Raw genomic sequence first — 130,646 nt, forward strand, 5'->3', positions numbered from 1 at the left:
GCTTCTCCCTCTGCCTGTGTCTTTGCCTCTCTCTGTGTATCTCTCATGAATAAATGAATAAAATCTTTAAAAATAAAAGAAATATTTTTCTTTTATTGAGGGTGAGGAAGATAGTGTTGATGGTACAGAGTGAGCAAGGATGAGAATGGCAGATCATGGTACCAAGGATCGTGTAGCATGCTCAGTGGACACAGAGGTGGCCAGAGTGGTGGTAGCAAAGTGAGAGCAGAAAGTGCCGCTGAAAAAAAAAAAAAAAAAAGAAAGTGCCGCTGAAGAAAATTGTAAGTATTCCGGATCTGGATATATTTTGAAGGTTGAACCAACAGGATTCATTGGATAAATTGGGTGTGGGGTATGAAAAAAAGAGAGTAGTCAGGGTGAATCCATGGCCATTGAACTAAGTAACTGGAAGAACAGAGCTGTCATGTAAGGAGATAGAAGACTGTGAAGAACAAGTTTGGAGGGGAAAAAATCAAGACTTGAGTATGGAATGTGAGATGTATACCTAGCCTGACAATGCTGAAGGGACAGTGGGATATATTATCCTGGGGTTCAGGAGAGATATCCAAGCTGGAGGTATAATTTTGAAACCATCAGCATCTGTATGGTATTTAAAACCATGAGGCAGGAATAAATTGCTTTGGGAATATGGCTACATTAGAGAACTTCCTTGTGTGTGTCTAGAATTTTAGAGGTCAGGGCAAGGTCACAGAATCAGCCAAAAAACAGGAAGAGCCACTGGTGAGGATGAACAGGATTAGAGTAGGTAAGGCATGTAAAAACACTTTCAGAGAGAAGAAACAGTATGGTGTATATGAGGAAAATAGAGTATTGGACAGAAGTTGGTGGAGTACGAGGTTAGGAATCAAGATGAGTGTCATTGTAAGCCAGGATGTGGAGACTAGACATTGGTCTTTGGCGCTGTAGAGTCACAGAGGGTTTCAAGCAGCCAAGTGACATTTTCCAATTTTAACTCTAACAGCACTATAGAGGATGAATTTTTGTTAAATGGGAGATGTTAGACACATGATCTTAGCCAAAAGGCCGAGAAATAAACAGGAGATGTTAGAACCAGGAAGACTATTTAAGAGCCTAAGACAGGAGAGCATAAGAGAGGAAAATGTTTTTAAATGTAAGAGGTGAAAAATAGGCAGGTCTTGGAAGAGAGGAGTGGGGAAGAGTCTAGCATGATCACTAATCTCTGCCTCACAGGACTTAGTTGATGGCAATGTCATTACTTGAGATCACAGATATACAAATAATAGGTTTGGTAAAGGGGGAGAGAATAAATTCAGTATTTTTGAGGTACTTAGTTATGTTTATGTTTACCACATAGGTAAATATACATATTTGAAGTTTAGGGATATAAATGTACCATCAACATAAAAGTGATAAGGAGGCCACGAGCATCCACCATGGAAAAATTCAACATTTCATTTCAGTTTCATAGAATATGCATTCTATTTTGAATCCCCATGAGAAAAGTATAGGCCCATTTAAAATATAAAAATAAATGTAAACATCTGAAATAAAATATTAAGCAACTGAATTTTTTAATTTTTTAATTTAATTTTATTTCATTTCATTTTAGAGCAAGAGAACATGCTGGGGGTGGGGGGGAGGACAGAGGGAGAGAGAGAATCTTAAGCAGGCTCCACACCCAATATGGAGCCCGACTCAGGGCTCTGTCTCAGGACCCTGATCATGACCTGAGCCAAAATCAAGAGTCACAAGCTTAACCGACTGAACTACCCAGGCACCCTTAAGTGACTGAATTTAAAAACCAACAATTAGAGAGCAATGAAACTATTTTGTATGATACGATAATGGTGGATACATGTCATTATAAATTTGTCCAAGCCCATGGAATGTACAACACAAAGGGTGAACTCTAATGTAAACTATGGACTCTGGATGATAATGATGTGTTAGTGTAGGTTCATTAACTGTAACAAACGTACCATTCTGGTGAAGGATGTAGATGACAGGAGAGGCTATGACTTGTGAGTGCACAGGGTATATGGGAAATCTCTGTACCTTCTACTCACTTTTACTGTGAATCTAAAATTGCTTTTAAAAAATTAAGTCTTTTGGGGCACCTGGGTGGCACAGTCGGTTAAGTGTCTGCCTTCAGCTCAGGTAACGATCTCAGGGTCCTGGGATCGAGCCCCATGTCAGGTTTCTTGCTCAATGGAGAATCTGCTTCCCCCTCTCCATCTGTCCCTCACCCTGGCTCATTCTCTCTCTTGCCTCTCAAGTAAATAAATAAATCTTTAAAAAATAAAATCTATTTTAAAAATTGTGGGCATGTAGAGTCTATTCTATCAGTGCAAGAATAGTTTAACATCAGAGAAGTCTAGAACGATTTCTCACAATAATAGGAGAGGAAAAAATACATCACATGATTATTTCAGTATACAAATAAAAAGCATTTGATAAAGTTCAAACCAATATGTGATTTGATTTGATTTGATTTTTTTAAAAGTAATCTCTACACCCAACATGGGGCTGGAATTCATGACCTGGAGATCCAGAGTCACATGCTCTTCCAACTGACCCAGCCAGGTGACCCCAATTTGTGATTTTGAAAGTGCTCAGAAAACTGAGACAGTAGAAAATATACTTTACTTGATAAAGACTGCCAGAAGCCCACAGTAAACATAATTTTTGACAGAGAGGGGTGCCTGGGTGGTTCAGTCTATTAAGTGTCTGACTTCGGCTCAGGTCATAATTTCAGGGTTCTGGGATCCAGCCCCACCTTGGGCTCCTTGCTCAGCAAGGAGTCTGCTTGTCTCTCTCCCTCTGCACCCCACCCCTGTTCATGTTCCCTCTGTCTCTCTCTCAAATAAATAAAATGTTTAAAAACATTTTTTTGACAGAGAAACTTTAGTCTCAAAAGAGAGCAAGGATGTCCACTATTTTTTTTAGATTTTATTTATTTATTCACGAGAGACAGAGAGAGGCAGAGACACAGGCAGAGGGAGAAGCAGGCTCCCTGCAGGAAGCCCGATGTGGGACTCGATCCTGGGACTCCAGGATCGCATCCTGAGCCAAAGGCAGACGCTCTACCACTGAGCCACCCAGGCGTCCCAAAAATCCACTATTACAATTGTGTAAACAGTAAAGGCATTAGTATTAGAAAAGACAAAACCATAATTATGCACAGCTAAGAGTAACTATTATACAAGATAACACAATAGAATTAAGATAAACTATTGGAACTAACAAAAATTCAGTAAGGTTCCCACATACATGATTGACTTAAAAACATGAGTTCTTCTCTACCAGTAACAACCAATGAAGAAGAAACTGTAGAAATAAAACATACTGAAAGAATGACTTAAATGACAGTATAGGAAGTGCAAAGAGGCAAACGATCTATGGTGATAGAGGTCAGAAGACTTGTCCTCTTTGGTCATAAGGGTAATCAGAAGGAAGATCCAAAAGGTGTGAGTGAATTGCATGAGGTAGTTCATGAAGTAGCTCAGACTCCTTCAACACTGTCTGATGTTGCTCTGTGTCCTCTCTCTCAATCCATGTCTGTGGCATGCTGAGGATGTTCTGTACAGCAAGTTAACTAAAGAAGAAAAGCTGCAGTCTGGTTAACAGATGGCCCCACATGACACGCAGGTACCCCCTAAAAGTAAACCCACTCGGGTAGCTCTGAAGCACGGCAGTGAAGGACAACCCTATTGGTGGGCAGAATTTTGAACAGTACAATTTTTGTCCACTTTGTCTGGAATAAGAGATGACCGGAAGTATGAGTCTACACTGATTCCATGGGCTGTTACTCAGGGATTGTCTGGGTGATCAGGAACTTGTAGAGAATAGGATTGAAAACTGTTGACAAGGAAGTCCAGAGAAGAGGCATGTTGATAAACCTCTCAGAATCGATGCAGACTGAAGTTATTCGTGTCTCATGTGAATGCCCACCAGAGGACATCACTGTACAGGAGGCTCTTGATAATAAGCCTGGCAAAAGTATATCGTGAGTAGATGTCAGTCTTTCTGCCCCATCATCTCATTATTTTTTCTGTAGGCTACGAACACAGTGGCCATGGTGACAGGAATGGAGGCTCTGCACAGGCTCAACAAGGCTGACCTGGATGATGCTACCATTAACCTGCCAACAGAGACCAACGCTAGCCCCAGTATAGCACAAGGGCCCCGGTAAACAAGGCAGTCAAATAATGGCAATTTGATTATATCAGAAGGAGCAGATGCTCATCTTTACCATCATTGCTCGCTGGAAAAGACACATTTTCTGGACATGGATTTGCTTTCCCTGTCTGCTTCTGCTCGCACCACCATCTGTGGACTCACAGAGCTGCAATCCCTAAAACACTGCTTCCATCAAAGAATTCATTCATAGCTGAGGAAGTGATTGCTGACTCATATGGTATCTAGTTTTGTTTGTTTTAAAGATTTTGTTTATTATCTTAGAGAGACAGAGCAGGAGCAGAGGGAGGGGCAGGAGGGAGAGAGACTCATACGCAGACTCTACTTGGAGCTCAGAGACTGGAGCCTGACATGGGGCTTGATCCCACCCCCCAGAGATCATGATCTGAGCTGAGATCATGATCTGAGCTGAAATCAAGAGTCACAGGTTCAACTGACTGAGCTATCCAGGCAACCCAGTGTTTTGTTTTTTTTGTTTGTTTGTTTTTTTTAAGAAACTGCCCATCTGATCCCTGGGTGGCGCAGCGGTTTAGCGCCTGCCTTTGGCCCAGGGCGCGATCCTGGAGACCCGGGATTGAATCCCACATCGGGCTCCCGGTGCATGAAGCCTGCTTCTCCCTCTGCCTATGTCTCTGCCTCTCTCTCTCTCTCTCTCTCTCTCTCTGTGACTATCATAAATAAATTTAAAAAAATAAAAATTAAAAAAAAAAAAAGAAAAGAAACTGCCCATCTATTCCCGACTATCACTTTATATTCCCACAGTGATGTATGAGAGATCCTGCTTCCCCGCAGGTTCACTTGCACTTGATATTGCTGCCACTTTTTTTTAAGGGGGGGCGGCAGAAGAACAGAGAATCTTAAGCAGAAGCAACCAGCATAGAGCTCAACGTGGGGCTCCATCTCACAACCCAAGATCATAACCTGAGCCAAAATCAAGAGTCAGACGCTTAACCAACTGAGCCATGCAGGTGCCCCATTGCTGCTATTTCTTAATTTAGCGATTTTGATAAGTTTGTAGTAGTACCTCATTATTTTAGCTTGTATTTCTTTAGTGACCTGGGATATCAAACATCTCCTTATATGCTTGCATCCACACCCATTTTGGTGAAATGTCTCTTCATACCTTCTGTTTGTTTTCTAAGCAGATTGTTAGTAAAAATGACTGTTTTGAGAATTCTTTATATATTTTGATGAATTCTTTCTGAGATTTGTAGATTGCAAATATTTCTCCAAGTCTCTAGCTTATCTTTTCATTCTCTTAACTGTATCTTTCACATGAGAAAAGTTTTTAATTTTCATGAAGTCTTTATTTTTATTTATTTTTAAAGATTTTATTTATTTATTTATTTGAGAAAGAGAGAGAAATAGAGAGTGAGCAGTGGGCAGAGAGTTGAGCAGAGAGCCAGACATGGGGCTCAATTCCAGAACCCTGATATCATGACCTGAGCCAAAGGCAGATGCTTAACTGAGTCCCCAGGTGCCCCATTTTTTATTTTTAAAATGTTAACTATGCTTGTAATGTCATGTCTAAAAACTTCATCAAACTCTGTACCTTAATATATTTTTTCTAGAAGTTTTGTAGTTTTTTTCTAGACATTTTATACTTTATTTAAAAACTTTTATAAACATTTTTTTAGTTTTATACTTTTTTCTAGAAATGCTATAGTTTTACATTTTACGTTTAAATATATAATCCAATTTGAATTAGTTTTTTGTATAAGTGTGAGAATTAGGTCAATTTTTTTAGTTTATGGGTATCCAGCCATTTCTTGAAAAAGACTAACCCTTGAATTGCTTTTGCACCTTTGTCAAAAATCAGTCGGCTGTACAGTTGACTCTTGAACAAAGCAGAGATTACGGGCACTGACCCCTTGTACGGTTGAAAATCTATGGATGACTTCTGACTTCCCCAAAACTTGACTACTATTGACCAGAGCCTTACTGATAATAGTTGATTAACATATAATTTGCATGTTATATGTATTATATCTGTATTCTTACAGTACAGTAAACTAGAGAAAAGGAAATTTTATCAAGAAAATCATAAGGAGGGGCACCTGGGGCACAGTTGGTTGAGCGTCCCATTCTTGGTTTCAGTTCAGGCTGTGATTTCAGGGTTCTAGGATGAAGCCCTGTGTTGAGCTCTGCTAAAGTTTCTCTCTCTCAGGCAGCCCTGGTGGCTCAGCGGTTTAGTGCCACCTTCAGTCCAGGGCCTGATCCTGGAGACCTGGGATTGAGCCCCACGTTGGGCTCCCTACATGGAGCCTGCTTCTCTCTCTCTGTGTGTCTCTCATGAATAAACAAATAAAATCTTTAGAAAAAAAGGTTTCTCTCTCTCTCCCTGCCATGCTTGTGTGCTCTCTGTTTCTCTCTCTAAAATAAGTAAATAAATCTTTTAAAAAATCATAAGAAGGAAAAGACACATTTACAGTACTGTACCATATTTATAAAAAAAAATCCACATATAAATGGACTTGTACAGTTCAAGGGTCAACTGTACCTGTGTGGGGCTATTTCTAGGTTCTGTATTCTGTTCAGTTGATCCATGTGTCTACATATCTAGTATCACACAGTCTTGATTACTGTATCTATAGAATGTCTTGAAATTGAGTAGAGTTATTATTTCCAGTTCATTCTTCTTTTTCAGAATTACTTTAGCGATTCTAGCTCTTTATATTTCCACATAAATTTTAGGAAAATCTTTCCTATATCTGCAGAAAATATTGCTTGGATTTTGATAGAAATTGTGTTAAACCTGATTATCAATTTGAGGGCAACCAACATTTTAAAATGTTGAGCCATTCAATCCGTAAACATAGTATTTCTCCCTTTATTTAGTTCTTTGAATTTTTTCATCAGCATTTTGTAATTTTAAGCATATGAGTTCTATACATGTTTTATTAGGTTTAGACCTAAGGATTGATTGGGTTTTGAGTAATTTAATGCTATTGCATTTTTTATTTTGGTTTCATGCATTCATCTTGTATAGAACTTTGTATGTTTATCTTATATCCTGTGACCTTGCTGAATTCATTCTTAAAAATTTAAATGACTTTTATTAAGTTTTTAAGTCCAGTTTAGTACCATATAGTGTTATTCTCATTTTTAAGTTTTTAGGTTCTTTTTATAAAAGATTTTATTTATTCTAGAGAGAGGGAGTGTATGTGCAAGCAGAGGGAAAGGGAGAGGAAGGGGAAATGTGGGGCTTGATCCCACCACCCCAAGATCATGACCTGAGCTGAAACCAAGAGTCAGATGCCCAACTGACTGAGCCACCCAGGCACCCTCCTCTCCACTTTTTAGTTTTAAGAGGTTTTTCTATAGATTCTTTGGGATTTCTATACAAACGATCATATCATCTGTAAATAAGGACAGTTTTATTTCCTCATTTCCAACCTCTGTGTCATTTATTTCCTTTTCTTGCCTTATTGTGCTGGCTATAACTTCTAGCAAATTTTGTTTGTTGAACAGCAAACATGAGAGAGGACATCTCTGCTTTATTGGAAATGTAAGGGGAAAAGCATTCAATCTTTCACCATTAGGTAGTATTAGCTGTTGGCTTTTCATAGATGCTCTTTATAAAGTTAAGGAATTTTCCTTCTTTCTATTTTTCTGAGTTTTTGTCATGAATGGGTGTTAAAATTTGTCTAGTGATATTCTTTTTTTTAAAGATTTTATTTATTTATTCATAAGAGACACAGAGAAAAAGAGGCAGAGACATAGGCAGAGGGAGAAGCAGGCTCCATGCAGAGAGCCCGATGTGGGACTCAATCCTAGGACTTCAGGATCATGCCCTGGGCTGAAGGCAGGTGCTCAACTGCTGAGCCACCCAGGCATCCCTGTCTGGTGATTTTCTGCATCAATTGATATGATCATATGATTTTTCTTCTTTAGCCTCTTAATATTACGCTGATTACACTGATTGATTTTGAAATATCGAACCAGCCTTGTATCCATGGAATAAACTACACTTGCTCATAGTTGTAACACTGCTGATTTTTTCATTAATATTTTGTTAAGGATACTTTCATCTATATTCATGAGGGTATTTATGTGTAATTTTCCTTTTCTTTACTGTTTTTATCTAGTTTTGGTACCATGGTAATGCTGGCTTCATAAAATAAATGGAGAATTCCTCCTATTTTTTGAGAAAAGATAGTATAGAATTAGTGTTAATTTTTCTTTCTGGGTTTGATAGAAATCTCCAGTGAAACCATCTGTTCCTGGAGATTTCTTTTTCAGGAGTTTTGAAATTACAAATTTAGTTTCCCTTACAATTATAAAGATATTTAAATTGTTTCACATTTGGGGCACCTGGGTGGCTCAGTCGATTAAGCATCCAACTTTTAATTTCAGCTCAGATCATGATCTCAGGATTGTGAGATTGACCCCTGCATTGGGCTCTCCATGTCCCTCTGCCCCTCCCCCTATTCACGTACACTCTCTCTCTCAAAATAAATGCATACATACATATATACATACATACATTTTACACTTGATGAGTTGTGATAACTTATGCATTTCAAGTATTTGATTCACTTTATCTGTCATATTCATGCGTGTAGTTGCTTGTAGTATTCTCATATATTTTTTTATTTGGGCAATATAAATAATGCTATCCTGTTTCATTCCTGATATTAATTTGTGCCTTCTCTCTTTGTCAACTTTGTAAAGGTTTGTACATTTTATTGATCTTATCAAAGAACCACTTCACTGTTCCTTTTTTATTTTATTTTAATTTTTAAAAAAGATTTTATTATTTGAGAGAGAGAGGGAGAGAGCAAGAGACAAAGAGAGAGCATGACAAGGGAAGGGGCAGAGGGAGAGGGAGAAGCAGTCCCCCACTGAGCAGGGATCCCGACTCTGGGCTTGATCCCAGGACCCTGGGATCATGACCTGAACTGAAGGCAGACACTTAAATGAGCCACCCAGGCGCCTCCTGGTTGTTCTTGTCTGTATTGTTTTGTTGTATATTTTTTTATTGGAGTTCGACTTGCCAACATATAGCATAACACCCGGTGCTCATCCCATCAAGTGCCCCCCTCAGTGCCCGTCACCCAGTCACCCCATCCCCCGTTCCACCTCCCCTTTCCTCTACCCCTTGTTCGTTTCCCAGAGTTAGGTGTCTCTCATGTTCTGTCATCCTCACTGATATTTCCCACTCATAATCTCGCCTTTCCTCTTTATTCCCTTTCACTATTTTTTATATTCCCCAAATGAATGAGACCATATAATGTTTGTCCTCAGATTGACTTACTTCACTCAGCATAATATCCTCCAGTTCTATCCACGTTGAAGCAAATGGTGGGTATTCATCATTTCTAATGGCTGAGTAATATTCCATTGTATATATAGACCACATCTTCTTTATCCATTCATCTTTCAATGGACACCAAGGCTCCTTCCACAGTTTGGCTATTGTGGACATTGCTGCTATAACATTAGGGTGCAGGTGTCCTGCCATTTCACTGCATCTGTATCTTTGGGGTGAATCTCCAGCAGTGTAATTGCTGGGTCGTAGGGCAGTTCTATTTTGAACTCTTTGAGGAACCTCCACACAGTTTTCCAGAGTGGCTGTACCAGTTCACATTCTCACCAACAGTGCAACAGGGTTCCCCTTCTCTGCATCCTCTCCAATATTTGTTGTTTCCTGTATTGTTAATTTTCACCATTTTCACTGGTGTGAGGTGGTATCTCATTGTGGTTTTGATATGTAGTTCCCTGATGGCAAGTGATGCAGAGCATTTTCTCATGTGGTTGTTAGCCATGTCTATGTCTTATTTGGTGAAATTTCTGTTCATGTCTTTTGCCCATTTCATGATTGGATTGTTTCTTTGCTGTTGAGTTTAATCAGTTCTTTATAGATTTTTGTCTTTTTTAATTATTTTTTATTTTTAAAGATTTTATTTATTTATTCATGAGAGACAGAGGGGTGGGGGGTAGAGACACAGGCAGAGTGAGAAGCAGGCTCCATGCAGGAAGCCCGATGTAGGACTTGATCCTAGGTCCCCAGGATCACACCCGGGACCGAAGGCAGCGCTAAACCACTGAGCCACCCTGGCTGCCCTCTTTATAGATCTTTGATACTAGCCCTTTATCTGATATGTCATTTGCAAATATCTTCTTCCATTCTGTAGGTTGTCTTTTAGTTTTGTTGACTTTCTTTTGCTGTGCAGAAGCTTTTTATCTTAAGTCCCAATAGTTCATTTTTGCTTTTGTTTCCCTTGCCTTCATAGATGTATCTTGCAAGAACTTGCTGTGGCCAAGTTCAAAACTGGTGTTTCCTGTGTTCTCCTCTAGGATTTTGATGAATTCTTGTCTCACATTTAGATCTTTCATCCATTTTGAGTTTATCTTTGTGTATGGTGTAAGAGAATGGTCTAGATTCATTCTTCTGCACATGGCTGTCCAATTTTCCCAGCACCATTTATTGAAGAGACTGTCCTTTTTCCAGTGGATAGTCTTTCCTGCTTTGTTGAATATTAGTTGACCATTGAGTTGAGGGCCCATTTCTGGGTTCTCTATTCTGTTCCATTGATCTATGTGTCTGTTTTTGTGCCAGTATCACACTGTCTTGATGATCACAGCTTTGTAGTACAACTTGAAACCCGGCATTGTGGTGCCCCTGGCTCTGGTTTTCTTTTTCAATATTCCCCTGGCTATTCGGAGTCTTTTCTGATTCCACACAAATCTTAAGATGGTTTGTTCCAACTCTCTGAAGAAAGTCCATAGTATTTTGAGGGAGATTGCATTAAATGTGTAGCATAGACATTTTCACAATATTAATTCTTCCAATCCCTGAGCATGGAATATTTTTCCATCTCTTTGCATCTTCTTCAATTTCATTCAGAAGTGTTCTGTGGTTTTTAGGGTATAGATCCTTTACCTCTTTGGTTAGGTTTATTCCTAGGTATCTTACACCTTTGGGTGCAATTGTAAATAGGATTGACTCCTTAATTTCTCTTTCTTCAGTCTCATTGTTAGTGTATAGAAATGCCACTGATTTCTGGGCATTTATTTTGTATCTTGCCACGTTGCCGAATTGCTGTATGAGTTCTAGCAGTCTTGGGGTGGAGTCTTTTGGGTTGTCTATGTACATTACCATGCCATCTGCAAAGAGGGAGAGTTTGACTTCTTTGCCAATCTGAATGCCTTTAATGTCTTTTTGTTGTCTGATTGCTGAGGCTAGGACTTCCAGTACTATGTTGAATAGCAGTGGTGAGAGTGGACATCCCTGTCATGTTCCTGATCTTAGGGGAAAGGCTCTCAGTTTTTCCCCCATTGAGAATGATATTTGCTGTGGGCTTTTCAGATACTGAGGAATGTTCCCTCTATCCCTACACTCTGAAGAGTTTTGATCAGGAATGGATGCTGTATTTTGTCAAATGCTTTCTCTGCATCTATTGAGAGGATCATATGGTTCTAGTTTTTTTCTCTTGTTGATATGATCTATCACATTGATTGCTTTACAAGTGTTGAACCAGCCTTGCATCCCGGGGATAAATCCCACTTGGTCATGGTGAATAATCTTCTTAATGTACTGTTGGATCCTATTGGCTAGTATCTTGTTGAGAATTTTTGCATCTCTGTTCATCAGCGATATTGGTCTATAATTCTCCTTTTTGGTGGAGACTTTTTCTGGTTTTGGAATTAAGGTGATGCTGGCCTCATTAAATGAGTTTGGAAGTATTCCATCCCTTTCTATCTTTTGGAACAGCTTTAGTAGAATAGGTATTGTTTCTTCTTTAAACGTTTGCTAGAATTCCCCTGGGAAGCCATCTGGCCCTGGGCTTTTGTGTCTTGGGAGGTTTTTGATGACTGATTCAATTTCCTCCCTGGTTATTGGCCTGTTCAGCTTTTCTATTTCTTCCTGTTCCAGTTTTGGTAGTTTGTGGTTTTCCAGAAATGCGTCCATTTCTTCTAGATTGCCTAATTGATTGGTGTATAGCTGCCCAAAATATGTTTTTAAAATCGTTTCTATTTCCTTGGTATTGGTTGTGATCTCTCCTTTTTCATTCATGATTTTATTTTTTAAAATATTTTATTTATTTGTTCACGAGAGACACACAGAGAAAGAGAGAGAGGTAGAGACACAGGCAGAGAGAGAAGCAGGCTCCATGCAGGAAGCCTGACATGGGACTCAATCCTGGGTCTCCAGGATCAGGCCCTGAGCTGAAGGCAGTGCTAAACCGCTGAGCCACCCAGGCTGCCCAGTTCGTGGTTTTATTAATTTGAGTCTTTTCTTTTTTGTTTTTAATAAGGCTGGCTAATGGTTTATCTATCTTACTAATTCTTTCAAAGAACCAACTCCTGGTTTTGTTGATCTGTTCTACAGTTCCTCTGGTCTCTATTTCATTGAGTTCTACTCGAATCTTTATGAACTCTCTTCTTCTGCTTGGTGTAGGTTTTATTTGCTGTTCTTTCTCCAGTACCTTTAGGTGTGAGGTTAGCTTGTGTATTTGAGTTTTTTCCAATTTTTTGAGGGATGCTTGTATTGAGATGTATTTCCCTCTTAGGACTGCTTTTGCTGTATCCCAAAGATTTTGAATGGTTGTATCTTCATTTTCATTAGTTTCCATGAATCTTTTAAATTCTTCTCTGGTTGACCCTTTCATCTTTTAGCAGGATGCTCTTTAACCTCCACTTGTTTGAGTTTCCTCTAAATTTTTTCTTGTGATTGAGTTCAAGTTTCAAAGCATATGGCCTGAAAATATGCAGGGGACAATCCCAATCTTTTGGTATCAGTTGAGACCTGATTTGTGACCCAGTATGTGGTCTATTCTGAGAAAGTTCCATGTGCACTTGAGAAGAATGTGTACTCAGTTGCCTTTGGATGTAAAGTTCTGTAAATATCTGTGAAATCCATCTGGTCCAGTGTATCATTTAAAGCTCTTGTTTCTTTGGAGATGTTGTGCTTAGAATATCTGTCATTTGCAGAAAGTGCCCTGTTGAAGTCTCCCAGTATTAGTGTATTTTTATCTAAGTATGTCCTTACTTGGTTATTAATTGATTGATATACTTGGCAGCTCCCACATTAGGGGCATAAATATTCATGATTGTTAGGTCCTCTTGTTGGATAGATCCTTTAAGTATGATATAGTGTCCCTCTTCATCTCGTACTAGAGTCTTTGGGATAAACTTTAATTTTTTTTTTATTTATTCAGAGAGAGAGAGAGAGAGAAGGAGAAGCAGGCTCCATGCAGGAAGCCTGACGTGGGACTCAATCCCAGGTCTTCAGGATCACACCCCGGGCTACAGGCGGTGCTAAACTGCTGCGCCACTGGGGCTGCCTGGGATAAACTTCAATTTATCTGATATGAGGATTGCTACTATCCCTGCTTTCTTTTTTTTTTTTTTTTTTCTATCCCTGCTTTCTTACGAGGACCATTTGAATGGTAAATGGTTCTCCAACCTTTCATTTTCAAGTTGTAGGTGTCCTTTAGACTCATTAGGTCAAAATGAGTCTCTTGTAGACATCAAATAGATGGGTCTTGTTTTTTTATCCAGTCTGAAACCCTGTGTCTTTTGATGGGATCATTTAGCCCATTCATGTTCAGAGTTACTATTGAAAGATATGAATTTAGTGTCATTATAATACCTATTCAGCCCCTGTTTTTGCGGATTGTTTCTTTGGGCGTCCTCTTTCTTTTACAGAGTCCCTCTTAATATTTCTTGCAGAGCTGGTTTGGTGGTCACATATTCTTTCAGTTTCTGCCTATCTTGGGACCTCTTTATCTCTCCTTCTATTCTGAATGAGAGCCTTGCTGGATAAAGTATTCTTGGCTGCATGTTCTTCTCATTTAGGACCCTGAATATATCCTGCCAGCCCTTTCTGGCCTGCCAGGTCTCTGTGGAGAGGTCTGCTGTTAATATAATATTTCTCCCCATATAAGTTAGGAATCTCTTGTCTCTTGCTGCTTTAAGGATTTTCTCTTTGGAATTTGCAAGTTTCACTATTAAATGTCGAGGTGATGAACAGTTTTTATTGATTTTAGTGGGGGACTTCTCTATCTCCTGGATCTGAATGCCTGTTTCCCTCCCCAAAATAGGGAACTACTCAGCTATGATTTGTTCAAATATGCTTTCTGGCCCTCTGGAACCCCAATTATACTAGAATTTTCCTTCTGAGGCTGTCATTTATTTCCCTTAACCTTTCCTCATGGTCTTTTAATTGTTTTTCTCGTTTTCCCTCAGCTTCCTTCCTTGCCATCAATTTGTCTTCTATGTCACTCACTTTTTCTTCTACCTCATTAACCCTCATCATTAGGACCTCCAGTTTGGATTGCATCTCATTTAATTGATTTTTAATTTAGGCCTGATTAGATCTAAATTCTGTAGTCATGAAGTCTTTTGATTCCTTTATGCTTTTTGTCAGAGCCACCAGTAGCTTTCTAATTGTGCTTCTGAATTGGCTTTCTGACATCGAATTGTAATCCAAATTCTGTAACTCTGTGGCAGACAGTACTGTTTCTGATCCTTTCTTTTTTTTTAATTTTTATTTATTTATGATAGTCACAGAGAGAGAGAGAGAGAGAGAGAGAGAGAGGCAGAGACACAGGCAGAGGGAGAAGCAGGCTCCATGCACCGGGAGCCCGACGTGGGACTCGATCCCTGGTCTCCAGGACCGTGCCCTGGGCCAAAGGCAGGCACCAAACCGCTGCGCCACCCAGGGATCCCTCTGATTCTTTCTTTTGTGGTGAGTTCTTTCTAGTCATTTTTCTCAGTGCAGAGTGGCTGTATGAGCGGGCTGAGTCAAGAATATCAACCACAATCTAAGTAAATTTCACCCTGGATGATTCCTCTGGTTCTATATACTGTCAATCCCTTGACTTCCCCTGGAACTTTCTAGCACTGCTAGGTCCAGAACTTGCTCTTCCCCTGTCCTTCCAGCTGGTCTTCTGGGGGAGGGGCCTGCTGTGCTGATTCTCAGGTGTGTGCACCTGGGGGAGCTGCCCCGCCCCCTGCCAGGTGCATGGCTCAGTGGGAGCTGTTTATCCTGTGAGGCTGCTGTTCCCCGCAGGCTCTGCTCCTTCCCAGGCACAGGGTGACACAAGGAGGAACAACCACACTGGCAGCAGCCAGGTCTCCAGCCCTGGAGTCAGCTCCTGCAGTAACTACCACAGTCTCCCAGTCCTCACTAGCCAGGATGCTCCGGGGCGGGGGTGGGGGGGTGGTGGTGGTGTGGGGGGGTGCTGACCTGCATAGTTCGGGTCGCCTGGCAGCAGGAGAGTCCTCGCTGATGTGTGCCCTCCCCATCTCCACCTGTCCTGGGGGGGAACACAGGATCCTGAGCTGTGTCCCCCAGAGCCCTGGAATCTGGGCGTGTGCTGCTGGAATCACACTCTGGGGCCCCGGCTCCGGAAGGCAGCAGGGCGCAGCCCCCGCCTGAGCAGCTTCCCAAGGCCCCGCCAGGTGTGCTCCAGCCCTTTACAGTGCTTGGCCTGCAGTCTGTGGTGCGCGCTCCCCTCGGGGGCACTTCCTCTGTTAGTGACTCTGGGAGACTGGAGGCTCCACTGCCCCTCCTGCGGTTCTGCCTGATTTCCCTGCTGAGCACCTTTCCATCCGGGAAGAATCTGGTGCAGAGTTTTAAAGTTCCACTTCTCCAGGGCCGGGCTTTCCTGTCCTGGAGGCTTTCGTCACTCGCGGGGCCCCTCCCCCACTGGATTTTTTTTTTTTTTCCACCTTCCTACCTTGTTAGAAGCGCAAACTCCTCTCTCTGTAGCATTCCAGCTGTTCTCAATCTCAGGTCAAGGGGCAGCCCTGGTGGCACAGCGGTTTAGCGCTGCCTGCAGCCCACGGTGTGATCCTGGAGACCCGGGATTGAGTCCCACGTCAGGCTCCTTGCATGAAGCCTGCTTCTCCCTCTGCCTGTGTCTCTGCCTCTCTCTCTTGCTCTGTATCTCTCATGAGTAAATAAAACAAAATCTTAAAAAAAAAAAAAATCTCAGGTCAAATTCGTAGGTTTTCAGAATGATTTGAAAGTTATCAGTTCCAGAGCTCGCAGGAAGGCAAGGGGCTCCTTCAACGCCCACAATGTGCCCATGGAGGAGCTGTTTGCTTTTTAAAGATGTATTTATTCATGAGAGATAGAGAGAGAGGCAGAGACACAGGCAGAGGGAGAAGCAGGCTCCCTGCAGGGAGCCTAATGCAGAACTCAACCCCAGGACCCCAGGATCATGACCTGAGCCAAAGCCAGATGCTCAACCATTGAGCCACACAGGTGCCCTTGTTATTTTTTTAAAAAGATTTACTTATTTGAGAGAGAGAAAGAGAGAGAGACAGAGAACGCATACACATGCACATGAGTAGGGGGAGGGGCAGAGGGAGAGAAAGAGAGAGAATCCTCAACTAGACTCACTGCTGAGTGTGGAGCCTGTGCAGGACTCAATCTGAGGACCCTGAGATCATGACCTGAGCCAAAATCAAGAGTTGGATGCTTAACCCACTGAGCCACCTGGCCACCCACCATCTTATTGTTTAGATATTATCTTTTTGTTTTCCTTTTAATCAATTTATTATTTTATCTTTATTGTTTTGCTGTTCTGCTTTTGTTTATTTTGCTCTCTTTTTTTTCTAAGTCCTGGAAGTGAGAGCTTAGATTATTTGTTTGAGAGGTCCTTCTTTTCTAAAGTACTCTTAGTGTTATACATTTCTTTCAAAACTTTAGCTGTGTGCCACAAATTTTAACTCTTTCTTTTCTTTCTTTCTTTCTCTTTCTTTCTTTCTTTCTTCTTTCTTTCTTTTTTTTAATTTTTATTTTTTATTTATTTATGATAGTCACAGAGAGAGAGAGAGAGAGGCAGAGACATAGGCAGAGGGAGAAGCAGGCTCCATGCACCGGGAGCCCGACGTGGGATTCGATCCCGGGTCTCCAGGATCACGCCCTGGGCCAAAGGCAGGCGCCAAACCGCTGCGCCACCCAGGGATCCCTCTTTCTTTCTTTCTTTCTTTCTTTCTTTCTTTCTTTCTTTCTTTCTTTTCTTTCTTTTTTTTCTTTTCTCCTTCCTTCCTTCCTTCCTTCCTTCCTTCCTTCCTTCCTTCCTTCCTTCCTTCCTTCCTTCCTTCCTCCCTCCCTTCCTTCCTTCCTTTTCCTTTTCCTTTTCCTTTTCAGATTTATTTATTTCAGAGAGAGAGTAAGCAAGTGAGCAAAGGGAGGTGGGGGGCAGAGGAGAGAGGGAGAGAAAATCCCAAGCAGACTGTGCTGAGCATGGACCTCAACATGGAGCTCAATCTCACAATGCTGAGATCATGACCCTGCGATCATGACCTGAGCTGAAACCCAACCAACTGTGAACCCGGTGCCCTTCCAGTTATCTGTTACTAATTTCTAGTTTGATTCCATTGTGATCAGAGAACACACTCTGTATGACATCAGTGCTTATAAATGTGTTGAGGTTTGTTTTATGACCCAAGATTTGGTCTATCTTTGTATATGTTCCCTGGGTAATTGAAAGGAATGAATACTCTGCCATTGTTGGAGATGTGCTCTAAAATTGTTGATGCGGTCCTGTTGGTTGATAGCATTGAGTTCTTCTTTATTCTTTATGTATTGCTCATTTTATATGTAGTTCTATGAATTGTTGAGAAATACAATTCCAACTGATTGTGGATTTATCTCACCTTGCAGTTCTGTTGGTTTTTGCTTCACATGTTTTGCAGCTCTGTTGTTTGGTACATTAAGACTTAGGATTGCTATGTTTTTGGTGGATTACTGCAATTTATTATTGTAATGTTCCTCTCTGTCCCTGGTCTTTTTTTTTTTTTTAATCTCCAATAGTAATGTAGTCATTCCTACATTCTTTTGATTAGTGTTTGCATGGTGTATCTTTTTCATCCTTTTACTTTCAACCCGCTTCAATCATTATATTTGAACTGAGATTCCTGTAGGCAGCATATAGTTGGGTCTTTTAAAAATGGAGAGTGAGAGGGGATCCCTGGGTGGCGCAGCGGTTTGGTGCCTGCCTTTGGCCCGGGGCGCGATCCTGGAGACCCGGGATTGAATCCCACATCGGGCTCCCAGTGCATGGAGCCTGCTTCTCCCTCTGCCTGTGTCTCTGCCTCTCTCTCTCTCTCTCTATCATAAATAAATAAAAAAAAAAATGGAGAGTGAGAGATGGGGGAGAGGGAGAAGCAGAGTCCTCACTGAACAGGGAGCCCAATTTGGGGCTCGATCCTGGGACTCTGGGATCATGACTCAAGCCAAAGGCAGAGGCTTAACTGATTGAGCCATCCAGGTGACATCAAACATAATTTAGAAAACTCCAGAAAAGGAAAGTCTATTGTATTTATCCATACTTTTAATTTTATTTGGAGACATTAAAGACATTGATGAGGGCTCAGAAAGTGACGAGCATGGTAGATAAAGCTTCTACCATTTTCGAGAATACATATATCATCATCAATAGAGTGTTGGTAGAAATATGTATGTTACTTAGCTGAATTATGGTCTGCCATTATGTGGAAAGCAAAACTTGTAGGCAATGAACCTGGATGTTTAGCTGCTTAGATTTCCAAGCAAAGTGTTGAAGGTGTAGCCTGATTTCTCATTGCAACTTACAGTAAAATACAAAAGGAAGGAAATGAAGAAAGGTCTAGAAGAAGAAGAAGGAAAAAAAAAAAAAGCACTTGATGATTTTCAAGGTTTTCAGCCTAACCAGATTGCAAAGGGTGCTAAAATTAAGAAATTCACTATTGGTAAAACATCCTCTGGAGAGCAGACCAAGGATGCAACCAGACAACCTTTCACTGAAAAGAGTATGTGTGTGACTTATAGACCCAATCATCTCAGCAGAAGCCAGGAATAGTGATGGGGTTGCCTAAGCAAGATCTGTGGACCTTTTATCTAATGGTATGGACTCTCAGAACATACACAGGAGACCTGCAAAATCTTTGAGAATAGCACAGAAATCAGGTCGGACTAAGAGGGGTAGAGAGAGGATGAAGAGATGTCTGTTAGACTTCCAAAACTCTGCAGGCTGGGAATGGTTGATAGAGTCACTCAGTTTTAAAATATGCTAGCCTTCAAGAAAAAGAATGATTCTGAGGGCACACACTTGGATACAAAGGCAGAGGCTAGAGGAGCAGGCACAGAAGCGGATGCCTATGAGTCACTGCAGGCACAAACTCAAGAGGCCATGAAGTTGGCTTGGGCCCCATGGGCAGAGCCGCCAAGTGACAGAGGATTTTCAAGACTTGAAACCTAACGAAATTTACCTAGCTGGATTTTAAGCTTGCTTGGGACTGGTGACTCCTTCATTCTTCTAGATTGGGAGTATCTATTATATGCATATCTCACCTTTGTATCTTAGGAGCTGTAACGGTAACTTGTTTTCTGGTTTCACAGATCCATAGATGGAAGATTTTTGACTCAGGATGATCATGCCAAGTCTCCCCAAATGAGCTGTAGATAATGAAATTCAGGACTTCTGAGTTGACATTTAGATTTTTGTCATGGAGTTGGTTCTGTAATGGGTTGAGACTTTTGGGGATGCTGAGATGGGGCGAATATTTTACATAGGGGAGGAGTATGGATTTTGAGGGGCTGGGTGGTGGATTGTACTGGGTTATATGGTGGTCCCCGCTGAAAGAAACGTGGATCTTAAACCCAGAATCTGTGAATATTGCCTTACATGGCAAAGCATGTCATTACATTAAGGGTCTTGAGGAGAGGAGCTTATCCTAGATTATCCAGACCAGCCCTAAATTCAGTCACAAGTGTTCTAATAATAGGCCCACAGGGGAGATTTGACGGGTAGAAGACAAAGTGGCAATATGACCATGAAGGCAGAGATGTGGCCACAAGTGTAGGATCACCTGGACTCATCAGAAGCCAGAGGAAGCAAAGGAAAGACTCTCTCTGCAGTCTTTGGAGGAAGTGCTGTCCTGTCAGCACTTTGATTCTAGCCTCCAACTGTGAGAACAGATTTCTGTTGCTTAAAGCTGTGCGGTGGGTAGAATTTGTTACAGCAGCCCTGGGAACCTAGTACCACTAGAGGGAGCAGGCTCTTTAGTTGTGCCTGCTGTTAGTTTTCCCACACCCAGTTGGGGACTGATAAGGCAAAAGGAAAACCCAGGGAACTCACCACCACCTCACTCCTCAGGTCCAAGGTCCCTAGCTGGTCTGTCGCCTTCTACCTTTCAGCGACTTCTTATACTTGTTTATAGACAACGGTGAAGGATTTTAGTTATGCTTAAGGGAAAGACTGGGGAAAGTACATCTATTTCATCATCTTGGAAGCAGAAGTCCGACCTCCAGACTTTTCACTTTTTTAATCAAGTAGCATATACCAGTTACGTTAGTCATTTTAAGCCATTGCTTTGGTGATGTCATTTTCTTACTCAAAATTCTTCAGTGACTCCTGGCTGCCTGTAGGTCCATAACCCTTAGGCCAACATTCCTTCCCTCCCCAGTCTGGTGTCATCCCAGCCTGTCTTTCTGGACTTCTTTCCCACTGTGCTCCTCACCAGTGTTTCCAAAATCATGCTGTATCCAACTCTAGCTCTTTGGGATGTTAAAAAATGTTACGCTCACACAAGGGGGGGGGGGGGGTAGAAAAGGCTCTGTTGTCAAATGTGTTTGGTAAACAGATTTATACAGTGAAGTCAGTTTACTACAGGACTCTCAGAAACTTTAATATGCTAGGGTACCATGTGAATCTCCAAGAGAATTAAAGCATGAAGCATTTCCTAAACTTGCTTGGCCATGAAACCCTTTGTATGGTTTCCATGGAAGCCAGTTTGTTAAACTCTCCTATTCCAACTTATTTCTGACCAAACTTGCCTATTTTTGATCATCTGAACTCGTTTTGTATTCCTGATTTAATATAAAGAAGTTGTAAAATGTCAAAGAAGCAGTGCTAGTGCTATATGGCACCATCTGATCCATGTACTATTCAATTTTATGACACCTTCCATTAAGTTGGTTTTTGAGTTCCTAAATCCTAAACATAAATATTGTAAAAATAGATTGTGGAACCCAATACCAATGTTTGAGTTATGTTACAAAATATAGAAACTATTTTTTTAAATAAATCGATTTAATAATACTGCTAGCTGATACAAGAAGCAGGAACTCCCCTGTCCCACCACCACCCCACACAGATGTGTCTGAGCAAGGACAGGTGTGGGTACAGTGATCAGCAGACATGGGGCCGACAGATACCCTTTTCTTTTTCTTCCCCACAATGACACACTCCTTGGTGGAATCTGGAACCCGAAGGAAGGAAGCTGCTCTCCTGCCCTGGCTCTAGCGAGTCACTCTGTGGCTGAAAGGACCATGGATGAGGAGAGCTGGTATTCACCTATAACCTTGCTGAAGGTGCACAACCACCAACGTAGTCAGGAAAAGGGAAATTTTAGCAGCAGTGAAATGAAAAGATGAAGAGAAAGGATGGGGCCAGGCCGAGTCTATGATCTAAAAGTCTGTCTGCTTCCGAGTCCAGGTGAAACGCTAGTTGTGAGGACAGGTGGATCAGGGCCTCTGACGATCAGGAGGGGTCAGGAGAGGACAGACTGACATCGAGTGTCTTGCATACTTTGTCCTGAAAGAGTCACGTGAGACAGTTGTCCAGTGGTCTGTGGGGCAAGTACTTTGAGCATTTTTTTGGAGCAGAGGAAGTGGCTTGGTCTCCCCAAATGCTCACGCCTGGCATCAGTGTTTGCTGAGCCTCTGTGATGGAGGACTTCCAGTGTGCAGACAAGTTGCTGGTAGTGCCCACAGAGGGCCACACCCCTGGCCTGTTGTAAATGTCACAACTCCTGGGGAAGTGAGAAGATCTTTGTCCAGGTGCTGAAGACTCCTGGGACACTGTTATAGCAGGGGCCACCGCGGGAGGGCCTCAGGCCAGGCAGCCCCATCAGGCCTCAGGTCAAGGCCACCCACACAGTCAGGAGGCCTGTTCCAGGCTATTCTGCTCTTCTTCCGTCTGTAACCAGCTCCAGTCTAGAGACTGAAAGTCAACAGGCATGTTAAAAATACAGTGGTCACCAATGCACTTCAGGCTGTTTGTCTTCCTCAGGAGGCAACCAGCACAATTTAGAAGGGAATTTAAATCCTCTCATTAATAGCAGTCTTGTTATTGCAGGCTACTCTTGAGCTAAAACTACATTTTTCAAAACCATACAGGAACTTTCCTTTGGCCTAGCTCGAAGTCCCTCAGATTCTGTGACTATGGAAAGAAGACGGGAAGTTTTAGTATTCCCTGTGGCTCACAGCACTTATTTTTGCCCAACTGTGGGTAGGTGGTATCAAGAGCTAAGCTCAGTACCCATTTTCAATCCTCCCTGATGACATGGCCTGAGGAGACTTCCTTTTCCTCTGGCAGAAGTGCAAACCAGCAGTGAACTGCTCAAAATATACCGTCAGGAGGAGGACGAATGTCTCCCCAAACTGGAGACGGGACACTTGAATAAACAGGAAGTGATTACAATCAGCAGTGGTATCTCATCTGATTCTCCTGACAGCTGAAAAGTTAGGGGGAGGCTTGCAGGTCACTGGCTGGGCAGGAGAGGGCCTTTTAAAAATCTGAGGAATGACTCAGAGTCCTCTCAGCAACCTGAGCTTTGCTTTAAAATGTACCTGTGCCTTGACTAGCTTTTTATCAGGTGAGCTTCACTCTAACTAGTACGGCCTACTTAAGGTCTGAGTCCCGGAGAGGTGGGGCTGTGACAGGTTCTTGTTTCATCCCCAGAGTCTGACACAGCACCCCACACACGCAGACGCCCAGCAGTGCTACAGACACCGCAGGGAGAGAAAGACCTTCTTAGAATGATCTTACCTTCCTGGTAAAAATTAAGTGTTACAAAGTGTTACAAGGATTAAATGAAATAATGCACGTAAAATACTTGTACCCATTCAGTAATTGTTAGCTTTACTATATATAATAATAAATAGGTACTAGAAAAGCATAAGCGTTTACTGAACAGAGGACAAGCTGGATTGCTTTTGCTTTTGCTTTTTCTGGTGTGCCATGGAAAGGAAGGATATGGAATAGCTAGGATTCACACAGCCCATTACCCTCAAACTCTGGTCCTGTTCTTTGATGGTGTCTTGCATTGCATTTTCTAGCTGGGTGCAGAGAGTATGTGCTTCAGCCACCAGTTCTTCACTAAAGAAAATGATCACATTATTAGAAAATGCTCAGCATGATTTTTCAGAGATAATACTATTGTTTAGGAAATAAATTACAGAGCTTTTGACAATATTTTTTAAATTAAATTATAATTACTTGGATGCTGTCTTAAAGCACCATGTCCTACTAGTAATCTCATTCGTCTTGTTAAACACTTTTCAGAAGCCCACGCCCAGTCAAAAATAAGCATTACCATTCACAATGTGAAAAAAATAGATCTCTTTTTAATATAAAAGTTAGAAGTAAATAAGTTCTTTCTGACTTAACTAGATAGCTGAATGTAATTCCCTCCAAACTGCCAAAATCTGAAGATATCTCACAAATCACCTATTTTCCAATTTTTGAAATAGAAAAAAGATGATATAAACTAAGTTATTTCACAATTTCCACAGTTCCTTGAGATCTGTGAAAAAGCATGTTCTAGGAACTGATTTCATTTAATCTGCTCTCTCTTTTCTATGATAAGAAATGCACCTGTCCTGTCAAGAACGGCTGTGGGGAGGAAGGGGAGAATATGATAAGCCACTGTCCTATTCCAACTTCAGCTCCGTGACATAGAGGCAACCTGTGCTCCCAGGACGGCTTTTCCAGAGCTACCAGGATATCACTGGAGGGAATATGCCAAATCCAGGAGGACAGTGCCCTGGAATTCTGCTCACTTTGGGAAGCACGACACTCTGATGGAAGGAGTGCAGGCCACATTTTTGCTTGGCTCCTTCTGCATGGCTACTGACTGGATTGAAGGCTCGGTGCCAGCTCCAAAGGGCAACGTAAGAGGCAGAGGACCTGGTTACCATCCTCAGGCTCACAGGAGGTTGGGGAGAAAGTTAAGAATCTAAGGTCATGTACAATGAAGTACCACCACAGTATAGACTATGAACTCCCCAAGCACAGAGCAGGATTTTTAAAACTGCTTTACTGAGATGTAATTTACATACCATAAAGTTCACCCATTTAAGGTGTATAATTTGATAGTTTTAGTATATTTATAGAATTAACACAATCTTTACAATTATCTAGTTTTAAAACATTTTCATCATCCAAAAAGAAACCTTGTACCCCTTATCAGCCCTTTCCCCTTCCCCGCTTTACCTGCCCTAGATAATCATTCATCTATTTTCTATGTCTGAATATTAGGTCACAGCAATGGCTTTACCATCGCCAGTGCCTAAATCCTGACACATAGAAGATGTTGAAGAAACTGCGTGGGAACATACCAGAAACAAAAGCACCCACAGGCGGTCCAAGAAGAGAGCTGGGTGTGTGAGTGGTCAGGGCACTGCGGGGGGTTGGGGGAAGCAGATGCGTCCTGCAGATGGGAGGACCTCTCAGGGCAGGACACCGGCCAGAGGTTCTGGAACTTCCCTATGCATCAGCAACCAGCCAAGGCTTCTGAAAAGCTGCCTGCTGGGCCCACCCCTGAGCAGCTGACTCAGCATCTGCATTTCTAACAAGTACCCAGATGCTGCTGACACTGCTGCTCTGGATCAGACTTTCAGAACCAGTGGGCTAGGCCAGGAGTTTGTAAGGAACAGGGGGTCAGCCTGGAGAGTGGCTCTGGGTGGCCACATACATCTGAAAAGGCTCAGCTTGGATCCTCCAGGGGAGTGGGAAGCCACTACAAGTCAAAGTCACTGGCCAAAAATATAACCTGATCAAATCATATTTTGGGAGGACTCCTTTGACCAGAGAGGGCTTGGAGGCAGTACTGGACAGGAAGCAGGGAGGCCAAAGACTTTGCAGAAAGAGCTGAAATGCTCTGTTCACCACCTCGGTGGCAGTGGCCCAGGTGACAGGAGTGGGGGTGAGGACAGGCAGCAGGAGGAAAACCACAGCTTGGTAACTCAGAGTGGTGGGGGGCGAGAGGGAGGAGGCAGGATGATGGGGTTTGGCCAGGATGATGGGGTTTGGATGATGTACTCCCTGGGGGGAATCTGGTTTTGAATAACAGATGATGGCTGACAGGACTGTATTATAGTATGTGACTGACTAGCACTTTCAATATCCTCATTAAGCAATTAGTAATCCAGGCCTCAAACAAGAAAAGTACTTAGTTAGCAAGTTACAAGGGACTAGGAGAATAAAACACCACATTTGCCTAGCGTATTAACAAACACAAAGAAAAACATGGACAAGATCACTAGATAGACGAACCCATCTATCAAGGATAAACACGCATTTCCATTCCCACAACCTCCCGAAGCGCCCATGGCTAACACACCAGGTGCTGATCAGTGACCTACCTTTTCTTGATGGCCTCGGGCAAGCTGCTGGGGGCTGGTGAAGGCTGAGCCAGCAGCTGACCAGAGTGACTAAGGCGAGAGGCATTCATGCTGTCTGGGCTGCCGCTGACAGGACCACGGACTTTGCTCTAAAGGACAAAAGCAAAAGAAAGTCAATGGAATTTTGGAGCAAAGGGATGATCCCAATTTTGCATTCACACAATGGTATTTTCTCAGGAAACAACTGGTCACAGGACACTAGGTATTCCTACAAGTTATTGGTCAACAACCCTACTCATGACCACAGTTTGCATTTTGGCTTAGAAAATCTATCTATATCTATCTTTTTGATAGAAGGTTGTTTAAAAAAAAAAGATTTTATTTATTTGCGAGAGAGTGCACAAAAGTATGAGAGCACAAGCAGGGGGAGCAGCAGAGGGAGAGAAAGAAGCAGATTCCATGCTGAACAGGGAACCCGTGAGCTTGATCCAGGACTCTGAGATCATGACCTGAGCCGAAGGCAGATATGCTTCCCTGACTGAGCCTCCCAGGCACCCTAAATATTCTCAATATAGGGAGATTTGAGTACCTGTATTCATAGGCTTTATTCATTAATCTGGTTGCTTAACAAATTCTCACAAGGAAATTAAGACAGAGGTCGTCTTGCTTTTCCACATAGAAGTCTGAGACCCACAAAAAAGGTTGGGAATCGCATCATCTGTGCGATGGCTGAAAGGAAAACCAAGATGTTCCAAGTACCACCGCCAGCCGTCTGCTGGCTGCTGCAGCCACTCCACCTCAGTCAGGCTGACCAGTGGCCCCTGCTCCACTGGCCTGTAGCCTGCAGACACGACCTACTATCAACCTTCTCAGCAACTCATGCGCCTCCCCTCTCCATGTCTCTGGCCAAACTCTCATCTCTTGGCCTCACCATCTCCTCATGCACCTGGCTCCTACCCTTGCTGAAGCCCGTGGGGCTTCAGTTCCACATCCTTCCTTCCAGCTGAACATCAAGGTCCAGCTTCAAGCAGTCAGTCAAGTCCTGCTGAACGTCACCCAGGGAGAGACCCAGCCGTCCACCCCATCTTCTCTGCCTGGGCCTGTGAGTATGGCAGGAGGGCACCCCATCCTCTGTCCTGTCCTGTGCTCCACAGGGGCTCCAGGACTCCAGCCGCCAGAGTGGCCCCTCTCTCTTGGGGATGAGATCTGTCGAAGTCTCAGATCTGTTCTCCAGCTGCCATGAGGGATTTCTCTAAAACCCAGATATGACCATACTGTTCCCATATTTAACTTCCTGCAACATGAAAGATAAAAATAAATTCTGTGGTGTTTTCTATACCTTCAAAACAAAGTGTGGCCTGCAGAAGCTGGCGCTTGCCTCCCCATTCCATTCCACAGGACAGCTTTTCACACACATCACACCACTCTGCGTGCAGCACCCAGAACACACCCACTCCTTCAGGCCAATGTCCTGTGCCTCTGAAATAGCAAGGTCTTCACTCTGGAATGTCCTCTGCACCTACCTAACTCCTATTCATTCTTCAACTGAAATAACACTTCCTTGTGAAAGTTCTCTGTGCCTCCCTCACCTCCAAGACTGGAGCTGGTGCTCCTCTTTGCACACTACACTCAGCTTACAGCACGAGCTGCTGATGGACACTTCCCGCCCCCAATTCAAGATCACTTCCCTGTGTGTGCCCCTCATCAGACTGCAAGCTCCTGGGTTGGGCTTCATGCTTTCCTCCTTTATCTCCAGTTTTCATGACATTCCTAGGCTCCTGGGTATATAGTCAACACTCAATAAATGTCATGTGAATGCAGATGGCAGATCAGCCATCGCTGGGAAGACCTCAACTTTCCTCTCCTTCCTAAATCTTCTCTCCTTGTCTTCGCTTTCTTTTTTTCTTCCTTTCCTGCAGGAGGAAATCTCACCCACCCCTTCCCAAGGCCAATCCTTCCACGCATGCTCATCATGCTGACACCCCATTGTTCTCAGGATGTGGGTGACTCAACTGTCTCCTACCTCTTGGCTACCGTGAGTCTCCCAGGGCACCGTCTCCTTCTGCTTGGCCTGCAAACCTGCTCCAGTCCATGATCTTAAAAACACCACCCTTGCATCCTGCTTCCACCTTCGACAGCTATCTTCCCATTCTCCTCTTTGCTCTTAAGCACTATCAGTGACTAAATTGCACAGTCATCCCAGGCAACCTCTCTGCAGCCTGCACAGTGTAGGGTCTCTCTCTCTCTCATCAGCTCGTTTCCATGGCTTCCACCTGACTCTTTGCCTTCTCTGCCTTGGGCTCTTTTCTTGTGTCCCATTTTCTGAGCAATACGCAGTAGAATCTCAGCTACAGTAAGACAGTGGGCACCGAAAGCATAGGTGACAATACTAAGCAGCACAGGATCGGATGAGGATGGACCAGGTCACGCAGACATGCCCTGCACTGGGCTGCAGGAAGGTCCCCCAAAAGATCTGTCTGTGTCCTAGCTCTGGGAACCTCAGAATGTGACCTTACTGGAAAAAGGGTTTTTGTAGCTACAGTTAAGGATCCTGAGAGGAGATTATCCCAGACTACTGAGTTGGGACCCAAATCCAATGGCAAGGGTCCTTGTATGAGACACCCAGAAGACAGATATAGAGAAGAAGGTCTTGTGAAGACACAGGCAGACACAAGAGTGATGTGGCCCACAAGCCAAGGAACATCTGGGGCCACCAGAAGCTGATAGAAGCAAGGAAGGAGTCCCCCTAGAGATTGCAGAGGGACCCCAGCCCCATCAACACCTTGGTTTCAGACTTTGCCTCCAGACTGTGTGGCATACTTCCCTACAGCGGCCACAGGAAAGGCACCCATGCAGAATTACAAACATGGGATGCCTCCCTGGCACTCTACATCCCAAAGGAGGGGAATGCAAATGAGTGGTCGGTCAGGGGCTGTGTAGTCTCCCATGGAGGTGGTGACAGCAGGAGGTGGAAAGGCCCTGAGAGGCCTGCGGGCTGAGGGCCTGGCCATGGGGCTCACTCACACAAGCGATCTTCAGGAGGTTCCAGAGCTCCTTCTGCCGCTTCTCCTGAAGCCGGACAACAGTCTTCTCATCTTCGTTCATTAAACTCACCACTTCTTCCACCTTGGGCAACAGTTCCAGAGCCTTCTGCTTACAAACCACAGTTTTACTGTAAAGAATAAATGTGACAAACTCCAGTGGCACTGGGGTTGGAGAAAGTGGAAGAACACAATCCCTGGTAACTAGGAATCCGACAGCAGCTGTGGATAAATTTTCTCCAGGTGAAGCAAGTCAGAGGGGAGCCAGAAAAAGACCTCATGTGAGGCCTAGCAGTTTCTCCGAATTCCACCCTTGGGCAGGAAGGTCAGGGCAGATACCTGAGCTGCGTATAAATCACTCGCACTTTCTTCTCAAAACCTTGGATGGCCTGCAGGAGCAGCCGGACCATCTCCTGACTGTCGCCATCAGTTCGCTGGTCTGGAAAGAGGGAAGGAGCTGCACAGTTCTTCCCGGTGGCCAGCAGAGCGCCAACGCTGCACACCTCACAAAACAAGGCACCCATGGCCCACAGAAGCCCCACTTACCTCTGGGCTTTTCCCTAAGCCTCCTATAAAGCTCCCTCGCCTGCTCTTCTCTGAAACACAGGAAGAAGAAATACATTTAAAACACCAGGTAGGTAATTCCTGCCAGTACAATGAGTGCCTTTTAGAAGCAAGACAGGGAATGCCTGGGTGGCTCAGTGGTTTAGCACCCGCCTTTGGCCCAGGGCATGATCCTGGAGTCCCTGGATTGAGTCCCACATCGGGCTCCCTGCATGAAGCCTGCTTCTTTCTCTGCTTCTTTCTCTATCTGCCTACCTCTCTCTCTCTCATGAAAAAATAAATTAATTTTAAAAAATAGAAGATGGGCATTACGCCTTGATTGGAGGGAATTATTACCCCTGGAGCTATTCCAGGTGATGCCTATAACAAGGCAACGATGGCCCTCATTATTAAACCTGAACCATCTCTAAGGTTTAATGAGCGAGAGTCTCAAGGAAGTGAGTTTCTACTCTGTCCCTTGGAATTTCCTGTCCACGTGGCTTCTGCAATAGTGACTCCAGTGCCATAACCTGGAGAGCAAACGGCCTCCTTGAAACTCAAGCCCAAGGGCAACAGAATCTCCTAACCGTTTCCAGCCTTGGCACAGTGAAAGTGACTGACATTCTCAGAGGTGACTTATTTGAAAACTAAAGGAGAATAAAGGGTTAAATAATTGGAGAAAACACAGAATCCGGATCATGAGATTTCCCGTTTGAGATTCTGGTCCTGAGAACTCTAGTAAAGGCATCAGAGGACCCTGCTGAGCCCAAGTGAGAGCTCCCATGTGTGTGATGCAACTCGTCTGCTGCCCGCCCACCTGCACCCTGGGAGCTCCGTGTTTCCCTTCAGGTCTGATTCCCTTCAGGTCAGACGGCTTGGCGGGGACACCTTATCACCCCCTACAGCCAAGGCCAAATTCCTCATAGAGACTCAAATGAACAGTTTCTGGATTCAAACTCTTAAGCCCTGCGAGGCTCCTCCTCTGTTCTACTTTCTGCTCTTCGAGCCACAACTGGATCACGGCAGGAGGTATGAACAGTGATGTCTGAAGCCACGGCAAAGGCTGCTTCCATCACAGCCTTTACAGTTTTTGAACCCCTGCTCTACCTGAGTCATCTGAATTGATCACAACTCTGTGAGGGCTGACAGTTCTTCTTGCCACTCGATAGATATGGAAATGAAGGCTGACAGTGATGGTGATTTGCCCTTGCTCATCCCTGGCACTCCTCTGGAACATGCCAATATGCTCCACCAGAGGGTCATTCTCTATAGAATGGTCTCCTACAGCTTCCATAATAACCACACTTGCACCCTTGGACAATTCCCAGACGCATATGGAAACTTGGCTGGGGCGTGTGCGGGTTGGTCCACTGGCCAGCTGGTACTCACAGGTCATCCAGCGTCCCCCCCTGCTTCCGCCCCATCGGGCTCCTCTGCAGGTCCACGATGTCCGTCTGCAGTGCCATCATGCGTTCCACCAGGTGCTTCACTTCATTCTCCTGATGAAAAAGCTGTGCTCATGTCAACTGACGTAATAAGAGCCTTCTGAGGTGCAGGATTTGGCGGGCAAGTCGCCCTCCCAAACTCACTGAAGACTCTCAACTGACCGGCTAGAAGGGATACAGACTTTGGAGTCAGATGGCCTGAGTTTGGATCTCAGGTCTATCACTTTCTGGCTGTGTGACCCCGTGGGCAAATCACCTAAGCCCTGAGCTACAGTTTCCTCTGCCATAAAATAATCCTCTAATGAGGCCATTTTAGGGCCCAGACAAGATACGGTGTATAAAGTATCCAGCCCGGTGCCCAGAACAAAGAAGATGCCCCATATGTATTCCTTTCTCCCCTTTGTCTATCCCACGTGGAGAGGCCTGGGTGCCTGTGTTTCATAGTTTATGTACATAAGTGCCAGTGTACACTCACTGCCTCTGTGGTTAGGTGAGTTATTATCTATATCATACTCACCTTATACATACACGTCAGTATTGGTGCATAGAAACTGATGTGAAGACACAGAAGTGAAGGTCCCTCCCCAAGTTCTCAGCAGAAAATGAAAAGTCCAGAAAAGGCCTTGGAGCATTCAGTCTTTGATTTGTGTGAGGTCCACTAAGCTATACTTACTTCCCTTACCTCACAATTAACATTTTTCAGTGGGTACTGGATTTCTGCTGTTCTAAGACTTTATGCCTAGATGACTTCTCTCTATGGATTTAGCGTCCCAACAAAATAGGCCAAACCCCTGGCAGGATGGAGTGTTGACTATTCATATAAGGCCCTTTCTAATAGGAAGAAGTCTAGGCCTCCCACAAGGATCCTTCGCATTTGGCTCCTTGTTCAAATCTGTACCAGGTCCAGATAGCTTCCACATCTGCCATTGAGGGGGCCCCTGTACTGCATATCAACCTGGCCTTTTCCCCAGCAAGTCCTAGTTAAGGTCAGAAAGCAGGATGAGGACAACCTGATTCCGGACATACAAACAGACCTAGTGTTTGAGGAGAGAGTGAGAAATGGTAGTGGGAAGCCTCAGCCCCCCTCTGTAAGGACAGGAATTTAAATTGAGTGTCCTACCCGCCCACAGAGCTCCACGGCCTGTTCCATTTCCCTCCAGGCCAGCAGAAGTTTATCTGATGCTGGAAAAAAAAATTGTAGGGGGGGAAGAAAAAAACAAAATGAAAACACCACAAAAACAAAATAGAAACAAACAACTCAATTGTAAGAGACAAAAGAAACCTCAAGAAGAAAAAAAAAAAAAAAGAAAGCAAGAAATGGTCTCTCCAAGCTCATGGCAGAAAGAGTACACTCACTGATTCCAAACTCAGTTTGCTCACTGTACTTCTCCAGGTCAATCTGGATGCTGGTTTTAAAGAAATCCAATTTGGCTTTGAGCTGCTGAGACATGGAAGCCATAGAATTCTTCATCTTGGAGAGGCAGCTATTATTCCGAAGGAGATTCATCCTGCAGGGACCACAAGAAACAGCCTTTGGGCATCTTTGCAATCCAAATACCATGTCCTGTACAATAACAAAACCACCTCAAACGCTGAGGCAGGTCCCTACTCTAATTATTATTATAACATAAGCAGCCACTTCTAATCATAGTTTCCTAGCCCTCTGCTAGCACGAGGTTCCGCAGCAAAATTGGAAGTAGGCCAATACCACACAAAGGGCCAGTGACCTGGAGAGCCTGAAGTCAGGGGGTTTTTGCTGACCCGATTGCGGTGAGGTTTTCCACATTCCAAATTCTGCCCCTTGTTCAGCCAGCCCAGCCCTCAGTTTACACTCCTGCTCCATGAGCCAACCTCACTCACCTCCTAAAGTCTAAAAGGGCCTCCCTCAGCCCTGCCCAGCTGACCACTTCCTGCCCATCCAAACCAGCGTCTCTCTCGTCTCTCCTTCCCATTGCTTCTGGGCCCCTGCCTCTGCTGCTTTCCTGTGGCAAAAGCCACCAAGCAATTTGAAATAAGTTAAGTCCCAAACCGCCTGGCATAGTACATGGCAGCTCGCTGTCCCTGCTGCAGCCGGTTACAGTCTTCCTTCAGGGTCTGGATGCTGTGCCAGACCTGGCCCCACACTTTCCTCAGTTGGAAGAAAGACAGGTTCCTCTTGGGCTCTTGAACTGGAACAGAGACATAGGCAACTGTCAGAGGATAACTGCCCTACCATGAACCACATCCTACCTCATGACGTCACTGGTACTTTTACCCTGCATGGTTGTAGAACTGCTATGCTACTCCAGAGCGGTTTTGGGGGTTAGACCTGGCTACTCTCGTGGCCATTTTTTGTACCCCATTAACAGCACAAGTGTGTACCAATCAATACCTATCAATCTGAAGAAACATTTTGTGAACCATGTACAAATAATCACATGTATACAGAAAAGATTTCTGTTTAAAGCAGAAATCTGTTTCTGCTTTAAACAGAAATCTTTATGTTTACAACATTTAAGGTCATACGTAGTTTTCTAAAAATTCAGCTTCAAATAGTAGTCCTGGAACATGCTGAAATAAGCAGTAAGTCTGGAACTAAGACTTTGGATCATTGATATCTTTATCCTTTTATTCTTTTTTTTTTTTAAGATTTTATTTATTTGACAGAGAGAGCACGAGAGAGCACAAGCCCTCTCTTTGCCCTCTGATTCGATCAAGCTCAGAGGCTTACAGGCAGTATTCTCTGTCCTGTGCTTAAAGTTCTACCTTGAGATAGAAATTGAAGACTTCCTTTCCTCTTTTTTGGCTGGGCTACTCGTAAGTCCTAAGTAATGAAGGCTGCCCAGGGACTGGGTAAGCTCATCTCCTTGGTTGTGGACCCCCTCCCCTGGTCCATGTCTCTCCCTCCTACCTTGTCCCAAGCACTGTAGTGATTTTTTGAAAATATTTTATTTGACAGAGAGAGTGACCATAAGCAAGGGGAGCAGCAGGCCGAGGGAGAAGCAGGCCTCCCACCAAGCAGAGGGTCTGACATGAGGCTCGATCCTAGAACCTTGGGATCATTACCTGAGTTGGAGGCATACACCCAACTGACTGAGCCACCCAGGCATCCCAAGTGATTAATCAAAACAAAACAAAACAAAACAAAACAAAACAAAACCAATGATGTTCTTACGAATACAGCTGACACTTTCAGGTTGGGGCCGTGGGGAGATCTGAGTCTCATAGGCGATTTTACTGTTGTCAAAGAGAAAGACAAGGTCCATATCCAGTGTGCGGCCCTCATTCAGCTGCAAAGGGACAAGAACAAGAAGAAATCTTGTGGGTCCCACTCCTGCCTTTTTCAAGTAATAACACAGGGATTTCAGAGCGCTTCCTGCTGTTCGCCGATGGCATCATCTTCAGCCAGCAGGTACTGAATGTCCAGGAAGCCTTTTTCAATGACTCCAGCCTAGATGTCCCTTTGTGTTCCCTTTATACTTATCATCCAAATGTGTGTCTTATTTACTACTTGCTAGTAGTAATAGCTTTTTTATCTATTCTCTATTATTTTTACTGTGCAATGCAGATGTTCACTATCTCCCTTCCTAACCAATGCTTGGTTCTCATAAGTTAACTTCATCGGTTCCTTGGGACAGGGACCAGGTGGTGCATAGCTGTAGCTGTCCACATGGTTCTGTACGCAAAGGTACACTGGAAACAGCTCTGGCTGACTCGGAGGAGCAAAGCATTGCTTTGGCAATGAAGGCAACAACAGAAAGGCATCTAAGTGGTCTGAAAGTAACAAGTCAACCGTAGAAGGATTCGTGTATCCCATTAGGTATTAGATCGATGCAGGGGATCTCACATTCCAACTAAAAAAAACAGAGAGGTACCTGTACCATGCAACAGAGTAGAGCTGAAATCTGAAGAGCCTGGGGGCAAAGTCAGAGTTAAACACCAGGCATTCTGTAAGGAGCAGGGGCTGACCTTGCCGTCTGAAATGCACTGAGCGGCGGGCTTGTCAGGGATCAGTGCCAGCCCAGCTTCCTGCAGCAGCTCCTGGTCCTTCTCGGGGATTCCTGTGTCATGCTGGATTCGGGCCTTCAAGTTCTGCAGGCTCTCGTCCTCAGTCACTGGATAGGTGTGAATGATGCCTGTGACCATGTTCAAGATATGAACCAGCTGCAACACAACCCAGATGTTATTGGAAAAAAACCCATCTTTACAGAGAAGCCCAACTCTTTGCCTGTGTCGTCTACTGCTCGCAACATTTTCCAGCCCCACAAAGAAAGGGGCAAGGCTAGCTGGGGGAAAGGAGTCCCAGTGGGAGCAAAGGAACGAGGGTTCCTATGTTCTGGTCTTTAATACTCCTGCTTGTCCACAGCTATGACCTTACAACTGAAGTCAGTTAGCACAGGGATAGGCACTCATAGGAGCCCCCTCTCCACGGCTCAGATGGCCCATGACCTGCTTCATAAGGCGCTCTTCTTTCTCCTGAGCCTGGCCACAGCCCCTCAGGGGCCTGACTGCTGCCTCGGGGCTGACCTAGCTCCGCACTTACCTTTAGGTTTAAGATGTCATCCAGGGCCTTGAAGCAACCATTGGGCCCGTACACAGGGTCGGTGCCCCTTTGCCGTGGGTGCCACATCAACATGAGCTGCAGCCACTTCTCCAGTCGCTGTGCCAGGATGCTGAGAAGAACGAGGGCACGGTGTGGGAGGAGACCACTGCACTGCCCTCAGGCGGCCTCCCACACAAAACTGGAAGGTACGCACCTCACACACACTCACCGCTACACATACACCCGTGGCAACCAGTATGATTATTGAAAATGAATTTCCCCCTGAGAGAAAGCGAACATTTCCAGCCAGACTAATGATTTGAGTGCTTATCCTTTTACCTGATCTGCTAAAATACCCCCTGAAATCCCAGATTTCTCAACAGATAGGTCAACAGACCAATGATCACCTGGCTGCAGGAGAGTGAAATGTGAAGCTCTTCATATGCCGCAGGTGTGTCCTACCTCCAGGTGAGCCCCCTGCCCCAAGCTAGACCCCATTCTGCCAGGTTTATTTTAATCCACACCCATCCCATGTCCTCCCTCCTGAACCCCTGCAGCGCAAAACCCACTCATGGTTCCCACAACAAAGTTCACACTCCTTCCCGGGCACAGGTCTGCCTCATGTAGGCACTCTCAGCCCCCACGAAGGCCAACTCTCTTTGCACTGCCCCTGGAACATGCCTTTGCTCCCCTCACTCCTTCCCCCTCAGCCTTCCTTCCTCTTCATCTATCCATGTCCTGCACATCTTTCCAGAAAGTTCCAGCTCATCCAAAGTCGTTCCAGTTCTAGTCCACACGCTACCGCTCTCCCCATCCTCTAAATACTCATGGTAATTATTATCTGCACCACTCGGCTGTGTGTGACTGCCTTGCCACTTTCTTTTGTACTACTATACAATGTTGATATTACTATCTAAGTGTTCACATTCTGGCTCTAAGACTAGTTTGCAATGCTGTGCAAACTACAAAGATTTGTTGACTATGACACAGTATGAGGCTACACAGGAGTGCAAAGAGAAGAAAAACACAATCTGAAAAGGCTTACGGTTGACTAGAAGACAAACCCTATGCAAAACCAAATGTAATACAAACTAGAAGCTACTAAAGGTGGTAAGAGGTACAGATAAATTGTTATGTGAATTTAGAAAAGAGATCATTTCTAGATGGGGTGAAGAGTGGGAATCCATTCTAAGTTTATGACTGAGATGATCATCTCAAGTCCTTAAGTCACAGGATGCTATCCTGATAACCTCTTGAAAAGCTTTCCGATGTTACTGCAGACACCTATTTCTAAAAAAGGAAGAAAACTACGTAGAGGATATGTGCCACTGTGCCTTACCTGTTCAGATTATTGGGATAGGGTAAGGAGCTTGAAAACTTCACCGCTCCATTCAAGTCCTCACTGACGACAATGTCCATCTCACTCTTCTGCCGGACTTTGGAATGCCTGCAAACATGTCATCTCCTTGATTATAGCCCCCAAGTCACTTGGGCAAGAGGTACTTTACATCTGTAACATATCACTTTACAACTGTACAGGATACCCCCGGGTTGCAATTTTATCTTTGGGTAGCAGTCAATGCATCTGCATCTGGCTGGGATGATTTCTTTGAGAGCTGAAAAACAGTCTGTACCGCCTGAAGGAGTGGAGGCATCAACCCTCCTGTGCCCAGAGTACCACAGCCAGTACTGCCAACTTCTAATCTCATCCTTAGCTTGTCTTTATAATTTTCTCCACTTTTCATTTTATCTAATACAAAATTCATGTTTTTTTTTTTTTAAAGATTTTATTTATTTATTCATGATAGTCACACAGAGAGAGAGAGAGAGAGAGAGAGAGGCAGAGACACAGGCAGAGAGAGAAGCAGGCTCCATGCACCGGGAGCCCGACATGGGATTCGATCCCGGGTCTCCAGGATCACACCCTGGGCCAAAGGCAGGCGCCAAACCGCTGCGCCACCCAGGGATCCCAAAATTCATGTTTTGACAGAGGATACAATTAGAACTTCCAAACCAGGATCACTGCACACGTATCACGTTTATAGGATATACGCGCAACACATGCACACGCAACACACTTCCCTCTAAATGTAGGTGACTAAATGTTAACTCTAGTGGTGAATGAATTCACATTTCCCAATTTAGAGAACTTACTGATGCACCGATGCACCGGAAATAGTATTTGAAGGGGAAAAAATGTTAAACGCAACTAGTTTCAAAGCTTTTCAGTGATGAGGAAAATGCCTTAAATTTGAATTATGCTTCATAGATAACCAAGTACTTCAACACCGAACACAGGCTTCTTTGCCACAATAATCCCATGTGGTAGGCCCTGTTTTTAGTCCCCCATTCAGTGGTAAGGACATGAAGATCGGTTGACTTGCCCAAGGTCTTATAACTACAGAATGGCAGATCTGGACTCAAACCCAAAGTCTACCATTCTTTCTACTCTGTCTGAATGTACAAGTCTTTCCTTCCCAAAAACACCTGGGAAATTCAAATAAAAAAATACTTTAGTCCTGAACACTTCTCATAGGCAAGGGGTCAGCTGGCCTGTCTGGAGCATGTGGGAAGCCTACAGGCACTGGCACATGGCAGTGGCCACCGGCTTACAGCTCTGGCTGGTACTATGATTACTGTAAGGCAGGGGCAAGCTTGTCATTAGTCCATCAATGGAAAATTATAAACATAAAAGGACATAGTAAATAAATGTTTATTGGTTAGGTCCTGAAAAGTATTTCAAAGTAGCATTACAACAGAATTATGAAGCTCAAACTGCCTCTGTCCTGAAATTACTATCCACTTGCCATCTGAGACGAGAGAGTGAAATTTTTAAAAAGTTGTCTAAGGCATTACAAGACAAATGAGACAGATAATTCTCACAAACTAGTCCACTAAACAGCTCCTGACTGGGTGTCCAAGTCTGCCTGAAGTGTCACCTGGCCTTCCAGCACTGGAGTGGAGTTCTAAAAAGCTGATTCTGCAGACAACAGACTTACCATACAGATGCTGGGACATTAGGGATATATTTTCAAATAGCACTTGTTCTTCCAGTTTGAATGGATTTTAACTCATCTTGTTAAAAATAATGAAAAAGCTCAACATTTGAACTGAAGAAAAGCAGCAATTCTTTGATTAGTTAAAAATATTGATGTACAGATATTTAAGTTATTTTTATGATGGTTATAGAATAAGGTGTGACTATAAATTAATGAGCCAATTCCTTAATATTCTAGAACTTACGCAGCTCAAGTACTGCTTGTTTTAAAATAAACCACCACAGGAGGGCATACTTTGCCATTTTGCCAGACTCCAGAAAAGCAGTCACCTGGCCTTATTTCTCTTTGCATTATACATGTTGACTGAACTGGACTGCCATCACAAAAACCACTCTTCTAGAGTTGATTTCCAAGGCTAAATCTTATAAGTAAATAATTAATGATGTAAGTTAAGTACCTGTCCTTTGAAAAAGTTACTGTTTTCATTACTTCCAAAAAGATATTTAGAAAAATATAATAGCCAGTGCTGGCAATGGTATGGTAAAAGAGGCAGCTTTGTATGTTCCTGGTCAAAACATTATTCATACAACCTTTCTGTTGAGCATTTTAATACACATCAAAAACCTTTACGATGCACATAATTTTTGATCAGTTAATTCCACTTCTAGGAATTGTCCTAGGGAAATAATTATGGATCCATAAAGATTTCCCTATAAGAACATTATTCTTGGTGTTATTTTAAGAAGTAAAAATTCTAAACCACCTATGCTTCCAATAACGGGGCATAAATTAAATAAATTTCAGTATAGCCATTCAGTTGCATACCAGATATGACAAATAATGGAAAAACATAAAGGATTTTCAATAGCAAGACTGAGAAGCAGGTTACAGGAGAGTATAATAATTTGTGTTTTTGTAAAAAGTATAACATATACTGAAGAGCCTGGAGACACACAAAAATGTTCATAGTGGTTCTTTCTGGATTGTGTGAAAGAAATTCTCATGGTGTAAAAATGTTTTGTGAGCACATGCAGGACAGTTCATATTATGTTAATCATTGATGTAAAAAAGAGGTGAAACACAAACGAACCAACAGACAAGTACAGACCAATTTTCTTGTACCCATATGAAACACCCTTGGAAGCACACCAAAAACCAGTAGTAGCAGGTACCTATGGGGAAGGAAGCCAGGTGGTGGGGAGGCTGCCCAGAGGGGACTTTTCAGTGCATACTCTTTTATCACTTTTGGAAGCTTGAACCATATGAACTTATTACTGCTCTAAAACAAAACAATACAAAACAAAAACTGGAAATAAAAACAAAATTTGGGGGATCCCTGGGTGGGTCGGTGGTTTAGCGTCTGCCTTTGGTCCAGGGCGTGGTTCTGGAGTCCCGGGATCGAGTCCCGCGTCAGGCTCCCGGCATGGAGCCTGCTTCTCCCTCTGCCTGTGTCTCTGCCCCCGCCCCTCTCTCTCTATGTCTATCATGAATAAATAAAATCTTTAAAAAAAAAAAAATTGGAATAACAGTTGCATCATTTAAATTAGTGTGTGGCCTCTCAATACTCTGAATGAAACCTAATTTAGGGGAATGTTAGTTTTCAAACTACACATTTTGGTAATGATTTACCTTCACATATACAATGAACACTTATACACTTATTTTTGTAATTAAAAAAAAGGCAAAGATATAATTTTTTAAAAAGTATATCCTTCAGTTTTTTATTTATAAATCTTTTTTCTGGTAACTTTCTTGTGTGCAAATTGGTTCAAATTTTAAGCCACTTTCTTATGCTTTTATTTTTTATTTTTTTATTTTTTTAAAAAGATTTTATTTATTTATTCATGATAGTCACACAGAGAGAGACAGAGAGGCAGAGACACAGGCAGAGGGAGAAGCAGGCTCCATGCACCGGGAGCCCGACGTGGGATTCGATCCCGGGTCTCCAGGATCACGCCCCGGGCCAAAGGCAGGCGCCAAACCGCTGTGCCACCCAGGGATCCCTCTTATGCTTTTAAAACAAAAATTTATATTTAGGAATGGTAAAATTTGTCAATAATACACTTCCACGAAAATACTTATCATTTGTCTTGCATACATGTCCTTTATTTATTTACTAATACACAGCATCTTCAGTATAAGTACACTGTTGTATAAAGCAGTCTGTAAATGTACTGGCATGTTGCTACTGAATACAGGGCAAATATTTATAAGGCATTACTTTTAAAGATGTTAACACTTTAACAATTGCTCTACTTTTCCAGGATTTTTGAGTCTGGACTGCCCATGTGCTGGGTCCTAACATGACATCCTCTATGGGAGACAGATGACCGATGCCTCGGGCCCAGGCTGGAAGTGCCCGGTGAGGTGGGAACAGGTAAAGGATGTGACAAAGACAGGGGGACACAGTCCTCCCTTCAGGAGGTGCTCCTCGCCCCACCCACAGGCCCCCCGTCCCTCACTCACCACTGCACGGGCTGCCAGTTAGGGAGAAAAGGTCGGAAGCCCGTGATGCACTCAAAAGCCAAGGTGCCAAAGCTCCAGTAATCCACGGTCACTGTGTACTTCTGCTGCTCCAGGAGTTCCGGGGCCTGTGTAAGAATGTGTGGTGGGAAAACACCTGAGCTGCTTCCTCTTCTGAGGAGCTGCCACAGGAGGGGGCAACCTGCCCCTCTAATCATGTCCCCACATGCCCCTGACTCCATCCAGAGCACATTGGCATGTCCATTCCAGGGTGAGGAGGTGACCACATGTGTAACTGGTGGTGTCTAGAATTTTTTGGCACTTCATTCACTCCTGATATTGATACAAGGGCCCCTAGGGGTGTTTTGGGTAGACCAGAGAACATCATATGCCCTTTTCTTGGGTGCAGTGTCCAGGTGGGAAGATAGCTTACATACAACAAAGGAAAATGACACCAGGCTATACACACCAAATGCGTACACACACATTAAATGATGACCAAGTCTCTTAAACTGATGTGATTTAGGAATGTGGTCGTACAATGAGATGGGATATTTACAATCAGCCAGATGCAGGACTGCTCCCCAAGCAGAGACAGCTGAAGTAACCAAGCAAAGCTTTGAAGCACAGAACAGAACCTGGGTCAGAAGAAGGCTCCTCACATAAGTGTCTGCGAGGGGACATTCCAGAAAGGACCATCACAAGCCCAGGCAGGGAGACAGGACCATGGACTGTCTGGCTAGAAGTGTGACCCTTATGGAAGGGTCAAGGAGTGCCAAACACGAGGAAAAATTGGGGAAGGGTCAGATCAATCTCTGTATCTGGTTATAGACAGAAGCTTTAGTTTTTAAAGGTGAAGATTTCACTGAGCATCCTGGTCAGAGCACGGGGTCACCTCACATCACTCCTGCTGAGCCCGTGAGGCTCCCAGAGTATACTCAGTAGGACCTATGTAATTACATGATATGGACACAGGGCAGGGGCCTAAATCACAGCCCCCCATGGGTCACCACTCTGAGACCTCTATCCAGAGAGCAGGTCATAAAGCGATGGAGCCTGTTACCCTAGTTGGTAGGATAAGCAGGAAGTATAAATGCACTCAAAGAGACATCAAAGAATTTCTTCTTATTTTTTAAGAACTAGATAAAACATTTAAGCTTATTTAGCCCAGTGGCTTTCAACCTTTTTTTGTTTGTTCATTAAACTGCAGACCCCTCGATCAACCAAAATTTTACTGGTTGTTACCATCCACAAGCAATCTATTACCAAGTCTTATGGAGTCTCTTGCTAGGCATTTCTTTTTTTTTTAATTTTAATTTTAATTGTTATTTTTTTTAATTTATTTTTTATTTTTTATTGGAGTTCAATTTGCCAACATATAGCATAACACCCAGTGCTCATCCCATCAAGTGTCCCCCTCAGTGCCCGTCACCCAGTCACCCCCACCCCCCACCCACCTCCCTTTCCACCACCCCTTGTTTGTTTCCCAGAGTTAGGAGTCTCTCATGTTCTGTCTCCCTTTCTGGTATTTCCTACTCATTTTTTCTCCTTTCCCCTTTATTCCCTTTCACTATTTTTTATATTCCCCAAATGAATGAGACCATATAATGTTTGCTAGGCATTTCTTGACTTATTTTCTACATCCTCAATGCTACCACCAGCTCTGAGCTTACTATCACAACAGCCTCCTTACTACTTACCCGCTATTTACTCTTGTTCAGTGCAATTCATCCTCCACAATGCATCAAGACTCATCTTTTCAAGGGGTAATACCAATCCCTCTCCAAATTTAAACCCTTCAGTGTCTTTCTGGTCCTCCATGGACTACATCCTTTGCTTCAATCCCTTCTTTTCCCTGCCTCCAGCCCCTTCCAGTCCCAGACTAGGTGAGGTCCTCCTAATACATATTTTTATAACACCCCACCCTTTCCCTTTGTAGCACTTGTCACAATTGTAGTTTCTTAGTTTCTGTGTAAGTGTGGGGGGTAATGCCTGCTCTCTCACCAAACTCCAAGCTCCTAAAGACCAAGGAAATGCCAGTCTCTTTCCCATTGCATCGCCAACTCCCAGCACAGTGCCTGGCACACAGACACAAACTATAATACTCAGTCGGTATTTACTGAGTGAATGAGTGACTAAAATAGAACCCCAATATTTAGACCAAATGATGTACAAATAGGAACTTGGCTCCTTCTTGGTGGCCAAGACACCACATGGAAACTGTGGCTTCTACGGACCAGCATGGATCTAGTTTAAACTCTTTATTTTCAGATAAAATATTGAAACCCAAGACATTATGGGATGTGTAGAAGGGCACATACTAACAAAGCCCTTCTGATATCAAAGAAGATAACCATATCCTTCCATTGGGCCTCCACTGGCAGAAAGTGCTAACTTGAGGCACACCTGGGTGGCTCAGTCAGTTAAGCATCTGCCTTTGGCTCAGGTCATGATCTCAGGGTCCTGGGATCAAGTCCCTTATGGGGCTCCCTGCTCAGCAGGGAGTCTGCTTCCCCCTCTCCTTCTGCCCCTCTCCACTCGAGCACACACTCTCTCTCATCCTCTCTCAAATTAAAAAAAAAAAGTGCTGACTTGAACAGATTATATCTCTGTCATACAACAATTCCTATATATTTGGGAACCGTCTAAAGAGCTGGCAAGATTTAGATGCTAGAAGGCAAGGACAGAGAGGAGCCGCTCAAGTTCAGCCATCAGAGAGAAGCTGATAAACAAACACATAAATCTACATCTCATTTCTTACCAGGTATTGCAGGGTCCCCACAAAAGAAGTACAAAGACTGCCCTGATCCAGTTCCTTGGCATATCCTAGGTCAATAATTTTGTGTATTAACTGGAAAAAAAAAAGAGGAGAAATTGGAGGATTATGAAAATACACTGTCTTCTTATAAGAACTGATTGCTGACAAGAGCAGAGGATATTTCTGAATTCCCCAGTAGTATTAGATCCTGAGTTCCTAAGAACCACCAAAGAAGGCTCGCTTCAATATGGCAGATATAAGGCAAGAGAAAACACGCACAGTAAAAAGGCTGAAAAAAAGATACATGTTCTCCTTGGCTCTGCAACTAATCACTAGTGGAAGGTCAATATGAATGGACTATGCCCCAGCCCTCAAGACTGCTAAATCTGAACTTTATGAGGTTAAAGACCTTCTCAGGAAATACCCTTAGTTCTCAAATCTTAGAACACTGGCAAGAATGAGTATGAACCGAAACAAAGGTGAGCCCTATGAATAGTCACGGGTCAGGCCCAAAAATGTTGATGGACTGAGTTGGATTACTATATTACTATATTCCACTCAGCAGACCCCTTGCTTGTCACCCCCAGCCAAACAAAGCAAGGCTGTGAAAAGGCACAGTGCCAAGGTGTGGTGCTGTGTGGGGAGATAACCCCCACACCCAAGCAGGAGGGCCCCTGAGGAGGGTCCCAAAGAGCTCTGTGGAGACTGAAGGCTGGGTCAGGCTCTATGGGCAGGTGCCAGCTCCAAATGCCTCCTCTGTGTCACATCCAATGCAAGTAATTCCAGGTTAGCATCAAACATTGTGCTCTCAAACACACAGGAAACAGAAAGTCTATTTCTAAGAGGTACTGGTCCCAAAGGCTGGGGCGGAGGTGGGAAGAGAAACATTATTTGCCTTATCAGATTCCTGCAACTTGGGCAATTAACAATGTGATCCATTCAGACTTGCCTCCATCTGCAAGCAAGAGCTTTTTGCTGAACTCCATTTCAAATCAAAAAGTGTTCCCAGAGAATCAAAGCAAATACAAAGTCAAGGAAATGCAATTATAAACAAAGATATAAAGGGTGTTCTTTTTCTACCAGAGCAGCTCCCTGAGGCAGTCCCCTGAGGACTTTTCCAGGAAGGTCACTCACTCTTTGCTCTCCTTGCTGAAGGACGATGTTTTCTGGCTTTAGATCCCGATGTATGATTCTGTTTTCATGAAGGTATCTAAGTGCAGAGGCTGAGAGGGTGGAAAGGGGAGTCAATTTTCATTAAACCTAAAAAAGTAGATTTCATTTCAAAATCTCCCATCCTGTGAAAGAGGAATACTGTGTGTCCCCTAACACACACTCTTTCAGTGCACAGACTCACATGGAGGGACAGGGCCTGGGGCAGAAGCTCCTGGGATGAAGTGAAGGGGGACCTGGTTACTGGAGAATTTGGATCACCACAAGAATCTGGCTTTTTCACACAACAAATTCTTAGCCTTCCATCCACAAAGTCACCAATTAGCCTAGCGCAGTGGTTCTCAAACAGTATTGCCCGGACCAGCAGCATCTAAGCTGGTAAAAAATGCAAAATTCTGGGATCCAGACCTGCTAAATCTGCAACGTTAGCAGTGACCCCACAATCTGTGTTTTAACAAGCTCTCCAGGTGATGCTGATAAAGTCTGAGAAGGGAGAACGTCACTGGTGCAGAGGCTCCAAAGTCTAAACTCCACAGGGTGAGAGATGTCAGAGCCAGCTGCAAGGAAGAAGAGACGAGGGGCTCTGTCCCTGCACTTGATAGTCCCAACATATTTATTAGGTGCCTGCTTCTCTGCCAAGCTCCGGGAGGGACATAACAGACATGATGCCCAACTTCAAAGAGCTCAGAATCCAGCTGGGAAGGAAGGAGCCTACACAACCCTGGCTGTGCAGAGATGTGAGGATGCCATACAGGAAGGCCATGGCACAGAGCAACACAGCTCCTGATGCAGCTGGGCTCCACACTGGATGTGATTTTCACCCATAAAAGAGGTTTAATAACTTTAACGGAAATCCCAGAGCTCGTTGTACTGCAAAAGAAAAAAAAAATGGAGTAGGTACTGGAAGGTGATAAAATTATCTTTGTTTGGAGATGATGTGACTATGTTTAGAAACTCAATAAACTCAAAGCTAGAAAGAATTTAGCAACCTGCAAACAAAACAAGTATATTCAAATGAACAGCTTTTCTCTATGTCAGCTATATCCAGCTGAACTAGAAAAAGAAAAAAAAAAATCCCAACCACATTAACAACAGAAACTCTAAAATACCATGGGATCAATTTAGGGAGGGGAAAAAAACTAGCATTAAGTGAGGAAAGTAGGTAGCATAAAGAAGAGCCATACAAATAACATTTAAAAGTTTTAAAAGTTTATGGCAACATGACACTATTCACAAAGTCAAAAGACAAAAAGGCTGAGAAAGAAATATCTGCAACACACACGACAAAAAGTAAATACGCTTAATGGACAAAAAGTTCTTTCAAATTAGTAAGAAAGCAGCTCAGGAGAAAAGGGAGTAATCGACTCAAGAAATGCAAATGGCGAACAACTCTACATCAAGTTGCTCGAGCTCGTGAGTAGTCCACAAAGTGCAAATTAGAGCAAAATGAAATGCCTTTTCCCACCTCTTCAACCAGCAAGAATTTTATTTTATTTATTTTATTTTTTTAAAATACTTATTTATTCATGAGAGACACAGAGAGAGAGACAGAGACACAGGCAGAGGGAGAAGCAGGCTCCGTTCAGAGAGACTGATGTGGGACTTGATCCCGGGACCCCAGGATCATGCCGTGGGCCGAAGGCAGGCACTAAACCGCTGAGCCACCCAGGGATCCCCCCAGCAAGAATTTTAGATGAGAAATAAAGGCATTTCTCTACATGGCTGGAGGGAGTAAAATTTGCTATGCCTTTTTGGGAAGGATATCTATTAAGTCTTAAAATGTACACATCATTTGACCCGTTACTTCTACCTCGAGTAATCTACTTATAAAGTCAAAAGCTCCATAACATACAGACAAGGATGCTTATTGCATACCTTGGAGTAAAATACTTAGAAATGAACTCTAAGTCCTTAATTAGGGAACAGCTGGACAAATGATAACAGAGCCACATTATCACAGGCATTGATTTCAAAATCATTTAAGTTTCTAGAGAATATAACTCAGATACAGATAATATGAGTCAGAAGAATGTCAAAGATGGGGCTTCTTTATTATTTTTTTTAAAAAAGATTTTATTTGTTCATGAGAGACACAGAGAAAGGCAGAGACCTAGGGAGAGGGAGAAGCAGGCTCCATGCAGGGAGCCCAATGGGGAACTCCATCCCAGGACCCTGGGATCACGACCTAAGCCAAAAGCAGATGCTGAAACACCGAGCCACCCAGGCATCTGGGTTTCTTTGTTTTAAAGAGATCATTAGCAATGGGGTGCTTGGGTGGCTTGATTTTTGGCTCAGGTCATGATCTTGGGGTCGTGAGATCGAGCCCCATGTCAGGCTCTGCTCTGGGAATGGAGCCTGCTTGGGATTCTCCGTTTCCTTCAACCTTTGCCTCTCCTTACTTGTGTGCTCTCTCTCTTAAAAGAAATAAAGATTTTTTAAAAAAAGAATCTTAATAAGCAATGACAACACTAAGAGGTTCAACAAGGAGACTCCCCTGTGCTGCCACTATCCCCACCACACACACACACACACACACACACACACACACTCTCTCTCTCTCATTCTCATCACACCAGACAGAACGCAGGCAAACCAGAGATGCCGGCAGCCTTCCTTGTCGGCTCTGCAGAGCAGAAGGCCATCCATAAAAACAAAGGGGTCGGACACATTGCATAGACTTCATGCTGAAGGTTTTCTCAAAACATATCTGAAAGTCAAAGCCAGATAAACAAATGACTTCCATCTTACTAGGGGAGTTCCATCTCAGAATATTAAATTAATCACAAAACCTCTAATTACATCTGCCCTTTTCACCCAGACTTTGACCATATGGTTCCAGTATTTTATACTGTTCCTTATTTTTCTTTCATAACTGAATACAGGGGACTGGCTTAGGTCCAACAAATGTCCAAATGAAGTGAAAAACTGTAAAATGTTCCAACCTCTCCTGTTCCTGACTGTATTAACTCTTAAAGACTGATACTCCTGGGGGCACCTGGGTGGCTCAGTTGGTTAAGTGTCTGCCTTTGGCTCTGGTCATGATCTCTGGGATGGAGCCCCTGCATCAGGGTCCCTGCTCAGTGGGGAGTCTGCTTGTCCCTCTCCCTCTGCACTTCCCCCTCACTTGTGTATACTTTCTCTCTCTCTCAAATAAATAAAGAGAATCTTAAAAAAAAAAAAAAAAAAAAAAGACTGATACTTCTGAGTGGCACTTTCATCTATTTTACCAATTTTTTTTCTTAGAGAGAGAGAATGCAAGGGGGGTGGGGATAGGGGTAGAGGGAGAGACTCTTAAGCAGACTCTGTGCTAACCATGGAGCCAGACACTGGGTTCCATTCCATGATTCTGAGCCAAAATCGAGAGCTGGACACTTTACTGAATGAGCCACTCAGGTGCCCCTGTGTTTTACTAATTTTTATTAAAGAATCAAGGCAAAAGGGGGATTTGGGTGGCTCAGTTAGTTCAGCATCTGCCTTCAGCTCAGCTCATAATCTCAAGGTCCCAGGATCAAGTCCTGTGTCAGGCTCCCTACTACTCAGTGAGGAGTCTGCTTCTCCCTCTCTCCTCCTTCCTCATGCTCTTATAAATAAATAAAATCTTAAAAAAAAAAAAAAAAAAAGAAAGAAAGAAAGAATTGGGATCCCTGGGTGGTTCAGTGGTTTAGTGCCTGCCTTCGGCCCAGGGCATGATCCTGGAGTCCCGGGATGGAGTCCCGCATTGGGCTCCCTGCATGGAGCCTGCTTCTTCCTCTGCCTGTGTCTCTGCCTCTCTCTCTGTGTGTCTCTCATGAATGAATAAATAAAATCTTAAAAAAAAAAAGAATCAAGGCAAAGTACAGCCAAATATTCAAATAACTACACAAACAAGCCTTGCATGCAGGGATGGTGCAGCTGAACCAGAACTCTGGCTGCCTGAGAGCCCTGCATACAGTAACTCAACATGTGTGCACACTGACTGCCTCATAAAGGCCCATTCTGGTGCATGACAAGAGCGTCAGGGTATGAGCTATTTAAAAAAGAAAAAAGAAAAAAAGAAAAAAAAGCATGGTCTGCTCAAAAGCAGAATATGTGAAAGTTGATACTCACTGTGTTTTAAGCAAGTACATACGCCCAGGCTAAGATAACTCCTCTGAAGTCAGATATGCACATCTCACTTAATATAGCATGGGCCCCAAGCCGGTGAGATATCCCAAGAAGCCCCGCTGCTGGTGATGGAGAAGAGCATTCAGACCAGCCTGAAAGCACTATTCTCTACACCAAGCTGATCAGGAATTGTCATCTGATCTTTAGTGAGGAGGGATGCAAGCTGGTTACTAATCCACTGATTTCTATTAATAGCTGTCTATTTACATTTAAGCAACTGTGCATAATAAACTTTAACCCTCATCTCAGGGCATTTGTTCTCAAATACTTTTGTCAACTTCATATTACTTCTAGAATTAAGGAATTCTTCAGGCATTGTTCTATGTAGTTTGCGGGACTGAGTAAGATAGTTGAAATTTCGATTGGCAACAACTGAAACAGCTCCCCTTACAGGATCAGTCTGTAGGAGGCACAGCCTGACTGTGTTCCATTTTACAAATAGAACCTGAGGAGCAGTATCACAAAATGAGTCAAACTTGTCCTGAGATGAGAGAACCTAATTTAATTGGATGGAAAATGAGAATTTGAGATGAAGAAAAATACTTTTGCACCTGAAGTTTATTAAAAATCCAAACCCTTAGTGAGAGTGACTGTGTATAAAAATGGAAAACCACAACACAAAGCAGAAAGACTAAAAAATTTCTCACATTCTAGTTCTAGAAAAGCATTGTGAGAAGCACCTACTCAGTGTGAATTTTTAAGCTACACAGTGGCATTTCCTAGACTGGATACCACAGAGTGGGTCCAGGTTAAGGGCTCGCCACAGGAGAACAGTCTCCTCAGTTAGCCTTGTCAGATTGGCATCCAGGTAGTTACCCCAGCTCTCCCTTAGCTCATGAGGAGACATAAAAGATATAACTCAAGAGTTCTTACTAATGAACCAGAATTTCAAATCACAGCTCTTGTATATTTTTTTCAGATTACAAACCACAAATCAGAGAGCCGCCAGAACCAGCTATATTTCCATGTAGAAAAGCAGTTAAGAGTTATATCCATGAATCCCTACCGACTATACCCCAAATTTAAAGGTATTTACTAAAGTCCTTGAAGAACATTCTTGTCTGATACATTTCATGGAAAAGAAATGGAAAGATAAATGGACATGGAGATTAGAGGAGAAAGGAAAGACAGTCATCAACTGACTTAAGTCACCAATGACTAAGAAGTACAACAGGATGTTTGTTCACTTGATAAAAACTGACTATGTTAAAAACGAAACAGGTCCAAAATGGCATCCCTTGCACTAAGGTCACATCACCAACAGGGACTCAATACCTAGCCTAACTGTATTTCTAGCCTGTCCTGGGAATGTAATCTTAACTAGTCAGTCTGGAACTACCTGGTCAGCACTAATGAGGTGGTCTGCCTGAGAGACCCCTACCATCCCCCAAAGGAAGGTGACCTTGCCTGAAATAATCCTCTCTCTGCTAGTGACTTCCTTGCCCCTCCCCCTTCTGACGGTAAAAGCCTTTCACTCTGTACACCTCCCTGGAGCTCCTTTCTATTTGCTAGATGGGATGCTACCACCCAGTTCATGAATTGCTGAATAAAGCCAACAAGAACTTTACAATTTACTCAGTTGAATTTTGTCTTTCAACATATATAGTGACAACTGTGGAATCCGAAGGAAACTTCCGATAACATGGGGAAACAAAAATACAGGTATGGCACCCATGACCCCTTTGAGCTCTCCTTCTTGCTGTTCTCCACGGGCCATTGGTAAGTTCCTCTCAGTGCTCAGCTCCGCTCTCTGTACTAATTGGCAGTTAGATGGCTCCCCATCTAACCGGCTTTCTACAGTTCCCCATCTGATTGAAATCCCCAGCTCAATCCTCAGATTCCACCTTGGGAGCTGCTGGTGGCTCAGTTCACAGTTCCTCATTTGTTTAGGATCCCAGCCCACAGGGCCCATTCCTTGGAGTCTGCTGCTTTAGTCCTTGTCCCAGCCCCAGGTCCATGTTAGGAATCGGTGGTGGTTACCGACCAGGCTCAGACTGGGTCTGATGTGATTTGTGTAGATGAAGGCTACTGTTAACCTCAGAAGCCCAAATCCACAAAACCAGTGGGCACAACTGAGCATTTAAAAGCAATCAGAATGCATTCTACCTAACTCTTGAGACTCCTGGGTCTTAAGCTAGTCTCCCAATTTAAGAATAAATTGGTTACAGAATGAGCTAGATTGACACTAGGGCACCTGCAACCTCAAGAAAATTTCCATGTGATGAAGTACCCTGTAAAACACCTTATAATCACCAAGCCAGCAGTGCATTCCCCTTAGGTACTAGGTTGGCTCCAAGAGAATCAAAGCCTTAGCTTAAAAAAAAAAAAAAATTAATAAAATAAATAAAAATTTAAAAATAACCCTTAAATTCCAGAGTTCAGTGCGCCACCTTCCAGCAATCTGCTTATTTAATGACTAAGGACTATGGTTTGGGAAGCTATAAATATCTACGAAAATGGCAAGATCTTACCAAAGACAACCTAGAATTACAAAGGCCAATATGGGGAACATTCCAATTGAACCAGATCCTTTTTTTAAGAAGTACACTTAAAAGCAAGGATTCCCAAATCAAACAAATAGAACAAGATACCTATTTTACTTGATGCATAAAAGCTTCCAAAAAGGCTTCAAGATTCCAAAATAGTTTCATTGAAAGTTTCACTGCAAATAAGCTAATGAAACATTAGACACAAGAGGTGTCTAAACACCACCTGGGGGTATTTGGATGGCTCAGTTGGTTGAGTGTCCAACCCTCGATTTTGGCTTGGGTCATGATCTGAGGGTTGTGGGATGAACTCTGTGCCAGGCTCTGTGCTGAGTGTGGAGCTGCTTGGGATTCTCTTGCCCTCTACCTCTGTCCCTCCCCCTGCTCACACACTCCCTCTCTCTTAATAAACAAACAAAAAAGCAAAACAAAACAAAACAAAACAACACCTAGGTCTTCTGTATTGCACCCTCCCAGGGCTGCATCATCAAAAAACTGGTAAGAGGGGCATGTGGGTGGCTCAGTGGTTGAATGGCTGCCTTTGGCTCAGGGAGTGATCCTGGGGTCCTGAGATTGAGTCCCGCATTAGGCTCCCTGTGGGAAGCCTGCTTCTCTGCCTCTGTCTCTGCCTCTCATGAATAAATAAATAAAATCTTAAAAAAAAAAAAAAAAAAACTGGCCAGGAAATCAATGTTTCATTTGCAATCAACAGGGACAACAGAAAAAAGGTTTTCTCAAAGGTTTAGTTCACATTCTTCAACATCAACTTGAATGCCCCCATATCTGCCTCAGAAGGAGGGCCCCTACTGGTGAGAGGCTGAGGGATTTTCTGGTTAAAGTGCTATGCTATTCTCTTAAATAGCTAAGTGGAACCTGAAATAAGAACTAATTAAAAACCCTTACCAAATTCTGGTAGACACTGGAGCTACACTCTCTACTTTAAACCCCACTCAGAGTCTACAGATGGGATTCTTTTTTTCTTTAAATTTTTATTTATTTATGATAGTCACACAGAGAGAGAGAGAGAGGCAGAGACATAGGCAGAGGGAGAAGCAGGCTCCATGCACCGGGAGCCCGATGTGGGACTCGATCCCGGGTCTCCAGGATCATGCCCTGGGCCAAAGGCAGGCGCTAAACTGCTACGCCACACAGGGATCCCTACAGATGGGATTCTTAAAGATTGGCAGAAGCCAGCTAAGCTGAGACTTCATACTAGAGTCAGATATCTTTCTGATACCTCTCTAGAGTAAGCAGTAGAGAGAGGAAAAGAAAATGTCTTTTGCATCCTTCCTGGGAAGGCCTCTTGAGTCCAAAGGATCGTTCAAGACTACCAGGAATATTTACTGTTTGTCCCAGCTCAAATTTGACAAAATATTTGAAAGGATTTTTTTAAAGTAATATCTACACCCAACATGGGGCTTTAACTGACAACCCTGAGATCAAGAATCCCACACTCTACCAACTGAGCTGGCCAGGAGCCCCCGAAAGGACTTTTTAAAAATAACACTGGTCAGAAGTTGGCCAAATTGGAAGCTGATAATCAGAGCCTGACAGGAATTGCTTCTCCCCTAAGCTAAAATAAAACTACATATCCAGAGGAAAAGAAAAAAACTTCTGAAGCCTTTGTGGAGGGATTTACTAAAACACTGCAAAGACAAACAGCTCTAAATACAGAACCTCAATCTTTTTTATTTTAGTTGGAAATCTTCTCCCTGATGTTAAAAAAAAGCAAACTGCAGATAATGTGGCTTAAATGAGTGGGCCAGCCTATGGTATCATTTAAGTTACAGCCCAATTCCTTGAGATATTAAAACCAATTGTCCTTATCTTACGAGTCTTTGCAAAACCAGAAATGCAGCTCCAGAAACAATTTAAAGTCCACCTGTCCTTTTTACCAATCTCTAAACCTCTCCTACTTTTCTCAAAAGGCTTGTAAGGATTGTGAAAATTCTGACCCTAGGGAACAAAAGTACTTCTTAGAGGAACTTAAGTTCTTTCCCTGTGCCTTTGAGAGGTAAATGCTTTACCTAAGAACTCTTATCTAGACCATCCCCAATTCCTAGGACTGAAGAAAAAAAATCGGGGGAGGTTTTTTACAAATAAAAATTGCTACAGAAGCTCCCTTATCCCAAATCTGATCCACAGCTTCCATACAATTACTTTTAAGGACAGCTACAAATCTTAAGTGTCTTTCATACAAATATTGGTAGAAAAAGCTTTAGACATCTAGATAACCTTATTTCATCTCCCAGAAGCCTGACTTGGATCCAAATGATCCTTTATAAACTAAGGAGTTTTGCATTGTCATACTCATCTTACTGCTAAAATTTTAAAGTGAAAGCCATAAGGTCTCTGTTTGCATATGTCTACAAAATTACATTTGTCTATACATATGTGTGTTGTAGATGTGTAGGATTTTCTTCCTCTGAATGGTACTGCCAAAATTAATATGCAAAAGAGCTCTATTTAATTGGCTTAAAAACAAACAAACATTTATATGATGTAAGTATTCCTAAAATTCTCAGAACTATAAGAGAAACTAACCTCAAATGCCTTTCAGGTTCACATGTTCTAGGAAAATACTTGGTGTTAAAGTTAATTTAAGTTTCTTGGTTTAATTAAAATAGACATGTCTTCAGCATTGTCAGTACTGAATTTAATGCAGACATACATTTATTCTACATGTTTACTAATCAAATAACCTCATATTATCATAATATAAATTGTCATATATTCATATGATATCTATCTTATATCATCAACAGGAAAAATAACAGGATGATGGCTGACTTTGTCTGATGTCTCATGGAGCTTTCCTTGGTAGTCTAAACAGAAACGTATGCTTGTAAAAATTATTAAATATATTCATACAATTTGCCAACATAACAAATATTGGTGCAACAGGCAGTTTACAGCCTGTTAAAGTGCTTAAGTTTTAGTTTTCACTAGAAACTAAGGTTTCTAAAGGTTAAAAATTCTAAATAATATGTAATCAAAGCTACTGGAAATAATAAGAGAAACATCTCTGTACCCAAGGAAAGCAGGGTGTGTGCTTTTGGAAGAGAAGGTATGAGGAATGGAGAGGCATTTTTGTTGAAGGAAAAGACATTTTGTCCCAACGTGAAGCTAGTTATTTCAGAATAGGAAAGAGGAAAAACACAGGACAAAATGTGAATGTAAAAAAAGATGTAGGTTTTTAAAAAAGGAATCTTTGGGCAAGGAATTTCATGTATGGTCAGGTTAGCTAAGATTAAAATAAATTTATTTGAATAAAAAAATTTTAATATCAAAAAGAAACTGGTGCAAAATTAGAATTTGGTTTTCTCTCTGTTAAAATGACAAAGTTTTCTTGGACTATTGGTCTAAATGAAGTCTTTCTGATCCTGAACTACCTGGTATTTTGCAGAGGGCTCCTGGAACATCTCAAGATTTATTTTCTCTATACAAAGAATATGTAAAACTAACTGGACTTATTTGCTATGTTAAATTATATGGAAAGCACTGTCAAATAAGGAGTAATATTAAGCTTTCCTTATACTGCATTTGTCTAGCTTTGTAAGTGTTCCAGAAACTATGAAATTCCTGGAAATCTTCATGTCTTAGAAGAATATTACCAGTAACAATTCCAGTTATTATCCTAAAATGTTATCACAGAAATCACTGAATTTCCTTATCAAATGAACTCTCATCAGTTCTTTAACAGTAGGTATTTTTAAGTCTTTGTCACTTGCAGAGAGTTACTATTCTACTCTGATGCTCTTTAGAAAGTGTTTCTGCACATGTTCCACCTTCAAGAATGGGCTTGGACTTTGGAAAGAACTTGGGCAAGTACAGGATTCTGATAACTTTAAGATCATCATAAAACTGTCCTTAGTAAGAATTTCCAGAAATAATGGAAGAAGTGGATTAAAGCAGAACAAATATAATTAAATGGGACTGAATAACCCAAGAAGGATGATTATGATCTTTTGTTTGAAACACTGCTGGTTCCTCCATGTTTTGTTTTTCCTTTCCAGATTTAAGGAAACTTTTTAAGCTACCTAGGACTTACAGCTATTTGACAAAGCATACCTTTGTAACAAAGGTATGGGTGAAGCATTTCCTTTTTCTCCCTATCTGATCCCTCTAGAAACCAGAAACCCTTGAGTATTCTTTTCAAGGTAATATAGTTAGGTATTTGTGTAAGTTCAATAAGACTCTCTTCTTCTTGTAACAGGACACAATTAGAAATGTGGGCTATATCACCAAGGACTTGACTGAAATGTCACATTTATGAGAGATGTGTATAGACTCAGATATGACCAGACAGTTTAAGAAACTGCTAGGAAAAAAACTCATTTGGTACTTTGCTTATAAGAGGGTCCTAGCAGCCTTACCAGATGAATAAGAAAGGTCACTTCCTGGCAGGCCCAGACACCTCAGGATATTTAGGGGAACCTTGAGAAGAGAGAAATTCACCCAAATTATTGGTATTGCAGGTAAAATCTGATGGTAAATCCTTGGCGTGGCCTCCTGGCCTCAGAGGCTTATAAGGCAATCTGATTCCTTACGACAGGTTCCACAAAGCAGTCTTAAAAGGAGCTTACATGGCTAATCATTATTCCTGCTGCATTTCTGTTAAGTAAACAGGCCAAGTTCAATGCAAACAATTCAGTTTTACTGTAATTATCTTTAACTTAAAAAATAGGGGTAACTGTAGAGAGAAAAATTGCACTTTTGTAGATATTAGATTCCAGTACTGTTAATTTTCTTTGAGGTTTTGTTATAGACCTATAAACTAGATTGGATCCTGATAGTTTCTTCAAATATCTGGCTATGACTCTCCAAACTAATGTTTCTAATTTTCTCCCACCCTTCTGATTTGGAATCAATAAAGACAAAGATTAATTGCCCGTGAATCTCCTTGGAAGGGACAACGCCAGGTCTTCCTCACCCACTAGATGGTAGCCAGACTTCAGGGATGTAGGTTGACGTCTACCAATTAAAAAGGGCTCCTTCAGACTTTGGGAACTACACACCAGCTGAAGACCTCAAAATCAAATTGACTAGGAAGAAATAGCTAACACCAACGTAGACTACTTCCACCTAAGCCACCAGATCAAGACTTCATACTTTTAACACGAGATCCTTTCTTCCTCCTTCTCTGTCCTTTATTCTGGCACTGGCCTGGAAAGATAACACCATCACCTGTATCTCGCAGGCCTTTGCTAAGGGGGGTAATCCAACCTGCAAACAACCGTTGGGTATGCCACAATGCCAGTAGTTCTATAGTTCTGCCTCTTACACACCTCTGATTTCCAATGTGTCAGTTTCTCTAGAATAAACTTGGCCCCCTCTCTACAGTGTCAGACACCCTAACCCTGAGGGTCCATTTCCCAGTCCCTGGTTAACAATCCTAAACCCAGGGAACCTTGAGGTCAGGCTGTACATAAAGAAAGGGACACAAGAGAAGGGTAACCAGAATAAAAACCACCTGCATGGTCTACCAACCCTTAGATTTTGCTGGCCTCCATTCCAGTCCTGTGCTAGGACTCAAATGGGAATTACCAGGAGGCATTCAAAATTAGCTCCCTCTGGCAGATCCTTGCTTTACCAGTTGGGAGTACAAATGATCAAGAACCTCACAACTCTTAGAGCAATAGCTGCCCAATAAAAATCCTTAGACTCAAAAAAAAAAAAAAAATCCTTAGACTCTAACAAAGTACTTCATAAAAGGACAGTCCTCGATTATCTGGAAACTGAGCAAGGTGTCTGTGCTCTGGCCAACACTGCTTACTGCCCCTGGATTAACACTTCTGGAGAAGGTAAAACTCAGCTACATAAAATCACTGAACTAAGCCATCTGGCTTAACAAACGGACTCAACACAGTCTCTCTTTGTTTGATTTTTATTGGTTTGGGTCTTGGGGACCATGGCTTTGAAGTACCCTCTAGACATCACGAGTTACCCTGCATATAATAATCATAGTAATCTCTCTGGTACACTGTATTTCCTTAAAAAGTTTTAAATGCCAGTTCATGGCTACTAACCATCAAATGATCTCCCCAAGACTGGAATGTTGAAAAATGAAGAGAGTTACTGACTAAAACAGTGAACCTGAAGTCATGACCAGTGAATAAATACTACAGAGATTCGGCAAAGTCATGGTCTATGAATAACCACAGAGCAACAGCAGAAACTATAAGAACTTCAGAGCCATAGCTGGGGGTGATGCTAATACCACTATAATGATTTTGAAATCATACAAATATATAATTTTGATCATATCTCAGTTAAGTCTGATCAAAAGGGAAGGACTGTTAAGAGATGACAGGCCAAAAATGGAGTCACTTGTGCTAAGCCCACATCACCAAACTGAGACTTAATACCTAACCTAACTGTAGATTCAGCCTCTCCCAAAATGTAATCTTATTCAGTGTGGTATTACCTGGTCTGCACTAATGAGGTAATCTGCCTGATGGGACCCCTGCCATCCTCAAAAGAAAGGTGACCTTACCTGAAACAATCCTCTCTTTGCTAGTGACTTCCTTGTCCTGGTCCCTTCTGCCTGTCAAAGTCTTTCATTATGTACAGCTCTTCAGAGCTCCTTTCTATTTGCTAGATCGGATGCTGCCCAATTCATGAATCACTGAATAAAGCCACTAAGATCTTTACAATTTACTCAGTTAAAATTTGTTTTTTAACATTTAACACTACTGTGTGCCAGTCACTCCACCTTCACTGGACCTTCCAAGCACAACAAATTAGAAGGCCAAGTGTGAACACGTGGAGAAAGACTGAATCCAGCTGGGGGGTTCCCGGCTAAAATAGCCCCTGTGATTAATCAGCAAGGTAGAAAGGCAGCCATACCAAGTGCTGAGAGAAAACTGCAAAACCATTCTTGTTTGTTCAACAAGTACTGATAAAGTGTCTTGTATTTCCTAGGTATTGTGGAAAATGTGCCACTGAGGCAAGGCGTTTTCTTCACTTACTGCAGGGTCTGGCCAGTGGCCCCTCACACCAGAAATCTGTCCCCACTGTCAAGCACAGGGAATAGAGAGGAGAAATGGGATATGTGACTCGAAGGAGGGCTGAAAGGATCTGGAGCCTTGAAATGAAAGGGTATATAGAGCAGGAAGAGGGCGAGTTCTAGAGACAAGATTCGTGTCTGGGTGACTGATGGGAAAATGGGCTGGTGACACAAGAAAGGGATGCCAGGAAGGGATCTGGCTTAAGGAAGAAGTCTAGGACTTGGTAATGGCTTTGGGAGAAGTATACAGACACGGGTAATGGAGTTGAGGAGAGAGCTCAGGGTTGAATACACAGACTCTGGAGAGAATATGGCTGATAAGGAGGTTGTGAGAATAGCCTGGCAAAGAGAATACTGGAAAGCAGTGGGTGGTCAGTCCAGGCACAGAGAGGGGCAACGGGGACGGAGCAGGAATGAAGAAAAAGCACATAGACAAAACTCTAGGGGAAGATGATGCATTAGGGGAGAGGCAGGAGACACTGGGTATGCAGTCAGGCTGGGACAGTGGAGAGGGCGTCAAAGACGTTCTGGGGCGCCCATTCTGACAGCCAGCCCCCTAGATGATGAAAATGGAATATCGAGTTAGAAGGGACCTTAGAGGCCGCCTAGCCCAAACCCTTCATTTTAAAGTTGAGGACAGGGCAGCCCAGGTGGCTCAGCGGTTTAGCACCGCCATCAGCCCAGGGCCTGATCCTGGAGACCCAAGATCTAGTCCCACATTGGGCTCCCTGTATGGAGCCTGCTTCTCCCTCTGCCTGTGTCTCTGCCTTTCTCTCTGTCTCTCATGAATAAATAAATAAAATCTTTTAAAAAAATAAATAAATAAGATAAAGTTGAGGACATATAGCCCCAGAGAGTTACCACAGTTTCCCATAGAGAAGAAATGAAAAGACAAATAGACCAAAAGGTCCTTGCCCAGGGTGACAGAGCTGGGAACTTGGAGAAGCCAGAAATGAAAGCCAGTTGTCTTCTCTTTTATTATTAGTAGTTCATTTATGCTTTCCAACATACTTTATATACCAATGATCTGAATTGCTGAGATAGGGTAATCCTGTTATGTTCTAAGTCCACAATTAGAAACACTAAATAGAAAGGCCAATTTGAATGAAGTTCTCTTCCCTAAAGCCCTGTATTCCCTTTGAACCTCTCTCTGCCTTTTAATGCTGAAGCATGGCTGCCTACGAGGCATGGCCACAACAGACACAGATGGTGACTTGGAGAATGAGGCACCGATGAAACCGGGAAGCGGGGTTCCTGAAGGTTCCAAGGACAAGATGGTCAGTTCCCGCAGTAAATTGGCCATCCAGCGAGTCAAGGAAGATCAACTGAGACTTAAGACCTAAGGCGGTCACAGAGATCACACAACCAGACCACCCAGCTGGGCAGGGCACACACAGGCAGGTCCCCCTCAGGCAGGGGAATCACGGGCCTCCAGAGTGTCCATCTGTCCTTCAACCTTGAGTGCTCAGCTCAGGAGGAAACACACTGCAATGTTTTCCAAAGGATAACGAGCAAGACTACTTAAATAGAGTCCACTTAGGTGTAACTTCCTTGAGCTATTTTAGGGTTATGTGGAAATTCAGATCATTTCCAGCTGCCTCTGTACCTGTCTCTGGATCTCTTACCAGCATAAGAGAATAATGCCTAATAGGTCTGTCCTGGCATGTGCTCACCAGGCAACGGCTTATTTTCTCATATTTATGCTGTAGTATCTTCCTAATCAATTTAAAGTTCACTGGAAAAATCTTCTCTATTATCTTGATGCTGCTCTGAGTGGGCATCTCTGTTACGTTAAACAAGTTACGTTAAAACAGGTTTAATCCAGAAGAGAAGGCACTGACTTCTGGACCCAGTGGTCAAGGGTGTGGCTCTGACACTTATCTGAAGCCAACCTGGCAGAGAACAGCAGTGGCAACTCCAACAAAGGAAACAGGGCTGGCACTTGGAACAAACTGGAACAAAATATGCTCAGGAAATGTTTCAGAATACAAAAGAGCTAGCTTAGATGTGCTCCAAGAAAAGCTTTTGAACTCCCGCTCAGTGGTGAGATCTTGCAAAAGAAATAAACTTGATAAATCCTGTACACAAATCAGAAATGGGAAGGAGAAGTATAATACAAGCTTATCAACAACCTCTGCCACAACCACAACACTAGGGGATGTGACTGCTTCCAGAAGATGAATGACACAGGAATAGGTCTGAAGGGTAACTGTTTCTAGGAAAGGAATGTTACAAGGCAACCACCAACCTGGTTTACCAGATCCCAAATCAGGATGACAGGTCTTTCAAAAGGGATGCTATTAATCCAAATACAGAGTGGGGAAGGACATGAGAATGGAACAAACATTTGCTGACCGCATGTTATGCCAGGAGCAGAAAATACTGTGCCGGTGCTTTTGGTATATCACCTCACTTTATCCTCATAACAACTCTAATGAGGTGACAGTCTCATTTTATAACTAATAAAAGAGATGTTCTTAAAACCTAGGTGACATGCCTAAAGTCACAATGCCAATAAATGGAGGATTGAGTATTTGACTTGGGACTGTAAATTATATGTGGACATCTTTTTTTTTTTTTTTAAATAGATCCTTACTTATTCTAATTTCCTTTAGGATTTATATCTTTCATTTGACATTTACAGAAAAGCTGCTATATAAGATACCACTATTCCAGATGCCGACAATACAGCAATGACTAAAATCTCTGCCTTCAGGAATTTAATTCTAGGGACACCTGGGTGGCTCAGATCATGATCCCATGGTCCTGGGACTGAGCCTCACGTGGGGCTCCCTGCTCAGTTGAGAGCCTGCTTCTCCCTCTGCCTCTGCCCCTGCTTGTGCTTGCTCTCTCACTCACTTTCTCTCAAATAAATAAGAACTTAATCCCAGTGTATTAGTACTCCAAAAGTTAATCTTATTTCCAACTTAGGGTTTCTCTTTCTCACAAAGAGAAAAGATAAGGAATCAGTGACCTAAAGAATTTCAATATTCATCCACCTACAGGAGAGCTGAACTGCATACACACTTGGAAGTTTACCAGTATTCACTATTCTGACTTACGTATAACTTAAACACACACTTAAAACTTCAATACGTAATATGAAAGCTGTCACATCAGTCAGTGGTAACTGGATATTAATGGCCAGACCAAGAAGATGCAGTAGAGGCTCTATTAATATCACTAGAGAATCACTTGAGGAAGTAAAAGTTATACGAGGAAGTAGAAAATTCTGTACTCCAGCCAATAAAATGAAAACCTTAATAACTATATGCTGAATGCAAAAATAATCTCACCGGTGAAAGAAAGTATCTGAGAGAATAAAATTTTTAAAAAATGACTTAAACCACTGGGGATCCCAGGGTAGCACAGCGGTTTAGCGCCTGCCTTTGGCCCAGGGCGTGATCCTGGAGACCTGGGATCGAGTCCCATGTCAGGCTCCCGGTGCATGGAGCCTGCTTCTCCCTCTGCCTGTGTCTCTGCCTCTCTCTCTCTCTCTCTGTGACTATCATAAATTTAAAAAAAAAAAAAAAAAATGACTTAAACCACTAATCAGAGAGAAATAAAATAAGCTTCCCACAAGGAGCAAAAGAATATTCCCCAACCTACTAACCTGCCTTTAACCCAACTCAACAGAGAATAAATAATTTGGCCACTAGGGTAACAAGACAATCAAGTATTGTCTAAGTAAAACTTGGCTTGGCAAGCCATGTGGCAAAGTGTCAGGAAAATAGGTGGGATTCTTAACCTATGCACAAGACCCCTCTAGGCAGACAGAGAGGGCCCTTCCAGTAGACCCACAGAGGCCAACTCATGAAGGAATTGGCCTGGCGAGTTAGTGGTGGACGCCCATTAAAGTCAGATAAAAGGGGTGTGACGTCAACTCATCCTCACTATGAACTCCATCCAAAGGACAAAGACGTGGAATAAAGAGGGAGATGGAATTTTCTATGTCAGGTTGTTTGGATCCTAACTTGATGTCAGTGCTGGCCTCTCCCTCCCCTCATTTCCTTCTTGCCCACCCTCTATGAAGAGTGGCACAGGGTAAGGGTAAGGTGGACCCACACTGGCAAGGCAAAAATGTTGTAGAGACTAGAGGCCTACCTATCCTACCAGGTTTACATATGTGGCAAAATGGTAAGGGCTGGTGAACCCAGCTGAAAGGCACGTGGGTTTCACTGTACTACTCTTTCAACTTTCCTGTACACTTGACATTTTTCTAAAGTATAAAAGTAAAAAATGAGCAAACGAAAAGCATGCAGCTTCAAAGTGTTTGCAATGGAAAGGAATGAAGATGGTATCAGTGCCTATATGTGGGGCACACACTCAGTGGTAAGCTCTGGATAACTTTAAATTTTAAATCTCAAACTATCAACTTCTACGAATAAGCTTGAAGATTTAAAAAAAAAAAAAAAAAAAAGGTTTGGGTCAGGCCCTCTCTCACTTCTGCTGTCTGTTTCTCTAGGCCGGAGCCCTGTGCTGGTTAGGTGGCCCCCCAACCATGTTCCTGCCCAAGGCACATGCCAGGGTCCAGAACCTTGTATCTGAGCTCTGTGGTCTAAGGTCGTTCTTTGCCCTGACCTTCTCAGACAGTGTGGCAGACACTATCATCTGAGGACAGTAACAGTACCAAAGGATTAAACGGGAGTTTTTCCTATGGCTATAATTGGCAAAAGAACTGCCAATGTGGAAGTGGAAAAATTAGTTGCCAAGGGATGAAATTCATTCAAATGACAACCTGTCCCACTGCTGGCCATTCCAGGAAAGTAGGGAGTGGAGCTTTTTAATGGAAGGAAATCTGTTATTCTATATACATAATTCACTCTATGACTGAGTCCGGAAGGAAGGGAAATCTATTTGAGTTCAGTACCTGCCTGACTAGCCCTCTGTTGACCTCTCCACCCTGTCTGTACCCCTGTCAACTCCACCCTCTGGAAGGAACAGAGGACCAAAATATCTCCCCTCTGTGTTCCGCAGGGACTCCCAGGGACCCCACACACTCTCCCTGAAGGGCACAGCCTGATTTCCAGGGCTGGGATTTACCAATGTCACTCAGCAGGGTGAGGATGGCTCCTTCCCGCAGGCCACAGCAGTTCTCAAACTGGTTCAGGTACTGTCAAGAAGTTGAAAAGAAGCATCAGAGTGAGCAGTCCCTAACCACCAACAAGCCCACAATGTGTTTTACCAGCAGGAGTCATTTGAGTGCCAACCCCAGCCCTGGGCTTTGGGGACCTGGGCAGCAAGACTGGGAGGCACTGGCCCTAGGTGGAGGAGGAGGAAGCAGCAGTGAGAACCCCCACAAGTGCTCAGGTACTTACAGCTGAGGTGTCTCATTCTAAGGTGACGGATTCTCATTCTCACCTGAGCTGCAGTTCTGAGGGAGACGGGCCAGAGGCTATGCTCAGCCACAGTGGGAGCACGGCTCCTGAGAGGCCCGCAGAGGGCAGAGTGGAAGGTACTCCCTGAAAACCACGCTCTGGCCGCTTCCCCGACATGGCCTCACTGGGTGATGATGGTGGTGGGGAATGCATAACGAGCATTTACTATGTACCTGGGACCAGGCAAACCCTGCACAGATCGGCTCAGCGGAGCTCTACCTACACTGAGTCATATCATCCTCCCACTGCCACCAACACAAGCACTGTTAGGGTTTCCACCTCACGAGTCAGGAGCCTGAGATGGAGGGGTGCCGTGATGTCTGCTCACACAGCCATTGCAGGGCAGCCCTGGAACATGAAGCCACATCTACCTGAGGCCTGAACTCAAACATCTGCCCTCTTTGCCCCCCTGGCCCGGGCTCAATACACTGCTGGCAGTTGGCCTCAAATGAAAACAACGAAGAAAATAACTTCCAACTGAGGGTTATGGTCATTAACTAATATTTATATCCAAGAGCATCCAAGAGCCTATTTCCTGAGCTGGGCATATACATTTCACTCTTTCAGTCCGTTCTGGCTTCTACACCTGCTCATGGGCTAGCCAAGCTCGTCTCTCTGTGCCCAGGGGAGCAGACTCTGAACTTTTAAGAGGAGGGAAAGACAGGCTACTTCATTTGGAGAACAGAGAGAACTGAGGTCCCAGGTGCTCTGGGCAGCTCACCCCCAGGTACAAGACTGCAAGGACTGCGGGCCTCCCTCAGATCACCCCGTGCCCCACACATCAGGTCAATCGTGCTGCTGTGTGCATCATCATCTTCCCTGGCTGATGAGCTCTTCACTGCCTACCAGAGATCGAGTCTCGGGCTTCTGAGCCCTCCGCAATCTGGTCACTTCCCACCAACTCCCACACTACCCTCTAAGAACCACTCACTCAACCGCAACAACATGACTGTCTCCCATTTTAAATAACTGCATTTGGTAATCGGATGATTGTCAAAGGTTATGAAAATAAAGAGGAAAACTGAAGCACTATCAAGTCCCCCATTTCCATTCACTATCAGTCCCCTGCCTATAGGTCATGCCAATGACTGTTCGCATCCTGCCATGGCCCTCCCATGACCTGCCTATCTCCCATGGCAGGAGAAAGCCAGGCGAGTAGATCAACCCTTGTGGGAAATTTCCTTTACAAAAAGAAGGCAGAAGGGGCCAGAAAAGTAAGGAGAACAGCACACGATGCTGGGCCCAGGAAGCTGCCGTGTCAGGAAAGAAGAAATGCCTGGGTACCCTGCTCCCCACCCTCCCCATATAATATCGTGGCCTTTCTTCTAGCATGAAGAGCACAGGAAGGTGTGCACTAACAGACCAACCTCTTTTCAACACAAAAACAACTTAGTTGTCTAGAGCTTTTATTTTTCCTCCTCCTATGTGGTACCACATAGTTTCATAGACAGAGAGGTGGCCTGCGGTTGGCTTCCCACTGCAGCTGTGTGAGGCCTGCTACTCCACCTCATCGTTCTAGGCCATAATCTCCATCCTTCACACAGCACTCCCGCTGTACCAACATTACAGGGATGTTGAAAATCAAACCAGGCCAAGTATAAAAGCAGGTTGTACGAGCCAGTTTCAGAAAACGATAGGGAAGGTGGACAGGCACAACTGTCCCCAAGACAAGGAAGGGCTGCCACCACTGCCCAGTGGCAGTGTATGTTCTCATAAAGAGAAGTTAATGTGCTAAAGGGACAAACGCCCAGATGATGAGTCAGTGGTGGCTCTGGAACGTCGGCCCAGTTCCCTGATTATGAAGTCAGCTCCCTTCCTGCCTTACTCTGTGACCCTGGGTGCAGCACTGCCACATCTGTGGGACAATCCCCCCCCTAATAAGGACAGCAGTGACGCTGATGCACTGAAGGATTGTGGTGGCCCTAACATGCCCAGGGAAGAAAAGTTTGTTTTGGAATTTGTCCAGTCTTCCCCGTCCTCAAAACCTGGTGACTTTTTCTTTTCATTTTAATAATCACTGTGCAGTACATACAGCAAGCCCTTCCCTGACTTTCTCGTAAAAGCTTCTGATTCAGTCTCTTGATTCACATCACGCACATGTCACCCCACCCCAAGCATGGGATGGGGGATCTGAAAAGAAAAAGTAAGCCCACTGCAATCCCTGTGGCTGCCTGAGCTTCCTGATGATGAAACGGTGATGCAAAAGGCGTCCCCACTGCCCCTGCCCAGACGGACTGCGCCCTGCTACCCTGGAAGCCTCACCTTTCGGAGATCTCCTCCTTGGCAGTACTCCATGGCCAGCAGGGGCAGGTCATTGGGAGCCAAGTTCTGCATCCCCTCAGGGACATCCCGGGCAGCCACCACATTGGGGTGGTTCAGCCTAGGAAGGAGAGACCAATGAGGGAAAAACCCAGGCTTTGGCTCAAACCCATTCCCCTCCTTTGTCAATGTCTCAGCAAAGCTTTACAACAGAGGCCTGGACTAGCCAAGGGCCCTCAGGAGTAAACAGGAGGATAGAGGTCAGGAACGGGCTACTTACCTCGGTGCCCGGTCAGTTAGCATCCACCCAGCTCTACTTTCAGCACCACGAGCTCAAGGACTGTGAGTGCATCATGTGCAACTTAAGTTTCTTTAGAGTGCCCCATATCAAGTCCTCACTGTACTTCGAAACTGCTTCTAAAAGCATAGAAAGTAGAGGGACTTCCAATCTCATGCCATTCAAGCAGGGATGGGGTGTGTGTGTGCATGTGTCTGTGTGTGCAAACAAGGTGATACCTCTGTTTTTTAAGAGGTTCATAGAAGGAGCACCTCTATGTTTGAGGTCTTCCAAGATGACTCAGTTGCTAGTTTACTTAAATGCTGACCAACCCCCTCACTACCAGGGAGGACAGATCCATCCAGGGGCTGACAGTCCCTGTACCCACACAGGAGAAGTAAGTACCTGCCATTAGTTCACAGCAGTAGAGAGGAACATACCACCTTAGAATTGGAAATAGAGGAGGGAAGAAAAGCATCTTTGGTGACAAAGGAAAATGCACTGTGATGGCTATTTTAAATTATTTAATATGAGAAATAAAACTGACCAAAAGCCCTTTATAAGGCTCAGTGTTGGACACTAATGGCCACTCCTCTAGAAGTCATCTGTTAATCCTGACGGAGGGACTGAGATTTATGATTTTCTTTTCTGGATGTAGCATGTGGGGTGGTTGCTCCAGATCCCAAAGCTCAGAGGGCTCCCTCCAGATTTCATTTCCATGCCCCAACGGGGCCCCTCAGCTCCTGTGGTCTCCTCATCCCCCTGCAATGCCGGCCCTGTCTCAGTTTGGTGTACTGGGCCCTCACCTTCTCATGATCTGAATCTCCAGGCACCACCGCTCTCGATTCCGGGGGCTGAGCTCCTGCCGGCACTGCTTGATAGCAATCTGCTCACCTGTTTCCTGCAGAGAGAGCAAGCACGGGGATGAGATGAGCAGAGCCCACATCCCAACGCACTGAGAAAGCCATGGGTCAAACATAAACTTGTATCCTTAGGGCCCAAAGCATGGATCACAGGACCCCTGGGATCCCAAAGCCCACATATGTACCCACTGATGGATGGTCCCAAGTTGCTCGCCAGCCTATCAGGCTGGCCTCCACACCTTTGCCTCTTCCTTGACTTTCTTGTTTCTAGCCATCCAGTCAACACCAAGGCCCTGTTTGGTTCCCACCTCCTCCATGAAACCTCTGCTAACCATTCCTGTGAAAGAGATTTCTCACTTCTCTGAGCCCCAACTGCTAGATAGAACCATATGACATTGCTGGTATTGACCATTTTGACCTACACAAATGGCACTTCTTTATAACTCAACCTAACATGCTAACTCAATGCCACATGCTTCCATTGTTCATACAATGAACAAGACAACACAAGAGTGTTGTCTCCCCAGAGAAGGCAAGTCTAGCATGGTGGCTGGAACACAAGATGATTCAAGTTAGCATTTACTAGCTCTGTGACCTGGGGCAGAGTGCTTGATCTGACTCAGTTTCTTCATCTGTAAAATAAGAATACTTATACCCACCTTCTAGGGCTATCATGAAGCTTAGCACCTAGCAGTGTCCAGCCCCTAGGAGGTGTTCAATAATGCTACTGGGAACAGACCCATGTTATGCAAGTACTCCTGGCATTTAAAATCCTTGGAAAGTTGGCTCTGCTCTGCCTTTCCAGCCTCTGTCCCAAGAGGCCACCCTGGGCATCTGACATTGCAGCTGGATTAGACCACCTGTCCAGTCCTATGCTTTTCTAGTCTACACTTTGCTCACATGGGTACACAGGCACTACCAAAGCCTACCTCATCAGGCTCTTACCTTGCTCTCCAAAGAGCAACTCCTTCATTACACGTATCTACCAAAGACTTATCTTCTGTAGAGTCATAGGGTTATACTATTTTCTATGTTAAATTACAGGCTTCTCCATCTTCATGTACTTTAACCTCTTCTCCAGTAACTAGCACACTGCCCTTAGCAGAGATTTTGTAAATGGAAAAGAAGGCAATCAATAAAACATTTTTAGATAATTAACTGACTGCCTGGGTCTGAGGATTAACTCATCCCTTTTCCTTGGTTCTCTAGACAACACCAAGAATCCCAGGGAACAGACTAAAAGGAAAGAGCCCTAAGACCACAGTGCTGGCAGCAGCAGGGACAGTGGCTCTGGCCTCAGGTGCTCTGACCACCACAGGGGGTGACCACTACATGGCTGCCCCCTCCCTACGCCTGTAGGGGCCTCCAGGATGGCTGAGGGACAGTCGATGCCTGTGGCTATGCCCCTGGTAGCACCAGCCGAAAGCTGGTCCTGCCATCAGTGAGCAAGCTGACTTATACCAGTATCCTGTATACTGTGGGTACATGCAGCAACAACCTCCCCAACAGCCTTATGTACAAGGGAAGAGCCAATGCCTGCAGCTGGTTACACTAAATCCTTCAACAAGAAAAGATTTCAGAACAGTACCAAAATTCTACTACTTGCCCAATGGAAGGATATTCTAGAGACCTTGAAAGATCGTTTTCTTAGTTTTTCTTAGTTTTGTCATTTTATGAAAATGCATACTGAAAAGAATTTCAGTTTTTGTAAGTGTAGCAATTCACGGTGCCCAATGTCTTTAAAAAGACATATGTTGAGGGGCATCTGGGTGGCTTAGTTGGTAGAGGGTCAGACTCTTGGCTGCAGCTCAGGGCTTGGTGCTCCGTGGGGGTTCTGCTCAAGATTCTGTCCCTCCTTCTCCTTCCCCCTCTGCTCCTCTCCCTGCTCACACATCTCCCCCCACCACACTAAATAAATAAATAAGTAAATAAATAAATAAATAAATAAATTCTAAAAAAATACATTGGGAACCGTGGCAGGACCTGCTGGTGTGCACATGGTTGTCCTTACAGCAGAACTACATCACAGCCACACATTTAACAAACTGGCCATGACCCCTACCAGAACAAAGACCCACACAGTAAGAAAGTAAGAAAAGGAGCAATAGAAGTCACCTAATGAGCAGAAGCTGTCTAATAAAATCACTGAATCACTGATCATTAGACCAGCCCCTAAAACTGACATTCAAGAAAGATAAGCTTCAGAAATAAGGTGGAAGCATCTTCTGCTTCTTGTAGCTCCAATGCCAGAAAACAGATAGGACATCTCTACGATCCTCTCAGAAGTTGCTTCTAACAAATCCTAATATTGCTGTGGTTAAGCTGTGTGTCATACAGTTACCTCATATGTCTACATTAAAAAAAAAAAAAAACCTACTGAAATAGAATTCACATACCACACAATTCATCCATTTAAAGTGGGCAGTGTAACGGTGTGGGGTATAGTCAGAGTAGTAGAACAAAAACCATAAATCAATTTTAGAACATGTTCATCACTCCTGGAAGAAACTCCGTATCCATTAGCTGTCACTCTTCCCCCAGCCCCATGAGCAAGAGCAAACCACCTATCTTTACAGATTTGCCTGTTCTGAATTTTCACATGAATGGATGGACTCACACAATATGTGGTCTTTCGTGGTGGCTTCTTTCACTTAGCATGATGTCTCCAAGGCCCACCCATTTGGTAGCCACATGTCTACTTTTGTAAGGACAAACACTCTTGGGTGCAGCCCATGGCACTAATAACCAGGTCCTGCCACACCATTCACACATTGCTACTGGAGTCCCGTTGTTTGGCCTAGATCCTGAGGCACTCTCTGAAGAAGAGCTGAACTCTTTCAAAAATCATAAATCCTGTTGCTACTGAAGTAATCAGTACAGTTGTACAAGCAAACTCAGGTAGAAATCCATCTAAATCATTTCATGAGTTAGGGAACATGTGAAAATACAGTCTCTTCAATTGACCTACAGACTGTTGGATCTCACAAAATGTTACACCCTCCACATCATGCACTTCCCAATTCTTCTGTCTGTTCTCAAACCGATTTGAATTTGCTTTCAAGTTTCACTTCCCCTTCATGTTCAGACTCAAACATTTTAGCCCAGTTCTATGGTAACTCTGTCAATGGCAGCTCTGCCATGCCAGTAGAGGTGCTTGTTTCCGGTCAGGTGGGATCTCCATGGAAACTGAGACTGGCACGCACAGTTCTACAACTGACGGGCCAAGTGTAAAACGAGGTAATAGTGCTGAGGGAGTCCATTCACCATGTACCATTTTGATGGACAGTCTGATAAGTAACAGTTCAGCAAGAGATACTGCAACTCACGGTTTGTTACCTCAGAATGATTCAGAGCTTAAATCAAGGTATTTAAAGATCTGCATCTAATTTAACTTCAATATACAGAACAGTGTGTTAGGTTTTTGTTTTTGCCTTTTTTTCACTGCTGCTACTAACAAACTGCCACAAACTTAGTGGCTTAAAAAAACACAAATTTATTTCCTTACAGTTCTGAAGGTCAGAAGTCTGGTACAGATCTCAATGGGCTAAAATCAAGATGTCAGCAGGACTATGTTCTTTTCTGGAAGCTTTGGGGGAGAATATATTTCCTTGATCTTTGAAGCTCCTAGAAGCTGCCTGTATTTATTGGCCCAGGGTCCCTGCCTCCATCCTCAAAGCTAACAAGGACCACTGACTGTTACATTGCATCATTCTGACCCTGACTGTCCTGCCTTCCTCTTCCACTTCTAAGCCCCTCATGATTATGCTGGGCTGACCAGATAGTCTGGGATAACCTTCCCATCTAAGGTCAGCCAATTAGTAACTTTACTTAATTCCCCTTTGCCATGATGACCTACCATATTCACAGTGTCAGGGGTTAGGATAGGGACATCTTTGGGAGGGGCTGTTACTCTGCCTACCACAGAGAGTATGCTTTCTTCATAAAAATGACAAATCAAACTTCAAAGGTAGATTAAGTGATAGAGAGAGTATTTTATGTAATCTAGCTATACACTGGATAATTGTAGATAATTGCCATCTTCTGTCCAACACAAACACTGGATCCAACACATAGCTGTCCCCCGGCCGAAAGCAGAGTCCAGAAATAGATTTTAATACTGAAGACTGATACTAAAAACTGGAGATGTGCTATTAGCCTCAGTATCCGAATTCAAATTAAAAAGTGAACTTGGCAATATGAATACTGAACCCATGGTGGGCTAACTGGGCAGAGACACCAGAATTCACTTTCTATTTGTGTACAGCTCAGTCCTATGGCTGTAGGGGAAATCCTAACTCCATGGGCTGGGGAATGTCTCACACGGATACAGACACACTCAATCTTTTCTTATACAGGGGCCCTTGAGGCAGTATTCTAAAGCATTCCAGTTTTCCATGAGTAATACTGCATTTGAAACAGAAACCCACACAGAATGACTTTCTGTTGCTAAAAACATACCTGTTCTAGAAAGCAAAATTCAATTAAACAGTTCAGAAACAGACTAAAAATACTGGTTTTGAAACCCTGGGGAGTTTGTTCTCCACTAGCAACAAAACTCCAAGAGCAGAGGATGACTTTCTTTATTTGAGCTGGAACTTCCTAGAGTCTTAGCTCAGATCTATGGAAACCTAAGACTTGGCCCAAATCATCTCAACACCCAACTTCTGGTAAGTGGACTCATGTGGGATGAAATTTAAAGTGGGTTTGTATTTTGAGAAAATGGAGACAGACGCCAACAGTGTCATCCATATTGAATGCAGTTTATTATGAAGGTCCCTCAAGTCTGCGACTCTTTGCACATGAAAACACAAAACTTGGGGCCCCTGGGGGGCTCAGTGGTTGAGCATCTGCCTTTAGCTCAGGGAGTGATCCCGGGGTCCTGGGACTGAGTTGGCATCGGGCTCCCTGCAGGGATCCTGCTTCTCCCTCTGCCTATGTCTCTCTCTCTCTCTCTCTCTCATTCTCTCTTTCTCTTATGAATATATAAATAAAACCTTAAAAAAAAAAAACTTGTGTAGAAATAGAGTGTAGTATCACGTCGGGGGGGGGGGGGGGGGCACCTTCTCAGATGGCTGAGAGCTACCAAAAGGTGTGACCGCAACAAGTGAGTTCAAAGTCAGTCTACTCAGGAGCTGGCACAGCTTCCCAAGTTAGCCTTCTTCTCATGAGGAGGGGAAATTTGCTGGAAGCCAAGAGGTACACTCAAACCCTTGGCTCAGAAACCTGTCTCCTGTTACTGTGGCAACCATCCAACAAATCACTGTGGTAAAAGGGAGTAATTAGTAATAACCAGTTCATTCCTTCTCAGGCCCTGCCCTCCAAGACGAATGCTTCAGAGAAGAGGTACAAAGCTAGGCCTAGACAGATCCTAGGGATAGAACCTGGGCCTGAGGGATCCCTGGGTGGCGCAGCGGTTTAGCGCCTGCCTTTGGCCCAGGGCGCGATCCTGGAGACCCGGGATCGAATCCCACGTCGGGCTCCCAGTGCATGGAGCCTGCTTCTCCCTCTGCCTGTGTCTCTGCCTCTCTCTCTCTCACTGTGTGCCTATCATAAATAAATAAAAATTTAAAAAAAAAAAAAAAAAAGAACCTGGGCCTGAGAGTCAAAAGATACAGGGTCTGGCTGCAGCTTCCCCCTGACTCAACCATGCTGACCAATCTATGCTGAGAGGGCTCTGAGTTCAACCCAATCCCTTGGATGTAAACACCCAAGAGAAATAGTGGCCTCCAAATATACTCACAGTGACTTGACGGGTGAAATAAGTCAGGGTTTAACTCCTTCATCCTTCACCTGGTAAATATGTGACACTGAGCCCATTACTTTAGTTTATGGGTCTTTATCCACAAGAGGGAGATGACTCTACCCTGCAGTCAAAACAAGATGGAATGTCTGATACAGAGCAGGCCTTGAGTAAATTACAGTAGCATTGCTTCCTTTCTCTGGCCCTGTGTAGATGTTACTCTACTCATTTGATTTGTCTTCTCTTCAGACCATCCACAGTCTATCTCCTTTCAAGATTCTGCTTAAGTTCCATTTCCTCAAGAAGCCTTCCCTCTCTCCTAAGCATTCAAAAAATAATATAGAAAGAGCTTCTAGCACAGCCAGCACAGAGCACTTTGGATAAACAGCAGCCGTTAGTATTTCTACACAATCTGGTGCTTATATTTAGACCTATCTAATATACTGCTGAGTACTCATTTTACCTCCTCAATTAGAGCATAAGCACACTGAGGACAAGCTCATTTCTTTTCTTCCCTTCATGAAGCTTGGGTTGGTGCTCAATAAATTCTTAGTGAACTGACCGAAGTCCTTAAGACTTCAGAACACACACAGAAGCTGAAGTGAGCTTAATCTTGTCCAGTGAGGAAACACGCAACAGTCAGCACTATTTCATAGAAGAGATAATGACACCTTCGTTTCTAGCTTTAGAACAGCCAGTACATACATTACCTCATGTCATCCTGACAGGCATCCCTTGGGAAACCAGGCAATTCTCAGCCTCTTTCACAGCCAAGTGCACAGAGAATATATTTGCAAGGCACTGTGAAACATTCCCAGATCCTTCATAAAGCAGCTGCTTTATTTCATGCCCAGACATGCTGAGAGCCAAGGAGATCAATATCTAAGTATCCCCAAAAATCCATGGGGAAGTTTAGGCCTAAAGCCATGAAGCTGGCAAGTTAACAGAGCCAGGACTGGAGCCCAGGTATGAGTGACTGGGAGCCATGTGGTTCCCCACCCCCCCTTATTCCCAAAAGGTGCTGCGGGCTGACGTCACTCAGGTCATCACCCTCTTCCTCTATTTTTAACAGCCTATCTAGTCTGTACTGATCAATGGTTTGTGCTGACCCTGAGGCTGAGGATTTAAGGGAGTACAGATGCAGCAAATACTGCCTAGGCCCATGCTTGGTAATAGCATCCAAAAACTCTGGGAAACGGGTAGGGGCATTTGGTATACAGCCGTTCCTCACTAAGAAATACTTGTTTACATGCTGTTTTCCAAACAAGAGTTTTTCCTTAGTGCTTCAAAATGATTTAGACTGATTGAAGAGAACTGAGAATGTTCTTGGGGTGTCCCTAACCATAGAGTACCCACCATAAAAAAGCCACAGGCCATAATGGAGAAAGCAGGTAGTTGGGATTTGAATAGATACAGGTTCAGATTCCAGCTCCTTCACTTACTAGCTTAGACTGTAGGTAAATGACCTAACCTTTCTGTGCTTCAATTTCCTCAGCAATAAGCAGAAATAAGGACAATAGTTCTTGTCCTTATTGGACAACTGTTGTGGTTGGCTCAGTTGGAGGAGCATGTGACTCCTGATCTCAGTATTGCAAGTTCAAGCCCCATTTTGGGTGAACAGATTACTTAAATAAACTTAAAAAAAAAAAGACACCAGTTCTTTCTTTTAGGGTTATTGTGAAGACTGGAGATAAAGAGTGTAAAATACCTAGCCCAATGATGGCACATGGTAGGTTCTTAATAAGTGATGGGTCTGATTATTAGGCATTGCATATGTGACTGAGGATACCAATTCGTAGACTCTTTTATGAAATTGCTCTCATGATAAACTAAAAAGCCTCTCTTTTGTGGACAAGATAAAGTATATGGAGTATCAGGAAATGTACATGGTTGCAAAGTATAATCATCATACTGACTAGAGTCACGTTATCAAAACCACCCTGTCCCACCTGCTTTCTTCAAGATGCTCTGAACACTGGGGCATCCACCAAAGAACACACTATGCTTGCTCTGATCCTGGACATCAACTGAAGATGCACTCCTCAACTGAAGATGCACTCCTCAGCACTACAGCAGCCCTGAGGATTTCCCCACCTGAGGAACAACCCAGAAAGGGGATGAAGAGCTTCCCGGACTGAGCCAGGCTCATCAACAAGGTTACACTAAGTATTTGTGAAAGCTGACTCCTCCTGCTCCCTCAGCCCTCACCTTCAATTCCACCATAGAGTCCTAAATAGCTCTTAGATCTGCCCACTTCTCTGCATCTCCACCGCTATCAGCCCACTCTAATCTCTCACCTGTCCCATCTCCAAAAGCTTCATGACTGGCCTCCCCACATGACAGGCCAGTGCCCGTGGTGTCCTGGTACCAGCTCTTCTGAGAGCAGATTGTTAAGTATTCAGGAGTTCAGTGAGACCTGCTTGTTAAACTGTCAGTGGGTTGAAATAAGCCCTGGTGGAAGTAGTTACCCTGTGGAGGTTGGTAAACACTACTAATCAGGATATGATTTCCCAGCACACCAGGGCCTGGGCCCCTTCCAAACTGTTCCTGCAGTCAAAGTGAACCCCCTTCCAACAGCTTCCTGTTGCTCTTCAGATAAAAATATAAGCTCTTGGCAGGGTCTCATTGTTACTTTCTCTGTTCCAGCCTCGCTTGCACCTGGCTCCCCTCTTCCTCCCTTCTGGGCCCACTGGCCTTCCAGTCCCACCAGCTTGCCAAGACCTGTCCCACACAGGGGTTCTGAATAGGCTGCTCCCTCTTCCTGGAACTCTCCTCCCACTCTCCCAGCTGGGCTAAGCCTGGCTAAGCTGGGCCAACTTACCAATAACTCAGAGTTCTGCTTATGCATTACTTCCTTGAAGAAGCCTTTCCCTGACCTCCTGACCGATCACTGCCGTGGGCCCCTCTCCTATGTCACACTTATGATAGTTGGGAGTTTACATTTGTAATGACTGATTAATGGCTCTTTCCCTTTTCCAAAAAGGTCTTTATAGAAAGTGAATGACTTTATGCACCTGACACACATATAACATAAAGACAATTGCTGTGTGGGAAATGAAAGAAAGCCAAAACCAGAAAGGGCCCCAGCTGACCAGGAACTCAGAGCCTTGACAGGACACATTCTTATACACAAAGACAAAAAGGCAGTATATGAAGCAGGCCAAATGAGTGAAACTGAAGGAATTCAGGGGAAGAACTAATTTCCATAGAATGAAGGAGTCCATGGCAACTTTACTGAGGAGGTGGTCTGCAGCTATACTGATTATGTAAAGCTGTCCAGGAGACAGAGGCTTGTCCCACAGAAGGCTCAGCCAACCAACTTGTTGGGAGCCAACAAGAGGAGGTAATGCTAAGAAAGACACGGTGAGGCCAGACTGTCAATTTGACTTTGGCTTTTTAAAAAATAAAGATTAAAAAAAAAGAACGAAAGAAAGAACAACCATCAACAAAATGAAAAGGCAACCTAGGGAGGAGATATCTGCAAATGATATATTCAATAAGGGGTTAATATGCAAAATATAAAAGGAACATACACAGCTCAACACCCAAAAAACCTAATGATCCAGTTAAAAAAATGGGCAGAAAACCTGAATAGACTTTCCCCAAAGAAGATGTACAAATGGACAGCAGACACATGAAAAGACTCTCAACATCAGAATTTTGTATTTCTGATTTCATCAACCCAGAATTTTCTGAGGTTCTGGCTCACGGGAGAAAAATCCCTTGTGCACAGATGTTTCTAAATGGGTGTTAAATAAACTAATTCACCGTTTCCCGTAAAAGGGACACTGATTATACATGTCAGGCCTCATGGCTGGAGCAGATTTTATTTCTGTAGCCCAGACACCGATAGGTTTACTCTCTCAAGGCGCTCAGTGGCGAGGCGACTCCCGACCCGAAGAGGGCTGAGGCATCCGGTACTTGGACAGGTCCAGGTTGAGGTCATCATGGAAATGCAAATCAAAACCACAATGAGCTATCACCTCACATGTGTCAGACTGGCTAAAATGAGAGAGACAAGAAACAACAGGTGTTGGCAAGGATGTGAAGAAAGGGGAACCCTCATGCACTGTTAGTGGAAATGCAAACTGATGAAGCCACTGTGGAAAGCAGTGTGGAGGTTCCTCAAAAACTTAAAAATAGAACTATCATATGATCCAGTAATTCCACTGATATGTATTTAAACACAGAAAACAAAACACTAATTCGAAAACACTAGTATATGCACCCCTATGTTTATTGCAGCATTATTTATGACCACCAAGAGAGGGAAGTAACCTAAGTGTCCATGAATAGAAGAATGGATAAAGAAGATGTGTGTGCATGTATACATACATATACATATATGTGTATATAAATGTGTATATGTACACACACATGCACGTATATATATACACATAAAATATCCCATGCAATGGAATATCACTCAGCCATTAAAAAGAATGAAGTCTCGCCATTTGTGACAACACAGATGGATGTAATGAGTATTACCTTAATGAAGTAAGTTGAGGAAAAAATGTCATATGATTTCATTTCATGTGCAATCTAAACAAATGAATGAACAAACAAAAAAAGGAGAAACAGATACATAAATACAGAGAACTGGGGGGACCTGGGAGGCTCAGTTGGTTAAGTGCCTGCTTTCAGCTCAGGTCATAATCCTGGGTCCTGGGATTGAGCCCTGCACTGGGCTTCCCTGCTCAGTAGGGAATCTGCTTCTCTCTCCCTCTTCCCCTCATATCTGCTCATGTTCTCTCTCAAATGAATAAATAAAAGATGTTTAAATAAATAAATACATACAGAGAACTGGTGGTTGCCAGAGGGAGAGAGTTGGGGGATAGTTGAAATAGGTGAAGGAATTAAGAGGTACAAACTTTCAGTACCATAAATAAGTCATGGGGGGATGAAAAGTACAGCATGGGAAATATAGTCAATAATACTGTGAGAACATTGGATGGGGACAGATGGGGACTATATCTTTCATGGTGAGCACTGTATAATGTATAGAATCGTCAAATCACTATGTTGTACACCTAAAACTAATGTAATAATGTATGCCAACTTCAATTAAAAATAAAATAAAAATGAAGGCTACTGGTTTTCGAATAGGGGAACTTGAAAGTAGTAATTCTAGAAGACTAATCCATACACACAAACACACACACACATTTTTTTCAGGCCCATATCTATAAAGCCAGGAACAAATTCCATCTGACAATAGCTTTCCAAATTCATAGAGGCCATTCTGAGCTAGAAATGACAGACACATGGCACACCTGGACAGAACTCCTTTTGAGGAAAACCATCTCTACTTCAGCTGCTGAGATATTTGCTGCAGTCAAGAATCTAAAAGCTGTGGCCTATCTAGAAGCAGCCCAGCCCAGGTATATGTGGGGCCATAGAATGATCTGGCTCTTATGTTGTAATGTGAGGCCCACAGCTCTACTCGGACCAGAACACATTTGAGCCAGCTGTGGCTCAAAGGAATTCCAGCTGTGGCTGAAAGGAATTCTGGTTTCCCAGTTCAATGTGGGAATTACCACCTCCGGAACTGGACTGTGCCCTCCAGCTCTGGCTCCCACTCCTCCAGGGGTCGTTCCATCTACTCAGAGCTGACAGGACTCAGGGCAGGGCCTAGAATGTCTTCCAACTAACTGATAAAGGAGCGTGGCTGTCTGGAATGACTCTCTGATGTGGCTGGCCAGTAGCCTTGATGACTCTCTCGCTGGCTGCTGCAGCTGGCTCCCAAGAAGTGGTACACTTCCTTTCAGTCCAAAAAAGTGCTCAGCAGCCCCTGATCAAAAAGCAAGTGCTTCCTTCAAGGACTTCGGGGGTCTGATTTTGGAGTCAGGAAGCCAACTTCAGTTACTCAGTGACTGGGGGTTCCCTAGAGCAGTGGTCTCCAAATGGGGTAGATGTGCACCAGGGTTACCCAAGACTGGAATCCAAAACAATTAAATAGAAATTAAGCTTTTTTGATATTAACTTTATGAAATCTTCCTCAGATTATTTTTCAAAGATCATATATCTCGTGGACCCAAGGTATACTGAGGAAAATGGGCATTCCACAGGGAGTGGTGGACAGGGGCCTATGGAGACATGTTTCAGGTTACATGTGCCCCTGCTTAGGTGGATTATGGATCGTAGTATCTGAGGTCAATAAAATGACTCTCACAAAATGGACAAGTGGCTAAAGAAATTTCTGCAGAGGACTTCAGTACATGTAACACCAGCATAAGCAAAAAGGAATATGGAGGAACACTTCTATTGTGAGAAACTAAACTTATTTCAGACACATAAAGAGTAAAAACAATCAGGATCTAATCAGTCAGAAATAGGTCCAAATAATTCCAAATTATAAAAATTATTTGAAATACGGATTTTCACCCACTGTCCTTGATAATTCTCTGTTTCATTATGGATCTGTATAGTCTGTGCTGTGCAGTATTGCAAACAATAGTGGGAACACATAATTAGTATGTATTTAAAATATTTTTGGGGATCCCTGGGTGGCGCAGTGGTTTAGCGCCTGCCTTTGGCCCAGGGCGCAACCCTGGAGACCCGGGATCAAATCCCACGTCGGGCTCCCGGTGCATGGAGCCTGCTTCTCCCTCTGCCTGTGTCTCTGCCTCTCTCTCTCTCTCTCTCTCTGTCTGTGTGTGTGTGACTATCATAAATAAATAAAAAATAAAAATAAATTAAAAAAAATAAATAAATAAATAAAATATTTTTGAGCTAATTCTTTAAACACTTAAATATATTTTACGATGCTCATTCTTTAAATTTTTCAATTTTTGTATTTCAATATTAATACACAATATATTAGTACATGATAGCGTGATGATAATAAAGATACTAGTTTAAGATATATAAAAGTTAAAATATTTTTACAATTTGGGGGCCATAGTCAGTAAAGCTTGGAGACCACTTAGAGGCAGCTGAGCAGCTCGGAAGCCCCCTGACGGTTCCCGTTTCTCACTCCCCCAAGAAGCCCAGGGCCAAGGACGAACCCCGTCCCCCACCCAGCACAGTGTAGGGCGGAGGCAGTTCCCAGGAGCCTGTCTTCCCGGCCTCTGGCTCAGCCCAGGTGCACAGCGCCCCTACCTGATTGTGCCAGCGGATCACGTTTCCAAATCCCCCTGTCCCAAGTCGTTCTTTCATCTCCCAGGCCCCACATGTTTGGGTTGGCAGAGAAGGTGACCAGCTCATGCTGCTGCCGCGCTAACTCTGTAAACAATTTGGTGTAGGGGACAAAAGATCAAGGTTAAGAGAAAATGGAACTCAAGCAGACGGAGAAGCTAAGAGACAACATTGCCCTTCGGTGCGAGAGAGGAGCTGGTTTTCACTTTATAAATGAACCAGGCTGTCTGGTTTGGTTTTGGGTTTGGGTAGCCAACTTTTGTCACCCCCCCACCCCCACCCCGCTCAGCCGTAAGGGAAGGAGGCGGGGAGGACAGTCCCTCGGAGGCCCGCAAAGGGCATCCCCCGGACCGCAGCGAGGGCGCCCTGTCCCGCGCGCTCTGCCCTGGGTGGCCGGGGCACGCTCTCCGGTCACGTGTGTCCTCACACGGTCCCAGAGCCCCCGCCTCCAGGCGGCCCCCGGAGTCACCCCGGCTCCCGCGGTCCGCCCGGAGAACCCGACTTCTCAGCCCGACCCCAGGGTCTCCGGGAGCCTCAGGGAGGAGGGGGCGGGCTCGCGGGCGCCGAGGGGCGCGGGGTCTGCCGGCGGCACCTGGCCCGCGGCCGCCCGAGGGACTCACCTGTCGGCAGGGGCGCGGGGCGGGGCAGCCGCTCCCCAGGACCGGGGAGGCGGGGGCTAGGGCGGCCAAACCGGGGGCTCTGGCGCCTCCCCGAAGACATTAAAATGCGGGAATCTCAAACGGGCCAGCGCAGCGCCACTTCCTCAAACACTTCCTGCTCTGACGTCACGGGGCACGTGGGCCGCGCGCCCTTAAAGGAGCCGCGGCGCCACAGGGGGCCCGGGGGGTCGTCGCCGCGGTGACCCGCCGGCGCGGCGCGCGGCTTCCAGCGGGCTCCCCCGCACCCGGACAGGCGGTGCCCCTGGGGCCCTAAGACGAGCCCGAGTGCGCCGGACTCGGTACACGGTGACTGGAACCTGCGGCGGTTTCTGGGACGGGGGAGACGGGGATTTCCTCCCGGGAACCCTCCGGGGGGTAATGGACGCCGCTTCCTGGGCTGCTCCCTCGCTGGAATTTCCCGCGCCCGCCAGGGTTTCCTTTCGGCCTGCTGACAACTGCCCGGCCCCTCCTCAGGCTGCGTCCTCCGTCCGCAGGGCTCGGCGCTCGGGCTCGGGCTCGGTGTCCAGCACGACCAGTCACGGATGTACTCCCAAGAAGCCACAGCCTCTACTACCCCCTTCACGAAAAATGAAAGGAGGGAAAACCTCGTAGTTTCCGCCGCAGTGATGTAGGGAAGTTGTAAGAGGTTCGCCGGTCCGCTGCTACCTGCCTGACGTGGTAATGAGGTGTGCCGTGGAGTTTCTCAGTTCTGTGCATTGCACTAACACCAAGCTGGTGTGTGTTGGTAGATTGACCCAAGCAGGAAGAGTAGCATTGGAGGAAACCTGAAGAATATAGCTCCCCTTTATAGGATGCTTCCGAAGCGCCGGGCGCTGCCTACACACACTCTGTACTTACAATTCCTTCTGCGGATCCCCAGGGCAACCCTCCACATCGGGAGGGATTGGATTCTTGTTCTTGTTATCCCCATTTTTTAAAAAAGATTTATTTATTTATGATAGACACACACACACACACACACACACACACAGGCAGAGACAGAAGCAGGCTCCATGCACCGGGAGCCCAACGTGGGACTCGATCCCGGGTCTCCGGGATCACGCCCTGGGCCAAAGGCAGGCCCCAAACCGCTGAGCCACCCAGCGATCCCCTTGCTATCCCCATTTTATAGGTGATAAAACTGATGTGCAGATAGGAAAATATGTCCAAGTCACAGGCTAGTAAGTGTATGAACTGATAGTCCAACCCAAGAGGCTGGTTTTTAGGTCCAAGCTCTTAATATTTGATGAAATGTATCATACTAAGAAATTCAGAAGGAGGCAAACTGGAGTTTGAATCCTCACACTGCTATTGACTACTCTGAGATTTGGGGGCCAATTACTTAATCATTCCAAGCGTCTATTTCTCTTCCTTTTTTTTTTTTTTCCAGATTTTATTTATTTATTTGACTGAGAGAGCACAAGGTGGGAGGGGCAGAGGGAGAAGCAGGATCCTTGCTGAACAGGGAGCCTGACACTCACACCTGGGGTTCCATCCCAGGACCTGGGATCATGACCTGAGCCAATGACAGATGCTTAATGACTGAGCCACCCAGGCGCCCCCATTTCTCTTCTTTAAAATGTGGGCAGTATTAGGTTGAATCGAATGAAGTCACCTTTTTTTTTTGTAAAACAAAAACAGTTGAAACACGAGCAACAAACATCAGTGGTTTCATCTAGTTTAGCCCAAGAGCAGTAGGAGGACAGGAGGACACCAGCAGAGTTGTCCTAGACAGATGAGTTAATAACACCAATGGCCATGCCCAACACAGAGAACACCTGTCTGCAGAAAACCTGAGGCTGAAGTCAATTTAGGAACAGTGACATGGTTTGTAGTGGTGGGTTACAGAGTGCACAGCCAAGAAAGAATTCTTCAGACATCTTTGATGCAAAAAGGTGGTTTTATTAAAGCATGGGAACAAGACCTATGGGCAGAAAGAGCCGCTGCCCCAGGATTGTGAGGAACAACTGATTATATACTTTGGAGATGGGGGAAGTAAAGACCAAGGGAAGTTTCCAAAAGGTCTTTCATATCCTAAAGAAGACTCACAGGATCCTGGAGGCCTTGCTGTTGCCTAGCCGAGGTTGTTTCTCCCTTTAGCAAAGCATTAACATTAAGAACAGTTGGGAGTTTCCTGGAGGCATGTTATATTCTGCTTGCCCCAAGTGTTTGTCAATAGGCTGAAGGTTATAAGGAAATTTAGTTTCATCTACATTTCCTTCTGCCATTGTTCCCCACATCATTCCCACTGAACAATTTTGACCCTTAAATCTTTAAGGTTGTCGAGGGTGGAAGGTCTCATCTTCTGTAACTTCTTCCTGCTGATAGGGGTACAGAGAGATGTCCCTACCTATGCGTCCGCATTGGTCAGTTGGGGAATTTATATACATAGGTGTTACCAAAGTCCAAGGTACACAACATATGTGTACCTCACTGAGTAGAAAGGATCATTTATCAGCTGGAAGCTATGGCAGTGAAGTCTTGGCACCAGGCAAGGAGACAGGAGAAAAGACAACAAAATAAGGTTAATAGTATAGTGAGAAAGAGAAGCCCAATAAAAATGGCATTGATGGTCAACTAAAATTTTTCTCCTGCTCTTTATTGTCCTTTAAAGAGAAGTTTGATATCTTCCACAGGTTCACAGGAATAAGAAGCCACATTAGTTTGCTCATTGGATTCCTGTGAAGGCAGTACAGGTTTTATACTTGATATAGAAGCTCATGAAGAGTACCTCTCTCATTTTATTTCAGTGGGAATACATAATATGACCCAGCAGGGGTCCTTCCATTTTGGAGTTAAAACCCCTGCTGAAAAAAAAAAAAAAAAAACCCTGCTGTAAATAAACCATCTCTCTGGGGTTTATATGGGGTGGTTTGCTAGTGACTATCATATCAGGTTTAGAGAGAATATAGTTTGCATATTCATTTAGAAATTTATGAATTAACCCGGCCTCAGAGCATTATAGTTTCCACCAATTGCCTATAGTAACTCAAAGGGACTTAACCCTATTGGTTGTTTAGGGGCAATCCTCGCTCTGAGAAGCCCTACTGGTAAGAGAGTAATCCAGTTTTCTTGAGTCTCAATGCTTAAAATAGAATATCTACAAGGATGTGTTTTTTTTCTTTACAAAGATGTGTTATTGAAACATTTTCTCTATAGTCTGTAATCACCCTCATTTTATTTTTTTTAAGATTTTATTTATATGAGAGAGTGAGCATAATAGGGGAGGGGTAGAAGGAGAGAAAGGGAGAAAGAGAGAAGCCAAAGCAGACTCCCTGCTAAGCCTGACATGGGGTTCAGAGCTCTACCCCAGGACCCTGGGATCATGACCTGAGCTGAAGGCAGATGCTTAACAGACTAAGCCACCCAGATGCCCCTATAATCACCCTCATTTTATTTTTTTTTTTATTGTTATTTTTTTATTTATTATAGGCACACAGTGAGAGAGAGAGAGAGAGGCAGAGACACAGGTAGAGGGAGAAGCAGGCTCCATGCACCGGGAGCCGACGTGGGATTCGATCCCGGGTCTCCAGGATCACGCCCTGGGCCAAAGGCAGGCGCTAAACCGCTGCGCCACCCAGGGATCCCAATCACCCTCATTTTAAATCAGAGATAGCCAATTCAAGACTAATTAATTTGAAAAATAAGTCCAGTTTTAACAAAGTTGGCCTAATTATTTACATAAGCTCAGCAAGAATAGTGATTGATATTATAGATCTTTTAGAATCTGCTTTGCTGGAACTTTTTATAAGGAATCTCTAGATTGAACTTTTAGTAGCCTCTCTAGGCCAGAAACTAAGCCAAGTACTTGCCATCAGACATGCCTGCAGTACCTGTAGATTTGGGCAAATACCTCTCCCTGAGGTCCCCAAGGTATCCTGAAGTTCCCGCACCTGCCAGGAAGTGACATTCTTTACTCACCTGTAAGGCACCTGGAAACTTTGTGAGCAAGGTATCAGGCCAACATTTCCATGAGGCTCTATTGGCTTCATGCTTCATAAAGTCAACCTTAGTTCCTTAAAGCTGCCTGGTCATATCTGAGTCTATGCAGGTCCCTCAAATATGACATTCCAGTCAAAGCCTTGGTAAAATACCGGTGTTTCCAATGATGTCCTGTTACAAGGAGAACAGATTCCTATTGAACTTATGCAAATGACCATGATTACCAAGAAGAAAGAATACTCACTGAGACCTTTTGAATTTCAGAGGGGTCTGCTATAGAGAAAAGTTAAATGCTTCAATTTGTTCACAGAGGAATATTTTATCCCATTTCTGTACATCATGGATATCTTAAGAGAAGGTTTCCTTGATCTGGAAGTGATCTGGAAGAGCAAACATTTAGAGAACCACCAATGATTCAAACAGGAGTCGCAAAAGCCATAATCAATTCTTCAGTTCATTTAGTCCCATGTTACTAATTCTTGGTTCAGCGTGAATGCAGCTTTTACATGGAAGTGTTAAGGTGGGCAGCTGTCCTGGTGACTTAGGTGACTGGTGCCCAAGACAGACTACTTTGTATAAGGACGGATGAAGAGAAGGCATCAAGTTTCTGGGTCTTATTACCATTCTGGCAGGTACTAACATCCTGCCAAAAGGCAGAGTTTCTCCTCCTCGTAGAGTAGCCGTGGGCTAGAGGATTGCAGCCGGAGCAATGCGCATGAAAGTGTACCAACAAGACTGTACTCCTTGGAGTGCCCGGGTGGCTCAGTGGTTGAGCGTCTACCCCAGGTTGTGATCCTAGGGTCCTGGGATGGAGTTCTGCATCGAGCTCCCCGCAGGGATCCTGCTTCTCCTTCTACCTCTGCTTGTGTCTCTGCCTCTCTCTCTCTCTCTCTTCTCTGTCTCTCATAAATAAGTAAAATTTTTAAAAAGTAAAAAGACTGTACTCCTTGAAGGACCCTTGGAGTGAAAGCAAAAGGACAAGAGATGAAGGATTCACTGACTTTGCACTGTGGCTTAGAGTCCAGTGAGAACACTTGAAGCCCCAGGTTGGGCACCAAAATGCTGTGGTTTCAAGTGGTGGGGTTTGGAGCCCACAGCCAAGAAAGAAGTCTTGAGACATCTTTTGTGCAAAAAAAAAAAAAAAAAAAAATGGTTTTATTAAAGCTCCGGGACGGGACCCATGGGCAGAAAGAGCTGCTGCCCCAGGATTGTGAGGAACAACTGATTATATACTTTAGGGTTGTGGGAAGTAAAGACCAAGGGAAGTTTCCAAAAGAACTTTCATATAGTAAAGAAGACACAGGATCCTGGAGGCCTTGCTGTTGTCAAGCTAAGGTTGCTCTTCCCTCTAGCAAATCATTAACATTAAAACAGCTGGGAGTTTCCTGGAGGCAGGTTATGGTTTGCCTGTCTCAAGTATTTGTCAATGAGCTACAGGTTATAAGGAAATTTAATTATATCTACATTTCCTTTTGCCTTTGTTCCCCATATCAATATGTCAAACTAAACAGGTCATCTGTGCCAGCACTGCTCCCAGCACCCTCCCCCTATATTTACCCTATAATCACTGCTAATTAGCATACTCAGTTTCAAAGCAGGAAGAGAAAGGAGCATGACTGAATAATTGTAAAGCATTTAGAATTGTGCCTGATATATTGTAAGTGTAATATAAGTGTTTGTTTAATAAATAAAACGTATTGAGCACCTAAATGTTCTGGGCCCTATCTAAAGCCTATAGGACATAAAAAATGTCTCTTTAAATCCTGTCACTCTGCAAATCACTGTTCCTGAGAAACTTAGCAAGACATCCACAGATTTGCCAAAGACTGATTCTGCACCACTATAATTTAAGAGTTCTCAATTGCTCAGCTCAATATAACTTGTTTTCAGGACACCTGGATGGCTCAGCAGTTGAGCCTCTGCTGTTGGCTCAGGGCATGATCCTGGGGTCCTGGGATCAGGTCTCGCGTCGGGCTTCCTGCATGGAGCCTGCTTCTTCCTCTGCCTCTGTCTCTGCCTCTCTCTCTCTCTCTCTCTGCGTCTCTCATGAATAAATAAATAAAATCTTAAAAAAAAAAAAAAAACTTGTTTTCAACTGAACATAAATCTCTCTGATAAGGTCGCATTTATTTAGATTCTTTAAAAATTTGATGATGGCCCAGGAAGGGGCCTCCAGACCTTATCATATCCCACGACATTTATCATCTTAAGCCCCGTTTTCCCTCAAGATAAGACATGTCCACTGTCTACATCTGGTCTCTATCCTGCTCTACAGACATGAGCAGGCTATCTGCAAAGAAACATTTTCAGATGCAGCAAAAAACAAACCAAAAACCAAAAATCAACCAAACAAACATATCTCTTTTTCTTCCTGCTTCGAGGCTTAGTGTGCTTTTTAGCAGTGACTATAGGGTAATGAAGAAATACTGACCAGCCTGAGTGCCTGGCACAGTTCTGGGTACCACTAACTCAGGGGATCCAAGCTATGTAACTCTCATCAGAGGTACCTAGAATCTAATTGAGGGTGTGAGATCCATGGAGAGGCATCAACTAATGAGTAATAAGGACCAGGCAATAAAAAAAATCTGTGCTAATTTGTTCTGCTGTGGAGGAGGTACAGTATTGGTGATAAGGTTACATTTTCTAAAGGGTTTATTTTAGGATAAAATCTTCTGAGGATAAATCAAAGATAACTATCTCCTTACGCAGTCTTTTGTGTAATCAGTTGGGAAAACTCTGCTCTTTCACCTAATAGCAGCCAGGCAAAGCAGCACTAAGCTCTTTTGAATGAAGAAAGAATTGTTTTCTGAACAATCTGGGAGCTGAGTCATACATAGTAAGAGAGGCCAGATTAACAGATAGGAAGGCAATGAAATAGACCACTCAGAATAGGAAGGATTTGCCCAGCCCCCCAAGCCCCCAGGAAACCAGCTCTGGTTCAGTGATTTCAGCAACTCATTATCTTTCCAATTTGGTCTTATTCCAGCCCTGCAGAGAGAAGACTGCAAGTCAGGACTTGCTCCCTCAACAAACAAAAATTCTTCGGCCAGAAAAGTTGAAAAACTTGTTAGCTGGAAGACAGGAAAAAACCGCTTTTCTTCTAGGGGAGCTGGTAGGTGATGCAGGAGGGCTGGTGGAGACTGAGGGTGAGCCAGAACATCTAGGGGATCAGCGCAGAACTAGCTGTAAAAGGAGAGAAAAGACAGCTAACTTCCACCTCTGCGAATGAGGTGTGGGCCAAGAGTGAAACTTTAGAGAAGCAGAGCCTGCTAGGCCACTGTGCCTCAAATCTTGCACAAAATACTGAAAGCTGAGGATTTAGGGCACTTGAGTCACCCTTACTGGAGGAAGATAGATTGGGGGAGGAAATCTCTTGGCATGCTCCACATGCCACACATTTTTACACACACGTTTCTATTCCAGTAAATCCAATGAAAGAGGAAGAAGTAACTGAAGGACAGCTGGCCAACCCTTGGCAGTGCTGGCAGGGAAAAATTGACTACAGGCTGGGTGTACATGTTTATACCGCCTGGCAGGTGTGTTTCTTCACTTACTTTCATTCTGAGCTTTTACTCCATGGAAGCAGAGATTTTGTTCACTGCTGCATTCCCAATTCCTGGAACATGCTAGAGATATAACTCAATGTAAATTTACTGGATGAATGAATAAGTCGCCAACGCAAAGCTACTGGGTTCCTTAGCACTTGGTTATACTGGAGTCTGAGAGACATGAATTCTAATCCTGACTTTGAGATCTCGGGCAATTTACTAAACCTCACTAAGCCTCAGTTTTCTCATCTGTAAAATGGGGGCTAATGAAAACTATCCTTAAGGTTCTAAGGTATAGATGAGGGCAGCCCGGGTGGCTCAGTGGTTTAGCGCCGCCTTCAGTCCAGGGCCTGATCCTGGAGACCTGGGATTAAGTCCCATGTCAGGCTCCCTGCATGAAGCCTACTTGTCCCTCTGCCTCCCTCTCTCTCTCTCATGAATAAGTAAATAAAATCTTAAAAAAAAAAAAAAGATTTTATTTTAAATAGTCCCTACATCCAACGTGAGGCTCGAACTCATGACCCCAAGATCGAGAGTAATATGCTCTACTTGACCGAGCCAGCCAGGTGCCCCCACAAAATTTCTAATTTCCCTTTTTATTTTTTTTTAATTTTTATTTATTTATGATAGTCACACAGAGAGAGAGAGAGGCAGAGACACAGGCAGAGGGAGAAGCAGGCTCTGTGCACTGGGAGCCCGACGTGGGATTCGATCCCAGGTCTCCAGGATCGCGCCCTGGGCCAAAGGCAGGCGCCAAACCGCTGCACCACCCAGGGATCCTTCTAATCTCCCTTTTTAAATGGGTCCTCTTCTCTACCATCCCTGAGCATTTTGTCTCTACACTTCTAGTCCAGTTCTTCAGAGCACTACTCATTGTTTTTAGAGAGTTCAGCTTTTTATGGAACATGTTACAAAAGAGGTCAAGAACAAAGCCTTCATCATCATTCAGGTGCTTCTTTCTTGGCTTCCAATCTCTTCTCTTGTGTTGAGGCAGCAGTAGTGGAGGTGACAGGACCTCCTGGGCACGGCACCAGCCCCTACACTGCAGCTCTGGTTCCCGATCTTGACATGGGCCAGGGTGAGACACAGGACAAAAAGAAGATCAGAAGTTTGGTAATAAGACATTTACCCTGCCATCCAGATGGGTCATTCATATAAAAGTTTTCTCTGGCAAAAGCTCTCTCTCTCTTTCTCTCTTTCCCTCTCTCTCTCTGAGCCAGACTTCCTATTCAAATTTTTTTAGGCGGTTAAGGGGGAAGTAAAAGTTTTCTTGAGTCTGCTAGGTCATGATTGCCTTCAGCTCAAAATAATCCAAAAGCCAAAGTGGCATATTTTGAGGTCACATATTCTGGTCCCATTCAAGGGTTGAGGAGATGCAGGTGAGCTCAGAGTGAGGCCACAGTGCCAAGCATGAAGGCAGGGTCTTACTCCAACCTGGCCTTCCTCAGAAGGACTGAGCACCTTGGCACAGCTGCAGAAAGGGGTGCTCACGAATTTCCACACAATATTAGTTTATTGTTTATTGCCTGCCTTCTCCAATACTGTCAGCTGCAGGCTTGCCTATTCGGTGCCCCACGTCACCCAGTACAGACCACCATATAATAATAATAATAATAACAAGCACTTATGACTGCAGAGCAGGTGCTCTATAATTCTTCCTGTATTGGAAGAATGTAATCTATCTCTGGATCATTTTGCCATCCTGGCCTGTGGGGCCTGTTCTTTGCCCAGGCATAGGAGTCAGTCCTTTCCTTCAAATTCATCCAAATGATTCTTGGTATTTCACAGAGATCACCAGAAGTCTGGAGAGATGGAAGAATGTGCATCACAGTGCCACAGCAATTTGAAATTAAACTCCAGACAACTTCCCTTTAGAAGTTCCCATTTCTACCACCCGGCTTTTAGTCCCACCAGCCCTTCCCCCAGCTTCTCAGACCTCCCACTCCTGAACAAAGAACAGATCACTCTTGGTTGTTCCTGCAGAGCCCAGCTCTGCTCATCTACAACCCCCAGTCTCAGCTCTGTCCTGAAGAGGAGCTTGCAACCAGGGGCTGTGAGAGGCTCCGCACAGCCTCTAACTTCTACTCTGATTCCCAGTGCCTAGCCTGTCCCGTGTCCCTGCTGATGCCACGTTGACCAGCTTCTCAGGCCGACATGACCTACTCTAGATTCTCTGCAACCCCTGGAAGGCTTCCCCTTGGCATGAGCAAGTTCTGAGCTAAATGGGCCATCTATGCTGTGTCTAATTTCTTTCTCTCTCCCTGCCCAGCCACCACTTTCTATAAGAAAAAAGCACCTATAGTGATTTGCTATGAATTATGCCTCCCCTAGAAGGTAGAAACACCAATCTGAGTCAATTCACACTGTCCGGTGGGCAAAATGGCATGACCCAGGGACGCCTGGCTGGCTCAGCGGTTGAGCATCTATGCCTTTGGCTCAGGGCATGATCCCGGGGTCCTGGGATGGAGTCCCTGCATGGAGCCTGCTTCTCCCTCTGCCTGTGTCTCTGCCTCTGTCTCTGTGTCTCTCATGAATAAATAAATACAATCTTAAAAAAAAATGGCATGACCCAGAAAGATAGTTCCTTGGAGAGAAAGAAATATAGATCCCTATTCATTGTATTATCAGAAGATACCAGATAACTTAAATATACAGATAATCTCTCTACTTTACTTTGATCCTTTTAAAAAATCAGGTTTATGGAGCTATAACTCTATAAATTCTATATAATAAAATTTACCAATTTTAAGTGTACAATTTATTTTTTTCTTGTTTTTATTTATTGGAGAGAGAGAGAGAGTGCATAAGTAGGGAGGAAGAGCAGAGGGAGGGGAGAGGGAGAAGCAGACTCTGCTGAGCAGGGAGCCCGACATGGGGCTCAATCTCAGGACCTCGAGATCATGACCTGAGCCAAAGGCAGATGCTTAACTGACTAAGCCACCCAGGTGCCCCTTAACTGTACAGTTTAATGAGTTATTTTACGATTGTATATAGCCTAGTAACTGTCACGAGAATCACTCTATAGAACATGTCTATCACCCCAAAAGATACCCCCATACTCCTTTCCTTGCCATTGACCCCTCCCCTGGCTCCTGACCCCCAGCTCCTGGCAGCCACTGATGTAGTTGGTATAGTTTTACAGCTTGGCCCATTTTCTTTTCTTTTCTTTTCTTTTCTTTTCTTTTCTTTTCTTTTCTTTTCTTTTCTTTCTTTCTTTTCTTTTCTTTTCTTTTCTTTCTTTTCTTTTCTCTCTTCTCTTCTCTTCTCTTTTCTTTTCTTTTCTTTTTTTTTTTCTTTTCCATTTCCATTTAACTTCTTAGCAGTCATTTCTAGAAAACTGCTAAGGTGTGGTCAGACTGCTGGGTTGAGCTGGATTTCTCATGCCAGAGAGTCAGAGGCCAGAGATGACCAAACAACTGACCCAGCAGGGACGGTCTCCAGAATAACACAGGGTTGAGCTAGCAGAGGCAGGGAAGGATTGCTATCACTGAGCCTGCAGAGCCTGTGCCAAGAATGAGGAACAGAGAGGAAAGGAAAAGCCAGTGCGCAGTCTGGGTTGGGGTGGGGAGGTAGGAAGGCCACACCGCCCTCCAAGATGGGAACTTTAATCACAGGCCTGGGCTGTGTTGCAATTCAACTGTCAGACCTAAATCCATCCTGAGCCAGGCTGTCCTCAGCACTTCCCCTTGTCAGGGCCCTGTCCCACCTACCTGCCAGTTCCAACTTCTCCTTTCTGCAGGAGGCTGACCATTCTCAAGGCTCCCAGACCACCAACTAGGTCAACCAGGTCTTGGTCCCTGGGCCACCCCCCTTCCTGGCTCAGGAGCCAGGGGCAGTGTGCGGGGTGGCGGGTGGGGGGGGTGTTCTATCTGAGTGCATCGCCCCGCCCCAACTCCTCTCTCTTCTCTCCCTTGGGTCTCCATCTCCAAGTTAAGGCCGTTTTCTCTGAGTGCTCAGGGCTCTTTCTTGGAGCATTTGAGTGGAAAGAAGGAAAGGAAGGCAATTAACATGTATTGAACATCTTTCACCAGAGGGAAGGAAAAATTCAAACAAGAAGAAAGGTGCTAAACGAAAAGTAAAAACCTCTCTCCGTGTTTTGATTCCTGGCCTGTCCCCCAAGAGCCAACACTGTCAAACATTTCTTGTAGCTCCTTTGCCCAGGGGTAGGGTTGGGAGGATATCGTGTCAAAGCAACACGATATTCACATAACTCTGCACCGCCCCTTTATCACCCCAGAATTCACCTTGGAGTGCTTTCATTCTAGCATATATATTAATTTTGATATGATTTCAAGCTTACAGAAAACCTGTGAGAATAATAGAAAGAACTCGTGACCCAGATTCACTAATTATTTGCACTTCACCCCTTTTACTTAACCGTTTTCTCTGTATCTACCTCATCTGCATATTATTTTTCCTCAGCCATTTTATTTATTTATTTTTTAAAGATTTTATTTATTTATTGAGATACAGAGAGAGAGGGGCAGAGTGTGTCACACAGGCAGAGGGAGAAGCAGGCTCCATGCAGAGAGCCTGATGTGGGACTCGATCCCAGGTCTCCAGGATCACACCCCGGGCTGCAGGCGGCGCTAAACCGCTGCGCCACGGGGGCTGCCCTCCTCAGCCATTTTAAAGTACGTTGGGGACACTATACCCCCACCCCTAATTTCCGCAGTGTGGATTTACTAAAAATAGGACCTTCTCTTACATAACCATGGTTCAATTTTTACGATCAGGACACTTAACATTGATACTATTACCTGATTCACAGTACGTGCTTAAGTTCTGTCAGTTATTCCAGCGATATTCTTTTTATCTAGTCCAAGATCACACATTGTACTTAATTTTCCTAGCCCTTTTTCTTCTCTGGAGACATTCCCCAGCTTTTCTTTGTATTCCTTGAGGTTAGCATTTTTAAGGAGCACATGCTAGTATAGAATATGGGTTTGTCTGTCATGATGATGTGTCTGTTTCACAGTAGCATCTCAGAGGGCACATGATGTCACTGTATCCCACTCACTACTGGTGCTCTTGATTTTGGTCACTTGGCTAAAGGGAGGTCTGTCAGATTTCTACCCCTGTAAAGTTGCTCTTTTCCATTTGTAATTAAGGAGATTCTTGTAAATGTCCAATTCCTCATCAAACTTTCATCCATTCAATTCAGCATCAATTGATAACTTTCCTTCTATCATTCTTATAGTTGGAATTCTATTCTAGAGAAGTTGGGTTTTTTTGTTGGTGTTCTACTATAAAAAAAGAGCTTTCCTTTCTCTGCCATTTAATTATTTGTGTGTTTGTTTATATTAGTGATCTTAGATACTTATATTATTCAATGAGTTATAATCCAATGGCCAGTGAAAGCCACTTCAAATTTAAGTGTCCTTTTGATATGTCTCCATCATCCTTTGAGCACTTCCTTACATTTAGCTGCAAAAAGATGTCTTTTAAGATCATCTCACAGTTTTTTTCTTTTTTTTTAAGGACTTAATTATTTATTTGAGAGAGAGGGAGGGAGTGTGAGAGAGAGCATGAGCTGGGGGAGAGGCAAACGGAGAGGGAGAAGCAGACCCTCGCTAAGTGGGGCTTGATCCTAGGACCCCAGGATCATGACCTGAGCAGAAGGCAGACCCTTATTCAGCACCTTATTCAGGTGCCCCCATCTCACATTTTCTATGCAGTCGCAGCCACCCTGGAATCAGCCTTTTCTCCCAGGAGTCCGGGCTCCTTTTAGTGGAGAATGATATTTGGAAACCAAGATTAAGCTGCTGGCAGCTCAGACATCTTCACCTGATTGATTTATCAGCTGAGTATTATTCTATGGTATGTATGCAACATAATTTATATAACCAGTCACTTCTAATGGACATTTGGACTGTTATTAGATTTTTGCTAATACAAAAGTGTGCTGCTATGAATATTCTTGCACATATATCTTGGCTGACGTTTGGAAATGTCTGTAGGGCAGATTTCTAGCAATGAAATGCTAGAATTATACATTCAAAAACATGATACATTTCCAATTATTCCTTGAAAAGACTAGAAAATTATACTGATTCCCATATATTCCCATCAATGAGGTACGGAAATGTCTGTTAAACCATATCTTACTAACTCTGAAGACTAACAAAATTTTAAAATTTTGTCAATTTGGGCAGCCTGGGTGGCTCAGCGGTTTAGTGCCGCCTTTGGCCCAGGATGTGATCCTGGAGACCCGGGATCGAGTTCCACATCGGGCTCCCTGCATGGAGCCTGCTTCTCCCTCTGCCTGTGTCTCTGCCATTCTCTCTCTGTGTCTCTCATGAATAAATAAAGTCTTTAAGAAATTTAGCCTTTTGACAAAATTTTTCTCAACCTATTTTCTGGCACTGCTTAGTGTTATTTTTTTGTTAGTGTGAAAAACTTTTAAACATTCATGATAGCCAATTTACTGATGTTTTCTGGCTTCTGGGCTTTATATTCTGTTTAGATAAGCCTTCCTTACTGCAAGATTATTTTTAAAAATCTGATTTTCTCTTTGTACATTTGTAGTTTCTTTCTTTCTTTCTTTCTTTTTTTCTTTCTTTTTTTCTTTCTTTCTTTCTTTCTTTCTTTCTTTCTTTCTTTCTTTCTTTCTTTCTTTCTTTCTTTCTTTCTTTTTTTAGAGTTAGTGATCCATTTAGAATTTCTTTTTGTATGAGGAATAAAGTAGTAATTCAGCACTACGTTTCCCCCAAGGAGCTAGCTTATCATGCTAGCCACTTATTTAATAATCCATCTTATTGGGGTCCCCGGGTGGCTCAGTCGATTATGCATCTGCCTTTGGATCAGGTCATGATCCCAGAGTCCTGGGATGGAGCCCTGAGTGTGAGGGTCAGGCTCCCTGCTCAGTGGGGAGTCTGCTTCTCCCTCTGTCCCTCCCCTCCTTGTGCTCTCTCTTTCTCAGATAAATAAATAAAATCTTTTTAAAAATCCATCTTATTTCTTACTTCATTGAAACATCACCTTTCTCAGAAATGTCATTCTCATTTGATTTGAATCTATTTCTGAATTGTGTTTTGTTCAGTTTTCTCTTACTCCCTGGAGGTGGGGGGACTATTTTAATTACTGCAGCTTCATAATATGTTTTAATATCTGGAAGATAATACATGAAAAATTTTCTCCATCATTGCTAATGAAGAAAAGGAGAGGAGATAAAGCAACTTGTGCCAGACTACAGAGAAGTTAATAGAATGGGGGACCCACACCAGCCTCTTCATTTCTTTTCAGGGCTTATTTGAAAGGCAGACAATCATCATATGGTTTCACTCATACATGGAATATAAGAAATAGTGAAAGGGATTATAAGGAAAAGGAGGAGAACTGAGTGGGAAAAATTAGAGAAGAAGACAAATCATGAGAGACTCCTGACTCTGGGAAACAAAGGGTTGCTGGAGGGGAGGAGGGTGGGGAATGGGGTGACTGGGTGACAGGCATTAAGGAGGGCACTTGATGGGATGAGTACTGGGTGTTATACTATATATTGGCAAGCTAAATTTATATAAAATATCTTTAAAAATAAAATTTAAAAAAAGAAACAAAAGAAAGGTATTGCCTTACAGTGGGATCTAGCAGGTTCTGATGTCTTACTAGGATTCAGAAGAGTCATGAGCGCTGCCGCCTTCACTGCACCCTAACAATAAAGGTCTTGCAGATAATCTTAGACAGTCCTAGTTAATGGGAGTATTCTTTGCTTTATGTAATAGATACTTCTGAAAGGTTGTATTAACCAACTTTTATAAAGTGAATCCTTTTTCATCAGAATTAGAAAGAGTCCCTGTTTAAAAGAATGCTTTAAAGATCTTCTAGGAAAACAGTCTTTTTGCTATTGTAAAATTTCCTCCTTCATGTGGGGGTCTCCCAATAGGATGGGGGCCACCAAATGCAGGGTGACCAGATCGGGTGGAGGTCTGCAGTGTAGTGTGGGTGCTGAGAGAACTCACCGGAGGCAGAACAAAAGGATAGAAGTTTATTGAATGCACTGCAAGGGAGCAGTGGGCAGGACAGCAAGGGGGACTGTCTGCCAGGAGGTGTGGGGTGGGGGCGGTGGGGGTGGTAGTTAAAGGGGGAAGGGGAGGAGGTATGGGAATGTAGGGAATTCTCCTTTTTTTGGGACCTGTGTCTAGGGGTAAGTAACCCATTGGTCAGCTAGAGCCTATGGCGATTTTGAGGTAAGTGGTCTGGTGGGCCTGTCCATACTCAGCCAGGGGCTTGTGGGTCCCTGTGGGCCTTTTACCTTACTCAGCTTTCCATGGTTCAATTTGGTTGCCTCAAAGCGGCCTCTACAGTTCACTTATCTGTTTTGTGATTCATATTTGGAGAGGATATCGGAGTCTCTTAAAAAGAGGCAAACCCACCCTATTAGAGTCCAATCACGTTATGCCCAGTGTACAATGAAACCAAAGATATCTGTGAAAGAAGCAATAAGGTAGAGATCAGAGCCTCCTGGGGAGCATCCTTCTTACTTCACCAGCATCTGCTATTCACTTAGCACTTGTCTGGCAAAAATGACCAGCCAGGGCAGCCCCAGTGGCTCAGCGGTTTAGGGCCGCCTTCAGCCTAGGGCGTGATCCTGGAGACCTGGGACGGAGTCCCTTGTCAGGCTTCCTGCATGGAGCCTGTTTCTCCCTCTGCCTGTGTCTCTGCCTCTCTCTCTCTGTGTCTCTCATGAATAAATAAATAAAATCTTAAAAAAAAAATGACCAGCCAGACAAATGATGGTATCAACAGTCTAAAGAATCAGTTCATCTTCCTTACTCAGGAAGCTTAAAATTGCAGCATAGGGACAGTACAAAGGCTGGAAAACTGCTGGAGAAACTGACTCTCCTCACTGGGAGGCTGTGGTTTTCTGCAACAAGATCAAGAGAGTATCTCTTGCACCTAGATGTTTACTGATACAGCAGACCTAGGATTTAGTGAGCATCACTCTGTGGCTGATCTGTGCTAGGGGCTTCATATAAATCTATAAATTTATAAACTGGATCCTCATACATAAGTCTTATGACATACACTTTTCCTATTTAAATGCATTTCAAGGGATGTCTGGGTGGCTCAGTGGCTGAGTGTCTGCCTTTGGCTCAGGTCGTTATACCAGGGTGTGCTGAGATTGAGTCCCCACATTGGGTTCCCTGCAAGGAGTCTGCTTCTCCCCTGCCTGTGTCTCTGACTCTCTCTGTGTATCTCTTGTGAATAAATAAATAAAATCTTAAGAAAAAAGAAAGAAAGTACTGAGTGGATCAGGTGTCTTTATCTGTTTTGCTGCTTTCCTCAGATCAGGAGTGTCATCCGATCACAATGCTTTCAGTTCTTTGGGGAGCCCAAGCAGAAAACAGAAAGTTATTCCTCACATGCAGAGAATTGTACAAAGTATGATTTCTAAACAAAGGCTTAACAGCCCCTTTAGGCTTGGGCTTTCCTGATGTCCTTTGCTCTCCCCCCTTGGTTGCAGATTACCCCCTGTCTAGGAAAAGGCACACAGATCTTGGTGCAATTGTATTAGGAAAACAGACAAAGCACAGCCTATGTATACCACTGACTCCCATTCAGATGGCAAGTTCATTTGTAGGAGATTTTCTTGAGGATTTCCTATATATTGCTGGAGCAGTCAGTATGGCAGTCAGTATCTGAACCCAGGTTTTACGGATTCAAAAGCCTGTGCTAAGGAACAGATTTGAAAAATCGGATGTCCACACAAAAAAGAATGAAATTGGACCTTACTGTATACCATGCAAAAAATTAACTGAAAGTGGATCACATACAACTGGATGGTGGAAAACCCAAATAATCAAATTTAAAAATGGGCAAAAGGGGGTGTCTGGCTAGCTCATTCGGTGGAACACACAACTCTTGATCTCTGGGTGATGAGTTCAAGTTCCACATTGGGTAGAGATTAACTCAAAAATAAAAATCTTTTAGGAGCACCTGAGTGGCTCAGTTGGTTAAGTGTCTGCCTTCGGCTCAGGTCATGATTTCAGGGTCCTTGGATCAAGCCCTCACGTTGGGCTCCTTGCTCAGTGGGGAGTCTGCTTCTCCCTCTTCCTCTGGCCCTCTCTCTGCTCCTGCTCTCTTTTTTTCTCTCTCAAATAAATAAATAACATCTATTAAAAAAATAAAAATCTTTATTTTAAAAAATGGACAATGGACCTGAACAGACATTTTTTTAAAGAAAACATGCAAATGACCAATAGGTACTTTAAAAGGTGCCCAACATCACTCATCATCAGGAAATGCAAATCAAAACCACAATCAGATATCATCTTACATCCATCAGGATGGCTATAAAAAAAAAAAGCAAAAACAGGAAATAAATGTTGGTGAGGATGTGGAGAAATTAGAACGTTGTACACGGTTGGTGAGAATGTAAAACAGTAGAGCATCTGTGGAGAACAGTATGGCAGTTCCTCAAAAATTTAAAAATAGAATTACCATGCAGTCAAGCAATCCTACTTCCGGATACATACCCCAAATAACTGAAAGCAGAGACTTGAAGAATATTTATACAACTTTGTTCATAATAGCATTGTTGCAATATGCAAAAAGTGGAAGCAACCCATGTGTCCATTGATAAATGAATGGATGAACAAAAGTGGTACATAAACACAACAGAAAATTATTCACCCTTGGGCAGCCCCGGTGGCCCAGTGGTTTAACCCCACCTTGCCCCTTAACCCCATTTTGGCAATAGCACACTCTCAGATCAGTCTCTTGAATGCAACAGAAGACCTTCCTATATAGGGTATAGGGTATAGGGTATATAGGGAGTCTCACGTCGGGCTCCCTGCATGGAGCCTGCTTCTTCCTCTGCCTGTGTCTCTGCCTCTCTCTTTCTCTCTGTGTCTGTCATGAATAAATAAATAAAATCTTAAAAAAAAAAGAAAATTATTCACCCTTAAAAAAGGAAGGACAGTATGACACATGCTATGACATGGATGAAGCTTGAGGACATTATGCTAAGTGAAATAAACCAGTCACAAAAAGACAAAGATTACATGATTCCACTTCTATGAGGTACCTAGAGTGATTAAACGCATAGAAACAGAGTAGAATGGTGGTTGCCCGGGGCAGTGGAGAGTCACTTAATTAGTACAGAGTTTTCATTTTGCAAGATGAAGAGTCCTGGAGATGTGTGTTGGTGATGGTCGCCCAGCAACGTGAATATACATAATGCCGCTGAATGGTACACTTAGAAATGGCTGAGATAGCAAATTTTACATTATGTATATTTCTTTTTTTCCTTTTTTCATTATGTGTATTTCAACACAATTAAAAAAATTTTTTGAATAGTCCATGCTAGTTCTCCAATGTAGAACCTACATTGTTTCTCCAAAGTGTGCCCCACAGACCATTAATTTCTTAAAAGTTCAGATTCTTGGGCTTCACCCCCACACTGTGAGATAGTACCCTAGAAGGAAAAGCCCAGGAATCTGCCTCTTGCCAAGTTCAGATGATTCCTAACCCCACCAGTTTGAGAACCATTGTGTCACAACCAAGTGGCCAACTTGGGGAACATAGGCAGCTTTCTTACACATACATAGCGCTCTGCCTGGGAACAGTGAAGACAGACTTTGAAAATCAAAATGAACCACAAGGGGCACCTGGCTGGCTTAGGGGAGCATGCCTCTCTGGATCTCTGGGTTGTGAATTCAACTAGCCCCACGTTGGATATAGAGATTACTTAAAAATAAAAAATCTTTTAAAAAGTGAGGAGAGGGGGATGCCTGGGTGGCTCAGCAATTGAGCATCTGCCTTCAGCCCAGGGCATAGGATCTAGTCCCACATCGGACTCCCTGCTTGGAGCCTGCTTCTCCCTCTGCCTGTGTCTCTGCCTCTCTCTGTGTCTCTCATGAGTAAACAAATAAAATCTTTAAAAAAAAAAAAGTGGGGAGAGGGTGCTGGATGGCTTGGTCGGTTGAGCAACCAACTCATGGTTTTGGCTGGGTCATGGTGTTGGGGTCCTGAGATTAAGCCCTGCACCAGGTTCCACACAGTGCAGTCTGCTTCTCCCCCTCCCTCTCACTCTGCTATTCCCCCTGCTCCTCTTTCTCTCTCTCCCTAAAATAAATAAATAAAAATGTTTTTAAAAACCAAAAAGAACCACAAAGTCATCTTGTTTTTGCAGCATGGGCATAGTCAGCATCCCACTCCCGGTCCTCACCACCCTCACCTGGAGGTTCAGGGATGCTGCCTTACAGCTGGGCCTCGTGCATGGCTGACCTGAGTCAGGTCTGGTTCAGACATGAGGTTGACCTCCCTAACCTCATAAAGTGGGAAAATAATAACTGTCCCACTACATTGGCATGAAGATGAAATGAGAAATACATACAAACTGATTTAAAGTAGTAAGTAAATATAAATCATTATTATCGTAAAACTCTGAAAACAAATCATTTTGGCAATAGCACACTCAGATCAGTCTCTTGAATGCAACAGAAGACCTTCCTCTATAGGGTATAAAATAGAGTACAGGGTTAGAGCTGATGTGCAGTTGTCCTTGTACAGTTTAGGAAATAGTCCTCACTGTCTTCCCATCTCTGGCTTGATTACAGAGCAGCTCCATGTGGCTGGATAATCCATTCATAGGTCACAATTTAATATATACAATTAATTATAAATTCCTTTTTTTGAATAATTATTCCAATGCAGGAGTACAGTAAAAAAGATTAAAAGAAGCAAAAGGGGGGCACCTGGCTGGCTCAGTTAGTGGCGCATGTTACTCTTGGTCTTGGTGTTGCAAGTTTGAGAACCACATTTGAGTATAGAGATTACTTAAAAATAAGATCTTAAAAAAATAAAAGTAAAAATAGATAAAAGAAGTAAAAGAAACTTGGCACACTTAAATCATGTCTGTTTGCTCAAAACATAATTTGTAGCACCATATGTGTCCAGTCACGTATCCAACTGCCCCAATCCTAGGGCAATAGGTATTCTCTCTCATTCTCCAGGTGGGAAACCCAGAATGGACTGTTTTACTATCTTATTCTCCCAATCAGGGTAATTAATCACTTCATGTTTAGTGAAGATCAGATGAGAAAACTGTGAGGCTTTAAGTAATCATAAAATCACCCACCCATGTGACAAATGGATGGGCCTGGATTTCCACATTGTATTTGGGTGACCTCAAAGCATGACAAAACTCCCAAATAAAATCACTAATATTATTTAACGAAAAGTGTTCATATATCATCCATGAAACCAAAACCTGATTACTAGAAGTAGTTAACCCCCCATATAATAAGAAACCTGTTTTGGAGTTTACATAAGACAACATAGCCTTGAAGTCAGATCAGAATACCCTCATGGGGTAACTGCTAATAAACCAAGGTATGCTCAATGATTAAAGTCCTATATCATCTGAGTTCAGCCCAGTTTATATATATATATATATATATCCTAATTTTTCCAATATAAACAAAATTCTAGGCCATGCTATTCGAAAAGTTCAAATATTATGCAACTACAGGTGCTCTTAAAATTATTTACTGCAGCAGCTGGGCAGTTTATTCTTATTTTAATGTTCTGAACACCAGTCCCTCACTGTAGTCCCTTGCACTTACAAACTTTGGGTTCTTTTTTTTTTTTTAAGATTTTATTTATTTATTCATGAGAGACACAGGGAGAGAGGCAGAGACATAGGGAGAGAGAAGCAGGCTCCATGCAGGGAGACCGACGCGGGACCCAATCCCAGGTCTCCAGGATCATGCCATGAGCTGAAGGCAGCACTAAACCGCTGAGCCACCCGGGCTGCCCCAAACTTTGGGTTCTCATCACTATTGTCTCACACACAATCCTCTGACCAAACTGCCTCACACCAAAGTGGCCTCAGGCAGCACGACAGCAGTAGCGCAGGAGAATCCGTGTGGAGTTCTGCTAGTTGACATTCTGATGTTCTGCTGTCTATCATATTGATTAAGTTATTATTGTTATTAATCCTCATCACAACCTCTGAGTTGTGGTTAGGATTAGAAAGGCCTTTGGGCTCCAAGAACAGAGAAGACACAGACCTGTGTCCTGAGTGACCTACCTGTTGTCAGCAAGCCGGTTCCACAGCAGGCACATGGAAGTGGTGATGTGGCGTCTCCAGTCCCCGGTGTCCCCTAGCCCTCCTGGAGAGGATCAGACATATCAGAAGTAGCCGGGAGAGCCTCTGAGGACCAGCGAGGAGAGGGGGACACCATTAGCAGATTTGGCGCTCATTGGCTGTATAGAGCAGAGGCCGTGGAAGGACTGTGGTCAGCAGTGGCAGACCCGGCGGAGTGAGGGCAGTGACCGAGGACCAGTCGACACCTTTGTGGGGGGCAGCAGAGAATAGCATGGGCTTCAGAGTGCCCCCACCTCTACAAATCCAACCACTATTCAAAAAAATTCTTTTATTAAAGATCGTATTTCTTTATTGGAGAGAGAGAGCACGAGAGAGGGAGCAGAGGGAGAGGGAGAAGCAGACTCCCCGCTGATCAGGGACCTCCCCCCCAAAACGTGGGGCTGGATCCCAGGACCCGGGGGTCAACCTGAGCTGAAGACAGATGCCTGACTGAGCCCTCAGGTACCCTCAAACTCAACCACTATTAATTAACCAACCACATGTAGCGAGTTTTTATCTTATGTTTGTTATTGCTTATAGGGGCCCTACCTCCCTTATATACTCCGCTGGCAACATCTATCTTAATATTTCTAATTTTCCTATTACTTTCAGTGCCCAGTGCTACTGTGAGGGGAGGCTGTCTAATCAGAGCACCTGACACCTGCAACATTGGGCCTGTCCAAAACCTTAACCATTTTCCAACAGAAGAATTTTTCTCCCAACCATAGGGTTGATTCTCTTAACTGTCTTTACTTTGAATTGAGGCTCTTTATTTTGCCGTATTAGAGAGCCTCTCTCCCTAAGTAAATCAGCTATCAGAACTAAGCCTGAGTCCCACCCATTCTTTCTCTTCCGCCAGATTTAACAACACGGCTCTTACCACCACTACTCATAAGGAGATGACCTTACTTTTCCATGTTAACTCCACCACATTCTACTACAAATGGCTAAAACTCTCCGTATTTTTTGTTTCTGGTGTGTTTCCACCTGCTCACTGAAGCCGCTTTAAAATCTTTGACAGACAGGGCTCTCTGCTCAGCCAGGAGCCTGCTTCTCCCTCTGCTTGATGCTCAGCCTACTTGTGCTCTCTGTCTCTCTCTCAAATAAATAAATAAAATCAGGGAAAAAAAAATAAAATCTTTGACAGATAATTTAACCATCTCTATCATCTCAATCTTTGCATTTATTCATGATAGTCATTTTTCATTGAGTTTAAGGTTTTCCTGATACTTGATTTGATGAGTGATTTTTTTTAAAGTTTTATTTATTTATTCATGATAGCCAGAGAGAGAGAGAGACAGAGAGAGAGAGAGAGAGAGGCAGAATCAGAAACAGGCTCCATGTTGGGAGCCCGATGCGTGACTCGATCCTGGGACTCCAGGATCGCGCCCTGGGCCAAAGGCAGGCACCAAACCACTGAGCAACCCAGAGATCACCCGATTTTTTTTTTTTTTTTTTTATTGAAACTTGGAAGGGCAGCCGGTTAGCTCAGCGGTTTAGCGCTGCCTTCAACCCAGGGTGTGATCCTGGAGACCCGGGATCGAATCCCACGGCAGGCTCCCTGCATGGAGCCTGCTTCTCCCTCTGCCTGTGTCTCTGCCTCTCTCTCTCTCTCTCTCTCTCTCTCTCATGAATAAATAAATAAAATCTTTTTAAAAAGAGAGAAAGAAAGTAACTTGGGCATTTGGGGTGTTACATTAAGAGCTCTGGATCTTTTTAATCTTGTATTTTAGAGTAGCATCTGACTCTACTCCCACAGGGGAACTTGGAGTGTGCATGTGTGGGGGTACTACCTCATTATAAGCAGGAAGGGGTTGAAGTCCAGGTTTCCTATTCAGTAGACTTGTTGGTTTTGTTTCTGTTTTTTGTAAAACAAACAAACAAAAACAAGAGTACTTTATGGTAATTTTCAAACATACACAGAGGCAGAGAAAATGATGTAATATGCATACATCCATCACCCAGCTTCAGCGCTATGAACACCTGGCCATTCTTCGTTCATCTGCTCCCCACCCCTCTCCTTTTTTTTTTTTTTAATTTTATTTGTTTATTCATGAGAGACAGAGACAGAGAGGCAGAGACACAGGCAGAGAGAGAAGTAGGCTCCATGCAGGGAGCCCGACGTGGGACTCGATCCTGGATCTCCAGGATCACGCCCTAGGCTGCAAGCGGCACTAAACCGCTGAGCCATCCGGGCTGCCCCCCTCTCTCTACCCCCTCTCCTTTTTTTTAGAAAAAAAAAAAAAAACTTGGGGCAAGTGAGTGGCTCCATTGGTTGAGCATCTGACTCTTGATTTCAGTTCTGGTCATGATCTCAGGGTCCTGAGATTGAGCCATGAGTGGGGCTCTGCACTCAATGTGGAGTCTGCTTGTCCCTCTCCCTCCCTCCAATTCTCATACTCTCCTTCTCTCTCTCTTTCAAATAAATAAATCTTTAAAAATTAATTAAAAACTTAAAAAGCTGGATTATTTTAAAACAACTCCAAAATATCATTTAATTTTACCCATAAGTATGTCAGAATGTATCTATATAGATAAAGCCTTAAAAAATAAAATCACAAAAAAATAAATAAAATCACAATACCATTATAACACATATAACAAAATTAACAATAATTCCTTAATATTCCCTAAAGCTTAACCTGTGTTTAATATTGCTCAATTTCCCTTGAAATTATTTTTTACAGTTGGTTTGTTTAAATCCAGATCCAAAAAAAAAAAAAAAAAAAAAAATCCAGATCCAAACAAGGTTCACATATTGCATCTGGTTGATAGGTCTCTTAAGTTTTTTTAAAAATTGATAACATGTTCCTATTTCCTTCTTTTCCCACAGGCCATGAATTTATTGAATACAACAGGTTATTAGATACAGATTTTCTTATTTTACAGATTTGACTGATTGACTCCTTGGGTCATTTAGCATGTTCCTCTGTCCTATTTTTCTTTAATTGAAATATATTTGACATGTAACATGCTAGTTTCAGGTATTCAACATAATGGTTGCATATATGTATATACTGTGAAATGATCACCACGGTAAGTGTATGGTTGATCCTTGAACAACATGCATTTGAACGGCATGGGTTCATTTATATGTAGATTTTTAAAAACAAATACAGTACAGTACCGCAAATGTATTTTCTCTTATGGTTTTCTTAGTAACATTTTCTTTTTTCTAGCTTACTTTCTAGCTTACAGGCTTTTCTAGCTTACTGTAAGAATATAGCATGTAATACATATGACATACAGAACATGTGTTAATTGACTATGTTATTAGTAAGGCTTCTGGTCAACAGTAGGCTGTTATGTTTGGGGGGAGTCAAAAGTTATACATGGATTTTCGACTACGTGGGGCTCAGCGTCCATAACCTAATGTTGTTCAAGGGCCAGTTGTAGTTAACATTCATCATCATACATAGTTACAAACTTTTCCAACTGAGCCAATGCCAATCTGGGAGGGTGGGGCTCCTCTTTACTGCTGGGAACTGTCAGAGTCCCAGCTCCCCATGTGGTCTCCGCTGACCCCTGGTTGGGGGTGGGAGGAGTGACCTTGTTAACCACTGAGTAGTGGAGAAAGTCCTTGTTCTTCATGAGGCTCCAGGAGGGAGAGTAGTAGGAACACATCATTCCAGGTAGGGGAGAGAGGAGATCTGGGCTCCCTGCTCAGCCTTTCCAGTATGGATGAGTGTGGTCTATCTCCTCTCCACCTTTCCGAGTCATCTTAAGTTTGTTTTATATACAATGTCCAGGGTTTCTAGTTGTACTTAGCAGGAGGAATAGGGAAAAGGGTATCTACATCATCTTCCTGGAAGCAGAAGAACCTGTTTTTTTTTTAAGTCTTATTTATTTGAGTGAGAGAGAAAGAGAGTGCACAGAGAGAGAATCAGAGGGAGAAGCAGACCCTCTGCTGAGCAGGGAGCCTAATGTAGGACTCAATCCCAGGACCCTGGGATCGTGACCTGAGCTGGAGGCAGACACTTAACTGACTGAGCCACCCAGTTGCCCCAAACTTATCCATTTTCACTATTGACTCTAAGGGATATATCTGTAACAAGACTTAAAATCACAAATGACTTTTCCATCAGCAATAATAGCTACAGCACTAATTCAAGCATATGAAAGTTTATAGAAGCAAAAACCCTTATAATCTCTAATGGTTAAACTTTTGTATTACTTATTTAATAATTCAAATCATGAAACAATTCAATGGAGTACTATTTGTTTGAGGACTATGAACATTACTATCAGTGGAGTTAACAAGCTAGCTTTTTTCCTCCTGTTAGTCTAATTGGGGCAAACCTGGGGGCACCTGGCTGGCTTAGTTAGAAGATCATATGACTTTTGATCTCAGGGTTGTGAGTTCGAGCTCCACATTGGGTATGGAGATTACTTAAATATTTTTATTTTTATTTTTTTAAATATTTTATTTCTTTATTCATGAGAGACACAGGGAGAGAAAGAGGCAGAGACACAGGCAGAGGGAGAAGCAGGCTCCATGCAGGGAGCCCGACATGGGACTCCATGCCAGGTCTCCAGGATCACACCCCAGGCTGCAGGCATCACTAAACCACTGTGCCACCAGGGCTGCCCTACTTAAATATTTTTAAAAATAATAATAATTGGGGCAAACCTGTAATTAATGCTTCTTTTTAAAAAATCTAGCATTCCTCACTTATTAATAGGTCCAAATTTAGTTATTAATGCTCTTTGTAATTATACAGTCATTATAATGGAATATAGCACATATATATACCATTTCAATTATACTAACCCATCTTTTGTATAAACATACATAAACTTATGTGTAATCTCTCTTGTACTCTTATAACCTAACCCTAAAATTATTCTTGGATTCAAGTACTATAAATACAATTTAAATTAGACCTTGGATTGTGATGTTACCTTAGTAGAAGTTTATTACTTCTTAATTTCTAAGAAAGATTTTAATAATTTCTAGTTCCTGTTACTTATATAACAGTGTTTTTTTTTTCAGGTTTTAGATACTGGTAGTTATTTTTTGGTTTTAGGTGATACTCCAAGTTTAAAAGCATTATTATATTTAATATTTTAATAGTAATAACCTGATGACAGCTCTTGCTACCTTATCCACACGTTTGAACAAGTTATATCAATAGTCACATTACCTTAAAATAGCTATTCCCAGCACCTAGGTGGCTCATTCAGTTGGGCATCTGACTCTTGATTTCAGCTTGCGTTGAGATCTTGAGGTTGTAGATCGAGCCCTGAGTTGGGCTCCATGCTCAGCAGGGAGCCCGTTTGAGATTCTCTTTCCTTCTCCCTCTTCCTATCCTCCTCTGCTCTCTTTCTCTCTGTCTCTCTTAAACAAATAATAAATAAATAAATCTTTAAAGAAATAGTTATTCCTAATGCCTTTATAACCAGTCTTGTCCCTATAGGACAGATGATTACTATTTTAAACCTGCATTGATCAATAATCCAAGTATTTAGACTAGTCAAAAGTGTTAAATTTATATTATATAAATATAAATGTTATATTTCAGCAATCTTTATTTCCTACATGCCCTTTTAATGACATGGTACATTCTGAAATTTTCAAAAATGAGTACGTACTTACTTAAATATTAATCAATTACTTTAAACATTTACCCTCATTTATAAACACTATAATTAATTACTCTTAACAATATTATCAAACTTTTTCTGAAGAAGACATAGAAATCATGTCATGTTATTAATTAGTTAATGATATGTTTAAATAGATGCAAACACAGCCTCTCCTCCAAGTAGTTCCCTCTAAACATGTTGAAAAAGTCAGCTTTGAATCATGTTTTGAAAAATTTATAATTAGTTCTATTTCATAAGCTTTTTTTTAGGGGGGAGGGGGCAGAGAGAGAGAATCTTAAGCAGACTCCATACCCTATGCAGAGCCCAACATAGGGCTTAATCTCACAACCCTAAGATCACAACCTGAGCTGAAATCAAGAGCTAGACACTTAACTGATTAAGCCAACCAGGCACCCCTGCTTCATATGCTTTTAGCTAATTTTTATATTCAATTGTACTTGGCTACGCGTTTAGATACTTGAAGCACCTAAGAAATCTCCCCAGCGTGGCCTCTGGTCATGACTGCCATATCCTGTAGAAGTTTTCCACCACTAACAGCCTTACCTCATACCAGAAAGAGCTAGGGTCTGTTTACACTACCTAAATCTAATATCCCCTAGAGAAAATAAAATAAAAGGAAAAAAGTCAAAACAAAACGTTTGAATCATAAACCTCTGTTTATGAGCCTAGACAACACTGCTTATAACTATCCATGAAAAAATTACATTTTAAAAATAGTTTCTTTTTCAACAAAAGTTGAAAAGGTCAAAAGACCTACTAGGAGTAATAATAATGCCAACTGAAATTAATCAAACCTACTAAAAAGAAGATATATAGGGGCACCTGGGTGACTCCCTTTCCCTGTGTTCCTCCTCCTGCTCTCTCTCAAATAAATAAATAAAATCTTTTTTAAAAATGCAGAGATGGCAAATAAGCATATGAAAAAATGCTCCTCATCATATGTCATTAAGGAATTACAAATCAAAACAACAGGATACCACTAGACACTTATTAGAATGGCCAAAATCCAAAACAATGGCAATACCAAATGCTGGCAAAGATGTGGGGCAACAGGAAATCTCTCCTTCATTGCTGGGGGGAATGCAAAGGTACAGCCATTTTAGAAGACAGTCTGTCAGTTTATTACAAAACTAAACATACTCTAACCATATGGTCCAATAATCCTGCTCCTTGATATTTACCCAAATGAGTTGTAAACTTATGTCCACACAAAAATCCACACCCGGATGTTTATAGCAGCTTTATTTATAATTGCCAAAGCTTTGAAGCAACCAAGATGTCCTTCAGTAGGTGAAGGGACTGAGGTACATCCAAACAATGGAAATTTATTTAACTGTTAGTTTGCAACCATCCTGGAAGCATCCTGGCTATTATCTGAAACTGGCCCCTGGAGGCAAAGGGCAGGGAGAGGACAAAGAAAGAAGCAGGCCACTCCTGGTTGGTAGGTGACAGTTTTTATAAGAGAGGGACTTACATATGAGACTTATCTTGGGTGGCAGCAAGATAGATGGATCCCCACCCCCACCACATCATAAAAGTTCATGTCTTTATGTAACTGGGTTCAGTCATGTACACTGTGCAGATGTTTTCAACATCACATCACTATCCCAATGTTATGTCTTTGGAGCAGCTTCTGAGAGCAAGAAAGGCAAGAGGAGCCCACATTTCAAGGACAGGGAAGCGGGTGAGGAACTTCTGATAACCCACCTCCAGCTCACAGGTCAATTGGCAGTCGTGTCTTTTTGATGGCCTTCCCCAATGCCAGCACCAAAAAGCTATGAGCTATCAAGCCATGATATGACATGGAGAAACTTAAAATGTCTATTATGAAGTGAAAGAAGGCAATCTGAAAATGCTATATACTGTATGATCCCAACTATATGACATTCTGGAAAAGGCAAAACTATGGAGAGAATAAAAAGATCTGGGGATCCCTGGGTGGCTCAGCAGTTCAGCGCCTGCCTTTGGCTCAGGTCGTGATCCTGGGGTCCTAGGATCGAGTCCCGTGTGCCTGTGTCTCTGCCTCTGTGTGTGTGTGTGTGTGTGTGTGTGTGTATGTGTCTATCATGAATAAAAAAAAATCTAAAAAGATCAGCGGCTGCCAGGAGTTAGGGGGCAAGGAGGCATGAACAGGTGGAGCACATAGGATTTTATAGAGTAGTGAAACTATTCTGTGTATTATAATGATGGGCACATTTGTACAACATCAGGAGTGAGGCCTAATGAAAACAATGGACTTTGGGCAATAATGATGTGTCAATGTACTTTCATCAGCTACATCAGTTATAACAAACAAACTACTCCAGTAGTGGGATGTTGATGGAGGGAGGCTGTACCAATGGGGGGAGCCAGGGGTTTATAGGACTTTCCTATACCTTCCTTTCAATTTTACTATGAACCTAAAACTTCTCTAAAAATAAAGTCTATTTTTAAAGATTTATTTATTTATTTTAGAGAGAGAGAGCTCACAAGGGGAGAGGCAGAGGGAGAGGAAGAGAGAAACTGAAGTAGACTCCACACTGAGTATAGATCCCAACACTGGGATCCCCATGACTCTGAGATCATAACCTGAGCCAAAACCAAGAGTCATACATTCACCCACTTCACCACCAAGTGCCCCTGAAGTCTATTTTTAAAAAAATTGTTGCTTTTTTCACTTTCTGTCTACTAGAAGTAATAATACCAACTGGAATTAAGCTGGTGTACTTAAAAATCCTTTACATCTTAAACATGTTTTTGTTAAAGCAATTTTATTCACTCATTGGAGCTTAATTAATCACAGTTTTAATGATTATTGAGACATTTGCAAGGTAGGAGGCCTAGTCACATCTTTCCTTTTTACTGTGTTATCTTTAGGACCTCACTTTAATGGAATGATTTTTCCAATATAGTTTTTAAACTATAGATTGTAAAATATATCAACCTTTAGAAAGTAGAGAAAATAATATGACAGGCATATACCCACTACTGATTTAAAAATAAATGTTAACATTTTGCCATATTTACTTCTTTAGCATTTTTAATTATTTTTTAATATTTTTTAAAGATTTTATTTATTTGAGAGAGAGGGAGAGAGAGAGAGAGAGAGAGAGAGGGGAGGGAGAGGGACAGGCAGATTTCATGCTGAACACAAAGCCTGATGTGGGGCTTCCACAACCCTGGGATCATGACCTAAGCAGAAATCAAGAGTCAGATGCTTACCCAACTGAGCCACCCAGGTGCCCCTTCATTAGCATTTTTTAAAGACAAAGTATGTTACTCTTCCAATGGGTCTTATCACATAGAATTTGGAAGCTTTATTACCATGTATATCATCTCTACTTTCTTTCTTTGACCAATAAACTTATAAAAAAGCCAGCAACCCTGTTAGAGAAGATCTTTCTTCTTGGTTCCAGCCCCTTATTCAAAGCAATTTCTTTCTTTTTTTTTCTTTTTTTAAAGTAATCTCTACACTCAATGTGGGGCTGGAACTTCTAACCCTGAGATCAAGTGTTATATGCTCCATCAACTGAGCCAGCCAGGCACCCCTCAACACCATGGATTTTTCTGAAGTTATATCAAATATAGTTAATTTCTTTCTTCCTCTTCTTTTTTTTAAAGTGAGCTCTCTGCCCAACATGGGCAATGGAAATTTCCAGATAGGCTTTTATAGGCTTATAAACATAGAGGCCAGGCCTAGCCTCATTGGTAGTTGTTAACTGTCATGTGCAAGCCCTAGCACACCAATGAGAGGTGTGTCTACTTCACTGGACCCTGAAAGGCCCTAGCACCAAGAACACCATGGACAGCTCATCATATTTCTTTTGACCAGGTCCCCCGAGGAATCAGCAGTGATTTTTTTTTTAATCAAACCATAGGGTACCTGGGTGGCTCAGTGGTTGAGCGTCTGCCTTCGGCTTAGGTTATGATCCCAGAGTCCTGGGGTCAAGCCTCACTGCTCAGTGGAGGATCAGCTTCTCCCACTCCCTCTGTTCCCTCCCCCACCCTTGTGCGCGCTCTCTCTCTCTCTCAAATAAATAAATAAAATCTTTTAAAAAATTAAAAATCAAACAACAAATGAAGGTCTGAGAGGTGCCTGGGTGGCACAGTCAGTTAAATGTCTGACTCTTGGTTTCAGCTGGGATCATGATCTTGGGGTTGTGGGATAGAGCCCAGCATTGGGCTCAGTGCTCAGTGCAGAGTCTGCATGAGGGTTCTCTCTCCCTCTGCCCCTCTTGCTCATGCTCTCTCTGTGTAAAAAACAAATTAATAAATATTATTTTAAAAAATTTTATTCCCCAGGCTCCCCATTTACCTCAGAGATGTCTATTTTTCTGTCTTTTTAATCGGGGAGGGGGGAGGTGGTGGTTGTAGCTCCCATTATTTTTTTTATTAAGAAGTACCCCTCCACCCGGAGGCTCCCCGGTCTCCCAGCCCCATGTACAGAGCCCCCCGGGCCCTGCCCGTGTAGCCCCCAGGCCCTCCGCAATCTCACTTTTTGTGAATAAATTTATTAAGAAAAAATAAATAAATAAAATAAAAGATTTTATTTATTTATTCATGAGAGACACAGAAAGGGAGAGGCAGCGACACAGGCAGAGGGAGAAGCAGGTTCTGCAGGAGCCCAATGACTCCAGGACTCCAGGATCATGCCCTGAGCCAAGGGCAGACACTCAACCTCTGAGCCACCCAGGCATCCCTCAAGAATGTCTTGATAGCTTTTGTTGCCTTGTACTTGTTATGCTCTTCAGTCTTTCTCAATCCAGCAGTTCTCCCATCCCTTTTCGTTCTCACTGACCTTGACCTTTTGATGAGTCCAGGACAATTATCTTGTGGAATGTTCCAGGAATGTTCCATAGTCTGGATTTGCCTAGAGTTATCTAACTGGCTTCTTGATATATATAAATATATATAGATATATATATATTTTTTTGCTTCTTGATTTTTTTTTTAACTTTTCCCTTCCCCCCTGAACTTCTTATTCCAGGGAATATTTTGTGGGTGATTTTGCATGCTTTTTGCATTACAGTAGGAGGTCCATACCGAGATTGTCACACAATGTGTGAGGCTGATGTTGATCATTTTTAAAGTGGTGATCACCAGGGATGCCAGTCTGGCTCAGTCTGTAGAGCATGTGATCTCGGTTGATCTCGGTGTTGTACATTTGAGCCTCATGTTGGTATAGAGATTACTTAAAATAAAATCTTTAAAAAAAAAAGTGGTGACTCCAAAGCTCTCCATTATAAAAGTACATTTTCTCTTTGAGATTCACAATTATTCTATGGCTGGGACTTTGGTGCCACAAAAATATTCTGTCCACTAATCATCTTTCACCTAATGGTTTTAGCATCTATTGATGATCATAGTTTGAATAAATGATTACACCTGGGGGTACAAATTGTGACCTTAGGAAAATGACTTTATTTTTTTTCTTTTTTTTTTAATTTTTATTTATTTATGATAGTCACAGAGAGAGAGAGAGAGGCAGAGACACAGGCAGAGGGAGAAGCAGGCTCCATGCACCGGGAGCCCAATGTGGGATTCGATCCCGGGTCTCCAGGATCGCGCCCTGGGCCAAAGGCAGGCGCCAAACTGCTGCGCCACCCAGGGATCCAGAAAATGACTTTAATATTAGAGAATACATAAGTCAAGACCCTGATTAGAATTAGATATTTTACCATGCTTTATCCTAAACTAACACAGACACAGCATTTTTTGCTGAAGAACTGCTAGCAATGGCTTAAAACTCAAACGTGTGCTTCTTGTATCTCTCTGAGAGTCTGTTCTGTAACGTATAGTCTCCTACACCTCAGCTTCCTTACCCCTATGTCAGCAAAGTTTTCATTCAGCAGAAGAGTAAGCACAAGTACAACCATAAAACCACCAGGAAAAGGTGCAGCTTTTGGATTAAGAATAAATGACTATGTTCTCTAGAGCATGTACTTAGGAAAGTCTCTGTGGTTCCATAGTCCAAAGGAAGATTTAATCATTAAGAAAAACTGTAAAAAGTGCTCATACACCACTTCACTCTCTCCTCAATGAAAAATATGTACAAATCTGATTGTCTTATTTCTAATGTGTCCAATTGTTTGTTAAAGAGTACTGGTCGATTATCAGAATTAAGCCACTTAATTGATGCCTGCTGTTATGTCTTCTAGGAATTTTTGGCAATACAAATACAAATCATGTTGGGGAGCCTGGGTGGCTCAGTTGGTTAAGCGTCTGCCTTCAGCTCTTCAGCTCGGGTCATGATCCCAGGGTCTTGGGATTGAGCCCCACATCAGGCTCCCTGCTGAGCAAGGAGTCTGCTTCTCCCTCTCTCTCTGCCCCTCCCCCTGCTCACGTACCTGTCTGCTCTCTCTCTCAAATAAATAAAATCTTTTAAAAACTAAACAAAACAAAACAAACAAATACAAATCATGTATTCGATTGGGACTTGTAGTAGAGATGCATCAGAGCATGGTAACTAGTACACTCGAATGAGCCCAGTTATAGCTTATTTATTTGGGGGAACTCTATTGACTCTGGACTCACCCCAATCCTTTCCTAAGTCTCATTAAAGTGTGCTTCACATTCATCTTCAATTATAGAAGTGAAAAAAACATTGAGGATTTTAAGAAAGTACTATAAGAAAATGACAAAGGAATTGTGAAAGTTAGCAAAGGCTAAAACTTGCATCTCTGGCATAAAAAATTAACCAGAACCATACACCCCAAATCTTACCATTTTGAAATCCCGTAACTAAATGAACAACTCATGAACAGTTAATACCGTGAAGTCATCTATGTCGCAATATAGTGAGAGGGGTTATTAGTAAGGGGGAGAGGCCAGCTCCGCCTAGAGATAGTCAACTGTCTAAAATGGATTCAGGTTAAACTTTGAATGCACTTTCAGCAATAATAACCTCAAGTCTCATTTAACAGGAAAAGAAAGTACAGTTCTTTTGAAATAGGAAATATTCTTTTTTAATAAATAAAACTGCCAAAAATTCCTGGTAGACTTAACAGCAGGCATCAATTAAGTGGCTTAGTTCTGATAATCAACAAGTAATCTTTAACAAGCAATTGGACACATTTGTAGAAGAAATAGTACTTATGTAGGTTATAAAGAAGAAAATCAGATTTGTAAGTATACCTTCATTTAAAGGAAAGTAGGATAGGAGGCTGGAAAGGCGAGCTGGGGACCAGGTGGCAGGTTGGGGAGGGGTGGGGGGGCTTGAGCACATTCTCCCAGAGGTAGCAGGGAGCTGACGAATGTTCTGGGGCAAGGTGACAATCTGAAGAAGGCATTGTTGGGAGATGAGCAGGAACAACGCTCTGGGAAATGATAACAACTAATCTGGGGCATCCTGGGTGTGCTAGACTCTGTGCAGGCCTGGTGGATATTCTTTCTCTGAGCCTCACAGCCATTCTGCAAAGTGAATATTGTCCCTGTTTTACAAACAAGGAACAGGCTCAGAGAGCATGTATCTCACTAAAGGCAACACTGCTGGCAAATTGTGAGACTTAGGTTCAGACAAGTGTGTTGACTCTAAAGATGGCCTTCTTTCCTCTACCCCAGGCAGTGGCCATGAGGAAACCCTGCCTTCTGTTCTTAGGTCCCTGAGATGAGGACCAAGGGCCATAGGATTTCTGCTTTCTTTCCAGGGATAGTGGTGCACCTAGAGAACTGTCTTCCCCCTGCCCAGCCTTTGCCACTTTACTAGCTGTGTGAACTCAGAAGAGTCACCTCCCCTTCACTCTGAACCTCTCAAGGCTTGGCAAAGGAATGAAGAAACAGGACACAGGATATACATAACCTATGTAAGATGGGAATTTCAGGGGTGACGTATTTGGCTGTGATCCTCAAATGTGTCACTTTAAAATTTTTCTACTCTCACTTCCTTCTTACCTAGCCACCTATCATTGCCACTTGAAGCAGGAGGAGACAGATGCATGCAAGGGAAAACATCGTGAAGAGGGAGGAATTATTGGGGGCTGGTAATGTCTTCTGGACTTAGACTAGAGTTGGATTCAGAATAGCTAAAAAATATTGGTTTCCAGGTTGAAGTATGGGGCTAGGAACTTTTTTTTTTTTTTTTTTGAGGATTTTATTTATTTATTCAACAGAAAGAGAGAGAGAGAGAGAGCACAAGCAGGGGGAGTAGCAGAGGGAAAGGGAGAAGCAGGTTCCTGCGGAGCAGGGAGCCTAATGTGGGGCTGGACCCTGGGATCATGACCTGAGCCGAAGGCAGAACTTAACCCACTGAGCCACCCAGGTGCCCCAAGACCATTTTTAAGTACAGTTGCAAAATCATGTACTGTTGTTTCTCACACTCACATGTGCATACAAATCACACAAGGATCTTATTAGAATAAAGATTCTGATTTACTAGGTCTGCAGAGAGGCCTGAGATCCTCCCAGTTGGTGTGGATGCCTCTTGGAATAGCAAGAAGCCAGGCTTCTGGAAAGGACAAACCCCGGTGAAGGGCTTTAGAAGGTCTTGGAGTGGAGCGAGCGTGGAACACCTAAATAAAAGACATTTGTATAAATGATATACTTTAATATTCATTATTTAATTCAACAAATATTAATTGAACACCTACTGGTTAAATGCCTGGCATATATGGCAGAGGAAAAAAGAGACATGTTCTGGTGAACTACCCTCACTTTCAGAGGGTGGAATTAAAGAACCAAAATGTTCAGGAACTAAGCAACCAAAGTCAGCACAGGATGATGAGCCAGGGGTGATGCCTCAGCAGGAATCTCTGGAATGCTTCTCACTTCGTGACCTCAGGCAATAGAGAGCACAGCTGCGCCCCTTTAGGGCTCAAAGGCTGCATTGAGGGGCTCCTTTCTCCCCCCAGGGACCCGGGCTCTGGCTCCCCCCAGGGAGCTACTGGGGCTGCCCGCCCCCCACCTGATTTTGAAAATAAAGTTTTATCAGCTGACAGTTTTAGTGCAGCTAACTCAGGTGCCCCCTTAGTGTCTGGGGCACTTTCACACTGCAATGATCAGAGGGCCTGTCAAGCCGAGAATTTTTGTCATCTGTCCCTTTACAACAAAACTCTGTGGAATTCTCTAGTATATTGTATAACTATACTGGTATAGTGAGTATAGTTAGGGCTCTCCTATAGTTAGTGGTGTTCACCTCCTGTACAATTGAAAATCTGAGTATAGAGGCGCCTGGTGGCTCAGTGGTTGAACATCTGCCTTTGGCTCAGGTCATGATCCTGGGGTCCTGGGATTGAGTCCCGCATAGGGCTCCCTGCAGGGAGCCTGCTTCTCCCTCTGCCTGTGTCTCTGCCTCTCTGTGTGTCTCTCACAAATAAATAAATAAAATCTTAAAAAAAAACAACTGAGTATAATGTTTTGACTCTCCAAAAACTTAATTACTAATAGCCTACAATTGACTAGAAGCTTTACCTATAACATTTGATTAATACATATTTTGTATATTATTATATCTTGTGTTCCTACAATAAAGTTTGGTAGAAAAAAGAAAACATTATTAAGAAAATCATAAGAAATAGAAAGTACATTTACAGTACTGTATGTATTTATAAAAAAAAAACAACCCTGAGTCTAAATGGACTCACACAGTTGAGCAAGGTCAACTGTACAACCTTATCTCCCCTTACTAGACTGCTAGTTACCTGACGGCAGAGTGAGTGTAACTTGCCTCTATGATCCCAGTGTGTAGCACACTGCCCAACACATAGCAAAGGATCCAGTAAATGTCTGCTAAGTGAGACACTGAGCACATAAATCAATGAATGCCTGTGTCTTCTTCTGTCTCCCTGATCCCTAGGTGGAGTGAGGACCCACCCTATGGCTTGAATTTAGAGACATGGGATTTGTTTGATGGAGATGAAGCTTCCTGGATCTCAGTTCAGGTATCAGAATGAAATGGTGGAATAAAGCAGCTTTATTTATCTAGATCATGAAAAGATCAATCACATAAAAAGTCTCACTATCTCTGCAAAGTGCTCCTGAGGATGGCTCCCAGGATACCCCAGAAGTATAAAGACAGAACAGTGGAAAACCAGGACCTGGAGCTGTGTGCACCTATCTCTTCTGTCTGAGGAAGAGTTATACAGTCAGGTTTTATAAAGAAGGAAAGCGACTAATCAAATCAGCTGGTCATGAAGTGATAATGACTTTGTGCATTAAACTGGCTGGGACTTTTTAGACCTTTTTTTGTGGAGGGTCATAACTGGGCCTTTTCTCAGATAGACAGCATCTCTTACCCTGTAGCCATATTTAACTTTGTTTAATTTCATTTCTTTGTGGCAGGAAGGTTTATTTCATGATGTTTTGGGGAGAGATAGAGATAGAGAGAGAGACCCTGGCATCCCGATTCTAATACCAGTGTTTGGGGGGGGGCGGGGCACTTGGGGGGAGGGAAGGGGAAGGCAGAGGGAGAGGGAGAAGCAGACTCCCTGCTGAGCTGGGAGCCGGATTCCAGGGCTTCCAGGACCCCAGGATCATGACCCAAGCCCCAAAAGCAGACCCTCAATCATCTGAGCCACCCAGGCACCCCTCCTCCTTTGTCTTCTTGCTCCCCTTTCTGCTTTGTTTGCTAACACGCCATGCCCCAAGCCACAGAGCTAGACATAGGCCCCAGGCCGCGCCAGCCCCCAGAATCTTTCTTGGGTGGTGGCTGTAAGAATTTGAGCCGGAGCTACGGTGTCTGTCCCCCCAGGCCTGGAGCCCGGCCTGAGAGGACAGGAGAGGTGGTGAGCAGAGGCCCGGGCCTCCGGTGACGGCTTACTGGTTGCCCCCGCCAGGGGGCTCGGTGCTCAGGGCGGCTCAAGGGGCCATTCGCAGCAGCACGGGTGCCAGGCAGCTGGCCCCCGCAGGCCCCAAGGGTCGCCTTCCTAACGGCCCTTCCGCGTCTCAGGGACAGTGTTGGGGAGCACTTGTCCCTCCTGGGCGGTGTTGCCTGTGCTGCACAGCGAACTCTGGAGTCAGGCTGCATTAAATCCTGTCACTCATGAGTTGTAGGACATTGGGCGAGTGACTGTCACTCTCTCGGTGCTTTGGTTTTCTCATCTGCAAATGGGACGGTCACAGCACCAGCCCCCCAGGATTAACTCCGTAGGGGGAGCAGCGGCCAACAGCCTGCATGGGAACCTGGGCCTCCTTTGAATAAACCTATAGAAAGCAGTGCTTTGAAATCACAGCCAGATCAAGGGAGCCAGAGCGGCCAAGCGTCTGACTCCTTGGCGACAGGAGTGCGGGTGGTGACTCTGTTGGTTCCAGCACAAGGCTGGCCAGCGGGGCAGCCATCCACCCCCACCCCCAGCCCCCACAGCCCCCACAGCCCCCACAGCCCCCACAGCCCCCCACAGCCCCCGCCGGCAACGCGGGAGGGCGGAGACCAGGCCACTGAATGGTGGGGACCTTCGGGAAGATGATCGATGAGGTGTGGGCGCCCCGCTGGACAGAACCACTTCAGATGTATTTTTGTTGAGTGCTTCACCTCTAGTTATTTATAGGAATCCAGCCTTCAGGCAGCACTTCCAGTTTAGGACAAGCAGAGTGCCTAAAGGAAATGATGCTGCTTCGCCCTCCTGGCCCTTTGCTTCCGGCCCTGTTGGCCCCCCCAGGCCCTCAACCGCACCTGCGGGGCTGCCTGACACCAGGGTGGCCCCAACAGAGTCCCTCGCAGCCCGGTTGCCAGGCCGAGTGTACAAGGGTAGGTGCACGTCCTTCCCCACCTCGCCTGCCCCTTAACCCCTCGGTTTTGGCCTGTACCCTTCATGAAGATTCTTCATAGCGAATAATGATTTGATTTCTCTGGGTACCTGGCTGACTCAGTCGGTAGAGCATATGACTCCTGATCCCGGAGTCCTGAGTTCAAGCCCCATATTGGGCATAGAGTTTACTTAAGAAAAAGGAATTGACTAATTTTTACGTAGCCATGTCTTGCCAATGATCAATTTACCCTCTCCAAAACTCCTCTGAAGGTAGGCAGTGTTGGGTTTCATTCCCATTTTACAGATGAGGCTTCAGGAGCTCAGGATGCTTGACCTCTGGACCGCATCTGTGCTATTACAGGCAGTCAGCCTCTGGGTGGATGTGTTCCAGATGTGAGCCTGTTTGTCCCACTTGTTTCCTGTTGCGTCCCTCAGCTGGAAAGTGGCTTCCCCAGTCTGGCCCCAGGGCAGCAGGCAGGGCTGCTCCTCCAGACAGAACACAGCATCCTCTGGCTTCCCCAGTCTGGCTGCTCGCTGAGCACAGGCCAAAAGGACGTGCCACCATGGTGAGGCTTATGTCCAGTGGGAGTTCACGACTACAGGGACAACTTTACTTACTCTGGAAAGGACATGCCTTTGGCATCTCTAGGGATGGAAAAAGAGTGATCTGTTCCAGGCTCGACAGGGTGGAGGCAGGTGGGAAGGGCCAAGCACCACTGCAGCTGCAGCTTCTGGGTGTTGATGCTCTCCCCCTGTCCTGGAGGCTACAGCGAGGTAAGATCAGTGGTTCTGGGGTGCTCACATAGGGGGTGCGAGCTGAGATGCCCAGGAGGAGATGTGGGACTAGTCACAGGACTAGTCCCATTAGTGAGGGAGACAAGCAGGAGAAAATGTCATATGCAGCCTCAGGAACATTCCATGGGAGACCAAGAGCCTGCTACACGGCTCTGCCTTGAGGGAAAAGTTCAGGGGTGGCATGTACCACAGGAAGCCACTTGGCATGTGAGCCTACCACAACAGGATCCCTCTGGCCAAAATGCCATGAGAGTCTGTTTCTGATGTGGTGTGGATTCTCCTGGTTGCAGGACAGACAAAAACATCAACGAACTCCATCATCATTTGAGTTGCCTCCTATGGGAGGCCGACGTTGGGTTCTCTGGCCGCTGACAGGTGGCCGAAAGGAGGACAGAAGCTCTGCTGCATGGCATCAGGGCTGGAGTCCAGATTTTCTTTTGGTTGGCCTTATTGGGCTCCCTCATTATAAGAGAGCAGTTCTGTGGCCAAAGGCAAGACCTCTCTGGGCCTTAGTTTCTTGTCCTGTAAATTGGGTACGACACCTTCTCTGTCCCCCTCATAGGGTATCGTGTGTATGAAGAATAGATGTGAGAGTGTATATGAAAGAGCTTTGTAAAAGACAAAGCACTTTGCAAAATCAGTTATTAGCCATGACCACATGGTGGTTCAATTCAGATTCCCAAGGGAGATTTTGGCTTCTCCTTATTTAAAGTCTCCTTCCTCTCTCTATCTTCTCTCCAAATAGGTACCTCCGTGGGTAACAGAGCTGTGGTATGGTGACATGGAGGGCCACAAATTACCGCCACCTGTTGGAAATAATTTCTACTTTCCTTTATGACTCAGATTACCTTCCACTTCCCCAAAGACTACTTTCCTTCTCTTTGTGTTACCTGCCCCCATAGCCACAAGGTTCCCCACCTCCTGGTCCTTGGATCCTCTGCCCTTTAGCACCTGCCCTCCCGATCTCTGACCCCTTTGCCTTTTTCCAGCCTGGACACAGAGACCCATTGTCCAGGGTCCACAACATGCTAGAAATTCTCACACTAGAAAATCATATTCTAAATTCACAGTGTGGACCCTGGCCCTCTCAACACTCTCTACCGAGAGGCTTACTCACTCCCTTAGTTTCCAACACTATTTCAGAAGAGTTGCTCTTCAGATCTTTAGCTATAACCTCTCTTGTGCTGTTAACTCTCTGGGGAGTGTGTTTTTTTTTATAAGTGGGCACCTGGGTGACTCAGTCAGGTAAGCGTCCGACTCCTGATTTCAGCTCAAATTATGACCTTGGAGTTATGAGATGGAGCCCCGAGTCAGGCTCCTTGCTCAGTGCTGGAGTCTGCTTAGGATTTCCTCCCTTGTCCTCTGTCCCTCCCTCCACCCACTTGCCCACGCATGCGCACTCTCTCTAAAATCAATCTTAGAAAAAAAAATTGGCCTCATAGTGTTTTGTAACCTGATGTAGTTCTTGTACCAACGTCATCTCTACAGTAGCCCAAACACATCAAATAGTAACCTAGGAATGGGTGGGTCTGTGACCTTGACCTGTTAAAACTGATGGTCATGACAGGTAGGTAAGTAGTCACAAAGTTGTTTTTTTTTTTTTTTTTTTTTTTTTTTAAGACTTATCTATTTATTTTGGAGAGAGGAGAGAGAGAGAGAGCAAGCGCACAAGCAGGAGGGGCAGAAAGAGATGGAGACAGAGCCCAAAGCAGACTCTGTGTTGAGCACAGAGCCCAATGCGGGGTAATTCCACAATCTTGAGATCATGACCTGAGCCAAAACCAAGAGTTGGAGGCTCAACTGACTATGCCACCCAGACACCCCCACACAGTCTTTCTTTTAAATAGGAGGTCAGGTCAGAATATTCAGATCAACAAGAACTCATTCAGTGCTCTGAGTTCTGGCAACTTCTCTCAGTTTCTAATAAAAGCTGGACTGAGCCACCCCACCCCTGAACCAACACAATGAGATAGGACAAGTGACATTTGGAATGTGATTAAAGTCATCAATCTAAAATCAAGCAGGAAACTTTGTGCCTCATAGATAAAGGAAGGCTAGGGGAAAATTTTGATCTCAGGTTCACTCAGATTGGTGCAAACTGCTCACAGGGGAAAAAATGTACATTTCAGTCAGGATGAGTTATAAAGAATCTTGTAAGATATGCATCATTTCCCTGAGGTGGAGTTTGGAGAAACAGGGAGCTGTGGAAAGCTACACCAGAACTTTATTCACTGGGCAAAAATGCTTGACTCAGGAAGAAGGCCACGGGAGCAGAGTCCTGTGATGCCTGCCACAGGAGGAAGGTGGGTCCAGTGTAAACAGTATGTTCCTGTCACCCTGAACATGTGCTGTTCCCCAGCTGGTGACCAGAACTGATGCAGAGCCTACCCTGCGTAAGTCATCATGCCTCCCCTATCAGGGATGATCTCATCACAGAGGTGAGGAGGGCTTGGCGACTCTCTCCAAAGAGCCTGTCCCCGACACACTGCAAGGACTAGCACTGTGGGGTCAGACTGAGTGATCTGTGCCCATTTGGGTTATCACTGCTGTCGTTCTAAAACAAAAAGAAATTACCAGAAAGGCTGAAAGGAGACAAATCAAAGACTGCAAGGAGACAACCTACCAGGTTTGGTGGCACTAGGTAGGTACCTTAGGGCGTACAGCAGCAGAGGAGACCAGCATTCCAGCACTGGCCCAGCAGCACACACCTGTGACCTCGGAAGTCACTTCTCAGGGTCGTCAAGTATAAAGTAAGGGATTAAGGGATCCCTGGGTGGCTCAGCAGTTTAGCGCCTGCCTTTGGCCCAGGGCGCTGTCCTGGGGTCCTTGGATCAGGTCCCGTGTCGGGCTCCCAGTATGGAGCCTGCTTCTCCCTCTGCCTGTGTCTCTGCCTCTCTCTCTCTCTGTATGACTATCATATAAATACATTTTTTTAAAAAATTAAAAAAAAATAAGATGTTGATAGAATACTTATAGCTACTGATTAAATAAGATATGCCTAGATATAAGCAGGTGGCAGTGGTTGATTTCATGGACCAATGAATCTCTGCAAAAAAAGCCCCCAAAAACTAGATTCTTGGGTATAAATAAGTATAAGATTAAATATAATTTTAAAATATCAGGAAGGGCTGTATTTTGCATTTTCAAATAAATATTTTATTTTATTTTAAAGATTTATTTATTTATTCATGATAGACACATAGAGAGAGAGGTGGAGACTCAGGCAGAGGGAGAAGCAGGCTCCACGCAGAGAGCCCGACGTGGGACTCCATCCCGGGACTCCAGGATCGTGCCCTGGGCCGAAGGCAGGCGCTAAACCGCTGAGCCACCCAGGGATCCCCCTCAAATAAATATTTTAATTAATAGACTTTTTTTTTTTAGAGAAGTTTTAGATTTACAGAAAAATTGAACAGGAAGTACATAGTTGTCCTATATACCCCTCTCTTCCCTGACATCCCTGACACAGTTTCCTTCATCATTAATTTGTGTTGAGTGTGGTTAATTTTGGCGGAGGGGGTGGGGCGAGACAAGAGGGAGCAAAGGGAGAGGGAGAGAGAAGCTTAGACAGGCTCCACACTGGGCATGGAGCCTGAGGCAGGGGCTGATCTTACAACCCTGAGTCAAAATCAAGAGTCGGGCACTCGGGGCAGCCCGGGAGGCTCAGCGTTTTAGCGCCTGCCATCGGCCCAGGGTCTGATCCTGGAGACCTGGGATCGAGTCCCACGTCAGGCTCCCAGCATGGAGCCTGCTTCTCCCTCTGCCTGTGTCTCTGCCTCTCTCTCTCCTCTCTGTGTATTCTCAGAAATAAATAAATAAAATCTTAAAAAAAAAAAGGTCCCTCTAGGCATGGCCAAAAAGAGTGAGAGGTTTTCCCTACAAAGTGCTTTCCCTTTGAAGAAAGACCTAGGAAAGGTACAGAGCTGCAAAATATGTTTACAAAACAGCTTATTAGGGGCACCTGGTGGCTCGATTGGACGTCTACCTTCAGCTCAGGTCCTGATCCCAGAGTCCTGGGATGGAGCCTCAAGTCCAGCTTCCTGCTTCTCTCTCTCTCTCTCCCTCTGCCCCTCCCCACCGCTCATTTTCTCTCCCCCTCTCTTCCTCTCTCTCAAATAAATAAATGAAATCTTTAATTTAAAAAACCCAGCTTATTAAATCACCAATTGCATGTCACTTGCCTCAGAGTGTTTTCTTTCCTGTGTTATCCTACTTGAGCCAAATAATAATGCTGTGAGTTTATTGCTCTCAAGGAAGCTACAGCGCAAGGCAAACTGGGCCAGAGTTATCCAACTAATTTCAGAGAAAAAAAGACAAACTTCCTGATTTAGAGCCCCAGGCTCTCTCCAGCAGCCAGCCCTCTCACCAGGGAGCAAGCACAGGTAGACAGGTGCCTGTTTACTCATTCTAGAAATTTGAAACTGGAGGTCACGTCTCAGAGGCCAAAGGGGTCATCTAGAACTAAGGACAGAGTCATTTTAGAGAATCGGAGGTGAGTGTGGGGGGGGGACTCAGTTCCCTTAAAGAAGGAATTGATGGAAAGTGAGATGTATTCGAGAAGGGTTTGAATAGATGCATGGATAACTTTATAACAGGTTAAAGAAAATTCCTAATCTTTCAACGCATTGTCGTAGACAAGACTGTCCTTCCGGTGCCTTGTCAGAGACTGCTGGACATGTTCATACTAGTCTGGATCCACGGTGGAGTCGGTACGTCTCTTTTTACTAAAACAATTTAAAAGTATCATGAAAGGAATTGCAAAACACGATCATCAAAAAATCTGACACTTGATTTTTCTCTCCCAATCTTTTTTAGTGCATATATATATATGATGTTTACATGGCTTATATTACAGCACATATACATATTGGGGTTTTGCCTCTTTTGGGTGAGGTGATTTATGATCAGTTTTGACTTTCTGTATAATTATATTATCAATCATTATAATGGCTATGTAATATTGCATTATACTAACATACTATTCCCCCATTTTTGGACATAAGTTATTCTCAATTTTTAGATAGCCAAAATAATGTTTTATACCTACATTTTCTTGTATAGGAATTTTAAAAATTGTTTTCATTGATCTACATACAGTTGACCCTTAGACAACATGGATTTGAACTGCCTGCATCCACCTATAGGTGGATTTTTTAAAAAATCTAGTACAGAGCTGTAAATGTTTTTTCTCTTCCTTATGATTTTCTTAATAACATTTCTTTTCTCTGGCCTACTTTTTTGTAAGAACGCAGTATATAATACACAGAACACACAAAATACGTGTTAATCAACTGTTTATGTTATCGGTAAGGCTTACAGTCAACAGTGAGCTATTAGTTATATTTGGGGGGAGTCAAAGGTATACAAGGATTTTCAACAGTGGGGGGGGGGGGTTGGCACCCCTATGCAGGAGTAGAATTACTTCTTCAAGAGGATAATCCAATTTTTTGCCTTTTTATTTTGAAATAATTTCAAACTTATAGAAGAGTTGCAAGAAGAGTACAGAGAACTCCAGTACCGTCTCGTGAATGATTTTCTCTCTTTTTAAAAATATTTTATTTATTTATTTATTCATGAGAGACACACAGAGAGAGAGGACGAGACACAGGCAGAGGGAGAAGTAGGCTCCATGCCGGGAGCCCCATGCGGGACTCAATCCCGGGAGCCCAGGATCAAGCCCTGGGCCGAAGGTGGCGCCAAACTGCTGAGCCACCCGGGCTGCCCTCATGAATGACTCTTAACAAAACAACCACCTTTAAAGGCACTTCTCAAGAGTTTAGCTTATTTGATGTTTCTTGGTGTTTATGTGGAATTCAGGTCACTGATACAGCTGAGCAATTTGAGGGGCTGTAGTTGGGATGAAGGCGTAGGCAGTGCAGGCCATATACCACATCACTTTTGTTATGATATCTACTTGATTCCTTAAAAACCCTGATGGCCTGGATGTCTGAGTGGCTCAGTCAATTAAGTGTCCACCTTTGGCTCAGGTCATGATCCCGGGGTCCTGGGCTGGAGCCCCGTGTCGGGTTCCCTGCTCAGCCGGGAGTCTGCTTCTCCTTTTCCCTCTGCCTCTGCTTTGTGCTCTCTCTCAAATACATTTTTAAAATAAAATATTAAAAAAAAAACTACCCTGATGGCTAACAATTAGGTTGTACACAAAATTTCTGTCTTTTGGCCCAAACCATCTTATCCTAAGGTTCTTGTCCATTTCTCTTTTCTTGGAGTTTCCACAGACATCACGTCATTTCTTAGTCAGCTGACTGGGGTCTTAGTGCAGTTTTCGCTTTCATGCACCATCCCTGCGCCCACTCCAGTGAAAAGGGGTCCCCTGCTGCTGGTGACTCACACATTCTGCAAGGGTCAGTCATCCCCACAGAGTGCCAGGCTGAGCAAGCTCTGTGGGAATACTTCCTTGCGGTTTCTCTGAGCCCATTTTGTTTTCATGTTATCTGGGCCTGGGGGGTTTTATTTCTCTTCCTTGAAAGCAAAGGGTTTTGATACAATTTTCCCCAGGAGATGACTTCACCAGGACTTCTTTTTTCTCTTTCCCTCCTCCGCAGCAATGCCTTGACTAGAATCAAGGTCCCCATTGTCACTGTATCAGCTTCTCTGCACCTACCTCCTCCTTCTCAGGCTTCCCCGAAGAAAAACAATCTCATATTTAATAGGAACACAAAGGCCCCAGTTCCCATGTTCCTAACAGGGTATAATCTGGTCTGAGTCATTTGGGTGTATTTCAGCAAAGCTCAGGGGTACCTGTTGGTGACCGGAAACTCCTCCTCTCAATCTCCTGCTCTTGGCCCAGCCCTCTCTCCCTCAAGACCCCAGGCCTACAGTTGGCTAGGGGCCCACAGGCAGCTTCTCCTCACTGGAGACTACTTTGAAGGTTGTGATTGAATTTGCATTTTAACTGGTGGCTAAAACCTAAGGGGATGCATTTCTAAAGGTGGAATTGTAGGAATCCCAACAAGTAGTGGGAAGGGCTCTCCCTCCCTACTCCCAGATCACACCTGGTATATAGACCCTGGCATCCAGATCCTACCCCCCTGCTCAGGCTTTAGGAGCCTTACCCAGACTCCAATGTCTGTGTGATCTAAGGATTAAACATAATTGTTTGGGACAAATCATCCTCTACAGGAGTTCAGATTAAAGACTCTTCATATTTTTAACTCTTTGAGGAACCTCCACACAGTTTTCCAGAGTGGCTGTACCAGTTCACATTTCCACCAACAGTGCAAGAGGGTTCCCCTTTCTCCACATCCTCTCCAACATTTGTTGTTTCCTGTCTTGTTAATTTTGCCCATTCTCACTGGTGTGAGGTGGTATCTCATTGTGGTTTTGATTTATATTTCCCTGATGGCCAGTGATGCGGAGCATTTTCTCATGTGCTTGTTGGCCATGTCTGTGTCTTCCTCTGTGAGATTTCTGTTCATGTCTTTGCCCATTTCAGGATTTTATTGTTTGTTTCTTTTTTCTTTTTTTTTTTTTTTAGAAAGTTCTTTTTTTAAATTTTTTTTTAAAATTTTTATTTATTTATGATGGTCACACAGAGAGAGAGAGAGAGAGAGGCAGAGACATAGGCAGAGGGAGAGAAGCAGGCTCCATGCACCGGGAGCCCAACTGTGGCATTCGATCCTGGGTCTCCAGGATCGCGCCCTGGGACAAAGGCAGGCACCAAACCGCTGCGCCACCCAGGGTTCCCTGTTTGTTTCTTTGCTGTTGAGTTTAATAAGTTCTTTATAGATCTTGGATACTAGCCCTTTATCTGATAGGTCATTTGCAAATATCTTCTCCCATTCTGTAGGTTGTCTTTGAGTTTTGGTGACTGTTTCTTTGGCTGTGCAGAAGCTCTTTATCTTGATGAAGTCCCAATAATTCATTTTTGCTTTTGTTTCTCTTGCCTTCATGGATGTATCTTGCAAGAAGTTGCTGTGGCCAAGTTCAAAAAGGGTGTTGCCTGTGTTCTTCTCTAGGATTTTGATGGATTCTTGTCTCACATTTAGATTTTTCATCCATTTTGAGTTTATCTTTGTGTATGGTGTAAGAGAATGGTCTAGTTTCATTCTTCTGCATGTGGATGTCCAATTTTCCCAGCACCATTTATTGAAGAGACTGTCCTTTTTCCAGTGGATAGTCTTTCCTGCTTTGTCGAATATTAGTTGACCATAGAGTTGAGGGTCCACTTCTGGATTCTCTCTTCTGTTCCATTGATCTATGTGTCTGGTTTTGTGCCAGTACCACACTGTCTTGATGACCACAGCTTTGTAGTACAACCTGAAATCTGGCATTGTGATGCCTCCAGATATGGTTTTCTTTTTTAATATTCCCCTTGCTATTTGGGGTCTTTTCTGATTCCACACAAATCCTTTTTTAAAAAAATTTATTTGTTCATGATAGACACAGAGAGAGAGAGAGAGAGAGAGAGGCAGAGACACAGGCAGAGGGAGAAGCAGGCTCCATGCAAGAAGCCTGACATGGGACTTGATCCCAGGACTCCAGGATAGAGCCCTGGGCCAAAGGCAGGCGCCAAACCACTCAGCCACCCAGGAATCCCCTGATTCCACACAAATCTTAAGATGATTTGTTCCAACTCTCTGAAGAAAGTCCATGGTATTTTGATAAGGATTGCATTAAACGTATAAATTGCCCGGGGTAACATTGACATTTTAACAATATTAATTCTGCCAATCCATGAGCATGGAATGTTTTTCCATCTCTTTGTGTCGTCCTCAATTTCTTTCAGAAGTGTTCTGTAGTTTTTCAGCTATAGATACTTTACCTCTTCGGTTAGGTTTATTCCTAGGTATCTTATGCTTTTGGGTGCAATTGTAAATGGGATTGACTCCTTAATTTCTCTTTCTTCAGTCTCATTGTTAGTGTATAGAAATGCCACTGATTTCTGGGCATTGATTTTGTATCCTGCCACACTGCCAAATTGCTGTATCTGTTCTAGCAATCTTGGAGTGGAGTCTCTGCCCTATGACCCAGCAATTGCACTGCTGGGGATTTACCCAAAGATACAGATGCAGTGAAATGCTGGAACACTTGCACCCTCATGTTTATAGCAGCAATGTCTACAATAGCCAAACTGTGGAAGGAGCCTCAATTGTCCACCAAAAGATGAATGGATAAAGAAGATGTGATCTATATATACAATGGAATATTACTCCGCCATTAGAAACGACAAATACCCACCATTTGCTTCGACGTGGATGGAACTGGAGGGTATTATGCTGAGTGAAATAAGTCAATCAGAGAAGGACAAACATTATATGGTCTCATTCATTTGGGGAGTATAAAAAATAGTGAAAGGGAATAAAGAGGAAAGGAGAGAAAATGAGTGAAAATATTAGTGAGGGTGATAAACCATGAGAGACATCTAACTCTGGGAAACGAACAAGGGGTGGTGGAAAGGGAGGTGGGTGGGGGGTTGGGGTGACTGGGTGACGGGCATTAAGGGGGGCACTCGGCGGGATGAGTACTGGGTGTTATGCTATATGTTGGCAAATTGAACTCCAATAAAAAAAATATATATATATATATTAAAGAAAGAAAGAAAGAAAGATTTCAATAAAAATAAATAAATAAAAAATAAAGACTTTTTATACCACCTCTCCATCCCCGCTGAACCAAATTGCCATGAAAAGCATGTCCTGGCTCCATGCTCTGTACCTAACTTGGCCCTGCACTTCTCCTTTTTTATAATAGCCATTGGCAGAGCTACTGTTCCAAAAAAAAATAGAAACACCCTTTGACTTTGGGCCCAACTACCTGATTTTCCCACCTCAAAATCAGCCCTCATTGCTTGAGTACATTCAGGATCAGAATATACGGAATCTGGCCTCCCCTAGAAGAGCCTTCTCTTGTTCTCTCTTTTCCCACTGCCTTGTCTCAGCCACACACCGACCAATGATACAGATGCCATGTATGGAGCCCTGCGATTAGACATCGTTGCTCTAATCCATGCCCGTGACCTCAGCAGTGGGAGCTCAGCACGACTACAAACCCTGGCTGAGGTCACATCCCTCATTACTGGTACGGCTGGCTCAAGCCTAAGCCTCTCCCTATACTTGCAGCTTATCAGTCATTGGTAGGTGTTAACAGGTCAAACAGGTTGCCCCGTTTCCAGGAGCGGTTACATTTAAGAGCAGACTCCAGAACGGGGAAAGCTTCCCTCAGTTTAAGGGATGGATAGCCAAGGAGAGGATTCAGGTGAGGCTGTGCAGAAAAAAGGTTTAGACAGAGCGTTGGCTCAACAGCCCCATCCCCACCTTTATTCCATATCCCACACGGGGAATACTGGAGCTGAAGACCTCAGTCATCACTTTGCAGAGAAGTGCAATGATTATCTCCATGATCGTGGGGCTGAGGAGTGGCAGGGCAGGTGCCTGGTGCAGATTCCAGGCTGGGGTACTTTCCACTGCCCTGCGTGCCTTTGCTTACCGCCGCCCGCCAAGCCCGCACCCCAGGTGCTCCAACCCTGGCACTTCTGCTCCTGGAGGGAACCAGTCAACCTGTCCAGTTCTTCCAACCTCTTGTGCCCAGAGGCTCAGAATTCCTGGGGGAGATTCCTTCCGGA

At 43.7% G+C, this 130,646-nt stretch overlaps 1 protein-coding gene and 1 long non-coding RNA gene across 6 annotated transcripts; one reads left to right on the top strand and one right to left on the bottom strand.

Moving 5' to 3' along the window:
• Nucleotides 1-21,196: 21,196 nt before the first annotated feature.
• IKBKB (inhibitor of nuclear factor kappa B kinase subunit beta) lies at nt 21,197-80,559 on the bottom strand. Of its 5 annotated transcripts, none has more exons than XM_038559938.1 (23): nt 80,388-80,559; nt 79,732-79,854; nt 66,831-66,925; nt 66,028-66,164; nt 65,751-65,868; nt 63,154-63,223; nt 44,437-44,525; nt 43,306-43,395; nt 40,548-40,672; nt 36,422-36,529; nt 35,083-35,212; nt 34,509-34,703; nt 33,715-33,829; nt 32,605-32,728; nt 31,917-32,068; nt 31,681-31,742; nt 30,505-30,626; nt 29,119-29,168; nt 28,912-29,011; nt 28,556-28,703; nt 25,553-25,680; nt 23,195-23,285; nt 21,197-22,127 (listed from the first exon to the last, which is right to left on the bottom strand). In XM_038559938.1, the coding sequence occupies exons 4-23, from the start codon at nt 66,048-66,050 to the stop codon at nt 22,065-22,067; spliced, it is 2,103 nt and encodes a 700-aa protein (XP_038415866.1). In that variant the 5' UTR covers nt 66,051-66,164; nt 66,831-66,925; nt 79,732-79,854; nt 80,388-80,559; the 3' UTR covers nt 21,197-22,064. The 5 variants fall into 5 exon arrangements, with proteins under 5 accessions (XP_038415866.1, XP_038415867.1, XP_038415864.1 ...); XM_038559939.1 differs by lacking the exon at nt 80,388-80,559 and adding an exon at nt 72,628-72,751 and having other exon boundaries at nt 79,732-79,822; XM_038559936.1 differs by lacking the exon at nt 66,028-66,164.
• Nucleotides 23,774-50,894, top strand: LOC119869523. Its single transcript, XR_005371414.1, has 4 exons — nt 23,774-24,079; nt 24,447-24,568; nt 40,346-40,458; nt 50,222-50,894. It is a non-coding gene; the product is annotated as an uncharacterized LOC119869523 (long non-coding RNA).
• Nucleotides 80,560-130,646: the final 50,087 nt, after the last annotated feature.

This window comes from Canis lupus, chromosome 16 (genome assembly GCF_011100685.1).
Source record: "Canis lupus familiaris isolate Mischka breed German Shepherd chromosome 16, alternate assembly UU_Cfam_GSD_1.0, whole genome shotgun sequence".
Classification (NCBI taxonomy): domain Eukaryota; kingdom Metazoa; phylum Chordata; class Mammalia; order Carnivora; family Canidae; genus Canis; species Canis lupus.

Excerpts from the sequence above, each read along its gene's own strand:
- IKBKB (XM_038559936.1), bottom strand. The coding sequence starts at position 79,836 with ATGAGCTGGTCACCTTCTCTGCCAACCCAAACATGTGGGGCCTGGGAG. Across the intron at positions 65,869-66,830 it reads GAGATTCAGATCATGAGAAG|GCTGAACCACCCCAATGTGG; the intron begins GTGAGGGCCCAG and ends TCTCCTTCCTAG. Across the intron at positions 63,224-65,750 it reads AAGGAGGAGATCTCCGAAAG|TACCTGAACCAGTTTGAGAA; the intron begins GTGAGGCTTCCA and ends ACTTCTTGACAG.